Source organism: Lytechinus pictus, chromosome 8 (genome assembly GCF_037042905.1).
Source record: "Lytechinus pictus isolate F3 Inbred chromosome 8, Lp3.0, whole genome shotgun sequence".
Taxonomy (NCBI): domain Eukaryota; kingdom Metazoa; phylum Echinodermata; class Echinoidea; order Temnopleuroida; family Toxopneustidae; genus Lytechinus; species Lytechinus pictus.
This window is the reverse complement of record NC_087252.1, coordinates 13,200,478-13,344,656: the sequence shown is the minus strand read 5'-3', so window position 1 is coordinate 13,344,656 and position 144,179 is coordinate 13,200,478. Positions and strand designations below refer to the sequence as shown.

The window sequence follows — 144,179 nt, the reverse complement described above, 5'->3', positions numbered from 1 at the left end:
TCAGACATTATAAAATACCCTTTTTCACCCCCCCCCCTTCAACCGCGTAGCCAGGATTTCATTTTGGAGGGGGCGGTATATGCACGCGAAGCGTGCCAACACTTACAGAGCGCGCGAAGCGCGCTCCCTAGGGGGTGGGTGCAGGGAGGGGGAGTTTCCCCCTCCCGCGCGAAGCTTTCGGTGTTTCATAAATTGAAATAAAAAGGAGCCGCCTCCCTTGTCTCTAGTACCTATATCAGCTCCAATTTATTTGACTATAATGTGATTTTGAACCTTGTTTTCAAAAGTGATTGTAAAACAAACAAAAAAGGGATAAAATGGAAGAAATTAAAATAATATTAACCCCTTAAAGCATTAAAAGGTTATTTTCTAAGTTATATTGAATACTTCCCTTGGAAAGATCAGATTTGATTACAAACAATTTAGCGACAGTGCATATCTTAACTCGCAAAACAGAGGAGAAGAAGGATATATGCCGGGAGGAAGATATTCCTCCCCGCTCAGAGCAATGAAACTCTGAAATTTCTAACGGGCGGACGTTTCATCAAATGCAGATATCTCTGATTCAGTTAATTTTCTAAGATTATTGAACTTCATTACAAGGAAAATAGTGCGCAAAAAGTTGAAACTTCTGTGATTATTGAAATTATATAAAACACGATGATATATAATTTATTTCACTTATCCTGATGCGCTTCACTTTGAATGATAAAGAAACTTAAGTGTCATTCAAAATTTCAAACTGAGGGCGCAAAACAGGACAGGAGATGAATGTGCAGGGAAATGACATGAAGTTGAATAGAATTTGATTAAAAAAATATTGCACTTTTTTATTTAATACGACACGAATTTTATACCTTCCTCTTTTTAAATTAGGAACCTATTTGCCCCCAAATTATGGTTGTTTAGTAATGAGCTGAAAAGCGGGAGAAGTTGCCTATATGGAGGTGACGGCAGAAATTGAGATAAAGATTTTACCCGCCCGGAGCCGACCCGACCAGAAGTTGCGCGATCAATTAAAAAAAAAGATAATTCATATACTTCGGCCTAACCTTACTCTAATCATGGACCTATTGAATTTTAACGGGAAAGAAACACATATAGCTGAGGTGGAAAAACAGGGTTAGAGAAAGGGTGAGGGAAACAAAGGAGAACTGCAATATTGTAATTTAACCGCGCGCAGCGCGGAAGCAAAATTCATATATATAAATTCAGAGCAAGAGTCTCAGAGTTTCTTTTTTTGAGAAAAAAAAATAAAGAATAAAAAGAAAAACCCACAAAGCTACCTTTCTTCCCTTTCCTCTCTTCGCTTTTCCTCTTCTCCTCTCTTTTTCCCCTTTTTTTTTTCTTTTTGGGGACGTTTTGGGGGGGGCGACCGCCCCCACCGCCCCCCCTGGCTACGCGCCTGCCCCCCTTCCAGCAAGGCATTTTATTGGATAAAAAAAACCCCCAAATTTGCATTGAAATATTTAATAAAAAAGAATGATTTGACTGCTCAATAGAAGGATTTATCCTTGAAAAATAGAGCCCATAGATAAAGTTTACACAGGCAAAACTTTCAATTAGTTAGCTAGACCTACAGGTAGCAGAGCAATTTGTGAGCCATAAAGAAAAAACCATTTTAGCTCAACTATGTTTTAATAACTTCTTCGGAAAAGGTGAATTTCACACCCTCAGTTTTAATATTTCCCCAGGTTCTTGTGAGAGTTTGTCCCAATAGTATGATTTTTGACGTCAGAAGAAGAGCAAATGTCAACAGGAAATCTATACAGGAACTCTATATCTAACTAAGATCACACAGTTGTTCGATAGCATATGCCAAGATATTCCATCTATGTAGTGTAACAATTCTATTCTGTAGCCCCTTGTTATTTCATGTTGCCTTTTAGGGGATTGAACTGTTATGTTGCTTCTCTTTAGAGATGGATAAATAGACCTCACATATGAAATAATGATAGTATTGATACTAATGATCCAGGCCGGTATTAGCTGTTCTTAACTTACAAATGACTGAACTCGTGACTTGGTGACACTTTCTTGAGCTAAATGATCCCTATGTAGCTGACTCTGCACCTAAGAACATGTTCCAGTCATGCGTAAATTTGTGGGTAACTTTACAGCTTCATGAAACGCCCACCAGATTATCTAATACCACTTTCACACCAAGGTACGGTCGCAGAGACTGTAGGACGTGCTTTCACACCGCTGTCAAAATTTGGTCAGGGTCAGAGCAATCGGTCGCTGTATACCTGACCTAGCCGGAAGCGGAAGTAGAGATAGCGCCTGGGAATGTATGGGGGGTCATTGCATTTTGATCGGTCGCTGAGTACGATGCGATTTCACATCAGGCTTTCATCGGTCGCTGAAGTACCTCTTAGGTCGGACTCAGCGAGTGATCGTTTTTGACCTAAAACATTGGTCGCTGAGTACGATGAAATGCTTTTATACTAGGGTTCCCAGCCCATCAGGGAAATCAGAGAAAATTGTTTTACTTTTTTCCAGTCGGAAATATCAGGGTACCTGAAATCAGGGAAAAATGCCTCAAATGAGCGAAATATGAGGGTATTTTGATCAGCCCAAAAGTCAAAAGCACGGTAGTCATTCAGCCTCTGTTATTTTTTTTTGCATATCATAACAACATCCATTGAATGACTGGATATGGTGGTACTAATTAGTTTTACACTATTGTTTTTATACTGAAAATACATGTAATTCACTGCAACAACTTGGAAAACATGCACAGAGACTGGGAATGGGTTTAAATGATTATCAGGGAATTTTAAAACTTAATCAGGGAAAAATCAGGGAATTTCGTTTTCTTGAAAAGCTGGGAACCCTGCACATTATGGTTTCATCATGTGCTAGGTAAGGTCTTTGCTACCATACTTTGGTGTGAAAGCAGTATCAGTGCTGGCAAGAGGAGGATCCAATCGCCACTCAATCTGTACAATTTTTTATGAACATGATTCTCAAACAATGCAGATTATATATGTATATATCTGAATTCATGTATGCAATTTTAATTGCTGGGTCCTCACTACTAGCTCTGCTCCACCCCGAGACCAAACAATAAAATAAATACAAAGAAGATGTTGAGGAAATTTCGTTTAGGATTAGTTAATATGAATTTGAAAGGGTTATTAACTATAAAACCATGGAGCTAACTTGAATTGAGTTCTATGTACAATACCTGGGTAGCATCTGATAACTATTTCAAATGCCATGCTTCTCTCTGTAATTATGATGTGCCTCCTAACTCTAAACCTGTGGTAATCTAGATGTTTTCCTGGAGAGGGGGGCGAGAAGGTGAGAGAAAGAGGATGTACCTTACAGATGCATACTTGATAAGGTGCTTGCTATGTCAGAACTAGAACCTTACCATAAAACCCCATCGGGACTTGTGTGTACAGTGTATAACTGTATACAATCCAACGTGCATGCCTTTAATACAGACCTGCCAACCAGTACGATTTTCCCGTATTTAGTACGATTTTTAAATTAAAATACGGGCATACTATTTTTCTGTATTTTAATATGATTTTTCAAGTTAAAAAATATGTTTTTTTATGTTAAAAAAAAATATTTGCGATTTTGGTGTTCCATACTATAAAACGATTTGGAAGCTCAGTGGCACTGGCATAGATCGGCACTTCCGCAAACTGACACGCTCAATGCCCCAGTTTTTTTGGGGGGAAATACAGTTTTTGTTATCACAGAATACAATTTTTCATTCCCAGAGGTTGGCAGGTCTGCCTTTACATGCTTATCACTAATTTTTTTATTTTTTTTATAGGAAACTGCAAGCCTGTACAAGCTTTTTTTTTTTTTTTTGGGGGGGGGAGGGTTGTCACTTTTTTAAATATTTGGTTCTTTTTCACAGGTCTACACAGGACAGGGATATGGAAGAACAAAGAGGAGAAAATGAATATGATTCTCGTAAAAGAAGGGGTGACATTTTTACTGTCAACAAAGCTTGCTTTAGATTTTGAATTTGTCAAGTTGGATCCCTGTCCAGTTGACTGTAAGAGTTGTTTGCAAATCAGGAAACCATGATCGCACAGGTACATGTATGATGAAAATTTGATATAAACATAAGGCAGCTATTTCACACCTAATAACATTTGACAGTTATTCTTGTACATGCCAAGCAATTTGGCTAATTACTTTTACGAATCAGATGTATACAGAGGCTTTCTTTTTACCTCTATAGGCTAATCGTGATAATGGATATGAAACCATAGCAGCATTGCGCATTTAGCCAGCAGGCTATACGCGTATTGCACCTGCATTTTTACTGAGCGCAATGAATTGAATCGTATTGTGACGTCACCTCCTAAAGCCGTGCAACGGTACATTTTGGACGGTACATTTTGGATGGTACGTCTTTTGTGCAACGGTACGAATGTTTGACATTCAGCCTCCCATTTGCTCGCGTACAACAAGCTAAGTAGGCGTTGTACAACAGAGAATGATGTGTAGGACACAAACTTGCCAATGCGCCATTAATCAACAACAACAACAAATTCCTCCTGGGTCCCGTAACACAAAGGTTAGCGATTAATCATACGCTTGATTTCTACGATTGATCGTACATCGTAGTCTATGGAATCAGTCGTAGAAAATGTTCTACGATCATTGCTAAGTTTTGTGTTACGGTGCCCCTGATCTCTTATCTTCTCGATACCCCTTCCTTCAGGAGTAATGGAAGAATGTCATGTTGGGAGAAACTGTGTTTGGAATTTGTATACCCCATGAAACCTTCCTCTCTTGTAACATACACAACTCTTCTTTCATGATGGTATTCAAAGCATCCTGGGCATTCAAATTCATTTCTAGCCTATCCTAGCGAAAATCAGCAAGGGTCTATTAATGATAGTTGCGCTGCTCTCTCCAGAAGACGTTTGGAGAGAGATGTTGTCTTGTACAGGTCCTTATACACTTTACGTAAATTCTCAATTTTATCAAGTCTATCCATACAGATCTGGGCCCCTTAACACAAAGATTAGCGATTAATTAGTAAATGAAATGGCCTATCAAGACCACTGTTGCATGCGCATTTTGTCAGTAGACTGACTATGAACCAATCAGAATTGTTCTTTCAAATACGCAATTGATCGCTAACCTTTGTGTTACGGCCGGGCCCAGGTGTTCTTTTGATGGGAGGTGAGTTTTCATGGACAAAGAGTTTGTACTATTATAACTTATTTCATGATTGAGGATTGAGTGCTGAAAGATTTTCGTCACACAAGCAGAATTCCCAAGTACACATATTATACTGTACATAAATTATGATAATTAACTTCGCTTATAAGTGTTTATCATGCAGGCTTACACTCAAAACAAGGAGCTTGAAGCTCCTTGCTCAAACGATAACACTGTATATTGCCATGGAGTGACTTCATTAGCTAATTGACATTTAACTGATGAATATACAATTATTTTGTCTGAAAGTATTCATATAGCCTATATAATTTTGAATAGCTGTGTTTTAAAAGGTTATACATCTGTGGTATGGAAAAAAAGTTTTTGTTGAACTTATTTGTTAAATTCATATCTACCAAACTTGTGATATTATGTTAAAAAGTAGCATTCAGTTTCAAGAAAAGATTGCTTTAATCATTTTGTTAAAATCTTGATTTTTTGCACTTTTTTGTTTGGGGGGGGGGGGAGGGGGGGGGGGCAGGTGTTATTTTCTTTTCTTATAATAAATTATGATAATTATTTGATCTTTTTATATCATCAATCTTTTGATTGGTAATTAGTGTATAAGAGAATTCCTGTAGAGGACCTGTCAAAATACAGAAATCTATTTCACTATTTTTATTGCATATCTCAATCAATTACGATTATTTATGTCTCTGTCACAGCTGATCTGCATTTGATTATCAACTCAATTGTTTTTGTATATTTTGATATTTATATATATATTTATTTATTTATTTATATATTTATTTATTTGTTTATTCATTTATTTATGTATTTATTTATTTCTTTATTCATTCATTCCTTTATTTTATTTTATCTATTTATTTATAAAGGGTGGCACATATCACCAAATTGATGGTGTTCCATTAGACCCAGTTTGATAATAAAACTCAGAACAACAATATTAGATAAGATAGTTGCACAAACCTTTAAACATGTATGAAAAATATAATTGACATCACTATGAATGAAGTATACCATGTATACATGTTCATTCAATTATTATATTAATAATAAATGAATAAAAAATAACAAAGATTTAAATAAGATTGCAGAAGGCTTTTAAACCCCTGAAATCTGAGATATCTGTAATTTGATGAGTTTATATAAAGAATCCAGTCATACATAATTGTTGACCTACATGTCTGCTTTGACAAAGAGATCTTCCTGTTAAATTGTTTAATATTGCTTTATGATAAGGGTCTTTTAATATGATTTGCTATTTATTACCCCATCTGGGGAAGTGATTCACAATTTGAAACAAACTGCTGTCTAGAAATGTTAGTAAGGTCAGATAAATGATTTCTATTTTTGGCGTGTTGTAGGCGAATGGGCGATGGCGGACGATATGAATGAGTAGGTCTATAATATAAAGAGAGAAGTTTGTTCTAAACTTGGCTCAGTAATGAGGGCCAAAGTGGAGGGCCAAAGTGAAGGGGTTGAGGGAAGGGCGTATCTTGGGGAAAAGCAGATGGGGCCTAAAATAACAGATTAAAAAAATTATTATAGTGAGAAAACTATTCAAAATTATTTAGTTACCATATGAGGAAATTCTTTCATAAGGTGAAATAGATTTTGCATTGTTCTATAGTGTGGTATAAAGTACTAATACACATAAAAAAACATAACAATAACAGAGCACACGCACACTAAAAGGAAAATGCCAGGGGAAGTGGGGGGGGGGGGGTTACCTAGTATACTCATTATTTTTCCTGGTTAAGAATAAGATGCGATATGTGTGTTTCACTTTTGTATGGTGTCAAGAACTTTTAAATTATTGGAAATGGGTATATATTTTAAAGAAAATTAGAGGGGAACTTTTCTGGAATTTCTTCATTTATGTTTAGGGTAACTTGTGAAACCCTATAAAGCTTGTACGGATTGGTTGAGTGTGTCTGCCAGTTATATTTTCGAGATGTAATTTCCCCCTCCGATGTTATCAGGAAGGAAAAAAAAAATCCAAGCATTTGCAAGACTTGTCCTTCTGTGTAAATTAGTTTGTTTAGAATGAGAATGAAGCATGAGTGTCTGGTAAGGGAGACTAGAGAGAGGGAAACTTTGTGCACGTGCTGTGTATTCATTTACCAATATCATCACAAACCATCACACTTATCCAAAACCCCTCACCCACGCGTGCCGAATGTTTACATGTATATACCTCGCTTCATTCAGAATCCTAAGGACCAAAATATATCCGGTGTGTTTTGACATTTACTGGGCGTCTAGACCAGATGTCATTTTTATTCGCCTTGATTTACAAGCAAGGTACTTCAATGTTGCAAACTTGTTTATTACAGTCAGTAAAGTGGAGAGGAGTATGTATCATTATTTTTGAGAATGTGACCATATATGGAGTTTACATGGATGTCAATCTTTGCATTCTGTAGAGGAATTTGTTTGTTATTTTTTAGAATGTGACTATACATGGAATTTACAGCAAAAAGCACTTGAGGGAAAGTGATAATGTGGATTCACTATAACCAGAGATTGTTTGTCGAGATAAATGGTTTGTCTTTGTTTGTGGGGAAACAAATACGCCTGGATTCATATTTCACCACGTGGAAATAATTCATTAAGTCAAAATATTGTTTTTCTCTCGTTGTGCTGCATAATTCAAGAGGAGATGTAGGTCCTAAACTGTCCTAAACCGAGGTCACTCTTTTGGCATGTACTGTTCCTAGCTTTGAGAAATATTTGAATTATCATTTTAAAAAAGTGTAGATGATATCTTTTTGTTTTTGTTTTATTTTTGGTTTCATTTACATTTGTTATTTTATACTGTTATAATCAGTATTGTAAATAGTTTTATTATATATTTAAAAGTGAAAAATCTAGATGATATCTTTGTTTTTGTTTTTATTTCTGTTTTTTATTTACTTTTGTTATTTTTATACTCTTATTATAATCAATATTATTGTTAATATGTTTAGGCATATTTCAATTTATCTTATTTGTTTATTTCTCTTCATTATTATTCTTTTATTTCTTTTCATTTCCTTTTTATTTGTGGGGTGGAGGGGGGGGGTAGGCATGTCACTTGCAGGGAGGAGGAGGGGGGGGGGCTCTATCATATTTGGATCAAAAGGGGCTGTGCATACTTTTATAGTTGTCTACAGTTTATGGTTTGTGACAAGGTATGCAGTGGCTGTCATGGTAATTGCACGCACCTGTGAATTAATTACAAGGCCGATATCAAGTATGCATATTGCAGAAAAGTGAAAATTAGGATTAACCTACAGTATTTTACATGAAGCCTTCTGTAGATGCTTATTGCATGATAGACTATTGTGGATAGTTTAATTTCAAAAGAAACTCGATCCAGCTTTAATGTAAAAAGTTATACAGTCCGACCTCTCTTATCCGGCCTCCCCTTATCCGGATCTCTCTATTATCCGGACGCACATTTGCCGAGATTTAGTACGTGAGTAAATTGAGATGGCAATCTTCACTCAATCCTATAGGCAAACTCCCTTTGATAAAATATATTTTTTCAATATAGTCTACCTAAAACAACATTATTTTTCATGAAAATATCTCATCCAAATCACCGAAAGAACTTAGGCAGGATAATTTTCCAGGAAAATGGGGCGCAATGTAAACATTTCATCACGTTCTCTTTTTGTTTCCCGGGAAAAACAACACATGTCTCACTAGCTAACGCTAGGCCTCAATACGGACAGCGCCATCTATCATGTTTAAGCCTACAGTCAGTGTAACAATGGCTGACATTGCGAAGCTGCGATAGCCGCGGCGATGATCTTATTGTAAAACTTAGTTTCATCGAGTCATTCATTCTCTTTCTTTCGAAGTATGCTCGATTTATACCTCAATCATTTGAGCAGGTAAATTATCCAACAGTTTTGGCCACCAATCGATTTTATTTCCGTAAAAATACCGCCTATAATTTGCACTGACACTGCAGTGAATACTGTCTGTGTATGCCCACTAAATAGACTACGTGCAGCTTCTATTGCGGAGGCAGCTGCGTGTATTTAATATTGGGTCTCCCAGATCCGGATAAATCCCTTATCCGGATTGGTGCTGGTCCCAACGTGTCCGGATAAGAGAGGTCGGACTGTACTTATTATGTTAGGATATTTGTTGATTTCATTTCATTTTTCATTTCATCTTGTGTTGATGGGTATAAATAACAATATACATGAGAGAACATGCCCGGTATAATTGTTTTTGGTCTCCTTTGTAAGCAATATCTTAAAAATTCCATTTTCCCCACCCGCATCTACTCAATTTTTTTCCTTTCCTGCTTGTTATTTGTTGCATATTTCCATCAATTATGACATCATCACTTTCATCTAATCATCATCTCCATCTCATTTGGTTGATAGTATAGAGGGGTGATTTGTATTCTATTGTTTCCTGTTCAAGATTTAATTGGTTGTCATTTATAATTGCAAATACTTAAACCCCTGTTAGTTGGAATGTCCCATATCATAAACGGTGATCAAAATGTAACCGACACCTCCGTAGTATAACTGCCTTGCATTCTTATCATACCAGACAGCGGCCATCATTTCTGATGTTCTGTCAATCAAAAATATATCATCTCCATTCTCCAAATACTTTTAGCTGATCCTTATAATAATTTAATAACACATTTTAGGTGTACAGGTAACTCTGCTTAAGTTGTATCTCTTGGGACAAGAAAAATCTGTACAACGTAGCATAGCGAAATTCAACTTAGTAGAAGTACATGTATATAACACGTGCGTTGCGTGAGAAAGCTAGCTATCACTGGGATGATTGCCATGTTGACACCCGATCATATTTCTTACCTTTTTGTTATATGATTTTAAGTTTAAAACAGCTTCTTTTCCAATACACAATTATCAGAACCCAGGCTGGTATTATCTACTAAAATCTCACTTATACATGTCTCAATCAATCAATTGTTTCTCATTTAAATGTGAATAATTTTAAGTGTATATACAATCTTCAAATGTAAAAAATATTTAATGTAATCATTGCACAATTGGTATTCGGACTACAGCATTGTATTCTGTTTTATATCTAATGAACCAAATTTGATTGAATGTTTTGATTAATTTGGTCTAAAAAACTTGCTTTGACTTAGGCGATTATTTGACTTATGGAAGGTCGACTTACAGACAGTATTACCCGTAATTGCCATTTCTGGACTGCTATTTTTACATGAATAATATGCCTCAATAGAAAGTTTAGCAGAGAGCCCCAATGACACAATTTTGATGACCTTTTTTGTTAATTGCTTGGGACAAATTCTCAAAGCCAAGAATTACACAGTAAAGAAACACTTTAAACTTTATACAATGCTACAATATGAACCTTACAGTACCTGTTCAGCAGTTACAACACCTTAAGTAGTAAAACTTAAACTTTGTTTAAGAATTTATACATTTGTTTAAACTGCTTAAACAATTACTGTAAGGTTTATGAAAATTGTTGTATAAAAATGTTTAACAGTAGGAGTGGGCTATACATGGGTCAAAAATACTTTTTTTGTAATTTCAATATGACAACAGTTTTTTTTATTCCTTGTAATGTATCTCAACATGAAATGACAATATTTTTTGTCTCGGGTCCGAGAAAAAAGTGTGCCGGGCCAAAATCCAAAATGGCCGCCAAAACTCCCCAAAATCACAGTTTTGGCCACAATTTTTTTATTTGGTGGTCAATTTCTCTGGTTTTGGTGTCTTTTCATATGTTTTTTGGGGCAGGCAATTTGTCTTTCCTATAATTAGTACTTTTAAACCATTATTTGTAGAGTTAAAAGGTAATTATACCTCAATTTTCCAATTTTTGTAGCCTTTTTTCAGCCAAAAAGTAGGTTTTATCATCCTGGGGTTCTGGGATATTAGATGGTATGAGGTCAACAATAGCAAGCAGCTTCATATAGCTATATTGCTTTTATTCCTCCTCTTTGGGTTTTACGGATATTTGTGAAATATATCTTATTAAATAAAAAAATGTCAATTATCCATTGGGGCTATACAGTATACATATATACAATGTACTGTACATACATACTGCACTGCATAAATGCATTGGCCACCATGACAGATAACAAGGCTTGTATAAACTATAGTGTCATAGAAATGAGCTCTCAGGTTTAGAATTAGATGCCTCAGAAATTGAAGATGTGTTTTGTCTCAGAAATTGAGGACATGTTTTGTCAAATATGCTAATTCAGGGGGCGGAGAGAGGTAATTTACAATGTAGCTATTCTGGGCCCCGTTGCATAAAGATTTACCATTATGTTAAGTACTTAACTTAATGGTAACTTGCATGCAATCCTTTATTCTGATTGGCTGTTGATCAGCGTTACCATGATACTAGTAGTTACCTGACCCCATAAACATAGGCCCAGGCAGTTAGACACCAGAACCAGGTTTAAAAAAAAGCCTCCAAATGAAGAAGATATGGCTAAAAATGTGATGTACGTATACATGTACAGTATATACATGTATGTGATATTTACATGTACATGTAAGTTTAATTTACGTTACTGGTTTCACCATGTACATCAGCTGACAAGGAATCAAATTTACAATCTAATTCTAAACATTTGAAGCTCATTTCTATGACACTATACTCTATAGTTTATATATACAGGCCTTGTCATATTCCATGGTGGTCAATGCATGGATATATGCAGTGTAGTATGTACAGTGCATTGTACACCGTATAGCCCCTATGGATAAATGACATTTTCTTTTATTTGATAAGATATATTTCACAAATATCCGTAAAACCCAAAGTGGAGGAATAAAAGCAATATAGCTACATGAAGCTGCTTGCTATTGTTGACCTCGTACCATCTAATATCCCAGAACCCCAGGATGATAAAACCCACTTTTTGGCTGAAAAAAGGTTACAAAAATGGGAAAATTTAGGTATAATTACCTTTTAACTCTACAAATAATGGTTTAAAAGTACTAATTATAGGAAAAACAAATTGCCTGCCCCCAAAAACATATGAATAGACACCAAAACCATAGAAAATGACCACCAAATAAAAAAGTTGTGGCCAAAACTGTGATTTTGGGGGGTTTTGGCGGCCATTTTGGATTTTGGCCCGGCACACTTTTTTCTCGGACCCGAGACAAAAAATATTGTCATTTCATGTTGAGATAAGGTAAAAGGAACACAAAAAACTGTTCCCACAGTAAAACCAAAAATCACCCATTTATAGCCCACTCCTATTAACAGGGTTTTTACTGTGTAATGGAAATGAAAGGACTGGAAATGAAAAAAAAATGCATTAAATGCTTTGTAGTCTCCTGTCTTACTTACATAATCTCTTAGCTTTTCTTTGAATCGTCATGTGTAGGAATGACTCAAGAACATTTCTCACAGAAAAGGCTGATTTATTACTTCCATGCATGCCTCCGTCTTCTCAAAAATGGAAACCAAAGCTTAATTTGAAAACTATAGAACCACTCACACCCCCACCCCAACGTAGACACCTCATCCATCCCATGGATAAAGTGCATCAGAAACATTCATGTTTTAAAATGAGGGAAGCATTCATCAGTATCTTTCAAGAGCTTGTTGTGTTGCCATGGCGATTGGTTAATCTGTGTTTACACCCCTAACTCTTTTCACAAGATATCAGAGACGTTTTCTAAAGCCGTATCTGTCATGCCAGCACATGTGATATTTTAATGAGGAGAGTGAAGTCTGGATGACGCCTCTTCTCTCTTTTTTGTTATTTCTTTTTCTTTACTGGAATACTCCCCAGGGAGTGGAAGGTGTGTCTATACTGTAGCCTACAAACCTGAATGCAATGACCAGGGTCAACAGGCATTTTTATATAATGTAGATACGAGTCATTCAGATAAAGCACTATATGAATGATGAGATGGAATAATATTGATGTTATTGTGATTGCTAATGCTTTTAAGTATGATAATAGCGGGGGCCCGCTGGGAGAACAGTTTTCGGAACTGAAGTGGCTTCCCTGGGTAGATATTCAATTATTATTGTTATTATTAAGTATTCACTTCAATTTAATAGACCAGTTCGTAGTTACTTCATGGACAATTTTGGTCAAAAATTACCTTTCATTTCTTTAGGCAGATTTCAAAGCAAGATATTACATAGGTATGCCTTACATAGCAGGATGAAGAAATAGAATAGACCAGGTGATTGCAATAGCACATCAATGAACACTCTATTAAGGTATTTGTTGCATTCTTACTTTGAATGCATATTATAACATGTAGGACTTGGCAAACTGTGAAATACCAGTCGTTGTGGACACATTGTTGTTTATTGTGGATGTAAATGAAAAATCACAATTGAAAAGAATATGAATAATCGAGACATCAAAGTTGGTGCTTATCTCATTAAATTTTAAACCTCCATGTCACTTTAGTACCAATGACCGTCCTCTGATCATGCGCAGAATCTTTTGATCATGCGCAGAGTGGAGCTACGAACTGCAGGCTTATTCTTTTTAGAAATCGATTCAAATTTACAACTTTTGTGTTCTACAAAACTGAAGAATTTCATATAATGATAGGCCTAAATTGGTATACTTATAATAAAAAAATGGGTTTATGGTTTTATGCATGTCTATTTGATAGTGACCACCAATGACATGTCCCAATTACAGGAAATTTTTAGAAATTAAAAGAGTACATCAAACAGGTTACCTTTCCCCATTTAAGTTCAATTCAGCAATGTGTTGATTAGTGATAATTTAATATAATCAAACTATCATTATCCTATCAACTCTGGATAGGTCTACTACTCATTAATTGTGTTTGCTTATTGCTTATCTATAACAGGGCTGCTGTATATAAAGACAGTCTTGATTGTCTCACACCTTCATTTTATCCAATTGTAGCATGCTCATTAATTAATTATCCAATTACTAATCACATCAAGGAAAAGTTATTTGCACACAATCTAATTAGTGATTACACTGAAGCTTGTTTTTGTTTTAATGTTTGTGCTGCTATTGTTAGTTTCATAAAAACAAAATGACATCATTATATAAATTCCAATGTTAACATGATGTAATTGATCTCTTTAATTTAATTGAGGTTTGAATAGTGGTTTTATTTCATGTTTTAGATTAAAACAGAATTGATACTAATGTGATCCATTTATACACTAATTAGAAAGATCCCTGCAATAATTAATTTAACATTTTTAAGCATCCTTTTGATGATATGATCTGGAATATTATCAACTTGAAAGTTTAGTTGTTTTTTTTCTGGAATGTTTTTCTCTTCAATCATTTGATTATTTGTGAAAGCCATCAATGTTTTGGTTATTTACAAGTTGATATCAAAAGCATAAAAATAAAGGGGCTAGATTTGAATTTTGAAAAGGATTTGAAAATTGTTATATTTTACACGTAGGCCTTAATTGATATGACAAATTATCTTGAAACATTGTATCATTTTGACTTTGGTCAAATTTGTTGTTTAGGAGGAAAATACATTACAGTGATTTGGAAATTTGGGTTTAAAAATTGTTGTTTATAGGATGGAAAAAACATCATAGCCATTTAAAAATTTAGGTTTAAAAATAGCAGTCAAATAATATGTTCATTACATCTTGGTCATCACTAACAACAGTGGATGTAAATTCCATTTGGTCCTTAAAAAAAACTGCAGCTCTGCTCATGTCATTATTATTGTATACTCACAAGAAGGTTATTTACGCTATAACCTTTCTGACTTGTGATAGTGATCATATAGTGTTATCCCTTCGTATTTGAACATAGTCTGAAAATGCAGACTCTGCAGCAATATTTTAAATTCCCCAAAATATCCTTATTCCTAATCTTTTTATTCGCTATAAAACAAAGCCAAGATTTTAGATTAGAATGGGCATTTTGGATTAGTGACACAACAATTTTGCTCCTGTGTCAATTGGTCTTGGCTTTATTTCGTCCAAGATCTACAAGTAGGGTAAGGATTAGAGTAGCAATAGGGTTTGTGTTAGGGTTAGGGTAGGAAAATCCAGGGTTGAAGTTCAGTCATTTGATTAGTGCAGCAATTGCTGCCTGAGCAAATGCCATGTAACTTGAATCTTGTTAATCTTTTTAATAAAAAGTTATTGTAGCATCGAATTTGGTTCCAAAATATAGATTTATTACTAATAGTTTTTCAAACAAGCTAATCTGACCATTTGTGAAGAAAAAAATTAAAACACAATATTATCACCAATTTGATCTCGTTTAAAAAAAATAACTGTATCCAACTTGGTCATTTTAAATACATTTTTGATGCAAATTTCAGTGTTATGCTTGCTTTATATAAATCTATTTATTAAAATAAACTCACTATTGGGGTGGATTTAACCTTTCATTTTATTCACTTTGTAGTAATAATAATAATAATAGTAGCTGGATTTATAAAGCACTTTTTGCCTGAGGATACAAAGCGCTGCTTTTATTACCCCGGCTTTAGCTCGAGCTACCATCACCGGCGCTCAGTGCATGCAAGGAATTACTCCTGCCGGGTACCCATTCACCTCACCTAGGTCGAGTGCAGCACAGTGTGGATAAATTTCTTGCTGAAGAAAAACACGCCATGGCTTGGATTAGAACCCATGACCCTCTGTTTAAAAGGCGAGAGTCAGAACCAGTAGAACACGAGGCATTCAGGTGACTGAAATCCTAGACTTATCTTTTTCCAATCATATTAAAATCCAATTATGAGGTATTCAAGGGTGATTTGTTCGACACCAGCCTACGCATTGCCTGATTCTCTTTATTGATTTTCATTGAACCGACGATGATCAAAGCAATCAAACTCATGTAATATTCATCGGCTCATATCACCATGGTCATCATAATTCCTCCTGTAAAAAAGAGGTTGTTTAACCCTTCATGTGCCGTCTTGTTTACTCTTGAAACTTGGTAAATAAGCAGACAGTATGGTGTATTTTTTAACATGATCTCGTGTTTATCATTGAACTTTGATTTCTTGTGAACATTAACATAATAACAAAATAACTTCCTTAAAAATCAAAAGTCAAAATTACCAATCCACCAACTCTCTAATAGTAAACCAAAATTGCGCATTTATGTATAATTGTATTCATGATTCAACAATATTAGACATAGCATTTTGATATTTAAAACCCTTTTCATAATTCAAGATTTAAGATTATTTTATCAGTCAATGTATGCAAAGAAATTGTTAGAAAATGATTTTTATCTTCCTCATTTCACCTGAATGAAAAACAAAACAAAACATGAAAGCTGAGTCTGGAAAATCCATATTCGAGCAATATCGGCATACATAATTATTTTTTGTAATTTGTAAGAGTGCATGAGGACCTTTTTTTTACTTTGTGCATGAGATCAAGCTGTATACATGAATGATTAGAATACAAATATTTTAGCCTTATGCCAGGTGAAAACATTATTTTTGTCCTACTTCATCAAAGAGAAGTGCAGGTCGGATCAATATTTTTGCAGATATTAAGTCATCGAGCATATGTTTTTTTATTGATCATGACAAGCGTGAATATTGACGGCACCTGTTTCACCAAAAAAAAGCTTCTAAAATCTTTGCATCTGATTTGCTCAGAGCAAATATAACTATTTGTTCCATGGAATGCTCCCCCGCTGTCGATGAAAACTTGTTTTTCTTTTATTTCTATGAATTATGAATAATAAAATGAATACGGCCTAAATATCCACCCACATGCCTGTGCTAAGTATTGTTGGATATTTTTTGTTCAAATGAAGAGTTATGGCATAAGGTTGATTTTCTTTTGCATTCTTAAGTTATTTATTCCCTGTTTGGGCCTTGATGATGAAAAAGTTCAAGTGTTTAACTGAAAATACTTCTGTTTGATCTCGGTAACTTTTATTGGTCAGAAAACAGAACATGCAATGATCTTGAAGAAAACTTATTATTGATTATTATAAATGTCTTTACATTTCAATGAATAATGTCAAAATGATATCATTATCCATTTAAGAGTAGCTCTTTTAGACACAGCATGAAAATGTGAAAGCTGTTTCTTTTTTTGTAAATATGTATGCTGAATATCTGATGAGTGGTGACATAGTGGTTATCTCACATTTTCCATTAAAAACTTGTTGCAAAATGCAAGAGGTATATAAAAATACATGGAAAAATACATGGACATGTAGGGCACACATGAGTATTACAGACCCCCATTCACTCACGTGTTATATCATAGCTCATCAAAAAATCATTAAAAATCAATCCCTCGATAGATTTTGCTTTAATTCACTGACATTAGTCACAATTAACAGTACATTAAGACTTGATATGTTAATCAGGTACTTGCCCAGCTCAATCAAAAGTTAAATGGCCTGAAATAAGACTAACTATAATTTCGGCCAGTTCATTGCCAGAAAAAACAGAACTGCATTGTGGGTAATAATAATTAAAATGAAAGACAAAAATGCAGTCTAGCCTCCCCAAACGCCTTAATTATGAAAGAGTATGAACATAGCATAATCTCTATCGTTCTTCTTTTGATATACAAACATTTGATCTATTTTTAATGAATTATTTTAATCAAAGTCATGTGATCTTTACTTACGCCTGTCCGACATGCTTTGCGCGCAGATGAATTACTCTCATGTGCCCTGTACTACTCTCTGAAGTAAAATTGTAGGAATAGAGCCCTCTTGTGTTGAAAATAAATGTTAACACTGATCCCTCGAGGACACACACATTCCTAGTTAATACCTTGATCACCTGATAGAAGGTCATTGCTTTCCTCCTCCAATCTCTATGCTCTTAACTTGACAACCCCCCCCCCCCCCCATAGTCTGCTATGCAAACTCTGAATGGGTCTGAATGTGCAGCCCATAATTCATTGTGTATTGAAGGCTCTCTCGCTCAGGAATTGAAACAGCAAGTTTTGTATGTGCTAGTCTTTGCATGGAGACACACTTGTTGATCAAAGTTTCAATCAGGGTCTGTGACTGCAGACTACTCCCCCATGCTGTGATATGTTGACTGTCACCTCTGGCAATTCTAGTCCTCAAGTGTCCTCATAAGGTCATAAATGTTTACTGTTTACATATAGGCCTATATTTCACTTTAGAGGCATCAACTCCCCCTCTGATTATGTACCTGGGGATAAATATCCCCCACCCTCAGTTAATCCGTGGGATTATCCCTTGTCCTCACTCTGAGGTCATCTTTGATTCCAGAGCACCCCTTCCCTTCCAGCATCCTGTTCCCCTTTTACAGGGATGATAACAATGTTCCTCCATAGAGCTAATGGTTCCTCTACTGTGGAGACTAATGGATAAGTTTCATGGTTCAAATCTCTGTTGTGCTTATGTGCTTTTCAGACTCTTCTTCCCCACACATTTTGTATTTATGTATCTCCATCCTGCTTAATATGGTATGATTATGAAATCTCTTTTTTTTTTTGGGGGGGGGGGCTGTCATGCCCTCAAGCACATTTGCTCAACAGCTTTTCTTTTGCAATTGTACAATGTCAAAAAACCATAATGAATCTGTATTATTTGATTTTACCTTTTTTGTCCCATTTTCTGAGAATTCAGAATTCTACCCTCCTATAACATAAATCATGCTTTGACTGCTCCAAGAACATGTGAAATTTCCAAAATTGCAGATTATCATGATCCAGGCTGGCTATAGCTTCTTTAATTTAAAATCTGCACAGTTGATTAATAAGGATATTCATATTAATGCCTATTACAATACAAAAGGACTAATAGTTCTATCATGCCATTGCTTCCCTTATTTGATAATACCACCAATATACCTACCATATTTAAAGAAAAACATAGGTGAAACTTGACATGTCATAAATCTCCTTTTACAATTCATTGCTTTTTCTTCAAATTTTCAGTATGATACTTGTTTGATTAGCTCTATTCGAGAATGTGAATTAGGGGTGGACATGGCCTTTAAACATATTTTATTACATGAGATGGACAAGCATATTGATAGACTAGCCTTGTATCCAGTCAGTCATCAACTGTAATTATTTAGATATCAACAAGAAGAGTGACTCTGAGCTATTCAGACACAAAAATTTTCATTCCAAATTTCCAATAAAGATAGAAATAAAATGTCATAATGGAGGACGATAACTTTATAATGAGATATAAGTTTTGCATCAAAGGGCCAACATCAAATTAAAATATAATTCTCTAAAAGATAGTTTGATATGAAATTTCTGAGCAGGGGAACTACTCCTTAAAATGACTTGAGTTTCGGCATAAATATTGCATTATAAAAACATGTCTATCAAATGCAGGCTAATCAAATAGCTTTTTATTCACACAAGGCAGGAATGAGTTCTATCTTGCCTTGATAAATAATTTGATGGCACGAAGGTTATGTACAATTTTGAAAGTTACAAATGAATTGGTATAGTAAGGGAAGAGTGTTGTTTCGTTTGATTGTATCATACATTGAATCTTAGTAGTTTGAATAGGCATTTTGATTTGAAAGAAATGGGTCTGCCTATATATATTTTTTTTAAAGTTGGAATTCAATTAAGTTTAATCTGTTATCATACAACACTTAAAAATTTGTTACAGCTAAATTCACACATAATAGATAACAAAAATTGCGTTAAGGTAATACATTATTACCATACATTGAAAAATATTGACACATTACAAATACAGCGGTATTGTGTATAAGTGTTAAAAGTTTGTATGGTTTTTAAAGCAAGGCCCCACACTAACATTATTTCTTGATGGCCCGATCGGTCCACCAAAATCATCAATTTCATATTCTTGGTGGCCCGCAAAGCAAATTTGGTGGCCCCAAAACATGAGAAAACACTACAATTTATCAAAACTTTGGAAGCCTGACCGGGCCACAAAGTGTGGGCTCTTACAGAATTTAGGTGACCCGACTCTCATTTTTGGTTGCCCTGGGCCACCGGGCCACTGCTAATGTTGAGCCCTGTTTAAGGTATTTATACATTGAATCTTTGTAGTGTGAATAGGTATCATCTGGTTGTCTATTCCTCTGGACAGCTGTTAGTGATAGGAGATTAGATGAGATCATTGAGTGATGGATAGATTGGTAGATCAATTGGTGGGGTCATTACTGGACAATTACTCAGTGGTCAATGTCTGCCCGCTTTGTCTGTGTTATGACTGTGTTTTTGTTTTTGTCCCTTGCACCTCCCCCCCCCCCAATAACTTTTTTTCTTCTCTCCTTTTCTTTCTGTATATATATATTTTTTTTAGCCTACGCTCTTGCCCCATTTTCTCTCTCTCTCGTTCTGTCTGTATCTCCAGAGTTATGGATAGATTGGAAAATCAATTGGTCGGTCATTGCTGGACAATTACTCAGTGGTCAATGTCCACCCCTTTGTCTGTGTTATGACTGCGTTTTGTCCCTTGCAGCCCCCCCCCCCCCTCCCTCAATAGCATTTCTGTTCTCTTGTTCTCTCCTTTTCTTTCTGTAAATTTTCTTTTTTAAGCCTACACATGTATCTTACCCCATTCTCCCTCTCTCTGTCTATCTCTGTCTATGTATCTCTAGATCTCCCACCCCTCCATCCATCTCTTCCTTCACCCTTTCTCCTCCCCCTCTACTTTACAATTGATCTTCTTTCGCTCTTCTTCCAATTTTCCATTTTTTTTTTAGTTTTACAGATTATTTCCTTTGTCCTTCTCATGATCATCATTTCAACTTATTTGATCCCTCCCTCTCTCTGTCTCTTTCTATGTATTTGCCTGTCTGTATGTATGATAATAATAATGATAATAATAATGTTAGATTTATTAAGCGCATAATAATTAATACTTAATTCTCTATGCGCTTTACAATAAAATATGTCTCTCCCTCTTCATTTTCCATGTCTTGTCTGTCTGTTTCTCTTTCTCTCTCTCTCTCTCAAAAATATTTATTTTTAGTAGCCTCCATTCCCAAATCTGTACATAATCAAAGTTAAAAGCCAAGATATTTCTCTTTTTAAATAATCAGACCTTTTAAAAGTTTTTCCTTTTGAATTGTTGATTGATCAACCTGTCAGCTTCCAGAACTCCCAAGCCCAGAAACCTGACTCCATTTTGGCTTTCAACATTGTCTCTTGACCTCCAAAAATCATAAATTCTTCAAAATCCTGATCCAAATTGCTCCAAATGGGCAGATATCAACCCATACCATCTTTCATCTGTGACACTTCTGAGAATTAAAAGGGCATTAACTCAATTGCTGTTTAAAAAAAACTGTTGCAGTCTGTTTTAGAAAATTATAGTAATGATGATGATGATGAAAATAATAATAGCCATTTATAGCACCATCTCTCTAGATATAATCTATTCTGAGGGTTACCATTATTATTACCCCAGATAATTATAACAAAAATGTTTATCCAAAACCACTTTTGTATAGACATGATTAACAAGACATTCAAAATAATGATCACAGGCATTTTCTATTGCAATTAGGCCTCAAAAGCTAATGCTGGGGGCATATGCCAAAGTATGCATTTAGCTCCCATTTTCAAACAAGTTTTTGTCTCAAGAACAGACATATGAATGTTTTTTTATACTGTATTGATAAGTTGTTTCCATATCCATCCAGCCATTGTATTAATATATGAGAAGTATGAAGTGCAATTAAATTACTTCTGTACAACATGTTTTAATTTTTTTTATTATTTTCATTAATGAATCCCTTTGATTCGAAACATGTAAAAAGCCACAGTATAACACCACTTTGGTATCGTTATACAATAATTTTTCTCGGTCTGAATATCTGCTTTAGGTTATTGTCCTTTTTGCTCTCACCAAATGACGTCAACAGGTGCTTTTACACCCACCAGCTCTCAAAAATTTATTCAAATCACAAACTTTTTTTGGTTGCCTCAAAATATGCAATGATGTATTTTTTTTGCATTCATACCCACCCTGAACAGATAGAGTTCCAACAGTTATAAGTCAGCAGCAAGACTGATAGTTATAAACAGATAACAATAATAATGATGTGACTTGTAAAGCGCCAGATCCATTCCTGGAAGTAATTTGCTTTCACACCGCAATAAGCCCAGCAATCAACATTGGAGAAATCCCTGTAAATGTTCTAATGACTTTGAAAAGTACCTGCAGACTTCCAGGTATTACCTTGTGGGTATATTTATAAGTAATTTACTTTCATACTGGCAAACTATCTGGGAGTATTTCATAAAAAGTTTTGTCAGATATTTCACTGACTCATTTGCTTTGAGCCAATCAGATGCAAAGATTTGCTTATAGCTTATAACATTTGTGAAAAAGTCACTGACAAAACATTTCATGAAACACTCCCTCTGTTGGTATTTTCAGATCTTAGAAGTATCCCGTATCACAAAACACCAGGTACTTTTTGTGATCAGTTTGGTATGAAAGCAACTTAAAAGTTATTTGAACTTCTCCTTCCTTCTCTTTACTTTTGCAACATGTAATTTTCTACAGAATCTGATTGGATTTTAAGGGGAAAAAAGGGGAAAAGGGAGATTCTATCTGACTAAGCAGCTTAGTGGATGTTTCGTGCCTGAGTCACAGGTCTTTGGGGAACTGGTGTTTTCTTGATTTCTTTGGTTGTTTACAGTTGGTTGATATTTGTCATTTTTGGGGTATTAATCCATTTCAAAATATTTCTGTAGATGCTGGTGAAGTTCACCTACTGGTTTGGATGCATTTGTTTGGCCCAGTTGAGGAGTTGTCAGGTGGCGAGATGAGTCTGTGGACTAAACAATGGTCCAGTTTTCTGGTCAGGCGCAATCGTGATTTCTTATGTTGTTTACAGACTGATTGAGATGCATCATTGCGCCATTTGGATCTTGAAGGTGGTTAAGCAAAGTGAACATTTGGACAAAAAATTGTTCATTTTTCTGTTCAGGTGTTTTCTTGACTTCTATCATTGTGTACGGTTCATTCATATTTGCCATTTTGTGAGTATAAATCCATCACTGGTGATTGTGCTGAAGTTCACCTACAGATTTGGATGCATTTATTTGTCCCAGATGAGTATCTTCCGGATTGCAAGATGACCGTTCGGACGAAAATAATGATCCTGGTTTCCGGTCAGAAATACAGGAAACAAATGTTTGTCATCAGGAAATCACAAACCTTTGCCTATCTGTGTTTGAGGAGTTTTGTGTTAAAAGAGTTTTCAGTTTTTTGGAGTGGACATTTCAAAGGTGCCTTTGCCTGATTTTTTTTGTTAGACAACTTTCCAAAGAAGAAGAGGTATCAAGGAGACAATGATTTATGTTCTAGAAGATGTACTTGGGGAATTTCTCATGATAGATAGGGCATGATAGGACTAGCTTTAGTGCTTGATTTATTGTGGGTTCATGGAGATGTACAAGTTTACATGCAGAAAACATTAAATTCTTTAGAATGTAACCAAATGCCATTGAACTTTTATTATATATTTTTAAATACCATTCACCTCTGACTCTTGGTTTCACTGAGAGGAGATGTAGCAGTTTAGAAAAATAGTTATAGATCTTCTTGTAGTTTGTGGAAAATAGAATTGTTATACTGTGTTTAAGGATTTGATTGGTCTTCTAGAGCAAAACTTACTTTCATTGAAAGGTGAATTTCTGAATAAAAGATGCATTAACCAGTCCTCAGGAAACAATTATTGATGAACAATTATTGATATTCTGGAAGATCTCAATCTAGTCCTATGTAGATGGTGTAATTAAGTGATGAAGTTTTGTAGTGTAATGCATATCCTGGTGACCTCCTGTATTAAACCTTATCATGCCCATAATATAGACCAAATGCAGTACTAGTCAATGGGTAAGATACTGTACCTCACAGAAGGAATCAGTCTGGTTAATCTCCATCTTTGAGCTTGAGCCAGAACTCATTGTTCTTCATCAGAGAAATCAGTAGTCAAAACAAGTAAATTATGGTACTTTCATTAAGTTATCGTCTGTTTAATCTCAACTTTTCGCTTGATCCAACGGGCATTGACTTTTTGCATTTCATGATGCAAGGAGTCAATGCCCCTTAGAACATCGTCGACTGAAAATGTTTTTCTGCTATTGACATGCAGGATTCATTACACAAACCAGTTGAGGAAACACTTGAATGATGTCCAGATTTGAGAACAATCAGAGTCATATACAATCTTGCAAACGATATAATTAACAATTGACAGATACCTGAGTGACCAAAGACTTCAGAGGACATTCTCTTAATCAGGAACATGATTTTAAAGTGCTGCCGAGGAACTAACACCTTTTGGCATTGTGTGATTAATTACTAGATGCTCAAGTTCTAACATTTCATTTAATTCCCTCAGTATTGTACTCAATGTTACGGCAGTTTATGAATTCTGCTCTACTGAATATAAACAACATGAGTATCGAACTTGAATAAGTTGTCAATGAAGATTGACGTTTGTATGTTACCTTGTTGGTGAAATTACAAAAGAATTTTTGAAGACCACTGTGTGAGACCAAGTGATTCTGTCCAGTATATTGTACGAAGTACAATAATTTCAGTGGATATTCAGGATCAACTTTATTGAACGATCTTAAGTGATTCTCTAAATGTTGTTGGACCAAGACTTACAACAAGGTGGGCTATGCTTCATCTGATTCACCAGACCTTTGCAGCTCTTCGTACTTATGGATGTAGCAAGAGAAAATATCTGAAGTTCATACCAATATCAGGGATTCATTGTTAACTTATGCTAGTCTTTGATTGAAGTATTTTCAAAGACCTACAATTACCCAAGCAATTCTGCAGACCTGGATGGATGTTAGTGATGGTTGTTGAGTTGACTTCTAATCTGGCGATCTGCTTTCGAGAACAGGTATCAACCAATAGATCTGCATCAGTGCAGGATACAGAAATCGTTTGAAGGTTCAATAAAATGCTACTGTCCAAGTAAACCCTGAGACCTTGATGGATGCTGGTGATGACTGTTGACTACCACCTGAAGGATAAAACCAGAAATCTGCAATAGTTATCATCGTGCAAGTACATTTGAATAGAGTCGTTTGAAGGTTCCTCAAAGGCTACTGTCCAAGTAAACCCTGAGACCTTGATGGCTGCTGGTGATGACTGTTGACTGCTACCCTGAAGGACAAACCAGCGATGAAGAACCTGTTCCAGACCTAGGACCAACCTCACCAACCCCATCCTCCTGCAACTCCCTCCTGAACCTTCATGGTCAAGACTGGAAGGGCGAGACGGGACTGACCTTCTTGATGTTTGTGGACAATATGGTGGTGCAGACGATAGAAGGAACCACAATGCCTGGAGGCTGGTGTGTCTACGAACTCTCCCATTACGGGAGCAAGGTAGGACCAGGTTATTTTCTCTGCACCTCCATGCTGCAGTCATACGAATGAAACCATCTCCAAACCGACCAACGGTATGTCATTAGAAATGATGTAGTAGCTGCAGTCGGTCTGGAGTCGGTTTCGCTCGTGTGACTGTGGTATAAAGCATGACCTGTTCTTATGATGCCTATGCATTTATGGCACTAGCTGGGCTACTTGTAGAGGCATCTGGCTTTAATGTCAAAGATAGATCTGCAATTTATTTGTTCTATTTTCTTTGCTTATTCTTTGTAAATGCAATCCCCCTATTGATTTTCATTAATTTCAAAGCATGAGATAGAAGGCATCTCCAATTGCCTAAACTTAATTGCTTATGTTTTATTATGCTCTTTTTGTCAATATCTGAACATAATTTTTTTGTTGTCTTAATTATCACATTGAAATTTAATGGAATAAATTTTTAGGGCCTATATGTATTTCATGCATGAATAAAATTTGTTCTTTTTCCCTTATAGTCAAGGCAGAAAGTTGTGCAAAAGAATGGAAGGAATGCGGCATGTTCAGAATAGGCTGGCTTAGATTAATTTTTGGAAAAAAAATCCATGTTCATTTCCCATTTATGCATGACCATTTGAGATATCATGTAGTAATTCCTATCCTGTTATCTATTTCTTGACAAAAGAGGGCACACTTCATAATCCACTAGTAGAAGTCTGCTGTAACAGAAGTATATTTCAGACCTGGAGTATAATTTTGAAAGCATCCGCAGTCAGTCTGTTGATGAGGAAGTTATAATGAGGTGTAAATGTATATTTGTATTATGTCTTTTTGTTTGGGTGTTGCTATGGGACCCTTGCCCCTCTAGACATCCAATCTGTCTTCATATTATATCACTATCTTGCACACTCAGTCTCACATGCTTTTAAAGCTGCGTTCATATAATATGGTAAATTGCCGATTGGTATACGCCCACTTTGTCTACTTTCCATTTGGTATCGTCCCACATGGTCTAAACCTAGATATTCTACATCCACTTTATCTATTTACCATTTGGTCAAATTGCTATTTACAGTTTTTCTCATTCCTTTCAGGATATATATTTCGTCTAATATTCCATAGGGTCTAACACCACTTACACTCAAAATTTCATGGATTAAAAATATATTCAGATCGGCTTTAATAGTGACTAGCCGAATTTTGGGTGTATGATTAATCTTAAGGATTTATTTTAAATCTCAAAAGATTTGAATTTAAATCTCAAAAGATTTGAATTCAAATCTTTTAGCTTTATTTTCAAATCCACAAGCTTAAACCTAATATTTGGCTGGTCACCATTGAAAGCCAATCTGAATTTATTTTAAATCCGTGGAATTCATAGTGTAGAGTATATGATTAGTTCATGAATCAAATTTTCATTTTACAAAGAGCAAAATCTTAAGTAGACCAATCAGAAATTAGACCATCTGGGAATTTGACTAAGTGATGATTAGACCAAGTGGTTATTAGACAAAGTGCAATGTAGACCAAATGGCAATTAGACAAATCGCTTGTATACCCAACTGTTCACACTATAAAATGAATATTTTTGTCATGCCCTTGGACAATTTACAATTGATTTCTTAAAGTGAAAGAAAGATATGTCATATATGATGTCGTATTGTCTTGCCCCTGCTCATAATGGTATCAAAGATAATGAGACCCTCCCCCCCCCAAAAAAAAAAAAGAAAAGGAAATAGAAAACAATTATATGGTTTTATTCCTTCAACTTTAGGCCTATGGTAATATTGAGGGAGGGCTTGTGCCCTTTGACATTGAAATAATTATAATGGTCTTGATTGAGTAGAGGTGTAATGATGATATTAGAGAGAGATGGTTTGATGATAATCAGAAGAGACAGGTTATAATGAAGGTAATCATCCTCCGTGAAATCTTTGATGGAAATTGGGGGATGGAAAGTGATTAAAGATTTCACTGGTTCATTGGAGATGCCAGCCAGCCATTATCTCATGCTCCCATTCATTGTCTGTTAGCTAAACAATACTAAGGAATTGGAATGTGTTTTAATGAAATAATGCGTTTTCTACAGATTTCTATATATTTTGAGAGTTTGGATGTTTTTTTTTGTTCCAACAATTTTGTTTTAACAGTTTTTGTCTCACCTGCATAACAGAGTGAAACTATAGGCGCCGCTTTTCCAACATCAAATCTTAACCGAAGGTTAAGTTTTTGAAATGACAGCATAACTTAGAAAGTATATATGGACCTAGTTCATGAAACTTGGACATAAGGTTGTAGTAGGTCCATGGGTTAATCAAGTATTACTGAACATCCGCCTGAGTTTCAGGTCACATGATCAAGATTCTTCTTCCTCCATCTCCTCTCCCCTTCCTCCTCCTCTCCTCTCGGCCTTACCCCCCATCTCCTCTCCCACCCCATTCCTCTGCTTCTCTCCTCTTGCCCCCCCCCACACGCTTTTTCCTTCCCTCCCCCTCCTCCCCTCCTTCTCCCCGTCTTCCTCCTTCTCCTCCTCCTTCTCCTCCTTCTCCTCCTCCTCCTCCACCTCCTTCTCCTCCCCCTCCTCCCCCTCCTCCTCATCCTCATCCTTCTGCTCCTCCTCCCCCTTCTCTTCCTTCTCCTCCTCCTCCTCCTTCTCCTCCTCCTCCTTCTCTTCCTCCTCCTTCTCTTCCTCCTCCTTCTCCTCCTCCTTCTCCTCCTCCTCCTTCTCCTCCTCCTCCTTCTCCTCCCCCTCCTCCTTCTCCTCCTCCTCCCCCTTCTCCTCCTTCTCCTCCTCCTCCTCCTTCTCCTCCTCCTCCTTCTCTTCCTCCTCCTTCTCCTCCTCCTTCTCCTCCTCCTCCTTCTCCTCCTCCTCCTTCTCCTCCCCCTCCTCCTTCTCCTCCACCTCCTCCTTCTCCTCATCCTCCTCCTCCCCCTCCTTCTCCTCCTCCTCCTTCTCCTCCTTCTCCTCCTCCTCCCCCTCCTCCTCCTCCTCCTTCTCCTCCTTCTCCTCCTCCTCCCCCTCCTCCTCCTCCTCCTACTCCTCCTTCTCCTTCTCCACCTCCTTCCCCTCCTCCACCTTCTCTCCCCATTCTGCTCCCCTTGCTACTCATCTTCCTCTTACCCTTTACCCTCTTTAATTGTATTCTTTTCTTCCTCTTTTTAAAAATATTCCATCTTCTTCCTTTTAATCTTAAAGAGTCTTCTACTCTTCTTGTCTCTTCATTTCAATATTCCTTCCCTCTGTTTTTCAGTTTTCTCTTTCTTTTTTTTCTCTTTGTCCTCAATCACAGTATCATATAGATAAATCCCCTGTAAAGCTTTTGATGTTTTCATAATTAATGTACTGGAGAAGGGGGTCCCTGGATGGTAAATGCAATGGGATGAGATATAGGAGGCATCCCCCATAACATTGATGACATTTTGGAGCAAGTGTTGATGTATGTATCCAACATTTGATAGCTTGTTGTCATCATTACCCTCTTCTTCTTGGGGTGTGCCATTAATCCTAACACACTTCACATTGATAATGGAGTTGACATCTGGAGGCTTCACCCTATTTCAGGTTCCAAGTTTGCTTTCTTTTATTGAGCAGTGAATAGTCATTCAAATTTAATTTCAGATTAAAATGTGAATTCCCTTATTTCCAATAGAAGACCAAACATCAAAGTCATTTAAATACGTTAATACTGATAATGATATGCATGTATATACAATATAGGCCTAAAAATATAACAATAGGCAGATTCTCATTTCATATTCAATTTCATGGACTTATTCTAACCTGAAGAATTAGGAGTTACTGAAGATTTTTGGAATTGGGGATCCATTTTTTTAAAGAGAATTGATTGAATTGTGAAATGATTGATTGTACAATAGAGGTCTTCACTATGACACCAATCTGTCATGACACATTGCAAAGTTCATTCCAGTTTAGCTTTTTGGAGCTGCAAGAGGAATAATCTCATCAAGTATCAAGTATTGTATGATTTGATTGAAACAAAATGTTGCTGTTTAGAAAAACATGCACCGATGTAGGCTTAGAGGGAACACAGAACAAGATACAGTGACAGGGATGCTTCTTGAAATAAATAAAACACAAAAGAAGACAAGAAAGAAGGGAAGAAATAAAAAAGAAAATTTATTGCATGAAAGTGATTCTCATTTTAATACAAATTTGCTCTGAGCCAATCAGATGCGATTATTTCAGTAGCTTAAAACAAATACATACTGAAAATCACAATCCCTTTTTTAATGAAATGTTCCCAGGTATATATTGACTCATTTGTTTTGAACCAATCAAATTCACAGATATCAGCAGCTTATAACAGCTATCGTGTAAAATCATTGACTATTTTGTTTCATGAAATAATCCATGTGTATATATGCCAATAATCTAGGTACCCACGATCCCTGGAAAATATTATATGACATGGGGAGTGTGTAATTCAGCGATCAGTTCATTGATTTTTTTTTTTGGGGGGGGTTGACTTATTTGTTATTGGCCAATCAGATGCAAGGATTTCAGTAGCTTATAATAGTTTTTTTTTCATGAAATGCTCCCCATTAAATTATGATACAGCAGTATAAAATCCATCTCTGATATGACAACAATTTTTGAGGAATGTAAACTACCTCTGTAAAAATGAAGATATGACTATGAAATGTGAAATCTTAGCAGTGGTATTTGGCGACAATCGGCAAGGAAGTGGGCTATTAATTTGGGAGGTAACGGCTTACAGACGGGAGCAGGAGTTATGATCTAGTAACATGATGACATTAAGAAGCAACTTGATGATATATCTAGAACAACATATGATAGGGTGTGTGTGTTATGCACCCCCTTCTCAGGCCCGATTCAGGGTTTTGATTTATTCGAAAAGATGGTTGCACCATCTTTTTTTTTTTAACACTGTTTTATACTAAAACGCTGGTCATTGAATTTACCTTTATGATCAGCAATTCTCTGTAAAGAGTTTTCCTGGGGAAGCATAAATGCACCAATTGAAAAATGCCGTTTGAAATGTTAAAGGTAAATTCCAGTTCTGGTAACGATCTCAAAATGACTTTTTACATAATCTTAGTTAATGACCACCCAAGTGTCTGTTTGTATGAATAAAAAATATATTTGCCAAAGGATTCTGGAAGAAATTGTGTAATTGCTGAGAAATAAGCAAAATAAGCGCGGATTCGGTCACTTCCGTCGGGTCTTTATTCCAGCAATAATAATACACTGTCCCACATGTGCCTATCTGTGTTGGCGATCTTCAGTGTGATCGTATTTCAGCTTAGATTTTATGATTTCACAAAGTTCAGTTTATGTAACTACCAGATCTAGATCCACGATGATATAGTCATACATGTACTTAACCTTGGTTTTACAGACTTTCTCACGAAATCAGTGTTTTACTGCAACTACTGTAATTTAGCTTTAAGAAAGTTTTTTTAAAGCCTTTCACTCTAACAACAAGTTGATTTAACTTTCAAACAATTGTTAAAACTTTTATGAAATTGTGTAAACTTTTATGAAATTGTTAAAAATTTTGTAAACAACTTGTTTTAAACTTTGAACAATAGTTTTTGAGAGTGACATGCTTATAACAGCATGATGAAAAATCTAAACAGTGTTTTACAGTACAACATCATTTCTAAACATGAACAGGTTTCTGGTCTGATCAAGATAACAATGTAAAACACACATTGCAATTAATTATATTTCCTTTTTTCGTGCTGAAATTGCTGTATAGGTCTTTTATTTTTTCATTTCAATCTAAATATATCCTCTTCCAACTTCCTTTACTACACCGGTCCTGGTATTCAACGAAAATAGCAGTCTAGTCTCTTTTTCCCTCGTTGTTATTGTTTTATTTTGTTTTGTTCTGAATGATATGTCAAATATTCTTCATTTTTTGCCACGTCATACCTTGTATAGCATCAGTTTACCAAGAAATTACATACTGGTATGAATAAAAAAAATAGTTTCACAACTGAATTTAACTTTGGGGGATTACCTCATCAAAATAACAAGCTTCTGACTCATCAGTGGCCTCTACCTTCCAGAGTGACATCGTCAAACTCATTTGACCTTTGACCCTACAGGGATCACCTCCATTAACCTCTACTGGTGTTATTTCTCCCTATCAGCCCCCCTAATGGAGGTCAAGTCCACAGAGCTGATTAGTTTTGTATTTCAGACCCCTTTTCATGATTTGTATTTCTAAATGCATGAGCATTATTCAATTGTTGAAAAACAAATCCATCAGCTAAAACTCAGATGTCAGAGAAGACTGCATTTTAGTTTGAGAAGTTTGTGATTAGTAGACTTCTTACTGCGAACTTGTAAATCTCTCTTTCTGGGGGGGGGGGGGTAGGTCATGCCCAAGAAAGAAGAAAGTTCAAGCTTTAGTTCTAAATGCATGAATACAGCTTTATTCAATTGTTGAAAAACATATCAATCAGCTAAAACTCAGATGTCAGAGAAGACTGAATTTTAGTTTGAGAAGTTTGTTATTAGTAGACTTCTTATTTCTAACCTGTAAATCTCTCTCTCTGGGGGGGTCCCCCCAAGAAAGTAGAAAGTTCAAGCTCTGGCCTGCATACGCACAATCTTACATAGAAACATGGTAGATTCGAATCAAATTCTATTACAATTGATCTAAATTTGTGTAGTTAAGATCTACTCTAGATCTACTGCAATTTGAGTTTGACTTGAATATATTGTTGCTCTTTGTAAGATGGGTCCCTGGTAATGGCTGTACGTGTAGGTTGTTTATCTGCTGTTTTGAGAATTTGTTTTCTTCAATATTTTTTATTTACCGTGCGAGTTTAAGATGGACAGCTGTTCATCGAACTGCCCTCTTTGTTTCGAAGATATCACAGTTGACATGACGGTATGTCGTGAAGAACCTTGGTGCGACTGATGTGACGTCAATAATAAAACGGCTAAGTCGGACTTCAGGCTAGACAGGATATTCTATGAGTGGTATGGGGTTAGCTTGTCAAATCCTCTCTCCCTTCCTCCCCTTGGTAGACATTCACACTAGAAATATAATCTCTTGCGATTCCTCTAAAGCCATTTACACTTTGAATTTAACATGTTTAACAGTAAGAAATTGCTTTTAATTACACGGTTTTTACCCTTCGCTTTGAGGAAGTATACTGATTATATTTATTTTATCTGTTCAATCTTCTACATTTTAAAACATCCCCTTGGTCGACACAGGAAAATATATTTGTTCAACTTCCCACGAAGGAATTCACACTCTACATTTAATATGTTCACCCTTCATACAAACAAAAAAGTGGTATTTCACTCAAAATGATTTAATATATTCACTCTTCCTCAGTTCCTCTTATAGTTGTTGCATCATTATGTATTGACACTTCATGAAATGGAGGCATCCATACTAAAATAATTGATCTGGTTTTGTGTATTCATTTGCACTATCCGATAACCCTTTTCTCATTGAGAGGAATTTCAGAGTATACAGTTCACCCTTTCAAAGTGTGGTTGGAGAAAAAAAATCCAACTACTGCAATACAACTTGTAGACAATGTGGAAGAAGTCATCAACATCCGATTCTATGTTTCAATTGTGAATAGGACATTATAGGCTAAAGTTACAAGATATCTAATAACCTTGATGGCCAAAAATATCAAATTTCATCCCTCAGTCCAAAACCATTTCCTTAGTTGCTCCAATTCCCTCAATATGATACCCCATCCTTCCAATCAATTTTGTCCACCTACTGTAAAATTACCACCATTGCTCTGCAATCATTCTGCAGTATTCATTTTTTATCAAATCTTATAGGCACTTGGTGACTTTTTCGAGGATTTAAAATAAGAAAATAGTGGTTCAGATGCTAATTTATAGATCATAATTGCGATCCTTTCATAGGCCCTAGCAGGTTGAATGGATCCTCGGTCAGGCAAGAATAGCCATGCAGAGCTTTTCAAGCCAAGTTTATCAAAGAAAGACAAAGATATCTACATTGTCTCGATAATTGTACCACCATACTCCTAAAAATTATGGCGGGCTCGGTCAAAAGGCGGTGCTGCACCAGCCCGAGTTTGCTCAATCTCAAGATTTTAGCGCGATCGGCCCTCTTTGCGATTAATCTTGAGATTCACGAAACCCCATCTCCACCAGCGCAAGAGGAGCAATTCATGCTCGAGTGAGGCATCAATGCATTAGGTGTGATGCCGTGAATAAATAATCCCGAGTGCTTCTGCACCTGCGAATAATGGTATAATTTGTAAATAGCGCGCTATTTTGCAAATAATCCTAAGTTGACTTAGGATTGCAATCTCAAGATTAATCCAGCGAACTATCCCGATGGTTGCGTCGCCATTACAAATAATCTCGAGATTGTTCAGATCGGGATAATTTGCCGGATCAGAAATAGTGCGATTATTTGAAAAATTCAGGCTGATGCAGACGGACCTTATGTGTCCTGCATGCTGCTATAGTGAGCTTCCCTGTGGTTTGTCAACTGGGTGCTCTTATCATTAATCCCTTTAAATTCAAATCTTGCAGTTGGTAAACTGTCTTTTCTAAAGATGCCCTACGCATTGTACACAAAAGATAAGATTTCACATTGAAGTTATTTCAATTCCTCATTTCATTGACGGATGAAAGATAGATATAAAGATTTCAAATTGAAGAATTTACTTCAATTCCATGTTTTATTATAATTTTAAGGGATGATGATGTATTGCAATACGAATACCATTTGGAAGGTGAAAATGCTGTTTCAATTTTGAAAAAGCACATTCTTTTCATCTGTTTTGCTGCCTCATCTTCATTTTTTATTTTTACTTCGCAATGATTACAGACAATGAAGGTCATTAAGGGTGTATATCCGACATTGTCCAAACTACTTCCTTGGAATGGGCTATTGTTTGACCAGACATAATCAAATCCCTGTCAAATTGACAACAGATTGGCATACCTATGACCTACTTTCATTGAGATATATATTCTGAACTATTTACACTCATATTAGTAGCTGAATGTCATCAGTGCAGTGGAATATTTAATTTAATTATTAGGGAAGTGAAGGAGAGACCTGTGGTATAATATTTAATGAAATGGAATGTTATTTACAAAAAACATTGGCAGATTTTAAAGCAGTCTAAGAATTGCATGAGTCTTCCAACTTCATGAGCCCTGGACACTGGACACCATTGCAAAGATACAGTTTATTTCAAGGGCTAATACTAAAGTATATATGAAGAAGCCATTTTATTCACCTGGGTGTAGAGTGTTAAACAGGAGTTAGTGCCTTGGCAAAGGATACCAGTTTTATATCCAGGATGTTGTTTTCAAAACGGAGATGGATCAGTCTGCAAGGGATGGTATGTATATATCTCAAATTTTTTTTAAATGTTTCCAGTGTAGGCTGATGTTGAGTCTTTCAAGAAATAAATAGTAATATTCACCAATTATTGTTATAAGCTACAGAAATCATTGCATTGGATTAGCTCAAAGCTGATTTTTCATTCAACAGCACCCATGACAAAATGATTCATGATAAGCTTGTCAGATGTGAACAACCTGAAACATGATAAAAAAAATTGCATTAAAGATATATGTCTAATTCTTTATTGCTGAGGATGAAAATTTTGAAATGGACAAAGTTTTTCTTAAAAAAATGTTTTTGTTATTTCGTACTACAAACAATCTATTCAATTTGAGATACCTTTAATCAGAGGGCTAGGCCTGCTTTCTAACATTTGTATGAAAACTCTTGTCAAAATTAATACATTCCATTTATTTAATTGGAAGGTACTTAGCCTTTTGCCAATCTTTATCATAATGTGCCAATTGAATTGAGTTGAATTATTTTAGAGTGCAGTAAGAAGGAATGCACTATATAGTTCTTTGTTGGTTCTTTCTTGTTCGAAAGAGTAACAATATCAGTACTATAAGCATCATTCTTGCACTAACACCCCCCCCCCTCTTCCCCATCATTAGTCAGAACTGAATTCTTGCTATTACTTCCCTAAGTTTCCTGTAAAACAGGTGTTATTCATGAAGCTTGATTTCATTAGAGAACATCTATGACATGAAGATGACTTTTATTTCTAAGAAAGATGGGTCAATTACTATAGCACTGCCACCTGCCACATACCTTCAGACGATTAATAGGATGGGTATTCATGCATGCAGAAGTTCAGTTGGTGTCATTTAGTAAAGGGGAAGTTTACCCTGACAAAAAGTTTATGTAAAATAGCAGAATCTTTTTTTTATTGGTGAATAGTCAAGAAAAATCTGCCAATGTTTACAAAAGTTATTAGAATTTGATTATTATGCAAGCAGCTTCCCCATGTAGCAATTTATTGTGTGTAAGCTCAAGATTTAAGGGGGGGGGGGAGAACTGACATTTTGAAATGCTTTTAAATTTAAAACTGTCACATTCAGTCCATTTAATGCCAACCTTGAGCTCACAAAAGTACATGTTTAAAATTAGGATCAAAATTTGAATATTGTATGTTTTATTTCCACTATAAGTGTAACAAGATTTCTCACAAAATATTGCCAATAAGATAAAGGAAAGAATTGATTATTTCTACCATATAGGAAGAATCATTTACTCTTGACTTGTTCTGAACATGGGATGATGGAACCCTATTATTCAGCCTTGTCCATAAATTATATCTGAATGAGGAGTATGATTAATTGTTCCTTGCTTATCAGTTTCCCTGTAGAATTATGACACTTTAATGCCTTCTCAGGGCAATTATTCAATTATAAGGCCATAAAATTTCTCACTTTAAAATAGCATCAGGGTTCAGGACACTTATATGGTCAAGGGAATCCCATTCATGGTCTATCAAACTCTTTGAGATCTCAATGATTCATGATGTATATAGGCGATCCATAAAAATAGACAATAAGTTATTATTATGTTGGTTTCATCAGGTTACAGTGGCTGGGTCTAACAGGAATTGATTTCAATTGACAAGAATGATGATTATAATGATCTCATGTGTGTTTTGGGGTAGAACTAAGAAAAGGGGAAGGGGGTGGTTTTTGTCTCACCTGCATAGCAGAGTGAGACTATAGGCGCCGCTTTTCCGACGGCGACGGCGGCGGCGACGGCGACGGTGGCGGCGACGGCGGCGGCGGCGTCAACACCAAATCTTAACCTGAGGTTAAGTTTTTGAAATGACAGCATAACTTAGAAAGTATATGGACCTAGTTCATGAAACTTGGCCATAAGGTTAATCAAGTATTACTGAACATCCTGCCTGGGTTTCATGTCACATGACCAAGGTCAAAGGTCATTTAGGGTCAATGAACTTAGACCATGTTGGGGGAATCAACATCAAAATCTTAACCTAAGGTTAAGTTTTTGAAATGTCATCATAACTTAGAAAATATATGGACCTAGTTCATGAAACTTATACATAAGGTTACTCAAGTATCACTGAACATCCTGCATGAGTTTCACGTCACATGACCAAGGTCAAAGGTCATTTAGGGTCAATGAACTTTGGCCGAATTGGGGTTATCTGTTGAATTACCATCATAACTTTGAAAGTTTATGGATCTGATTCATGAAACTTGGACATAATAGTAATCAAGTATTACTGAACATCCTGTGCAAGTTTCAGGTCACATGATCAAGGTCAAAGGTCATTTAGGGTCAATGAACTTTGGCCAAATTGGGGTATTTGTTGAATTACAGCCATAAATTTGAAAGTGTGTTGGTCTAGTTCATAAAACTTGGACATAATAGTAATCAAGTATCACTGAACATCCTGTGCGAGTTTCAGGTCACATGATCAAGGTCAAAGGTCATGTAAGGTCAAAGAACTTTGGCCACGTTGGGGGTATTTGTTGAATTGCCATCATATCTCTATAAGTGTATTGGTCTAGTTCATAAAACGTGGAAATAAGAGTAACCAAGTATCACTGAACATCTTGTGCGAGTTATAGTAGTTTTCAAAATCAGCACTGCTGCTATATTGAATCGCGTGATGCAGGTGAGACGGCCAGAGGCATTCCACTTGTATTGTCTCACCTGCGATGCAGAGAGACTATAGGCGCCGCTTTTCCGACGGCGGCGGCGTCAACACCAAATCTTAACCAAAGATTAAGTTATTGAAATGACAGCATAACTTAGAAAGTATATGGACCTAGTTCATGAAACTTGGCCATAAGGTTAATCAAGTATCACTGAACATCCTGTGCAAGTTTCAGGTCACATGACCAATGTCAAAGGTCAATGAACTTTGGCCATAACGGGGGTATCTGTTGAATTACCATCATAACTTCGAAAGTTTATGGATCTGATTCATGAAATTTGGCCATAAGGTTAATCAAGTATCACTGAACATCCCATCCGAGTTTCAGGTCACATGACCAAGGTCAAAGGTCATTTAAGGTCAATGAACTTTTGCCATGTTGGAGGTATTTGTTGAATTACCATCATATCCGTGTAAGTGTATTGGTCTAGTTCATAAAACGTGGACATAAGAGTAACTAATACCCCTTTCATAAACCCAATAAAACACAATTATGCGGCTAATAGCAGCATAATTTGGTCGTAAAATCAGAGGAGGACAAGAGTTATCCGCATTATTCTGATGCTGCTATTATCCGCATAATAGCGGCATCGGGACAAGATTTTGAGTTTATGAACGTATTTCCAAATAATGCGGATAATTGCCATGGTGCAGTCACAAGGTCACCCTTTTCCAACACAACCGCATTGGAGGGGGCGTGTCCAGTTGTCATGACGATTATCCGCCTTTTTCAGGACGGGCGCTCGTAAAAATAATTTATGGAGTTTGTGAACGCAATTTTTATTGAATTATCCGCATTACTCTTAGGCGGCTAATTGGAGGATATGTTTTATTGGGTTTATGAAAGGGGTAATAAGTATCACTGAACATCTTGTGCGAGTTTCAGGTCACATGACGAAAGTCAAAGGTCATTGAACTTTGGCCATTTTAAAGGTACTTATTAGATTGCTGTCATAACTTTCAAAGTCTATAGATATAGTGTATAAAATGTGGATATAGGGGTAATCAAGTATCACTGACAAGTTTTAGGTCACATGATCAAGGTCAAATATCAATGAATGTAGTATTGTATCATTATATGAATGGTGTTTTTTGTGAATAATTATTTTATAGTAGTTTTCAAAGCCAGCACTGCTGCTATATTGAATCGCGTGATGCAGGTGAGACCGCCAGAGGTATTCCACTTGTTTGGACCTGTAAGCCTGCAGCATCTGCATAGGTCCCATGGTTAAGAATAAAAGGGCTACTTTTCAACGGCTTATACTTCGATAGCACAATACAAAAATCATAAATAAATCAAACAAAATAATTGTATAAAAAGAAAAATTATAGCAAAAAAGGCAAGCCTTTCACATTTTTTTAGGGGATACAAAAAAATACATTGAAATTGGCACTGGGCACCCTACTGTATTCTTGCACATATTCTGAGATTTTCAGTGATCACCTTTTTTCCCCTCTTCTGTCCATTCTACATGCAAGTCATCACCCAATCGTTTTGATTGAACTATTTAGCAACTTGCGGGGGGGGGGGGTGTCGGCCTTAAGTAGCCCAGGGCCTTAGCCCCCGTGAATAGTTTTCTGGTGGTAAAATACTTCTTAATTTGGAGGTCCTTTAGGCCCCAGGCTCAATGATTTTTTGCAAGGTTCTTAAAATCATTTTTTTGGGGGATGGGGTCAATTCAGAGCAAAGTAACCCCCATCCACCTTGAATATTTTCCAAGGTTCAAAATACTTTTTAATAGACAGAATTATACCTTGACTCATGATTCATTATTTCATTGTTCCCCTTTCAAATGGCTTAATGGCAGACCCCATACAAGCAACACAACCTTGCTCTAGGGCGATTCCAGTCGTGACATTCTTGCAAAGCCACATTTTCAGTTCTTTGGTCTTCGTTATTTCTCGGCTTGGGGCATTATCACATTACAAAAAGAAAAAAAATAATGACTCATTATCAAGATTTTGTTTGTTTAGAATTGATGTTAGGCGTATCTTTTTACATTTTGCCGTCTGTAAGAAAAAATAGAAATGTGTCAAGCTGTTCGAATTCTATAGTTGTGATGTAAATTCAAGATGTATCAATTTCTGGGCCCTGTCTTACAAAGAGTTACGATCGATCAGATCAATCACAACTATGGACGGCCAGCAACATCTACATTTAAAAATGAAAACTTGTTCAAATTGTTTTCAAGATATGATGTACATTCATACATTTATCATTCTCTTGAAGATTCAGTGTGATTCTCTTTGTTTTAAGGAGATTGTGCAAATTTCCTGTAGAAACAAATTATGACACTGATGGATTTCCATAGACTTATGATTTATTGGATCAATCGTAACTTCTTGTGAGACGGGGCGGTGGTCTATTTTTTTTTCTTTTCTCTTTGTTCTCTCCCTTTCCTCAAGTCTTCTTTGTCTATTTTCCGCTTGATCATTCTCTTCAAACCTCTTCAATTTTTCCATTACATTTTCACTCGATGTTTTATCGTTCCATACCTGTGAAAAAGAAATATTCATCTTTATTCATTTGTTCCAATCAATGTCTGTAGTATGTGAAATGAATGAATTTCTTAAATTGTCTTTTATTGTTTTCTTGAGGAACTAGCAGGTATGCCTGCATGTGTCACTGACTTAGTGGCATTCCTGCCAAACATTGTCATGAGGGGCAAAACATTCTTGGAAGGAAAAGGAAAAATTAGTCATTAACTCTTTCAGTACATTTTCCCCTCCCCAAATTTTTGATGAGGAATTTTCCTTCCAAAATAATCTGAAAAGCAAAAATAAATAAGAATAAAAGGGTTGAAGCATCTCAATAAATTTTATTTCACTGTTCAAATTTTGTCAGTTAGCAGAATGCCCTGACCCCTTCAGGTACACTCGTGTATTCAATTCTTTTCCTGCCCAGTTTACCCCAATTTCTCCTTCCCCCTCTGCCCCCTCCCCTTCTCAGCTTCTTGCAGCCAAGGAACCCCTCTCATCTCTGCCCCCCCCCCCTTTCATAAAACTTTTGTAAGAACAAATATATGTGATAACAGTTGTAAGCTACTGAAATCATTCAATTTGATTGGCTTACAGTAAACTTGGTATAGAAAACGTGCATGTGTTATTATAACAAGTCTTCATGAAACGGACCCCATGTCGCTTCTCTGTGTTAAGTCACCTTTGTCCTTTATAAGAGTATGTTATTTCATGTCACAATGTTTAATGGCCTTGTGCGAGTAAATAAATACCCATGTGTAAATTATAGCCTCATGAGTGCAAGAGGACATGAAAATACAACAACATTAACAATGTCCTTGCAGCATGAAGATTGTATCACTCTTGAAATTTGTTTTATAGAATATTCATCCCTCTTTCATTTTTGTAATGCTTTTGTTGAAAAAGAAAGCCTTAAAGACAAGATATAACAGCAATATAACTTATCAATTAACAAATATTTATAGTGTGGGTAACTTGAAATAATGGGAAAGGATCTCCTAATATGTGTATTAACATTGAAACAAAATATTTCCTTTTCCTTATGTCATTATTAACTCCGCATTATTTTGGTGATACAGTTGTATCAAGCATATCACCATGGATAGGCCTAAATATCCATGATAACATGCTTGATACAACTGTTTCACCAATGTAAGGCAAATTTTACAATGCCATAACTTCCTATTTTTTTTCTATTTGACTTTCATTTTGAGGAAATTGTCATTTTTTGCATATCATTTTATTCACATCTATATGCAATATCCTGTTCAGCCTTGAGTACATCTCGAACAGTTTAGTATGATATTCTAGCGGTATGGTGTGAAACATTGAAATTATCCCTTGTCTGAACACACCTAGGTCCTGTTATATAAATCCTAGAGTGATTTATCATGGGGCTGAGTTGTATGATTGATTGCATTGAATATTGTGTGTGATTAATCATAAATGTCAGCCCTACAACAGCGCGCAACACTGCCACTGGTCGGACGGTCCCAGACCAGAAAATTGCTGTCGGGCCAGTAACTTTTCAGAAAGAGCCAGATTTACTGGTCTGACATGACCAGTTAGATTATATCTAACTGATACAAATTATATTTTCTTCTCTTTTGTAAATTATAAAAATGGCTCTGGCATCTCAAATAAATTATGTTGTGTGTGTGTGTACTGGTTTTTTTTTTTTTTGGGGGGGGGGGTGTAACAAAAAGCAATAAAATATAACAAAATAAACTCAAGTCTTTTTAAAAGTTTTTTTTATATTTTGGGACCAGTAAATTTTAGGTTCGGTCCAGTAAAACATGGAAAAACTGGGTATGTACTGGGCCCCGTCTTACAAAGAGTTATGATTGATCTGATCAATCGTAACTCTGGAAATCCATCCATAGGGTTTTTTTTCTACAGGAAATTTGCAAAATGTCCTTTGTAAACAAAGGAGAACACACCAAATTGTCAAGAAATCAACAAATTTATGGATAGACATTTATATCTAGAATTTTTTTTGAACAAACAAGCATTTTATATGTTGACTTTGCTGGCTTTCCATAGTTGCGAATGACCGGATCAATTGTAACTCTTTGTAAGACGGGGCCCCGGTCAGTAGAAAAACGGGTTAGTGTGGAGCCCTGCCCCACAATCAATTGCAAAGCTTTATGATACAGGGCTATAAAGGACAGATGAAGTCATGCTAGTATTGTGTTGTGATGCCTAACATGCTAGATAAATCAAACTCATCCTTGGTACCTGCATGCTTTAGACATTAATTGGGTGATTTTTATTAAAGCCATATCTTGGCACAGATTCCATTTTGGTTTATCTTTAAAAATGTCCCATCTATCATTGTTTTATAGGTCAATGGAGAAGGCTTTAATACCCAAATGATAGAAGATGTTGGACTTGGGAATGTTGTTGTTAAAAGCCTGTATCATGTGCAAGAATTGCTGCAAAGATCTCATCTAGCTGTAACTAATGAAATTAAATGTTGTAAACATTACAGGATGTCCCCAGGTATTACTGGTTTTTTGGTCATGAGTAGATCAAACATATATGTATTAAAGAGATTCAATTGTACTTGAATCAATTGATTCGCGAACGACAACTTAATTCACCATTAAATTATTTGTTGTCCATATTCTCACTTACTCAAAGGGAAGGCATAAACTGCATTGGATAAATCTTAAACAAAATCATAGTAAGAATATTATGGTACAAAAAAAATCAGCCCCGCCCGCACCAGGACACACCTATCACTACCCCTATACTCTTTTTATGTGAAAACTTCTTTAAAAATATATTCTCTTAAAATGAGGAGATCCATGCCTTTTGGGGAAAATGTAAATGAACCTGACTACCTCCCCCGCCCCCGCATAGACTTTCAAATCTTCCATGCCCCCCCCCCCAAAAAAAAAAAAAAAAATACATGTCCTGTTAGCTACAAGGTTCATATGTCAGGATGACAGTGTGTATGATTGCTTTAATTTCCACATTTTAACCCAAAGGGTGCCCTTTAATAGTTCCCCTCTTTAGTCTATTCATACCTTGTTGTAAAATTGTGAGCAGAAAGAAATCAAAAGCAATATTTTAGTATATGCCCCTCCTACTCCCCCTTCCCACACACACACACACATTACCCCCTCCTGCCTTAGGACAGCATCCATAATAGCTTTCAGACTTGACCTATAGGCTGGCATACCTAGTAAGAAAATAAATGACGTTTGCACAAACGAAAACACTCTCCTGCCCCCCTGCGGAGAGGTTAATATACCACTGATGCACCAAGCTGTGGAAAGACATACCCAAGCCAACTTCTTTTTTTTTCTTCTTACCAGTCTCTTTTCTCATATCATTTCCATATAGGAAGTGCTTATTTCATTCTGAAACTGATCTTTTTTTCAGATATTCTATAAACCCAAGTATGGAATTATCTTTCATCATTTTGCCCATTTTGAAATGTATGATTCAAGACATAATTCAATTTTTTTTTCATTTCTTTTTTTTTCAAATAAAAAGAAGTTCTTAATACATTATAAAACTTATATTTTTCAGAAACACCATCCAACCCAACTTATGTTTTCTCTTTCATCATTTGCCCATTATGATGAAAGAGAATAGATAGATGATTCGAAATGTAATTTGGTCTCTTTTCTCATATCGCTTTCATAAAAGATTCGCCTATTATGAAACTGATATTTTTCAGAAACGCTACCATCCCAACTATTCTCTTCCATCATTTTGCCCATTTCAAAATAGATGATTCAAAAGGTATTTATAGGCCTAATTGTTTATCAATTGTATGACTAATTATTTTTTCATATGGGGGAGAGTAAGCCTCATTCACATCTTTGGCATAGTGCTTTGATATTGTTTTTTTTTAAATCTTTTGTTTTGTATTTGTACACCTACCCTGCAAATGAAACAGCTACACACATTTCTTGAAACTTGTTCCACATGAATTCCTGAGTTCATAGATAAGAACATCTTTGTCGTTTCTTGATTTCATTGAACTTTATGACATTGTCGTGAAACCTTTACTCACATGATGGTCATAAAAACAAAGTGTCTATAGATAAGACTATTACTAGACTTTGGACATGGTCCCAGAAATGAGTCATGTAGCCAGACTATCTTATTCACCTATTTTCAATTCTTGTCTTTCATTTTCAAATTTATCAACGTTTCCTTCTAGGAATATATTTAGGTGAATAGCCATCAGGTCAAATGAAGAAGAAAAAACAGGTTCGGTGACATATTTCTCTGAATACAGTTATATATATTTTATCAAAGTCAAGTGTATCTTTCGGGATACGTTAGAGATTTTGTCACATCACCTTGTATGCAAAAAAGATGAGATGTTTTTTTCTTATGACAGTCATTTTCAAAGCAAGAAATACTGAAAATGACAGATAATTCAGGCCTCAATGTGTAGGTCTATTACTATGTTTATTCCAAATACCCTGTAGTAATTTACTTGCGCTGTTTGGGGGTGGGGTTCCTTCAGCAACTTAATAGAGAATCCCCCATAGCCTCCCAGCACATTTTTTTCATGCATAAGCCTATATAATGAACACACAGGCCTATGTAGAAATAGTCAGCAATGAAAATAAAAGGTTGCAATGACTAATCCCCCATGACCCCTTTACAATTGTTCCTTCATTACATCAAGGAGCTTCTGTTTGAAGATCGTTGATTACATAATGAACATGTTAAGAAGTCAACAATGAAAATAGGGTAAAAGGATTAATCCCCATAACCTACCCCTCCCACTCCCCCTTTTCATTTTTTTGTGCATCATGTAGCATATGTAGGCCTATATGGTATGGTAGGGTACATGGACTATAATCCCCCATGACCCATCCCCGCCCCCCTTTACATTTTTTTCAGTATCATATGTAGGCCTATGTAAAAGTAGTCAACAAGTGAAAAAAAAAGGTGCAAGCTAGGACAAATCCCCATAACCCCCCCCCCTCCTACATCATATAGTGTACCTGTAGGCCTATATAGAAGTATAAATCGACGATAAAAAAATGGGGCAAAGATTAATAAGAGTCTGAATACATTTATTGGTAGACTATTGCTAGGTGTAGGCCTATTTATCATTTGTCATTACTAGAGCTTGTGCTTTGTAATGACTGAGCTGTGTTGACATGACGTTGATGAAGAAAACATACAGTCAGATATCCAGATTGGCTTCCAATCACAACATACACAAACCAAACTTCTCTATGATAAAAGACGTGTTAGTCTGTAAAACTGATCTCTTTTATTGGGTAATGTTGAATCTGCATAAAAATGGAACGATTTCTATTGGAAATCCTTATGAAAGAATCATGCTATTTCATATTCAACTTTTACAGAATATCTATTCCAAATAATGGATTAACAGTTAAATCATAATTTACAATTCAAGGTACATCTAGTTGCAAGTTCATGGTTTTTTTTCATTAGAGCACTTGCACAGATTTTTACAAAAAAAAACAAATCTGCTGAATTTAACAAAAAAAGAAAAAGAAGATTTTGTGGATTTTTCTTTTATACAGCCTATCAAGGCAAAGTGGAAATGTTGTATAAACCCCAAAACATAACCTTATATGCCTAAAACAATAGACAATTTTATACCAACACTGAGGTGCACAAGAGTTTGTTTTCCCCAACTTGTTTTGAAACCCGAAAGTGTCTGCAGACCGAGACTAGGTACCCCAGTGAACCAAACTTCTGAACTCCACATATTCTTTGTGTGTAGAGAGCGAGTGAGGATGTAAAAGTAGGCTACCAGAAGTCTTCTTCCTACTCCGTAGAGTCTATGCCCTACTGCTGGCTGAGCTGTGGCAGTGCGGAGTTCAGTCATCGGTATCAGGTCAATCGAAAGCCAGGCCTCAATGAATATTGATACCAGTACTTCACGGACACCGCAGTCGCTGTATATTTCTTACTACTAGCCACCAAGTCTTCGACACTGATAAGAAGTTACATACATTGTTGATAATACATGTTTAGCCAGCCCAGTCGCGAATACACCCCTCTTCATTGGACAATGCCAGTTAGGAGCTCTTCCAAAAACTTGATGAATAGGACCAGTGGAGTGTGTCTCTGCGACAGTTAAAGGGTCTTTTTGTCCCTGTCTGTCCTTGCGGCATCATTAATCCATTAGTTTACATTTAGGGACTGCAGGTGTATCGCTGGGGTTATATAGTAAAGACTATACACCGGTTTATATTGGAGACTATTCACCGTTATCGTGGCTGTTTGAACTTGTTTGTTAGTCATCTCAAGAGAACAGCAACTGCTTGGATATCTATTGGAATCTCCTTGATAAATAGGAATATTTTCATACCAGTAGGATGATTGGTAGGAGTGATTCAGTGTAGTCTCTATGCAGTTCATTTCAGGGCCATATTTGGAATAATACTACCGCTCCTGCTGTACACAGACTGGGCTCTTAGTTTGTAAGTATACCAAAACAATGGTTCCTGAATTGTACTTAGAACTACTTTTTTTACTAACAAACTGACTAACTAAAATTAATTTGTGAATTTCTTCTCTCCAGGTGTGTTTGGCTGCAGAGATCTTCATTTACATATAATTAAATGCTGTATTTTTACCTTGTTAATGAAGGAGATGTATCAGCATTTTTCCTTTGGGCAAAGAGGAGTGGGGGATGGAATTCACATTGCAGGTTTATATGTAGGCCCTAGGTCTACATGCATATGAATGACAATACATGTTTGTGGAGACACCCATATTTTTGTCTAGGTCTATATGTATTCATTTGAATAAAATATGATAGCTGCATGGATTCGTGCATGTCAATATATCATTAGGTTTTAGTTAGGATGGTGAGAAATGACCCTCTGCCAATAGGCTGCTGTACAAAAGTCAAGCCCCCCCCCCCCCCCGATCATTACCCTTGCATATATGTAGACTCTCTGGTGATATGTGAAATTTTAGTTGTTTCAGGCCTACTTCAAAATAAGTCACCAGGTAAATATTCAAGTGGATTTTCAAGTAATGTCTGAAATGGATGTTTTATTTTGACATCGAATATCGAAGATAAGAGACCACTTTTAATTGATCAGTTTTTTTTTGCCTATTGTCCTGTACCTACTATTACTGGTAATAACCTTTAATCTGCATCTAAGACAAAAGCATTGCAGAACGCAGATTCATGTTTATGCAGCAACCATTGGTGTCTGGTCGCCATATCATATTTTGTTTTACTCCTGTCAACAAGGAGATCATATTGCAGGGTTTGGGTGTATTGTATGCTGTTTGAAGTATTGGAACTAAAAATGTCTACCATCGGATATCCTCATTCCTGAGTAGAAGTGTTCATTACAGATCTAGGTCTTCACAATTTCTTATTCTCAAAGAGAGAAGACATTTTTTGTAAGATTGTTCGAAATATCTCAGCATATACTGGCATCAAAATGTTCAAGGAAAATATTTTCATTATAACTGGGCAAAATACAAGCAACTTCAATTTTTGTGTAGGTCCATGCTGGGTCCATATGCCTATATTTCAAGTTGGGTATATATCTAGACTTAACTTTTTTAATCCCATTTGTTAAACATTAATTGCATAACTTTTAAAGGTTTTACTCATTACACACTCTACATGCAAATTGGCAGCACAAATTGGTAAATGCTTATGTAATTCTAAATTGTACATATAGTATGATCATTTGGTTCAACTGCACCAAATGTCATGTGTTTTGTGATTGTGGCCTCAGCCAAGTACGACTATACTCTGTAAAGAGGACTGTACTCAACGGAAGAAGAAGATCAATTTGTTTTGACTTGTGTTATTAATTAATTATAGGCCTACATCCATTATTTTCAAAGAATGAAAATGAATAGAAAAATATTGGTGGTTGCTAATTTGAGGATCAAATGCAGATCGATCTATTATTTTCAAAGAATGAAAATGAATAGAAAAATATTGGTGGTTGCTAATTTGAGGATCAAATGCAGATCGAATTTTACCTTGATTGAAGGTTGCTGTATACATGTTTGGGTTTAAAGGGCAGCAGGATTTATCCTATTCCTTTAAATGCAATAAGAAATCAGTGTTTTGTTGAGTGACTCCTGCCAGGTTTTCTAGAATGACAAATCACCAGCAGCTTTGACCAAAACATAACCCACAAAATAATGGGTCAGGTAAATAGTCAAAAATATTTGCCCTGGTTCAGGTATATCCTCTGGTGCTATGAAACAAGAGAGGTATTTATTTTGTAAAGTATTGCCCGGTGTAAGTATACAAGGCCAAATAAAAGAAATTATACCATCCCATCCCCATGAAGATTTTCAGCATCTTCTCTTTTTTACTCATTTTTCTAAAAATCTTCAAAAGTGTTCAAAAGGTGATGAAAAATAATTGAAAAACACTTGCTTCTACTTAGGCCCTGCATTACAGTGCTAAATTGAATTTGATGGAGTTGATGTCTCATACAATTTAAAAATATTTTTTCATGGTGTGTTGTAGTGTGACATCGCGTGGTTTAGATCAACATAATGTTTACTGTTCTATTTGATTATTTATGTTGATGGAAAGACATTTTGCTTGACAAAAGTCTCAGTGGCAGCCATTAAAATCCTGGACAAGAATCTGTCCGATGCCTAATGATGGACTTTCTGGTTCTACATTTATGCACAGTAAAACTGTCCAAGAAATTTCAACAACGTTTTGTATGGAATCAAATTCATAACTGCTTCAATGATTTTCATATCCTTGTTTGTGAGTTTGATAACTGCTCTTGACAGGTCAGCAGTTTTGTTTGCTGTATTTTATAGTGAAGCTGACAGATGATATTGTTGTTCACATTCTCTTTTGCGATACACAAAGTTCTCCAGGCCAGTTGTTAAACAGGGAAGGACTTTTGAATAGCCTAGGCAGATTTGTTGTACATAAGACACCGTTCTCACTACCTTCCTAAAACTAGTTTAGTGGAAACCAGTTTAACGTGTAATGAGAACGGTTGAAGCAATCTTGGAAGCGATATTCCGAACCGGTTCATAAAACCATCTCGCGATGTAGTTTTCAAGATCGCTTTGACTCGTTAAACTAGTTTTAGCGTGAGGACAGAACCGTTCTTCGCACATTTTGAGCGCACTACTCCACACACTGTGTGTAGAATGCCTACGCTGCGGCCCCACTGAGAGCCGTTCCCGTAGCAACAAGATCGCTTTACGTTAAGTGATTTTGAAAACCACTTCTGGGTGATCAATGGGAACGCAAGCAAAGCAATCTTCTAAACTGGTTTCCTGAACTGGTTTCTAGTAAACTAGTTAAATTAGAGAATGTAATGAGAACGAGGTCTTATTCATTCTTCATCATTTAGTTCTGTGCTTTTATTGAGTATTCCAGAACAAATAATGATGATAGCAATGATTATGGTAATATGAAAATTAAACAAATAATTGTGATGATTATGAATAATGATGATGGTGATTATTATGGTAGTGATGATGTTGAATGATACTGATGATGATGACAGTGGTAATTAGGATGATGATGATGATAAATGATGATGATTGATGATGATGATGAGGCCATCATGAGGGTAATGTTTGTGATGATGATGATTGATGATGATGAGGGTGATGTTTGTGATGATGATGAAGAAGGATGATGACGAGGGTGATGTTTGTGATGATGATGAAGAAGGACGATGATTGATGATGACGAGGGTGATGTTTGTGATGATGATGAAGAAGGACGATGATTGATGATGACGAGGGTGATGTTTGTGATGATGATGATGGGGGTGATGTTTGTGATGATGATGATGATGGGGGTGATGTTTGTGATGATGATGGCAGTGGCGACAGTAATGATAATGGGAATTGCAATAGTTTGATCAATCTGAATGGGACTAATGAGTCGTAAAAATTTAATTCAAAATTTTTTTAAAGTACAGTGAGCGCAAGTGGGAATATTTTTGTATTCCACTAAAAGCGTGTCTTGGTCAACAAATATTAAGATTATTCTAATACCGGAAATGTGAACTGTGATCTCTATCATGATTCCTGGTTTTGTCTTGCATATATATATACGCACGACCCTAGTCAGGTCCTAGCAGGTCTGTGAATATTCATTATAAGTCAGTTTGTAACAGATCATGAATATTCATTAGTCAAGATTCAATGCTATTCATTAATTAGTCCATTTTTTTTTTTTACCTCAGTGAGAAGTTAAGTCCTTACTGTGAATAAAAAAAGCAAACCCCCATCATTTGTTGTTTTAGAGATAATCATACAATGAAAAGTGTGTACATGTAACATTGTGCCGTGTAACGTCAGTTACCGCGAAAATGCCCATAAGTCACTTTGTAAGAGGTCATGAATATGCATTATTCAGGATTCAATGCTATGCATTAATTAGTTGATTTTTTTTTACCTCAGTAAGAAGTTAAGAATAATTATATACAATAAGAAGTAGGCATGACAACAATTTCTGTAGAATTCAATTCTTTATTTTAGAAATATGGCTGACCTTTATTATTGCTTCTCGCAACAAAAGAAAATATTTATTTGCACTGTAATAAGCAACAGCGAAACGCAACATCAATGCTTTTTCTTTGAATAAAATAGTTGAAGAATCAGTGTGCTTAAATGCAAAATTTGTTCAAGTTTGCTGATCAGTGATTTAGCTTCTAATTTAGGTAAATTTCTGTGCCTAAGAAGTAAAATATTGTTTGAACCTCAGAAAACTTAAAAGAGATATATATGCTTTAGCATAATAATTGCTTTGACTAATTGGACATGACAGTTGAAAGCGTCCCTAAAATTTGCAAAACAGAATGCTTTGGGGCAACCATCTTTCCTAAAGTTGCCCCAAGATCTGCAACAGACAATATCCAAGGAAATTTAGAAAAACAATGATCTACTGTGCAGCAAAAAGTGAGATATCTTTTGAAAGTATAATTGCTCATTTAGCCAAAAAATTGCCTATGAAATAAGAGAAATAGCCTCCAAAAGTCAGCAGTTGCCAAAAAATTAAAGAATAATTTTGTTTGCTCGGCTTCAACAGAAGAAAACCATCCATGAATTTAAATGGAAATTAGTTTTGTATGGGCCTACTACATGTAGAATAGACATCAAAGTAATAATTCTCATAGACCGAAAATGAACTTTGAAACAAAGAATAAAACCTCTCCTATTTCAGTCATTACTATGAATACAGGTACATAACAGAAAAAATTGTGAACTTCTTTAAAATTCTACTTTACATGAGTAATTATTTTTCTTTAAAAGTTCACTATTCAGTGTACATGAGGGAACATGTGCGCTACCCTGTGGGAAAGGCCTTCATTTAGGAGGGTTTTTTTCCCCCTCAACAAGTTCAATAAGTTTCTAGTTTCTTGGTTAAATTTCTTTGTAAAACAATATTGATGTTGACCAGATTGCTTGAATGTTAAACCATCTGTTTCAAAACTGAAAAGTAACAACCAATTGATGAAATCATACTGGCCTTCTTTTACAGTGGTAATTCTAAAGATTTTAGATGATTGATCAGTTGAAATCACATTACTTCCTATTCGCCTTAATTTCAGTCCGATTACCTGTAACATTGAATCCTCCAGAGCAATTGATTGTGAGGCTGATCATTATGTTTGATCATCTACAGTAATTGTTGCAATCAATTGTAGAATCATCAGCTCCACAGCCATGATCAATTGCTACATTTAAGCTTTATGCAGGGCCCGAAATCAATATCCCTAGTTTCTATACAAACATTACAAAAGAAAATTGATTTATATGTATGTTTTATCATAGTTCATGTGAAATGTTTTCAATTCTTAGAGCAACGGATCGCACAACACTTCTTTCATTTAATACTTGATTATTAATGAACGAAGTGCAAAGAATCAGTTCAGTCACTCTACTCACTCAGAATCATAATAGAGTTGGAAAAAATATTTGACAGTTTCTTGACTCTGATAGTGATCAAGCATGAATAGTTTCTGTTTCATTTTCAAGTTGGCTTGTCAAGTCCCTATTTATTCTGACTCAAGAAGACCAGCATATTTACGTTCTCAGGTGACAGGCAACTTCGCTTTGCTGTTACAACGTTGCCAGACAGGGAAAAGACTCTTTCGGCAGGCACTGCAGTTGCAGGGACACCCAAGTATATCTTGGCTAGATTCTGGAGAATTGGAAAACGGCCACTGTTGGCACGCCACCACGTGAGAGGATTCGTGTTACGGGGTTCCTGCTTCTGCGCGAGGAACTCCTCGAATTCGTCTATCGCTGAATTCTGACGTCGAGCTGGCTCGGCAGCTGTGCCCATTAGGAAATCCAGAACGGAATCGGCCGAAGGTTCCTGATCAGAGCTGCTATCCTGGTCCGCTTTACACCCTTTGGCTTCCTCATGAGCTTTCTGAAGTGTCTCAAGGTGTTTGCGCACCTCGGCCCACACAACTTCCCGGTCATTATGCGAGAGGAACTTGAGATTCTTGTACCTCGGATCAACGGCTGCTGCAATAGCCGCCACACCTGCCTGGAAACCGGGTTGGAGGAACCTGCTCTCGATTTGATTTCTCATAACATTCTTGAACCTAACTATGGCATCTGCTTCTCCCTCTTTCTTCACAAGGTGGTTATGGAGGAGGCCAAAGACAATTGGTAAAGTGATGGATGAGGCAACGTTTTCTTTTGAAGACAAGACGAATGTTGCAACCTAATTAAGACAAATCGCAATAGAAAATGTATCTCAATTAAATGTTTTTAACAGTTTTTTTTTCACTTCTTGATCATTTTTAGCTCTCTTTTGAAATTTGATTTACCTAGGGAATTTTATGGGGAAATCATTGAAAGTTGATTAAAGAATTTTTTTTTTGTATATATATTTTTGGAAATCATGGTTTTCATTAATGTTCACAATATTAACTTTTATTCTTATAGTTTTTTTAATTTCTTCTTAATTTATTAGTAGTATATACTTCTACAAAAAAATTAGCAGTAGTAACATTAAAACAAATATGCTAAGTTGACAAGTTTTGTATAACATGAACATTTAAACATGCCAGCTTGTAGAGTATGTGTGACTTTATAGAGTTTTTGATCTTCAAAACAATGCTCACTATAAAAGGAGAAGTGTATCATCTTTTTCAAAGAAAACAAGGTTTTGGCAATTTTTTGGTTTTGGCAAGTAAAGAGAACCCAAGTATAGAAATTAGAACTGTATTTATTATTTTATATTATAAATATTATTACATGTATTATTATTATTAGTAGTAGTAGTAGTATTTTTATTATTACTATTATTAATTATTATTATTACTATAACTATTGAAACTGTACCTTCAGTGGCTTCAGGCAGTGTTTGACAAGATCCACAAGAGCCCATTGGTCTTCAGTCAGGTCAATCTTGATTTCTTCATCCTGATCCATGAGTCTCTGGTTACTCAGAACTCTTAGAAGCGGCCCTCGCACTTCTGTCAGTCTTTCGAGCATATTAAGGATGGACACCCAGTGTGATGCCACAGACGAAACCAACCCCTTCAGCTCTTGGTCCATGAATTCTTGCTCCTTTCTGAGGGTGTCCGTCGCATCGATGCTGTGATGGAAGTAGCTAACGAGTTGATTGGCGGCTGCAACGAGGTTCAATATTTCCTCATGACTCTGGATTCCGTGATTCACGGCTTCGTGGAGCAGATAGGCTGCACATCCGACATCGAAGGCATCCAAGGCATCTTTTCCGATGTCTGTGATGTTGGGTGAGTTGTCGTTGACGATGGAAGATACCTTGTCCCCCAGCCCCAGGTCCCATTCTTCCAGAACTCGTTTTAGATGATCTGTAAGGATAGCCTTTATGTGATCGCTGGGATCCTCAGTGCTGTTGTCATCGTTGATATCATCAATGGCCAGGGGTGAGGTATCGAGGACTACCGCTTTGTACTGCCATTCTTTATCGACGTAGTGTCCTGTAAGTGTCAAATACTCTTGCATCCCTGAAGCCCAGCAGTCGGTTGAAATAGCAAATGAAGTTGAGTTTGCGATCTCGGCCTTTGCAGTTGCCTTCTTCGCATCGTACAGTAGTTGCAGGTGCACCGTTATAGAACTCTGATTAGGAAGTGAGTATCCCGGTTCTATGTACTTGAGGAGTTCTTGGAAGGACGGCTCTTCGACGAAGCTTACAGGCAAGTTGACATCCGCAATCATGGTTGTAATGTGCCTAGTTATTCCAATCACCCGTTCTGGGCTGCAGCTTTCGCTTTTAGTGTTGGAGGTGAGGAAGGCTTTGAACTGATCCTGATGGGACTTTCGAGGAGTCAGACCAGGAGTTGTGCTTGGATCGGGATTGGTCGATGGATGCTTAAGTTGGAGGTGATTTATCATGCTCCCCGTCGATGCATGGTATGCAAGCTCAACCTGGCAGTGTCTGCATCGCGTGGTTCTGCAGCCGACTTTGTCAAAGTGATTCCACACGTAACTCCTCATCTTAATCTTGGCCTTAGGGGGCAGGTCGGTCGTTGCGGCCATGGTCACTGGTTCAGGCATGGTGACCGGCCCAGGAGATTCTTGTGAAGGGCCACTGCTCTCCTGATGATAGAAGTCTTTGCGAGGGGCCTTCCCACCACCATCCTCGCGAGCACCAGCCGAGGATTCACTAGAGCCTGGTACCCGTAAGGGATGCTTATGGAGCATGTGGTTAATCATGCTCCCTGTTGAGTTATGGTATGCCAGCTCGGTCCTGCAAAGTCTGCATCTTACTGTTTTGCGAGTTGCTCTGTTGATACCAACTTTGTCAAAGTGTTCCCAGACAAAACTCTTCATTTTCGTTCAGCTAGAAATGATGATAAACGAGCAACATCAGAATAAGGAAAATAACTTTTATTGGAAGACAGTAAAGCCAACTTCACTTGACAAGCTAAATTCTCAACAATGCAATGACTACACTGAGAAAGAATAAGGCTCTGTGTGTGCTCAATAGCTAAACTACATGGATTGCAAGCCTAGCCGTGTACTCGTCCAGTGTACAATTAAACGTCTGCCTCCATTCTTCAACTACACGGCCGTTTACTGTACTGTACATAGCCATGTACAAAAGTCTATTGATACACACATGCACACACACACACAATAACAATACACTGTGCATTCTATTCATACCATGCTAAAAGTTCAACTTGTTAGTCTTCAGGCACAGACCTCTATTTGCTCTAAAGTTTATGCCCGGTCTTAGTATCACAAGTGCCGACTTTCTATGTCAATTTCATGCAATAATGGTTTTATATGTTCCATGAGGAATTCAATGAGGATTTCGATTACTTGAGAGAAAAATCCAAATCAGGCCTACATTTTACAATATTAGGAAATGTGTGTCACTCTATTAATCAGGAAGCATGTTTGTATTGGTGTTTTGAACTGAGTTATGTTTGTGATTCTAGCTATAGAAAATGATTTGAATGCACCCCCTAGAAACTGTTATTTGAGTGTCATGTCTGGACTGTATTTTGAGTTTGTTTTTGTCTCGCCTGCATAGCAGAGCGAGACTATAGGCGCCGCTTTTCCGACGGCGGCGGCGGCGGCGTCAACTTCAAATCTTAACCTAAGGTTAAGTTTTTGAAATGACATCATAACATAGAAAGTATATGGACCTAGTTCATGAAACTTGGACATGAGGTTAATCAAGTATTACTAAACATCCTGCCTGAGTTTCAGGTCACATGACCAAGGTCAAAGGTCATTTAGGGTCAATGAACTTAGACCATGTTGGGAGAATTATTTTTAAAATCTTAACCGAAGGTTAAGTTTTTGAAATGACATCATGACTTAGAAAGTATATGGACCTAGTTCATGAAACTTGGGCATAAGCTTAATCAAGTATTAATGAACATCCTGCTCGAGTTTCAGGTCACGTGACCAAGGTCAAAGGTCATTTAGGGTCAATGAACTTTGGTCAAGTTGAGGGTATTTGTTGAATTACTATCATAACTTTGAAAATGTATGGATCTAGTTCATGAAACTTGGACATGAGGTTAATCAAGTATGAGTGAACATCCTGCCTGAGTTTCAGGTCACATGACCAAGGTCAAAGGTCATTTAGGGTCAATGAACTTTGGCCAAGTTGGGGGTATTTGTTGAATTACCATCATAACTTTGAATATTTAAGGATCTAGTTCATGAAACTTGGACATTAGGTTAATCAAGTACCACTGAATATTCTGTGTGAGTGTCAGGTCACATGACCATGGTCAATGGTCATTTAAGGTCAATAAACTTTGGCCGTGTTGGGGGTATTTGTTAAATTACCATCCTAACTCTGAAAGTTTATGGATCTAGTTCATAAAACTTGGACATAAGAGTAATCAAGTATCACTGAATATCCTGTACGAGTTTCAGGTCACATGACCATGGTCAAAGGTCATTAAAGGTCAATGAACTTTGGCCGTGTAGGGGGTATTTGTTGAATTACCATCCTAACTCTGAAGTTTATGGATCTATTTCATAAAACTTGGGATATAAGAGTAATCAAGTATCACTGAACATCCCCTGTGAGTTTCAGGTCACAAAACCAAGGTCAAAGGTCAGTTAAGGTCAATAAACGTAGGCCATGTTGGGGTAATTGTTGAATTGCCATCATAACTTTGAAAGTTTATGGATAGAGTGAATGAAATGTGGACATGGGTGTAGTTGACAAGTCTTAAGTCACCGTTCAAATGTCATCTATGGTCAATGAACGTGGTATTATGTCATTATATGAATGGTGTTTTTGTGAATGATTATTTTATAGTAGTTTTCAAAGTTAGCACTGCTGCTATATTAAATCGCGTAATGCAGGCGAGACTGCCAGAGGCGTTCCACTTGTTATGAATGGAAATGATGGAAGTTACAAAATAGAAACCAATCCAAAAATAACAGACCACTGAAACAGATCCCAAGGTCTATTCATGTATGTTTTTGTAATTTCTACTGGGCCTGTTAATATATTCTGTAAATAATTCAATTCAAGTAAATTCACAATTTCATATGGACCTGTATTTCATTCTCAGTTTTTAAGAATACAAAGAAAATGTGAATTATTTATAAGCAAAGGTAAAAATGAGAACGGAATGGGGGAACTGCATAGAATGCCTCATATAGAGAAAGGGCATTATCTAGTCTAATTTCAATTCTTTCAATAGAAATAAACATTGGTTGTACAGCTACTAAATAGAATATAAATACAGAAGTACAGTGCAATCAAATTTGTAGAATATGTAGATGCTAAAAGGCACTGGGGTTTTTCCGTGACGTCATAGTATTCAAGTGGGGGATGAAACAATAGATCACCCCCCCCCCCCCCTTGAACGATAGATTCACAACACAAATTAAAAGGGTACTTTTATTGAGTTGATGAAATAATCTGGGAGGTTTTCAATTCCCAAATATCAATGGTTATTTACAAGTAAAGGAAGAATAAATGAATATAATGGAGGATTTCACAGGAATGTTTTCCTTTATCTCAGTGTGAATAGAATTGTTTGAATGTTGAAGCAAACTTGTGTTCTACATTTATTGACGTGCAAGAGCATAGAAAAATTACTTCTGATGGAATTTGGGGCATACTGGTTAAAGTTCTGCTTGTTTGTTAATGTGTGCAGGGGTCAACTGAACAATTGACCTCACATTTTATCAACAGGAACTTGACTGTCTAAACTAATATTTGCAGGAGATATCCCCTCATTCACTTAAAATTGAACTATTACACATAAGAAAAAATGTAAAAAAGAACTTTGAATGTATTGGCACAGAGTAACAAAGTTTGTGTGGTGGAAATTTGGAGATGCCTGTTTGCTCAAGAATGTTGTATCATTGTATGGAATGAATATTGCCCTCAGTTTGTGAGGAAGGTGCATGAAGAGATGGACTTTCCTAGAAGTGAGTAACTGCTTAAACGTTTATGAAAAAAAATGCTCAGACCTATTTGTTTAAATCTATTGTTGATCAATATTGCTTGTCTTCAGAGTATGAGCCTGATGTTCCACCGCCTCTGCTTGTCTTATAAAGATAATTTAATCATTTTAATGTGTAAGTTAATAATCTGTGTAAGTGCAAGTGAAAGATAAAGATTTATTTTTGTTTGGTAGGCCTCTATAGAATGCCTGCTTTCACAAACTTTGCTCACTCTCCTGAAACCGACAAGAGCATACTTGTCGAAACGTTGAGTTTGGGTGGTCCTTTTCAGGACCGACATTTTCCCAAGAAAGATACATGAAACATTTTACACTGTTGTTGATATCATTACATGTATATGCAAAAAAAGAAATAGATTATTCGATCGTTCAATACTTTGAATAAAGTTTAAAGATAGAGAGATTGGGAATATTATTGCAGCACTGATAAATGAACATAGATTTTGGACTCCCAAGAATCCAAACGTATCATCTTATCATACAGAGTATCATACGAACCTGTATTGAGATTGAGTGTGGTTCATATCACATTTGTCTAATATCTGATCCTGACGTGAAGAATGCCGGTGTAATCAGCTGGTGAAAGCAGGAATCTTTCTCCTTCAGAAACCTTCACCTGCCTATGAGCAGCGATGGGGGACGTCATCATGTCCCACCCTCAAATTATCAAAATTTTAATGACATTGCTGTGCTTGCCCCCACCCTCCTCCTCATCTACCCCCCCCCTCTACCCCCCTGCTTCTCACAATGACCCTTCGTATCCTCTCTTTTTTTGCCTCTCATATCGTTCCTTTGCAACATGTTTTGATTTTTCTGTTCCAATGATTCATCACTTTCCATTTTCTGCCTCTTTCATTCCTCTTTATTTCATCAATCATATATAACAGAATAATAAATTATAATAATGTGACTTATAAAGCACCAAATCCACTCTGCAGAGTGCTCGATCAAGGCGCATAAAGAGCTAAGAGTTAAATAAAATAAGTTTTTAGAAGATTTTTGAAAGTTTCGACAGAGGTATATTTTTTTATATGTCTTCAGGAAGGCTATTCCACAAAGTAGGGCATGCAAAAGCAAATGATCTTTTCCCCAGAACATAAAAATATGTTTCTAAGCGGGTGTTCATCTGAAGTTTTAATGGAATATTTTTGTTTTAAGTTATGATCACTTTTTAAAAAGCCTGTTCTTGATTATTTTAGGCCAGTTTTTCAATTAATTCTTTCTGTCATCTCTGTATAGAATACTGAAAAAGTAATGCAACGGAAACTAGATCATGATGTTTTCAAATTACGCATGTTTATTCACTAAATTTGTAAAGACCACCAGTATTTCAAGAAGCTAGGGAAAATACCTCTACTATTCTAAATAAAAGTTAGAATAGACCCATGGATCAACAAATAGATTATAAGAGAAAAAACACAATTTATCATGGCAACAATTGTCAAAACTAGATTGCCTATATTCAAACAACAACAACAACATAGTTTTTAAGTTTGACCATTCATCCTTCATTGTGACAATGCAATATAACCTGCCATTTGAGGTTTTATGTGGATTAACTTCTGATGTATTTCTTCTTTGGTCTGTAATCTTCTCTTTGCAATGTTTGTCTACCAATCCCACTCATAGAGAAGTAAATAATTGCTTTTGGTGTTAACCTCAATTAGTCTTTTCTGTCAGACCCTTAACTTCATGTAAACTTTTTCAAAACAATCTTGGAATGGTCTTACTTGATTTTTGATATTTAAAGTAAAACATTTCTGTTGTGTTTCATTAGCAAGATAACTTCATTCAAAACATTCACTAAAATTCACTAAATCTAAATCAAATACCTTCTCTCAAAATTTTGCAATTATAATAAAATTATTCTTTAATGAAGTTATATATCAGTGGTTCTTTTATGAGACTAGATATGCACTTGTTTCTATTGCCTATGCAAACATGTGTGTGAACAAATACACCAATGTCAAAGTCATAACAAACCTCTATACATGCACATGCATCAATTAATGGAAGGACGTTTGAATAAATGCATATAGATCCACTACTTTTATATCACTCTTATACAGGCTCTATTCAATTTCTTGGGATTGGGTGAAACGTGCATACGTGTATAAACAACTTTTCAAACATTTTTTTTTTCATTACAGGTAAATACATGGAAAATGAATTGCTTGATTCATTTTAGTTTACATCTTTCTTCAGAAGAAGTTTATTTTCACTAGTGAGACTGATTATAACGATCACTATGATTATATTAAAGGGGAATCCAGCCTTGGCTATAAAATGTTGTGTAGGGAAGGAGAAAAATAAATTAAACAGAATGGTGAAAGTTTGAAAGAAATCGGACAAGCAATAAGAAAGTTATAGCTGCTTTAAAATTGAGATCACTAATACTATGTAGATTTCAAATTGGCAACTGAGTAAGTAAATTATGACAAGGGGCAAGGACAACTTTCCCATAGGCCATGTACTTTATTATCAGGATTTTGTGGTTTTCTCCTAAGTACCCATTCCCCTGGGGCAGTAATCTAAATATAACCCAGGTAGTATATTGTTTTATGTCCTCATGAAAGAAAAATATAATTTGAAATAAAACTTTTGGGGAAAATAACATTTTAGCCATAATATGTATTGGAGTACATGGAAGAGTAGTCCTTGCCTTACATCACTATGACTTCCCATATGCGGCCAATTTGAAGTCTCCATGGGTATAGTGATTACCAATATTTATAACTTTTAAAAATTCATAACTTTCTTGTTGTTTGTCCAATATTGTTCAAACTTTCACCTATCAACTTGTCTGATTTTTCTTTTCCTTATAAAAACAAGTTTTTATTTGGGTTGGATTCCCCTTTAAATAATAACTGATATCCACCCTCGTATTAATATTTTACCTGTCGTCTTGTGCAAGATTTTCCTGGTTTAAGTGCCTGTCTACATGCATGTCTTGAGCTTTTGTCCATTCTTCACAAATTTGTGCGCCTTTCTCTTTCTCCCACTCACTCAGTTTTTGTTTTTTTATCTATCATTCTATCATCTCCCTGCTTAGTTAATATTGCTTTTTATATTTGTATGTCCAAAGTTCAGGAGACATAGCTTTCACACTCAGCTGTGACTTGACACCAATTTATCAACCCTGTATTACAGTTTATATAGAGAAACTGTCACAGATGGCAGATAGCTCTGTTCACACGAAATGTGATATATATTTCATTTTAAACCATTAACTTTATGGGAAAAGGTTGGTTGTCTAAACTAAAGCGTTGATTGAGGGTCAGTGATATGAAATATACACTCTAAATTTCAAGGACTTAGAATAAATCCAGATCGGCTGTGAATGGTGACCAGCCAAATTTTGGATTTATTTTCAATCTTTAGGATTAACTTGTAAATCTCAAATGATTAAAATTCAATTTTTTTAGCATTATTTTAAATCCCAATGGTTTGACTCTTAATCTAATATTCAGCTGGTCACTATTCACAGCTGATCTGGATTTATTTTAAATCCTTGGAATTTAGAGTGTAGGCTATGTTCTAGCATATCATCTGACATTCACACAAAAATGTAGTGGACATTGAATCTCTTTTCAACTGTAACAATTCAAATTTTGAAATGTTGACAACCCTGTGTACATAAATGTGTAGAAAATCTTACGAGGGACCAACATATTAACTTTAAAGGTCAAGTCCACCCCAGAAAATTGTTGATTTGAATCGATAGAGAAAAATCAAACAAACATAACGCTGCAAATTTCATCGAAATCGGATGTAAAATCAAAAAGTTATGACATTTTTAAGTTTCGCAATTTTTCACAAAATAGTTAAGTGCACAACTCAGTGACATGCAAATGAGAGAGACAATGATGTCCATCACTCACTATTTCTTTTGTTTTTTATTGTTTGAATAATACAATATTTTAATTTTTACAAATTTGACAATAAGGACCAACTTAACTTAACGATAAACTGTTAAAATAATGGTAATTCTACATGTTCAGGGATAAATAAAACTTTGTTTCACTTGACAAAGAGGAGAAAATTTGAATATTTCATATTTCATATAATAAAATACAAAAGAAATAGTGAGTGGGTGACGTCATCAGTCTGCCAATTTGCATACCACCCAGGATGTGCATATAACTGTTTTGTGAAATTAAGCGAAACTTTAAAATGTCATAACTTTCTTATTTTACTTCCGATTTTGATGAAATTTTTAGTGTTATGCTTGTTGGATTTTTCTTTTTTTATTCGAATCAACTTTTTGTTGGGGTGGACTTGTCCTTTAATGAGTTGACTGCCGTGTGAACATAGCCCCATGTGGCAGAGATATTATTAGTGGAAGCTATCTGGTAATAATTATTGAATGTCATCTGTGGGTTTGATAAGATAGTAGGATAATGTTTACAACATGAGTGCACTCTGATGTGCCTATGACATAGAACATCCCATTCATGGCTTGAAATTTGGTTTCTGTGCTCAGAAGTGAACAAATGGGCCCGTATTCTGAAGCCGGGTTTAACTTAAACTCAGGTTTAAAGTTGTGGTTTAAGTATGGACAGCCAATTGTTACATGAATCACAAACGGTAGAGATATCATGTTTCAACTCATTTGGCTCTCAAATCATTCATAATTGTCTAGGAAGTATAAAAAGGTGATTGTCTTCACCATCAATGAATCAGGAAAGAGCACAGTAAACATAAGAAACATACAATGTAATAAATAATTTGACATATTTGGCTACCCATAATTTTAGCACAGAGTTAGACCATGGTCTAAGTTAAACCTGACTTCAGAATACGGGCCATGGAGTCCTTGTTGAAATGGAGATCGATCTGTAAGATTTTCTTTGGAAAATCAGTTGTTTATGATCATGTCTTAAAATTTAATTTAATTATGCACTTCTTTCTTTTTTTGTTGTTGTACGTTTAGGCCTCTTATTAGGTAAAAAAAGACAAAATATTAACAGAAATTACATGTTGAAATATTCTTTGAAAAGTCATGCATTTTGAATAATCTTGAAATTGCAATGACCATTTTAACACAGTTACATGTATATTATTCTGCATCATTTCATGCAACATTGGTGGACTTTGTGATATTTTAGAAAATTTTGTCAATTGTTCATTTTTTGGAGTGAATGATACAAGCAGAAAGAGGTATATTGGGCTTACATAAGATTTCTTAGGCAAATTATATCAATACATCTAGCTTATATTAAGTTTCAGAAAGAACTTTCTTTCCAATATTCTAACTGCCCTGGTAACAGCAAGGTTAAACAGCAAATCAAAATTATGGTTTCAGACAGGATTACCATACAAAGTTTCCATAGTCTTCTGAGATGTTACCTAGAGGCTCTACACAGAGTACATGTAAGTGCTATTATTAAACTCATGATTTCATATTTTTGACCCACTACATTATTTTTTTTCAAATCTTCATTCCATTTCCATTCAAAACATAATACAAAGTAATATAAAGTAATACAAATCAAGTACAATTTTACAGACGAGCATTCTTACTTCGTAAAACAAAAAAACAGTGAGCATAAATGGAAATGAGGGGGGTCCACTAAAAAGCAAAGCTTGTAAAGTGTGGATCCCCTTGGAAATGAAGAACATATATTATACTTATTCATATATGCGTATATATACAGGAAAGAAAAAAGAGAAGGAACAAAAATGTCGAAATCATATATATGTTACATGTACGAGACAGTAAAGATAATAAGAGGAAGACCTGGATGGTGTGTTACACAGTAATTTAGGTTTAATTGAGCTGTTATTTGCTGCTAGCTCCCCTGTACATGATTTCCTTTTTCTTCATATCAGCGGGAAGTCAGAGTTTCCAGTTAAACATCTCTTTATCACGCCATGAATGCTACGGCACACGCTATGAATCTGACTCCAGGACCCCGTCTTACAAAATAATAGAACACAATAAGCCAGTTCATAGTTCCTTTCTGCGCATGATCAAAAGATTCTACGCATGATCAGAGGAAGGTCATTTGTACTAAAGTGACATGGTGGTTTAAAATCTAATGAGATAAGCACCAACTTTGATATCTTGATTATTCATATATTCTTTTGAATAGAGGTATTCATTTACATCCACAAAAAACAACAATGCGTCCACGAACACTGGTATATCACTGTTTGCCAAGTACATTGTGCAACATGCTATGATATGCATTCAAAGTAGGAATGCAACAAATACATTCATACATGTAAAGTGTCCATTGGTGTGCTATTCTAGTCACCTGGTTTATTAAATTTCTTCATTCTGCCATGTAAGGCAAGCTTACGTAATATCTTGCTTTGAAATCTGCCTATCATGATGAAAAAAATGAAAGGCCATTTGACCAAAATTGTCCATGATGTAACTACGAACTAGTCTATTGACCTGATCAACCTCAAGTATATGGAAATCCATCAATGTCATAATTTTTATTTCTTTATGAAATTTGCTCAATGTCCTTTGATGACAAAGCCGAGTAGTACACTTAATTGTCAGGAAAACGTTGAATGTATGAATACACATCATATCTAGAAAATATTTTGAACAAACAAGTATTTTAGACGTTGATGTTGCTGGCTCTCCATGGTTGCGATTGATTGGATCAATCACAACTCTTTGTAAGACAGGCCCCAGACCGATCAAAGAAAGACACTGTTCTCATTATACTTTCTGAAACTAGTGTATTTAAAACCAGTCCAGGAAACCAGTTTGGAAGGTGGCTTTGCTAGCGTTCCCACCTGATCGCCCGAAAGTGGTTTTCAAGACCTTGTGTGGAGTAGCGCTCTCAAAATGTGCGAAGATTGGTTCCGAACGAGGCAAAGCGATCTTGAAAACTGCACTGCAAGGTTGTTTACCGAACCGGTTTGGAAGATCGCTCCCAAGACCGCTGGGACTGTTCTCATTACACATTAAACTAGTTTCCAGTGAACTATTTTTATTTTAGGACGGTAGTGAGAATGGGGTCTTATTGCCTTATTTCCATTGGCATATCAGGGTTGGTTTGAAGTCGGTTCCGTTTTGTGTGACTGTGGCCTAATATTCTATCATGATCCTTGCTAGGCACGGCTTGAAACCTCCAGACTTGCTTTGTCATGCTCGACTTGCCAGGGTTATTTCGTACAGACCTGTGCCGAGCTGTTAGTCACCGAATCACCATTCCATTTAACTGGTTTGTCTCATACATTACTATTTATTTCATAAGTTCAGTTTGTACATAAATGCCAGGCCTGAAAGCTATAGACCCTCCTCCTTTTGATTGAAGTTGATGTCACTGAAAATGTGCAATTTTTTTTACTGTTGTGGTGCCTTTATCGTAAATTATGTGATTTTGCCCTTATTAGTATATTACAAAAAGTGTCCCGCTCCAAAGTTGCCTTGCCCCTCCTAAATAAATTAAAGGCCTGTTCTGCCCTTTTATGAGTAGTTAACCAGAATTTGTAGGCTTTTATGCAGATAATGAACATTTTCTAGTTTGAATTTTTCTAACAGGGCGTTGTTGAAAGCTTTACATTTCACTTGGACTATCTAACTTTAGTCCCAAATATGCATTTCTTATGGTTAAGAGAGAAATCAAAATTCTTTTGACTTCGGGAATTTCATTGATTGCAACTTTGTGCCCCTACTCCCCCTAGTTGTGTGTGATTTGAGTCAATTTTTGGATATTGTTCTACTGTAGTTTAAAAAATTCAAAGCAAGCACATGACATACTTATCACTTTCATAGCCAACACTAACAAATGCTTAACGGTTGAGTCTTAACCTTGAAACACAATTCGAAAGTGAAACGTTCTCAGGATGGTTGTGAAAATGGTGGAAATATGATAAAGGAGGCTGTCGATAGTCAATACGTACTTTTGAAAGTTCTATTTCCTCTTTGTCCTATATCTGTCTCATTGGTTCATTGAATGAGATTCTAATCGAAACAACATTTTGACAGCCCGTTGAGCATGAAGAATACAAAACATTCCCTTTCCAGTGACAAACCTCCCACTTCACTGGACAAACTTAGAATGAAAGAAATGGGAAGTGAATGAATTTAAGGGATGGTCCTGGCTGAAGATATTTCTATCTCAATAAATAGAGTGAAATTTACAGAGCAAACTGCTGAAAATTTGATCAAACTTGGATAACAAATAACAAAGTTATTGAATTTCAAAGATTTGCATGATTCTGGTGAAACAGTTCTAGGCATGTTGTCATGAATATTCATTAGGTGGGCTGATGATATCATATCCCCACTTGTTCTTTTGGCTTTTATTATAGGAAATAAGGTAACTTATGAAAAAAATTATACCAAGAACTAAAGCAATTGGATTGACAACTGATTAAGTGTATAGTTATTTATTGCTGCAACTTATTTCATCACAATCAATGGAGACACATCATTTACACATGTATGAAAAAATGAAACATCATGTATTAACATATGAAAAAGGAAAGTGGGGATGTGACACCATCAGCCCACCTAATGAATATTCATAACGATGTGCATATTTTCTCAAAATATTTATTAACTTTAGAATCCAATAACTTTGTTATTTGTTATCTGATTTTGATGAAATTTTCAGCATTTTGCTCTGAATTTTACTCTATTATTGAGATATGAAATACATGTATTTTGAGCCCGTACCATCCCTTTAAGTGGTACATGTAAACTTAAGGTTATATTATAAGATCCTCTTTTTATTTTATTTTGTTTAAAATAAGAAGAAACAGAGAGGGAAAGACATACAGGTTGACTGTGCCTCTGTCTTTTACTTTTACTGTTCATAGTATTTGATCATGTGTTTTTACAATTTACATCATATTTCAATTTCAAATATTAGGTCAGTGATGATTTTGGATTTTTTATGGAAATCAAATAGAGACTGAATTGAGTGTGATTATTATAAGGAATTTTGTGAAAGTAATAGTTTCACCTGAATAGATTTTTTTCTTATGGGTTCCTTGAAATGTACTATATTTCCAATGTGTTTCCAGTCTGCTAAATGCTAGCCTTGGGGGAGAGTCATTCAGAATCTAGCCAGGAAAATGCAACCATCGTGAAAAAAAGGCAAAACATTGCCATTCGCAAGACCGGGGACATATGGTGGGCTCCAAAATCTGGAGTCGGTTTGAAAGCTCCGCAGGCACCGGCTTGTGACTCATACCGCCGCATTCTTTCACAGCGTGCCATATGGCGGCCCATGCAAGGGGAGGAATATGTTTTCCAGTTTAGGATCCACCTCAAATAACAGACATGGAAGTTTAGGTGTGGGACCAAAGTTCAGATTTGTTGTTCTGCCCGGTGATGAGTTATAATTCTTCATGGTGTGTTATAAAATTCATGACTTCTGGTTGAGTCATTTGGATCTATTTATATCTTTAATGGTTGAAAGGAAAAATCAGGTGACGAAAAAAAAAACCAAACATATTAAAGTTGCTGGCAATGTGTTGGCCTTTCCATCCTTAACATGAAACTTAATTTAAGTTGTCCCATCATTGAAATAGTTATTTGAAAAAAACTCAAATGATGTGCAATTTGTATTCTTATATTATAAGGAAGTATTAAGCCTTGGAATTGAGACAGTCTGCACCCATTCTTTTGAATTTTGTCTTTATTGATTTATTATTTTCTCTCTTTTTTCTCCCTCTGTTTACTGGGAAATATATTTTTAGAAAATGGAATAATGCCTTTAATGGAGGAAGCAAAAATTTAATGATTGACTCATAAGATATAAGTTTGGTTACTGATTAAAGATATTACTCTTTTGTGAAATATTCGATGTTTTACTTTCATTTTAAGTCGATTGATTGTTCTCATAAATTTAGACAAAGGCATGCTAATAATTATTTTAATCTTACAACTCTGTGACCCAATGACCTACTTATTTTAATGTATGAACGGATGATTTTGCTGCACTTTTAATGCCCCTATTATCTGTAATAGAATAAGAGTTTGACACAAGCTCAATATGAAATTATAAAGATACAGATTTTCAATCTGATATTGAATATTTCTTTTGTTACTAATCAAGGGATTTATAGTGCATGCACACATAGTGCCTACATAGGCCTATATATAGATACATATTCACAATGTTTATTACAATTTAAGTGCAACTTCATATGCAAGCAAGAACTAAATCAGCGATTTCTAAATATTTAATCTTTGACTTTAATTTTAAGTGACTATTTCCTTACCAGAATAAAGCTCTGATATTTGACCTATATTATATAGATCCATCACTTATAAAACTTGTATTGCAAGTACTATCATGCTTCTGAGTCTCTAAATCTGTATATTTTTAAGGGCAGAATTTTGTGAAAGTGATTCATTTTCATGCCTGTGTTTATCTTGTAAATCAACACCTTTACTTAAAGTAGAATGCCGTCTTACATACTCTGTAAGCTGAAGAAGAACGGGGATCAAAATTTGACCTCCTTTCTTTCTATTTAGAAAGCAGCTTTTTATATTCTTCTAACTGATAAAAGATGTAGAACGTTAAACTACACATGCATTTGCTATGCTATGATGCATGTTGTGTGAGAAATCTTTTTTTCATTTTTTATTCTAGTTGAAAAGTAGCTTTTATTTGAATGAAGCTGAACAATGTTTTAATCAAATCCAAAATAGATTACCGTACTGAGGTATTTATGTAATATAATTTAGGGCCTATTTCATAACATTTTTAATAAAAAATATTGTATTTATGTTGTAGGGTTACACTGTATGATATTTAGGGACTTTTTATGCAATATTTAACATCCCTTGAATATCATATTTCATATCTATATATCAAATCTCTTTCAATAGGATTCCCATTTTACACCTCAGTCGAACATGCTGCAATATTCTGAGGTTATTTTTGTACATCTTGTTGACTACAAGCCAAAAATACATTCCCAAACAGATTTCTCCGCTTGTTAATTTTGAATCGGCCTTGATGAAAAAAATAATAAATATTGTGGTATACGCTCTTCTGATCAGTGGCATTGTGTTTTTGCAATGAGGTATGAATGCAAATAATCGTATTTGCATTCAAGTGTGAAAATCAACAAGTAAACTTGTTATGGTGTTTGGGTTCGCACTGGTTCACGTTTGGATAGATCTTTTTGTTTCCTAGGTGATTGTCCTTATGTGTGTATGAATTTCTAAATTGGATTTTGTTCTCTTTTTTCTTAATTTCATGTAAACAGTTCTGTATTCTGCAGTATACAAACAAAATTTTTAAAAATCGAGTAAAGGGAGAAAGAGGGGTGGGGGGGTAGATGAAGAGAGAGAAAGAGAGATTTGTCATGGAAACATGGCCAAACGTTCCTATTCAGATGAAGTGTGAACTGAGTATTTACATTTCTCTTGAACCAAACAAAGCATCAAGCATTGTTTATATTCCCAATGCATATTATTGATACAACAATGAAAGTTGATTTTGAAATGTGAATATTTACATTAGGAGTTTTGTTTTGCAGTTTTATCTTTTTCTCGTTTTACAGAATAGGCCTCTTCTAAAATAGTTCTTAGAAAAATATGATTCCATATCATAGACTTGTAAGTCAGGGATAAATCCCTGACTAATATAATATTATTATTTTCCAGTATTCCCCATGTATTCATTTATACTGTGGTATTGTCTTTATAATCTGGCATGGTGCTTAGTTTTCTTCTCTTACTCATAGTAACAAAACTACTCGTTTATTATGAAAACTTGTGCGGCACTTGCCTCAAATATTACATTGTTGATCAGGCCTCGAGTTTCATCGGGCCTAGACATTATTTAGTTATTAATTCTCAGTAAATTGATTGATTGATTGCATTTATTCTTTTTCATTCCAAAATTTAACAAAGGTTACAATGTATAGCAAAACACAAAAATATAATATACAGAAATGAAAAAAGGGAACCCACTGGAAAGCAAAGCTTGTTAGTATGGGTTCCCTGCAATAAATAGTTAATTAAAGTATATCTTTGATCAATGAAATTCAAATCGTAAATTAAAAAGGTTTGTACAATGCTATATTGAATGTAAATTATTTATCTTTCCTGTTGGGAATATGTTAATATTAATAAGAATTATTTATTTTCATCGTTTTTTTTTTTTTTGGGGGGGGGGGGGGCTATCTGATGGGTGCCTATGTTAGAAAGCACCTTATTGTATTACTAGGGAGTTGGGATTTGCTCCAAATCCATGTAACATGTTATCCAAAGTCTGTGGTATGTTAACCCAAGCATGTAACACCAGCCAAGGAAAGAATAGCCAAGTTTTCTTGCGGTTTTCCAGGTCCATTGATGCTGCTCTTGTAGTATAATCGTTGCTGAAGGCTGTTTTTCTAATAAGCCCTACCAATGGGACTAGGGGCGGAGCTCATTTCCGGAGCAGACAGCAGCCCTGTTCAGATAGGAAATTATTTTTGTATTAGAAATCACTTTATTTTGTAAACCAATTTATGTAGTTCTACAGTCATGAAAAAGAGTAATAATAATGATGTAAATTTTCCAAATTCTTCATGACTGCATTTTAAATGCATGTAGTACAAGTTATTCAAGACAAAAATACAATTTGCCAATCTATATGCTTTCTTTATTTAAAAAAAAAAAAATTCTTTGTTTACAACAGTAACCTCATGACTTGAAGATTGTAAATCCACTTTGCTCTGAAATCAAATAAAAAATTAAATAAAAAATGTGAAATAAGATAGTTCTTTGGCCCTTCATAAGTTGTTGTTGGTCCTTGGTAGAGTGAATCTAGTCTCCTATTTCAGACTCTGCATTATGTGTCTAATATGCGGAAATCAAGAACATTTTATTGCAAACTACACTAGCTCTATCTTTTTTACTACCCCCCCCCCAAAAAAAAAAGCGAGAGAGAATGTATTATGCTGAAATCTGTTTAGATTGTTTCAGAATGAGTTTTAGGGGTGATTTTGTTGTTGTAGTGTGAATGGGGCCATCCATAGACGGACATCTACCCATTCCCTAGCCATCACAAGGGGGTTAGGTTAAATTGACAGAGGAGGTTGTGAACTTGTCCACCAGATTATCTTGTGACATATTAGGGTAGTCGATTAATTGGACAGTTGATGGCTGGGTCCTGTTGGGATGGTAAATAAGTCTGTATTTTTAGCGTACACCTTTTGGCCCGAATTCACAAAGGTGGTTTCATTTGTACCATGTTACAAATTCATGGACGATGAAAATTCTTGTATTATCGCGTTTCATTCAAACATGGAATATAATATAGCAGAAAAATAAGACAACTTATTATTTTGAGATAGAACCGGTATTAGACCAGTTGGGATTCCTTTAGACCAAGTAGAATTGCCATAGACCAGATTGGATTCCAGTAGATCAAGTGGAATTACAATAGATCAAGTGGGATTCCAGTAGACCAAGTGGAGATTGATGGACCATGCAAATTTCTTGTATTAAAAACTTTTATCGCGTTTCATTCAAACATGGAATATAATATAGCAGAAAAATAAGACAACTTATTATTTTGATATAGAAAGTATTAGACCAATTGGGATTCCATCATTAGACCAAGTGGAATTGCAATAGACTAGATTGGATTCCAGTAGACCAAATGGAATTACAATAGACCAAGTGGGATTCCAGTAGACCAAGTGGGAATTGACCCCTTTGAAGTGGGTCACTAATGGAAGGTGATCCAAACTAGCCACTCACATTCAGGTGACCATCCTCAAAGCAACGTTTCCTTTTACTTTTTTTCAAGACGAAATGTCTTTTTAAATAATTGCCCTTTTCCTGATATCGTTTCTTCCTCATTAACTCATTTAATGTAGGCCCTTTTATGACGTATGTCACGAGCATGCTATTTTCAGCTCTCCCCGGGGAGAAGCCGTTAATACCGTAGACGAAAAATTGACCAGAATTATTATAGAAGAGCCTCTAGAACAATTAAGTATTGCGCTCATCCTATCAAAAGATTGGGCATTATTTTTGCGTAGTCTGTCATCACCTGCTTCTTAATTGCCAGAGAAGGAAACTGGAATAATTTTCTGAAGAGTGTGTCTTTCATGAGTGTGGAGTAAATGGGGAAAGTGGGAGGGGCTAGGAGACATATGGGGAGGAGCAGGGGCGGATCCAGGATTTTCCAAAAGAGGGGCACATTTTTTTCCCCCAAGTTTATTCCCCGGGGTCATATTCAGGAGACAACTCGTTTCGGGGCCAAAATGTTGAAATAAAGCCCGCGAAAAATTTGTTTAGGTGGTTATTTTGCACACATAGAAAAACTCGTTTAGGGAGTGTTTGGAAATACTTTGGCCACGCATGTGTACAGCAATACATTCAACTGCCCCCCCCCCCCCCCGGGTGTTTACAGGAGTCTTTTTGTAGTCTGGAGACACAAAACTAGCACTTGTACACATTGCTAATGAGCAGAACCCACAGCCATGCCCACAAGTCCCAGTTAAGGACTTAGGCTGTATATTCAGACCCTTTTCCTCGAATGAACGGTTTGCACAGCAGACTGGTCCAGTGCCATAGCTATCTGTAACAGCTGCACAGAAACGTTAGCCCCAACAGATAGATGCCCCTGTTACAACCGGTAATGTCGCAGCGATGCATAATGTCACAACAATGGATTATTTACGTCTTAGATCAATGTTTGACATCACAATCTGAAAGATGTGACTGGGCCTACTGTAATAGTGCTCTGTCAGCGCTAGTTACAACGTTTCTGTACGGCCGGTCATCTGTTCGGACCATCATCAGTCGGTTCTTTTACCTGTCCATTTGTGTCTGTCTACATTCCTGACTCATGACATGTGATCTGTAGGGGGTCGTACTAGGACAGATCATGTGGATTACTGATAAGGTTTTACTCACCTGAATGACAGCAGGAGATGCAAGTGGACATCAATAGGTGCTTTCAAACCGCCTCGATCATAAGAATTCCTGTTAAATTACGAGAACTTTTTTAGGCTAAAAATACCTATTAATTATTCCTGCAGTCACACCGCCCTGAAACATACCCTTCGGGATAAGTTCCTGAAGTTACGAGCATGCGCAGTATGGTCTGAGAAGCAAGTGAGGCGCTAGATTCAAAATCGCTAGCTCAGCAGCCACTCACGGCGCCCGCGACATCTACACACCGGGCTAAAAGTTCCCGTAAATTGCTTTCACATTGCCAAAATACCTGCGACCTTGGAAAAATCCCCGCGAAAGTTCTCGTAATTTTGACAAGTACCTACTATTTAGTGGGTATTTTCTTTTGGGGAGATTACGCGTAATTTGCTTTCACTTTGCCAAATTACCTGGTATTTTCTGATCGGGGTAAATTTCCCGATCAGAAAATACCTGGAACTGACGAACTTCGAGGCGGTCTGAAACCACCTAAAGACTGCATTCATACTGATGATTTAATATAGGTCAAACCATGGTCAGACTCTTAGACCCCAATCTCATCAACATTCGTAAACTAGTTAGTAGGGACCAATTTAGTCAGTGTGTATTAGGGATGCTTGAAGCAGTCTTTGAAGCTTTCTTGATATCGTGTATCAGGTATTAAATCAATGAATCTTGGTTGGCGTTTCATAGAGCTATTCATAGAGCTAAAAAGCTAAAAAGAATCACCAGTCATTCTTGAAATGGCCCCCTGAATGGGTAATCTACACACTTCTTTAGGTTAGTGATTCAAGCTGGATGAGAACAATCTGATTAAGAAAGATAATGAACACCATTATGTTGATCCATTTTTGGACCATCAATTCACCTGGGTTGAGAGTGGCAATAGTAGATAAACGTCTTCAGAGAGAAGGGATGGTGTGTCATCCATCCTTCGCAATACCTCTTGATGAACCCGAAAATCACATGAATATTAGAGTTGAAGTTATTCAGTTAAATTAACGTAAGGATGATTCAATCTTAGACAGGATTGGATGAAGTCACCAACAGCCTTCGTCGTTTCTTGATTTCCTCTATCACAGATATGAACGATAAGGCTGGATTGACGTACGCTAAGAAATGAGGGGGTAAATTGAATTAGAGTGACAGACATTGCCCCCTCCTTGAAGGGGTTGCCGCCCCTGGATGTGATCCAGGGGTGTCGAGCACTAGTAGCAGGGACAGAGAGAGGGACATATCTGAGGGAGGGGGGGATTGGTACCCGCAGGTGCACCCTCCCCCCTCCCCCAGCTACAGTTCTTAGGCTTTAGGATTCTGACAGCTCCCCCTTCTCCCACAAAGACAGAAACAAACATTAAAAAAAAATCATAGTGCAAGTAATTGATGGGTAATAACTTGCACATTATTCCTGCAACATCCACCCCCCAACATACATAACCTAATACAGTGTACATACAAGAAATTCCACATGACACATAACTGTATGCAGCACTGATAAAACCATGGAGGTAGAAAACCCACTGTGTCTGGTAACTTTTTTTCAGTTTTGTTAGCTTCGGAATCCCCCCAAAAAAATCTGATTTGAATCTATCAAGTATGAATTGAGCTATTTTTTACTCGTTTGTGTAGCAATCGCATAACACTGTAAAAACGCTGTTTAAAAGTTTAAGCATACTGTTGTTTAAGTCCGTGTCAACTATTGTTAAAACTTTTTAAACAACTGTTTAAACTTTTTAAACCATTGCAAAAAAAAGTGTTAACAACTTGTTGTTAGAGTGACAGGCTTAAACAATGTGCTGTTTTTATTTTTACTGTGAAGATAGTCAGGTCTCCATACACTCGCCGTCCCTCTTTCCCCTCTTTCTTACACATTCTTGCCTGCCCCATAAACCTTTTCAATTACTTTCTAGCTGCAAAGTAAACAAAGTGAGTATTTGGGTCTAATATTACTAGATATTTCAGATTTAGTCTGTTTTGGACAATGCAACAATACTGTACCTTTTAAGCTATTTGGCTGAAAGGGTTGTCCTAATTAATGGATAGAGGCATTTCTTCATTGCCAAAAAAAAATCAGCTTTAAGCCTGCATGGCTCAAAGTAGTATTATGAATTGAAAAGTCTAATTCAATTCTCTGTAAAATTGTGTATACATTAACTGAATTTGGAAGGGAGAAAATTATAATTTGAAATTTGTAAGCTCTAAAAAGATTGATAGTCATTATGAATTATGATATAGAATGATCAATATGAATTTTTAATAGCTTTCCAGATTTAATGTCACCCACTTTTTATGAAATATAATGTATATTAGTAGAGTAATGAATGGTTATTCTGTTTTCATTATTTTATTTCTGACAGGATTGTTATTGTATTTTACTTGGATGGGATATGGAATCATAGATTTTAATATCATATAAGATTCAATATTACATACAAATCAATTAATAATTTATTTGCCATAACTTATGGCATAAACTTTTCAATTCACTCTAAATTTCAGGGATTTAAAATCAATCCAGATTGACTGTAAATAGAGACCTGCCAAAAATTGGTTTTCTTTTTCATCCTAAGGATTAATTTCTAAATGTCAAAAGATTTGAAGTCAGATCCACAAGTTTTATTAAAGGCTGGATCTAATAATCAGCTTGTCCCTTTTCACAGCCAATCCTTGAAAGTTAGAGCATATTTTTGACACATTAACATGATTTTATTTTGAAATCTGATTTTGTGTGAAAGACTGCATGAAAGTGTCCGACCATTGAAAAATCACATTGATTCATCATTCAAATGCCACATTGTTTGATGCTTTTGTCAGATTATATTACTCTTTAATAGGTGGTTTCAGACCGCCTCGAAGTTCGCCAGTTCCAGGTATTCTCTGATCGGGAAATTTACCCCGATCAGAAAATACCAGGTATTTTGGCGGTGTGAAAGCAAACTACGCGTAATATCCCCGAAAGAAAATACCCGATAAATAGTAGGTACTTGGCGAAATTACGAGAACTTTCGCGGGGATTTTTCCAAGGTCGTGGGTATTTTGGCGGTCTGAAAGCAAATTACGGGAACTTTTAGCCCAGCGTGTCGTTGGGTGCGGCGCCGTGCATGGGTTGCTGCTGGGCTAGTGATTTTGAATTTCGCGCCTTGCTGCTTATCAGACCATACTGCGCATGCTCGTAACTTCAGGAACTTATCCCGAAGGGTATGTTCCAGGGCGGTGTGAATGCAGGAATAATTAATGGGTATTTTTCAGCCTAAAAAAGTTTTCGTAATTTAACGGGGATTCTTGTGATCGAGGCGGTTTGAAACCACCTAATCAGTTCATAGCACTTAATATCGCCCTGCAGCAGGTGTGCATTCCCTGCCAGGGGAGGGCGATAGACTTCCTATATTGCCCTCGCAGCAGTTGTTATGACCCTGTGCCAAAACATATTGAATCACTTCTCCGCTGCACTTGCTTCATATCTTACAATCCTGATGACTGTTTGTTGTTGACTCAACCCTAATGCCTGTGGAAGGAAAGACAATCGAGCTTGAACCTTGCCATGACTGGACCGATTCCGTATTGAGTTTTGAGAGTTCTAGAGCATCCCCTTCTTAACTTGTCAAGTGAAGTTCAAAGAGCCTTGTGATGACTCAAGAGTCGTCAGATTAACCTGGGATGTCCTCAAGCGCGAGGAGTGCAGTCTCATTTTCACATGGCAAGTGCTAGCTGTCCTGCATGATTTATTTGAAGTACCCAGAGAATATAACCTACTGAGCGTACATTGTCAAGGATCACTGTTGTTCAGTTCAGGATCTTGACAGTTCAACCTTAGGAATGATGTCAGCAACAATTCCTGGAGAGTTTATAACTTGGAATAGGTGCTGCAGTTATTGAGAATCACCATGTCCAAATGAAGGTTGCTCCCTACAGCTCCTTGCTACTTGTCTAACTGTTGTTAGGGGACTGAGTCACTTTCTAAAATAGAAACTTCATGAGCCTAAATGTTGCAGATATGGAACGATTTTTGGAACTTCCCCTACCAACATTCTCTTCAGAATTGCAACAAATCCTTCAGAAAATAGAAGGAAGAGTCTAATATTGACATATTATTGGGAAAAGTCTCTGAAGAAACCTGATAATTGGAATACATGTATGTGAATCAGATACCCATAGATTCATTGTTGACATATTCTTTGTGGATTGAAGAGTAGGCCATTGGTAATGGAAACGTGATTGAATACTAGTCATTTCTAATAAGACTATTCTTTATACTTTTGAGACTTCTGAATGAGACCTTGCGGAGAGTGTGTTAACGTTTGATGCAATTCTATTTGATGAATGAGTTTTTATGAATTCTGCTACTGAAGGATGCAAGACCCTTCAGATATCACCTACCTCTAAAGTGTGTTCCTTGGAGGACTATTGTGCAATATTTACAATTGTTCATTCTTTTCCTTGATATGTGGATTGTGAAGGACCTAACATTCTTTTAATAGAATTCAGACCAACCCTTAGGCAACCACAACTTGTTAGGAACAGGAACACGGTTTAACCACATTTTTGAAAGGCAGTTTCTGGAAAAAGCCCTGGAAGTATTCAGAGTGATTTATATTTTTGATGAAGAAAAGGGAAGCCGTCATGGAATTGGTCAACTGGAATCTGTAGACCTGTGTTGTTGTTGTTCAAGGCAATTCCGTTGCCTTATCTTCGATTGGAATATTTAGAATTGTCTGTAAAGTAGATCATTTAAAGGAATCGCCGACATGGATATGTTTTGTAACGGATTGAACAATCATTTGAATGAGAATGAAAAGCCGTACACCACTAAATACAGTGTATGGGTTCCTCCAGGCCACTTAAATGTGAGTTTGATTTACTTGTTTCATATTGTATTGTTGCATCCTCTTGGATTGATATATGGTCATGAAGTGGACAAATGGAAATGACTATTTATTATACAGGTATTTTTTTAATTCTTGTTAGGTATCAATTAAAAGGTATGTAATGAAAGCAATTGCATGCTCGTTTGGAATTGGAGAAAAAAGGTAACTTTCTCATTATGGTGAGGTAAGATGACATATACATATACAATTTTAATTTATGATCATGATTAGTTAAAGATGAAAGATTTTGTGTCATGAGATTGAATTGTAGAAGGATCTGCCTCATAGTTATTGACAAATGTTGCTTGCAGTGTGCTTAAGAATTGCATGCTTTTAGATTTTGCAATGACCCCAAATCAAAATGCAATTTATTTTGCTTAGGGTGAGAAGTATTGAACACAGTTCTAAATACATACAGACTACATGCAGTCACTCAACCAAAACATTTCTCTCCGTTTTGTCATATTTTCAATGTAAGATTATCTAAATATAGAAATATCTTGCAGTCAGATCTCTTTTCCATAATATTCTTCTTAGTTAACACCATGGACTAGGTCCATAATAACAGAAAATTGATTTAAAATATTTGAACACATTTGGGGTTCCGTTTAAGCATGGTAAAAAGAAGCTAAATTTAATGGAAGTCTTTGAAGGTGTAAGAGTTTAAGATGATTTTAAGGTTAGCAAGACCATGGAGGGTGTTTAAATTGCTTTTAAGCTCATTTCAGCTTTTTAACTTTGAAGTGTCAGTTCTTTGGTTTCCTCGACCCTGCATCCACAAGTAGGCCAGTATTGATGATATTGGTGCATTTACACCCCCCTGTTCAGGCAAAGTACATTACCTTTTCACATCTGATTCAGTAGCCCATCTTACACACAAGTTGATTCTTCTCAAACTCTAACTGAGATCATTTACAAATTGTGTAATCAAGATATTATAAGAAATCTAATATAAATAGAGTTAAGTTTGATTAGAATTCTTTCCCAAATCTATTAGACAGGGCCTATCTCAAAATAATTATTGTATACTCAGGGAATAATTGCTTCACATTTTTTATAAACTGCTATGCAAAATTCTGTTATGATATAGGAGATTTGTTTTACCATAAGACAGAGTATGACATACAGAACGTAGTTGGGAGCTTTTCTCTTACTAAAAATTCTAATCAAATTGGTGAGCATAATTAGGTATTCTGTGATATTTTCCACAAATGGGGCAGTATGGTAGCACCTTTTGTAACACCAAGCATATATGATTCGGCAGTGAATTGACAGTTACTTTAGTCAGAGAATTGCAACCATGCTTTAGTTTCAAATGATTTAGGGCACCAGGTCCATGAAAGGTGTTTAAATTTATTTCAAAAGCAGTTTCGATTTCTGCCAATCGAAGTGCCAGTTGTTGTTTAGGATTTACATTGAAAAGGAGGCTCTCGATAAGCGTCTTAAAAGGAATGAGGTCAAAGATTCAGAAGACAAATGGGTGTGATTTATCATTTAGCTGTTGGTTAAGTGTCAGGTGGTAAGGTCTTAAAACTCAAGTGTTGTTCATGGAAAAGGTAAAATATTGATCTGGATATGATTGAAGTTAGTGTCAAGTAATCTACCTTGAATATCAAGACACACGTTGTGGAGGTCCTCTGACATATCGTACGTGATTTCAGGTGAATTTGAATTTTCTTCTGAAATCAACATTATCATGCTATAAGCAGGGCACCCTGGGATAACAGTTTTCAGAACTGAAGTGGCTACCCCCTGTAAAATATGACATCATTATTAATAAAGGCAATGTTTGACAGCCACTACTTTCCATCTGCACTCACATTTCCGATCCTTGGTCAGAATGTATATCTAAGTCCATGAGTTATAAGGATAATCTGTATATATTTGTTATCAGTCTTATACCTCCATCAGTCATCAACTATTTCTTGCAGAAATTCTTGAATTCCAGATAGACAAGCTTTATTTTCTATATTGGAAAGATTTCAAAACTCTTCTCTCACATTTTGAGCTGGTCTACCAAGTACCAAATAGCATGGTACGGTCAGTGCGAACAAAACATAGAGAATGCCAGTTTTATATTTGAACAAAACCACAGGAAAGCCATCAAAAGTTTGGCCAAACAACCAGGCAGCTGTTACTTCATCTGCCTAGTTATCATCATAATTAACCGAAAAAGAAACAGTCACTAAACCACATGCAGATCAGCAAAACTTTTCATCTTTTCCTCGTCATCGATACAAACTCATCTTCCTTTGACGTACGTGAAATCCCCAATCCAAAATTAGCGTATGATTAAGCTGTGACTAAGTTGCAAGCATTAGTGAAAATGTGACTTCTAGATGTCTTCCAAGGTGTAGCAAGATTCATTCCCCTACGTGCCTCTCATTTGACAAGCAAAATTCATTGCATCATTATGCTTTGATAGTTCTAGTCTGAATACTGTAAAGTGAATAAACTATTTTAGAAACATATGCTAATGATAGTATTCCACTTTCATGTAGCACTTATTACATCAAAGTAATGTATCTAAATGCCTTATAGATGTATGGCATATAGTGTAAAGCAAATATTGCTTTCAAATAACATAGATTTCAATTTTGAACTTAAGCTCGGTTTAATATATCTACACTCTTCATTTTGTTTATTGAAAATTAAGCCAGATTGTCTGTAGTTAGTGGTCAGTCAAATACTAGATGGAGAATTTGGGATTTAAACTGCAAAGATTGAATTTACATGCACGTTCATTTGAGATTTGAGATTTAAAATAAATCCTCAGGATCCAAATCAAATCTGCAGTTCCAAGGACCATCAACCACTAGTCTGCTATGCAAACCCTTCACTCGAGTAAAGGGTCTGAATTGCAGCCTACTCATGCCTTGTGTACTGAAGGCCCTCTCGCTCAGGAATTAAAACAGCAAGTTTTTGTATGTGCTAGTCTTTGCGTGGAGACACACTTGTTGATCAAAGTTTCAATCAGGGTCTGTGCCTGCAGACTAATCAACAATAGCTGATCTGATTTTTTTTTCTATCCCGGAATTCGCAGCACATACTTTTCATGGAGAGATTTGTCAGTGATTTCAACTGACCGATTCACTTTCAGCCAATCGGATGCTAGGATTTCTAGTAGCTTATAACATCTGTCACTGAAAACCACTGACAGAAGTCGTCATGAAATGCTCTCCTGGCCTGCTTCTATTTCCAATTTTTTTTTACAAAGTTTTAGATCTTCCCCCTCATGTCATGTATTTGATGGTTACCACGATGTTGTGTGATTAATACTTGTCAGAGGTTGTACAATCAATGTTGAGTCATGTGTATAGCGGTGGCAATGGAAAATTAGTTCAAGTTCATAAGTTCAGTTGTTTTGATCCATTGATACTATACATGGATCCATTGGAGTTGATGGATAAAAGGTTTATTTAAAAAAAAAGGGGTTTAGATGGGCCCGAGGGCTGAAGTGATTATGTGTGAGTATACGTATATCAAAGCTCAAACATACATTTAATCAGCTAATTTGGGAAAGTTAATTTTGTTCCAATTTCCAGAGTATTAATGATATTGAGCCTAAGTTGAACAATTGATAAGGTATTTGAGTTGCTATCTTTCAAGAAATAGCAACTCAGTTTCACACTGGCGCGGATCCAGGGGGGGGGGAAGCAAAAGAGAAGCAAAATTATAAATTTGTAATGTAAAAATGCCATGAAAACAGAGGTGTGCCCCCTCTTTTGAACTTGAAGACCTTTTTTTTTTTTTTTTTTTTGCTCGTCTAATTTTTTTCTGGAACGAAAAACCCATAATTTGTGGTTGAAAAACTTTTTTTTTTTGCTTGTCAAATTTTTTTGGGACGAAATATCCTTAATTTCCTTTGAAAAATTTGCCCCCCCCCTTTTGAAAATCCTGGATCCGCCCCTGGTTTCACAATTACAGGTCACAATTGGGACTTAAAGTTTAAAAGTAAAGTTGCTCTCCAATACCTTTAATGAATATAGGAATAAGGAAAGTATGTTTAAATAGAGGTGTACCTGCTGGCCTAAATCTAAGTCGAGCATAATTAGACAAATTAAAATGCAAGGCCCACCGCTTCCTTCCGTCCTCGAAGCGAAGACGTTACAGAGTCACAGAATCAAGAAGCAAAAACATTTGTAAGGCATCACTTAGCAACCCCTATCGCCATGACAACAATTGAAGGGACAGCTTGAAGTATGGCCATTTCCTGAGGACTGCTCGCAGACATGGTCTGTTTGATTGAGGTATATTAGCCAGGAAATGTCTTGGTCTGATGGCTGTGATTAAGGTCATGTGACAGTTGTGATAGGTATCAGGTGACATACTGACATTAGATTATGCAATACAACCCTGTTATAAAAAGTTGTGATTCAAGATTTGATATGAGTAGATGTCATTTGGTCAATACCTTACAAAAATGTTTTCATCCAACTAATGTAACAAGAATTTTAATTTTGTGAAAGTGGGCTTTCTGTGAATGAAATTGTTTGGAAAAATCACTTCCCATATTCCATAAAAAAAAAACTGTCTGCTGGTATACAACCAAATTGAAAGGAATGAAAAATTGTCCAAAGTGGGTTTTCTGTTAATATCTTTAAAAATTCAGTGTCCATATTACATGTTTTTGTATCTAGCATCATTTTTACTTCTCAAAACCATATATATCTTTTTGTTTGTGTTATCACTCTTAAAGCCTCATTAGCTCTTAGTAAATCAGGAGACAAGAAATTTTTCCTTTCAAGTTTTAATGCATTGTGACTTCTGGATAAAATCAATGATCACATCAATAAACAAATCATATCAAATAAATATGAGCACTAGATGGCAGCCATTGACACTGTAATAAAAGATAAGTTCTTGGCTGACTTTAAAGGAGAATGAAACCCTTGAAACCAGCTGAATCCATATCAAAGAGAAAAATCAAAGAAACATATTTTTGAAAGTTTGAGGAAGATTGAATGAATAATAAGAAAGTTATGAGCATTTGAAAATTGAGATCACTAATGCAATGTAGATCCTCCCATTGGCAATGCGACCAAGATCTGTGATGTCACACACGTACAACTCCCTCATTGCTTTAGTACTTATTTCACTTATATTCTCACTTTTATAGAATCTATCACAAGGTGAGGTGTTCTCTTTATGAGAGGACAAGTACACAGGTTTCACAACATTATATCAATGATGAATCGTTTGTCATATGATTAGAATGAGCAAAAAGAGATGTTTTGGGGTACATTTTCAGTGTCCAAAAGGGGAGAGTTGTCCAGTTTTGGACACTGAAAATATACCCCAAAACATCTCTTTTTGCTCATTCTAATCATATGACAACCGATTCATCAATGATATAATGTTGTGAAACCTCTGTACTTGTCCTCTCATAAAGAGAACACCTCACCTTGTGATAGACTCTATAAAAGTGAGAATATAAGTGAAATAAGTACTAAAGTAATGAGGGAGTTGTACGTGTGTGACATCACAGATCTTGGTCGCATTGCTAATGGGAGGATCTACATGGCATTAGTGATCTCAATATTCAAATGCTCATAACTTTCTTATTATTCATTCAATCTTCCTCAAACTTTCAACAATATGTTTCTTTGATTTTTCTCTTTTATATGGATTCAGCTGGTTTCAAGGGTTTCATTCTCCTTTAATGAAAGTTTTAACATTGAAGAATCAATCAATTAAAAAAAATATATCATCCCCTTCACTAACCTGATTGGTCTTCTCTACTCACTAATGCCCCTTTTGTCTCCTTGTTTCTAGTGTTGCTGTAGCTTGTTTGTGGTCTATATTATGGTTGTTCCACTTTATACGTTTGTCATTTTGCCTCTGGCGAAGATTCTGCTAGGATCGAAAGCTTAGGCCCCTTTTTTACTTTCTAATTTACTCCATTGGCTCTCTTTTATTAGATAAGCAGTTTTCAGCAGCTTCTTTTTGCCATTACAAAAAATATATATACCACTGTTTTGTAAGATTAGAATAATAGAATTGTACAATTCCTGTTCTTGAATCTTAACCAAACGTAACCTCTTTTAAATGAGGAAGGCTTTTGATTACAAACTCCTTGGCTCCTTACCGTCTTATCTATAAAACACCTGATGTCTGTGGCTTTCTTAAAGTCAGAAATACAAGGAAAGGGATTAAATTTTTAGGTGGGCAAAGTTTGCTTAATAATTAATCAGAGAGTTTGTTGGATCAGAAAAGATGCCAAATTATGTTTTTGCCAAACTGTTTATGATAATGATGATCTTACTTATTAATCTTTGAAGGGATTGCCAAATTTATGAAATATTAAGATTGTGTCGATCTACCTGAAGGCTTTAAAGAAAATAACTGCTGTTTGAAATGTAAAAAGACACTGATACCCTTTTTACACAGGATTTTCTTAACCCCGGACTATCGCTAACCCCGTACTCTCCTTAACCCCGTACTATTTTTTTTCCTTTTCACACATGCCAAATTGTTATCGCTAACCCCGGATAAGGAATGCTTGCTTTTCACACACGAAACTCGCTAACCCCGGACTAGTGGTTTTTGTCGATCATTCGTAGTACAAGTACTTCACTCGTACCTTTTTACACACGCTGAAATTTCCTTAACCCCGTACTATAGGTGGGGCTAAATTGCCATTTAGCCCCACCTATAGTACGGGGTTAAGCTTAGCCCACTTTCGTTTTACACTAGCGATCTTAACCCCGTACTATCGCTCTTAGCACCGCAATTGCTGGGATAACCCTGCTTTTTTGCAGGGCCAAATAATCCCGTACTAAAGGTGGGGTTAGCCCACTTTGCAAAAATGTTGTGTAAAAAGAAAGTGGGCTAAGCTTAACCCCGTACTATAGGTGGGGCTAAATGGCAATTTAGCCCCACCTATAGTACGGGGTTAAGGAAATTTTAGCGTGTGTAAAAAGGGTATGAAAAGAGTGGTATCCTACTTTCTCAAGGAGTATGTGAGGCGCATCACCTTATTGTAATGAAAGACACCAATGTTTCACTCACTAATCTAGACATAAAAAACAATTTTCCATGCTGACGCCAAATTCTAACACAGGACATGATAATGGCCTGAATACACCAACATGGTTTAGAGTGCGTCATTTGAAACCTTGGCTTGGTTTCTATAGATTTTATGCATTGATTATACTTAATTGCACTTAATTTATTACTCTCAACCTGGGTTGATAGTGGCAAAAGTGAAGTAATGTCCTGTGGAAAGATGTATGTAGTGTGGGGATCCAGGCAGGGCAGTTGGGAAAACACGACCCTACTATATTCTGAGCATTGTCCACTATTAAAAAAAACATGCATATTGATATTGCTAAATCTACGAAAATTGTAATCTGCGACCCCTCTTTTTTCAAATTTGCTATAAATTTTGCGTCCTTTCTATTTTCATATCCTGGTTCACCATTGGTAAGTGCTCTGATTGGTTGGGGATTTGAACCCTTAGTACTTGCATTGAGTGTCAAGTAAATAACCAATGTGCTATGTATGGTATGAGAATTGGGATACTATGGGAGGTATTAAAACCAAGCTTTTTATTTTTCATGGGCTACTTATTTAATGTTGATTAATTATAATACTTGTTGCCAAATGTGTATATAGCCAGTCTGCCAAAGCTGCCAAATCTATGCCTTTATTTGTCAGTTACAGTGGCACAAAAGAAACGGACAATTATTTCAACACTTTATGACATGTTTATTAGTTACAAATAATCTAGAATCATTGACATGTGTACATACCTGTGTTTTGTTTGTTTGTTTGTTTTGCATATATTGCAAGCATTAACAGATCAGTGTATTTCTTCCTCAAGATTACACTGTGTATTATTTGAGAACCCCACAAGCCAGAAGTTTCAACTCCTGGGCCCATCTTACAAAGATTTGCGATTTGATCCGATCAATCGCAACTATGGAGAGCCAGCAAAGTCAACATGAAATGCATGCTTGTTCAAAAAAAATTCTAGATATGAATGTATATCCATGAATTCTTTGATTTCTTGACAATTTGGTGTGTTCTCCTTTGTTTACAAAGGACATTTTGCAAATTTCCTGTTGAAAAAATTATGACACTGATGGATTTCCATAGAGTTGCAATTGAATGGATCAATCGTAACTCTTTGTGAGACGGGGCCCAGATCAACTTTAACTGTATGGAAATCCATCAATGTCATAATTTTTTCTACACGAAATTTGCACAACATCCTTGGTAAACAAAGAGAAGCATACAAAATGTTCAAGAAAGCAATGAATGTATGAATATACAACATATGTATGAAATATTTTGAATAAACATGCATTTTAGATGTTGACGTTGCTGGCTTTCCATAGTTGTGATTGATCAGATCAATCGCAACGCTTTGTAAGACGGGACCCTGGCCACCTCATTCAGAGCCTATAGCACCTTGTCAAGTTGATGAATGCATCTGATAATGTATCATGTTTTTTTACCAAGTTTTAATATGCAAAATTAATTGTCTACTTTGTTTTGTTTTCTTGCTTACTTCAGAATATGCAAACAACCGAACTGATCGTGACGGATCATGTTTTGACGAGCGAAGAACTCAACGATCTCAGGATGAGCAATAACTGGGAGGACAGTCTGAAGCGGACCCAGAAGATCATTCAGGTGGGTATTGAACCCCAAACGTACCAGTTTGGGTACCTAATTTAGTGTTGTTAGAGTACACAGAGGATCGGAGGGGCAAGGTATTGTGGGTTCATAATGAATGCCTAGCCTATCCTTTGTCGATCCATTACATTCTAAGCACTCAATGGTTTAGAGGTGCTATTCTTCGTTCATAATGGTGATGCGCCAACACTTTTATCATACACAGTATAATGGGGGGCTATCTTTTGGAGGTTCAAAATGACTTACCCACTGCCAAGCATGTACCTTGTGCACCTGAAACACTCGAACACCTAAAGGATCAGAGGAGCTACCGTTGTGGGTTCTTAATTGCAATTTTTTTTTTCCCCTTCCACAAGGTTCTTTATATTCAAAAAGCATAGTTACATTGTATAAACATTTACAATTTTTCAGACAAACATTAAGTAAACATGGTATATACATAATTCATAATACATAGACATGTAGTCAAACTGACTTATTAATTGCAAATTATACTAGAGCACAATAATTTCTGACTAGAATATAGTCTGAAATATGACTAGACATATCAGTTGTGCCCAGCTGACTCCTGATCTAGTCGTTCTATTTTTCTAGAGTTGTAAAATCTCGAGATATGGCGACTATATGGTAGAAATCATTTTTTGCTTGTTAATAAACATAGAATAGTTTGGGTTTTGTATAGTATATCTTATTAAAGGCTTGGCATTGGAATTACTTCTCCTAATAAGTCGGGCAATGCCATAATTAAAATAATAATTAAGTATAGAAAACTTGGATCATGTTCAAACGGAGACCATTATCATGTTGTAGGTGGTCAGTGCCAAATATTTTAAATACAATTTTACAGCATTCATTTCCAATTTCCTGATATAGATGATGTTAAATGTATGTCAAGCTGTATTCAGTCTTTAGTCAGATATCACTTTGAGCGTGATATATAAACAAATTCATTCAAATTGAAACAAGGAAATGTGTTTTGTGAGTAGTCATAAGTGTGTGGTTTTTAGTTACTCTCACAACTACTTGATAAGTTTTTCATCAACTTTGACCTCTGAGGAACATTTTATGAAAAGCATGATGAATAGCATCCAAACTTCATGTACTGGTATACGAATACTGTATCCTGAAATTTTCTACCCACTTCATACTTGAAATAAAAGCTATTTAATTGATACCAATAATTAAATTAGAATGCAATTGTTTTTGTCAGGGACTCCTCGAAAACACATATAGCGTTATCGTTTCAGATTTGAGAGAATCCTTCATTTCATTTCATTTGTCAAAATTCAAACCCTGATATTTGATGATCTTTAGATTATGGATAACCATTATTGTTTTAATAATGAAGCAGAAAGATTCAGTTTCAATTCAATTAAAGTCCATTCTATTCTTTCTTTTCCATTCAAACATAATAAAAATAAAACATAAATCAGGTGCTTCGTAATTCCAAAGCTTCGTTATTCCGAAGGTTCGGATATTCCGAAGGTTCGTATTTCCCAAGGTTCGTAATTCGGAAGGTTCGTAAGTCCGAAAACGAAATGAGGTTCGTAATTCCGAAGGTTCGTTAGTCCGAAAACGAAGTGAGGTTAGTAATTCCGAGGTTCGTTAATCCGAAAACGAAATGAGGTTCGTAATTCCGAAGGGTCGTTAGTCCGAAAACTAAATGATTAACGAGCCTTATTTCGTTTTCGGACTTACGAACCTTCGGAACAAGGAACCTTATTTCGTTTTTCGGATTAACGAACCTTCGGAACATCGAACCTTATTTCGTTTTCGGATTATCGAACCTTCGGAATAACGCCACAAATGTTCGGATCAACAAACCCTTTTACGTTTTCGGATTAACGAACATAGAGGTATAGGCAATTTACGTGTTTCGGAATTACGAAGTGTAACCCAGATTTATACTATCCAAATCCTTTATTTTACCAGGATGGGTCACTTGAGCTGTCGGAAACCGGGCGGGCCCTCAAGGTCCAGTCAGAGCGCCCCCACTTGGTCAGTCTGGGTGGAAGTCGCATCAGCACTGCAGTTACGCTACTGCCACTGCCAGAAGGTATGTAGTGTAGTGATGTAGGCTACTTTGTGTGAGTCAAAATAGTTATAGGACTGTTTGATGACAACTATCTAAATATGATAGAATATATATTTAGATAATTGCATGGTCCAGAGAATAATTATTAAAGATGAAAATCAGGTACGGATCCAGGGTGGCAGAAGGTGCGGGCTCACTCCATAAAATTCAGAAAAAAGGATGGTGCACCTTTTAAGATGTGTTCATTTGGGAGTGATGACCGGGGGGGGGGGGGGGGGATAAGACATACCCGCTGCTAAGAAATCTTGGATCTGTAGGTGATGATTATTTTACTGGATAAACGGATGTCATTTTTTTTCATCTCATTTCATGGTTTATTTATTTCCAGTAAAACAGTCAAACACATACTGCAGCTAAAAAGCTGAAATGTATTTATTTCTTTGAGATATACCAGAAATATTCCACTTTTTGGGCACACTTTGCACCCATTTACGTTTTTGCAATATTTCTGGTAGCCCGTTCTGAGCCGTCCAATATGTCAATAGTACTATATGGGGTGCACAATTCTGTTGACATGGCTTTCTCTCCTCACGAGTCATCTGCTGAGTGGCAAAAAGACAGTAACACATATTACTTGAAATGTAGCCATAGCCCTTCTGGTTCTAAACATCCAAGCAGTGGCGAAATTCCTTGTTTGTGCAGAGGTACATACCCCCGTTGTGATGGGATATTGCTCTCTGCATGAGACACTCATCTTTGCCAGCATTATTTTGATATTTTTAGTTGAAATATCATTCTCTCATCACTGCAGGAAACTTTAAGCAGTCAACCTTTTGAATTATAATATGGAGAAATGCCTTTGATAACTGATAAAAATATTCAAAGCTTTTTTTTTGCTATCAGGCCAAAAGATTAAAAGAATATTATTTGGCTATCTGTTTATAACATACGATTTGTTTTTCTTGCCAAAATGGACTTTATTGTAGAAATACGCCTCAGTCACTTTCACAATGAGGAATTTAATTTTAGCTTGTCTTAGCTATTTTAAGTCTTTATTAAAATCACAATAAAGTGCCCGATACCTGCCCATCATAAAAAGAAAAGCAAAGACTTGATTTATGCTCTTATAAATAAGAGTTTCAACTGAAAGAATAGCATGTATGAATTTACAAAATTTCATGTAGGCCTACATATTTATTCACAAAACCACAGCTTGTCTACTACGTGGGTATAAAGGTTCCATATTGAGAAACCTATTGACATGCAGACTAGACGGATTTACTGAGAGTGGTAAAAAAAATCAATTGGTCTGGAATAGAATAGGTATTAAACCACCCATTCTTAAAATGAAATGAGATAAGATTGTCAAACTGTACACTATTTCAAAATATTAGAGCATTTGTCTGATAAAAATTCCCAAGTTTATCATGAAATGGGATAAGATTGTCAAACTGTACAAATAGCCTATTTAAAAACATCAAAGCATTTATCTGATAAACATTATTTGTTCATTTAAGGATAAAAAATATCTTTTGTTTTATTTAGAATTTAATCATGAATGGAATACATTTTGTCTCTATCATGAATGAAAAGAAAGTAAACACTATTTGATAAACTGTATTGAGCTTTGACTCCACACTCTCGGTGTTTACATACAGAGTGTATTCAGAATTGGAAACGAATATAATGATGATTGATGTCTGGTAATGAAGATAAATTGTCCCCCATTTAATAAAAATTTGAACATATGCCAGAAGAAATTTGTGAAACCACTATCAGCTCAGGCATAGGCCATTTCATGGTAAACAACTTACTTGCTAAAATTCTCGCCATGGCTGAAATTGACAAATCATAAACCAATCAAAATCTTATAAAACTACTAAACAATAATGCAAGCTTTATGCGTTTTCACCGCATTAAGCAAAATACTCAGGCGTCAAGCGGTGAATATGCATAATCCTTACATTGTTGTACAATGTAGCTTATATAATTTCTAATTTGTCAATTTCACTTTTAGCTTCAGTCTGATTCAGTAAAGCTCACAAATCCATAACTACAATGTTTATGACCACGAAGGTATCTGTTTTATAATTTTATTAGTTTTCATAATTATGTTATTCCCTGTATGATTATATTGAGAATATATCCAGGAAAATTAAATAAAAGACAGCTCATAATTTGAAAACTATTTTGTTTCCACTTGTATACAATGCACACATCTTCACCTGTAGTAGAAGGAATTCCGATGCCAATTTTAGTTTTAAAAAATCAGACTCTTATTTGCTACTCGACTACATACATCATCGCCTATTGAGTGAGCTTGTTCTGGAGTCTAAAATGCTGTGTTTGAGCAGTGATAATTATTGTTGACACTCCTATTTTACAGAGCCAAGCCTTTTAATTGTCTTAATAAGTCTGACCCCGTTCACATTTTCAGGCAGTAATTGATGAGACCATTGAATCAAATGTAGACTGGTATCAATGGATATACAGACTGTATATTGTTATGCCCGTATATAACATACAAAATTCAAAACTTTGATAAGAAATGAAATCTTTCCATTTTTGATGGCATTTGTCAAACCGTCACCAATATTCTTCTCAAATTTCTATGCTTTTGAAAGCATCTTTATTGTGAGAGTCAACTTCATTTTTAAATAACTTTTAGCTTTTTCCCTTTCAATTTTGATTGGCATTATTTAATCCACTCAATCCTTTTCCTGTCCAATCTGCAACTTTCTCCTTGAAATTTAATTGACAAATCTCCACCCAGAAATTGATTTGAGCTGATTAAGAATTGTAATTTCAATTATTTAAACTTAACAATCGAAATCAAATCAACAGACTAAGAAAAAAAGAATAAGTTTGAAAGGTTTTGTTCTGGTGAAGACACACATGAGAATATTGATACTTTCACATAGGGAGCATAGTGGTGTTATGCAAGGCCCCACACTAACTTTTTTTCTTTATGGCCCGATCAGTCCACAAAAATCATCAATTTCATATTTTTGGTGGCCTGCAAAGCAAATTTGGTTGCCCTATTAAAATAATAGGAAACATTACAATTTATCAATAACTTTGGTAGCTCAACTGGGCACCAAGTGTATATATATACATGTATATAGTACAACAATGACTGAATATCCGGAAACAGACTCTAATATTTTGATGTGCCATTCAAAAATATTAAAGAGCTGTTCAGGGGCCGCGGAACCGGGGGGGGGGGGCTGGGGGGGGGGCTTTAGCCCCGACTTTTTTCCAAAACTGTGTACAAAGACGTAAAAATGACCATATGATTGTGATTTTTAGCATGGTCAGCCCCCCCACTTTGAAAACCGTTCAGCGGCCCCTGCTGTTTACTTCGGCCCCTATTTCATCTTCATCAATTCTTTGATATTTAACCTAATCTTTATTGATTCAAATTTAATTGGGGGTGAGGGCAGTTTGAAATTGAGCTCCTTGATGAAAAAGAAAGATATCTGTCATAAATGCAGTCCAGCTAGAGGCAGGATCAAGGTCCAATCTATTTACATTCCTCTTACAGTAGAAAGAGATTAAAAACCCTGCCTTTGAGTGAGATTAAACGTTCCTATGTCCTTAGGGGATCTTTCAAGTGCACTCGTCCCCTCATTATACAAAAAAATTAATTACCCCTGAACAGGGATAAGGACACTTTGGATGACGAGCTTGTGCCAATTATGATAGGGTAAAGTGCTAGGCGTGACAAGGCGATCTTCCTGAACAATTAAGAGAGTGCTAGTCGTTGCGTTGTAGAGTTTCCATGCTTTCCAGCAGTGCGTCGCCATCTGGTATGTTTTTTTAGTGATATTGTGGTCTTAGCATGATAAAGTGCAAGACGCATGTATACAAAGGCAACTGATTAGACTTTAGTTTGACTCTGTAATAGCATAGGCATTGACAGAGATGACATTGACGATAGAAGAGGATGCATTGAGGTTGATGGTCTTTATTCTGATTATAATTACATTTTGATTTTGGAGTCAGGATCACCAAGAAGTTTGAATATTGCTTGGAATGTGAATATTTGATCTATTATCTTGACGATCTTTGCTTTAAATTTCAGTGGCATTGCAGAATTTTACATTGGAGACTTTGAACATCCAAGGATGGAGCAGTATTCAAGAAATGTGTTGAGTTGCTGATATACATATCATCTGAAAATTGTGTCTGCACTTTGGAAGAAGAGATAAAGAATAATGCTTTTGTTTATATTTTCATGACATCTCCGTTATTTTTAATTGGTTTGAATTATTCATTCATACAATTCAGCCAACGATTTGAATTCATATTATTTGCCATGGTAAACCATTGAACATTATATGAAGGATAGTTGTGGAGCTTTTACTGAAATATAACTTTCAATCAGGGAATTTATTAGATTTGGACTGGACATACTTTTCTCTTTCTTGGAATCCTTTAATGTAATTGGCTCTTGGTTACCATCAGATGACAAAGTAACATCATACTAACATTACTGCAGGAGACCCTGGATTTAATCAGATTCAACTGGTAAGTTAATACAAGTTCAAGTAGCCCTATATTTCCCATATGGGGGAAATTGTTCAGGACATTTTTGGGGAAAAGCAGAATTTCATTGATTAAATCTTTTGAATAAATCACCAGTTGACAGAATAAGTTTTACCTTTTCTTCCAATCTCAGTTCAGTTTCAATCAGGCCTCACCTTACAGATTGATGTATAGATTGATTGATTTTTATAAATTCATTTTAAATATGACAGGGGAAAACCTCATCTTTTGTAGCATTCTATTTTATACCATGACTCATCAGAGCAGTGTTTGATTTCTCAGAGCCCTGTTATCTTAACCAATATTTCACGCAACATTTAACAGGAATAAGAAGAAAATAGGGGTGAGTAAATGTTTGATTCATAATGTCAAGCACTTGTGCATTCAACCAAACTGAACGCAAACCATGCTGGTAGTTTACTTTTGATAACAAGTGAGAATGAGCTGTGGCTATTGTAGGAAAGTGAGGAGCGTGCGACGACTCACTCGTTAGCTGTTTTTGTTTACACACTTTGGAGAAGGGAGGATGACACATTGTAAGCTAAACGCTGTTTTTAATGAGTCCAGCATGTATTGTCTTCAGGATCTGCTGCATTAATTGTGCGTGTTTGGGGAAAACTGCTCATTGTTTGTGAGCTGCCTGCAAGGAGTTGACAAGATTGTCTTTGTTGCGTAGGAAGATCTTGGAGAAAGTATTCTGGAAATAATCCTTGCGTTTGTTTCAGCGTAAGTTTTCATGTTGGTTCTTTGTTGTTATTGTTGAATGGTGTACATAGTCTGTAGAACTATGAACCATTTCTTTTTCGCAGTATTCAGTGAGGGCTTTGATTCTCTATCCATTTGTCCATCTAACTTATGTTTTCTTCTTTCCGTTTTCCATTTCTTATCATCCTATCCCCCACCCCTTCTCCCCCCCCCCCCCCATATCTTGCCCCTTTAGAATTGTTTCTTTCTCTCTATCTCTCTCCCTCTCTCGATGATCAACCATCACTTTTCGAACACGTTTACAATCAATTTCTGAGTGACAAAATGCCTTCTCATCCTCTAAGCCCTAGGTTATACCAAATCTTGTTTCAGTTTGAATTATGTTCAAATTGATGAGACATTCTTACCATAGTAGATAATCTATGTTGAGCCATCATCCTTAAAATGTGGTATTCATCCCTGAGAAAAGTTGGTTGTGGAATGTTTGATCATTATCCAGCATAGGATCCTCAAATTAGCAACACATGAAGTTGATAATACTTGGCCTCATTATTTGGTTCTACAGGCATAGATGTGTCTGTTCTCATTTGTCATGATTATTGTTATTTCCTTTTTTTTCTTGGGGAGGGGTATTATTTGGTAGTATGTCATCAATTATCCTCCTTGAATGTTCATCATTAATCTTTTACAAGTTATAAAACATGATCAATAGGATTTCTACCAATATTATACAAAATTGTTAATATTTGTAAAATAATGACTCTGTGCATTATTGTAACATCTTTGGTTCTTCGTTAATTTGTTTGTATGATTGTTGGTTTTTTTTCTTCTTTGATTTCATTTGCACCCCCTGAAAGTGGCACAAGAGGATTGTGACCCTCACGCTGTACACCCCAATGAATTACTGATCAAACTTTAAGGAATAGCTTCTCCATGACTTGCAGATTCACCCATCATTAGACGTAAACTATACAGAAATGTGAGCAAAGTAGTCCCCTCCCTACCGTCTGTCATATGAGGGTACACACCACCGCCTCCTGATCAGTCAGTCCGCAGCCCGTCCGAAAGTGCTCTATTTTATTCAGCGGTATGCATAGCCGTCCGTGGTTATGCATACGTAATGAGCTGTGAAGACGAACTTTCCGATCGGTATTTTTTGCTCTTAGAATCGTTTATTCCTCACAAAATTGGTCTTATTTTATAGATAAAACTTTGAAATTTCTGATCAGCTAAATAAAATGCACATTTAATGTATTTTGAAGACCGATATTTAGCTTAGAAAAAATTATTTTTTTCAAGAAATATATGTGAATAAACAGAGCGCATTTTTGCACCGAAATTACACTTGCGTCAAATTGATATTATAATCAATATAAAGCGTAGACATTCTTCTTTACGACTGAAAAAGAATTATGAAATTTCATGATGTAGCAAAGTCAGGAACCACAAAAAACCACGGCAATGTCCATCGCAAAATGATTGGAATTGCAGTAGAATTGCCGACGCGTTCTGATTGGTCAACAGCGGCGCACAGACTTGCAACATTTTATATAGCTTAAAAAACCCGGAAGTTATATGGAAGAGATCGATGGCGAATTGCGTAAGCGCATTGTTTTGGCGTGTGCAAGGACCCTGGTTCGAACCCGCCGGACTGTTTTTTTTTTTTTTTTTTTTTGGGGGGGGGGGGGGTGATGGGTATATGTTTATGCTTTTTCTTTAAATCATATTTCTTCATCGTTCCTCCCCAGCTTTATTCTCTTTTTACTTTCATGTGAAGTTCTATTTAGGCCTGTATTTATTAAATCATGGAGCTATTAATAGCTCTATGATTAATTCTTTCTTCTTCTTAATCACTGCTTTTGATTTTCAAGTTCTTGATTACACTTATTTGGGCAGGGGTGGGAAGGGAAGTGAGTTAAAGGTCAAGTGCACATCAACAAAAAATTATTTGAATAAATCCAGAAATTTCCCTTTTTTAACACAAAACAATGGTATGCAAATAGAGTTGATTATGTCACTTACATCACATTACTTTTTAAATTTTTGTTGCATTTTTATTACATAAATTTTAGCAAATTTGATCTAAAAAATCTTCCTCGAATCACAATAGGTTACATTTATGGAAACTACGAATGTTAATGGAGGAATTAAAATCCCTCTCAAAATTTGTTAATGAAAATTAAAATAAAATGTACATGTATCAAACAAAAAAATACACAAGAATTTAGAGTGCTTGTGACATAATCGGTTCTGTAATTTGCACATTGACCAAGATGAGCATATAATTGTTTTATAAAATTAGGCAAATTTCTCAATGTCAAAATAGTAATTTTTTTAATTTTGAATCATAGTTTTTATGAAATTTTCTGCAATACTTTATTTTTCTTTAAATTCAAATTAATTTTTTGGTGGGGTGGACTTCTCCTTTACTCTTTGCTTGGAATAGGGAATGCACATTAATATTTATCCACGAACAAAATTGTCTAAACATATGCAAATCCGTAATTGGACACATGCTCACTTTCCTTTCATCCAGGCCACTCCCTCACATCCACCAGGTTTACAGTCTTATAACAAAAATGATGAATTAATTATAATACCATCACACCATAGCTCCATGATCACACAACATTCATACAGTGCTTCACAACAAATATTTCACTTCTGTTCATATATGCAATAATTACTGTGGAAAACAAAAACAAGGCGTAACCACATTCAAATACCGTTTAAAAGGACAAATATATTATACCTTCGAAAAAAAAAATTGTGAACATACATGGCACTTAACCTTCAGCACATTAGATAACATATAACAGAGTTGCTTGAGAACAAAATATGATTATGGGGCATTGCAAGAAACTTATGTTCAATTTCAATTGCAAATCAACTACATGTTTGTGTTTGATCAAAGGACTTACCCTTAATTTTGGAATGTGTGATTGAGTAGAAAGTTTCTTGCAATGCACTATATAGTAACATTAAAAATGTTCTTTGGTTTTGAATTGTGAATTTTTATTTTTGTCAAGCTGTATTCCTGTCCAAGTCAGTATTCTTAGTCCTCCCCAAAACTGTGCTCTAATTTTTTTGTTTCCAATATCGATAAAGATAAATTTTCTGTTGTATCAGTCCAAAATTTGCAAACGAAATAAGGGCTTTGTCGAAATCATAGTCTGACCATTATAGTACATGATGGACTCTCCCAGAATGAAGTAGCAAGCAGAGACCAGAGTCAGCAAGTATGCAGATCTGTGTGTAGAAGAGACAAAAAAAGAGAGAAATAGTCTAAATTACTAAATAACCATTCAAAGTATGAATTATGTTACATGTACGTCAATTAAGAGACTAACTAAGTTAAGTCTAAGTACTGTCTGTGACAGCCACAATTTTTTTATTTGAACAAAATGGTTTATAAATACGGTAGTAGGCCTACCAGACTTTTTAGTTTGACTTTAAACTGTTTATAGTCTCTAGAGTAGACTGTCTGAGCTAATCATCATTTAATTCTTAACCGCAGCCTGGGCTGGGCTGGGGCAAAAATCATCATGGGGCTCAACTTCGACTAATTAAGAAAAAAGGTTAACAATTTTCAACATAAATCAAGAAATATCTCAATCTATAATAAAAACTTGATGGAATTCGGAAACCTGATAATCATTGAATAAAACTTTAGAAGGGATCTACTTATTAAGCTTCGTTTATATTAAGTCTTAATTAAAAAAAAACAAGTCCACCGTCCACAGACACATATAATGCGAGCCATCTGCCATCATTACACTAAGTTTCAACGTATGGGACCAAAGGCGAAATTCTACCAACCCGCGACGAACGTAATTTTGGCGTTATTTCGCGCCATCGTGGAGTGAACGAGAAGGTTACTTCCGGGTAAAACGTAAATTTCTCGATTTTTAGGGTATCATTTTCTCTAAAATAAAAATATAAGGTGAGTTTGCGTCAAGTTGGTTCTGACATATTTTGAACAGTGACTTTTCTTCTTTCTAAAAAATCCTGATCGAAACAATTTGGTTATGTAGCAAAGTCAGGAACCAAAAGTGAAATTCCGACTACAAAATCACAGTTAAAATATTACTAAAATAAGCATCAATTAAAGAGGTAAAAATGGTAGGTTGAAAATGTCGAAATATGGAAAATTATATACCAAACTGTAGATGAAGGTCTTGAGAATAACTTACCACAATTCGTTTCGACGTAAACTGAAGTTAGCGACCAGTACAGAGCTATAACTTCAGCCCCTCCAATTCAGTGGGAAAATCAAGCCAAATTGATCGCACATTTTCCTTCGGAGACCGCTAGAGGGCCGCTGAATAAATTTCCGTGAATATGCTCATTATCGCGCGAGCTGCGGTCTGACTGTGATCTTCCCCTTGTCTTTTCCCTTTCACCTTGCACTAGACTGATCAATAGGTGGTTTCAAACCGCCTCGATCACAAGAATCCCCGTTAAATTACGAGAACTTTTTTAGGCTGAAAAATACCCATTAATTATTCCTGCATTCACACCGCCCTGAAACATACCCTTCGGGATAAGTTCCTGAAGTTACGAGCATGCGCAGTATGGTCTGATAAGCAGCAAGGCGCGAAATTCAAATTTACTAGCCCAGCAGCAACCCATGCACGGCGCCGCACCCAACGACACGCTGGGCTAAAAGTTCCCGTAATTTGCTTTCAGACCGCCAAAATACCCACGACCTTGGAAAAATCCCCGCGAAAGTTCTCGTAATTTCGCCAAGTACCTACTATTTATCGGGTATTTTCTTTCGGGGATATTACGCGTAGTTTGCTTTCACACCGGCGAACTTCGAGGCGGTCTGAAACCACCTTATGAGATTCAATTTACCTCCATGGATGGACTGATTAATTATTAAAGAGATCAGATGATTACAAGAGGTAAAGCTGATTGCAATGCAATGTAATTTTGTCTCAAGGAGTTTTTCTGAGACCCCAATTAGGACAAGTGAGTTTGCATATCAGTAATGTAAAATAATAATGAAAAAGCTCTTAAAGCATTTATATAATTTGAATCTTCATTTGACTATCAGTTCTTTTGTGAGTGGATTTTTTTTGTGTGGAAAGTATCAACAGAATTTACTGACTTCATGGAATGTCACTATAGTCGAAAATAAACAAATGGCAATTCTTTGATTGTCAATCTATCTGTCAGTTTGAACCTGCTATATTTTCTTTTTGGACATCCTTATAGGGACTATGGACACCATTCTCATAACCATTTCCTGTAACATTAGCTCTGAAAAATATTGCATTGGATCCTTTATCTTTTGAACGATCCTCTGCGCTCCTTCGATGACCAGAAGGTCCTCAAATCTTCCTTCTTCATCAGTTTCGCGCTCTTCATGTTCTGATAAAGATGATGTTCATCGGAGCAACAACCTTGATCGATCTCTGATTGGACCATGAGTCAGACGGAGTCAAATGTGAAGTCGAGGGCTTGTGCTAGGTTCTCACGAGAGTTTAATTTTGATTTAGCTGATGATTAGTGCTACTTTTTGAGGTTTAATATTTAAAGTTAAGATTCGTTGAAAGTTTTTCCAGTAAGCAATAGTGGAAGAAGTAGCCTCATTTTCTTGTCTGACTTTCTTGAACCATCTCAATAATAATCTGTCATTAATGGGTATAATGCTATCCACTTGGCTTACTTTCCTTGTTGCTATGCCTGGTAAGCTCTCATCTTGTCTAGAACAGCCTTTGTTTGAAAGTGTATAACATACTAATATTATGAAATTTGTTTCTTGTGATTCTGTCAGGAACCATGCAATGATATGGCAGCTCGGCTACAGCCACGGTAATAATATCTTACCAATACCATGCATATTATAGCAGTTGATTGTATGCATTTGGCAGCTGCACTGTATAGATGGACCAATTATCATCATTATAATGAATACTTGTATTTCTTTTCTGTTTCTTTTGTTCTCTCCAGGCAAGACTAGGATAGGAACCACTGAAGCCAGTGTGAAGCAAGACGTCCTCATCACTGGTAAAGATGTCCTACCAGAACACTGTTGTGTTGAAAACCTGAATGACACCGTAGTGCTTTACCCAATAGGAGCCTGCAGTGTCGATGGGGATAGGATCACCAGCCCTACTAAACTAACTCAAGGTGAACATCTCTTTCCTGCAGTAATATCTGGGGCCCATTTCATAATACCTTGTGACCTTACAAGTTTGAATTAGGTTTTAAAGCTACTGAAATCATTCCGTTTGATTGGCTGATGGTGAACTTGTTATTGAAATTGTGCATTTGTTTAGTCTTTGTGAAATGGGATCCTGATGAATTATTCAGATTTGATGCTTTTCAAATATAAACATCAAATATTAAAAGATTGATGATTTAAGATGAATTCAATTCAACTCAGCTTTAGTATATTCCATTCCATATCAAAGTAGTATTATCAACATGTATAATCCAAATAAAAATGTATAACAATAGTAAGATAAAATGATATCAGTAAAAATGGAAATTGACCGCTGTATAAAATCCTTGGGGCTCTCATTAAGTAACATTTTCTTTTGGATTCTCTTTTTCTTCAGGAGCCATGCTGTGCTTTGGCAAATCTTGCTTTTTTCGCTTCAACAACCCTTCAGAGGCCAAACAGCTTAAGCAGGGTCTCTGTGGAAGAAATGGCATCGACAATGGTGTCAGGACAACCTACGGCTCAGACGCACAAAATGGAAACCATCGGGAAAACGGGGAGACACACAACAGCGTTGGTTTCACAGAGGCTATGAAGCCATCAGGTCGTCCGGTGCATCTCAGGTTGAACAATACAAACAGTAACCACAATGCCATCCCAAAGAGCCCTCTAGAGGAGAGCATTGAGGCAGAACTGAGAGAGATAATGCGGCAGGTCTCTAACGACGAGGATCTGTTATCCGAGACGTATGTCAATAAGTATGCACTGTCTGAATCACCTGAGAAGCAAGATGAGAACGATTCAGTCTTCTCCCCCATTTCTGGCTTGTCAGCTAATCCGGATGTCTGGGCTGACACAGGACCGAATAGTAGTGGTACTACGATGTTTCCCTTTGGGAATCCCATGGACTTGCGTGAAACAGCAATATGCGATGATGAATTTGATGAAAATGATGGAACCAATGCTACTAATGACTACCAACCCCCTGTCAGTGCTATCAGGTCAAAGTTTGAGGACTCTTTGAGATACAGTGAAGGGGGATCATCGAAGAAGCTTCATGTTGGTGTTACGACGAGTCCCCGTGGGACCCTGGAACACAAGAGAGGACCTCATTCACCAAGCCGAGTCAAACTTGGTCAAAGCAGCCTGTATTCAAACAAAACTCCTCCAAAGAAGTCCGACCAAATGGATCGATCCTCAAGTGGATCAAGTCTAAGCTCGGCGTCATTGACCACAGTCACAAGTAATGCCACAGAACGAGAGTCATCTGGCTCCGAACAATCTGGAATAAGTTTAGCATCGAGTTCAAGTTCTGAAATCATTGGACAAAATATCGTGTTGACTTCTCAAAGTCAGTTGCATACTCCTTTACCTCAGTTATCTACACCTGTGCCAAACTCAAAAACGAATGGTGATGCAATTCTAAGGTTAAAGTCAGAATCTCCTCCAGAGGTAAAATCAGGGTTGTTACCACCAGAGCTCAGTAAACTTATCAATGAAGAAGAGCCACGGCATACGCTGATTCTAGATCCTGATGAGTTTGAGGATCCGGAGCAAAAGGAGCTCTGCATGCAACACAAGATGGCCGTTGAGGAGCGCAAGCAGGAGCAGAAGATGGCCACCTTGGAGCGGCTGCGCATGGAGGAAATCCTCAACATCTGCGCGGAATACGAGGAACAAATCAAACACGAGAAGACAAGTGGGAGACCAAGCGAAAGCGAGCTCAGTGACAGCACGATCGAGAGTGGCTCGTCAACGCCCAGAGATGTCCACACCCCAACCTTCCCTCTTGAAGAAAATCCTTCATTCCCAACAAATTTATCAGTACTTGAAACAAATATGGACGAAGTTGATTCAGTACCAGATGCCATCCCTGCCCAGGTAGCATCGGAGTCATCCACAGTATCCGCTTCATCGACATTGTCAGCGACGGATAATGAGCCTCCTAGGAGAGTTTGGTTTGAGAAGCTGAAAGACCCGGACAGTAACCCTCCTGCAGATGTAGTCGCCCCTGCTGTTAAAGTTGAAGAAGCCAGAGCAGTGGAGGCCAAAGTCGAGGAAGCCAAAGAGGAAATGTCCTCAGCGAATGAAGCAGCAACAGAGGACACCCGGAGTGGGGATGAAGGGTCGCCTCCACCTAAGCCACCCCGAAGCAGGTCCAGTCTGGATGGCATTGAGGATATGAAAGCTGGAGATGAGATGGTGAGTATGATGCATCAGCATCATTCCCTTGCATGGTCAGGTGACTCATCAGGTGATTTGTCACATGACTGCTCCATTGGTAGTTCACTGAGTGCATTGAACTTCCAGATCTATAACGTGGGTCCATGGAAAGAAAGCAAATTGTCAAAAGTCGGTGCCATAACAAGAATCCAGCTATCAAGGTTCTTTCGGTCTTTTCATTGCAGGATTCTGCATTCCCCTTTACTACGTCCCTGATGAAATGGAATGATTAGTAATGAAATGCTGCTCATAGCTTTCCTGCCGGAAAAACATAGCTCTGACTTTTGACAAGTTGCAGATTGCACATTCTAATTGATTGGAGCATGATTAGCCTTAAATGGATGCATGAAATTAATTTTCTTTTCTCTAATTTATTATTAGAAAGCATTGTGTTGTTTGGGGCAAATTCAGCTAATTTTCATCAGGTAAATGTGTTAGAAAATGTACATAGGGTTTTGATATTATTTATCCACTTGTTGCCAATTTACAAATATAGTAAAGCAGTAATTTGATTCCATTTTTACTTTTTGATGTTTACAATTTCTTGACTTTTTGTTATACTTGATTTCTGATATTTATTTTGTTTTGAACCCCCAAAGTTAATGTCTTCTTTCATGCTGCTTACCCACACAAATTTTCTCAGTTCCTATTCTTGCACTTAAGTACTTACAGTGAAAGTATGGAATCTTTGATTTCTTTCAAGCTTACTATTATTTTATGATGGGGAAGTAACATATGTGGAGGCTGATTTATGTTAGATTTCTATTTGGTATTGGGATATTCTCTCTTTGTTTTTATTTGTAATGTGATGTCCTTATGTTAAGCAAGAGTCCAAGTAATGTGTTTTTGATATGTTTTAAGTTCATTTAAGTTAATTTACTCTTTTATTAATTTGACTTTAATTTTCACTTTCACTAGATTTTGTTTTGTTTATCTTTTATTTTGATATGCATTTTCTTCTTATTCCCTCTTCTACATAAATGCTCTTACAACTTGCTTTCCCCCTCCCTGCCAATGCTGATGATGTTTCTACGGCTATTCCTCTAATCTCTCCACACCCCCTCTGATGCTCACCCTGCCCCATCTCCCATGTGATGCTGGCTATGTGAATGACTGTACCCACCCCCTTCTCTGGAAATACTCAGCTCAGTATGGATGAGATAAGTGTCGCCATGACAAAGCTGGAGGAGGCGAGGGTAATGACCATCAAGAAAATAGAACAGCTTGAGATCGACGTCGAAGAGTTAGAAGTGCAAGAAACGGAAACGTTGCAAGAGGTGTTTATCTTTTCATTTTGCTTCACTTTATTTATGTTAACCATTTAAATCCAATTTAATTCTTCAGATATGTATCGATCAGGTGTGATAATTGACATTTTGGGATCAAACTTCAACATCACCAAGTGAAAGATTTTGACCTAATATCCATTTGTTGTCCTCAGCATCAGTTGTTTACTTCCAATTGTGGCTAGGTTACAGAGACACACCTCAATGCGTAGTCAAATAATAACATCTGACATTTACAGCATCTTATATGTAAGAGTGACAACATGCTTGCTGTTTGCTCGGTTAGGGCAAAGCACAGGTGGAGTATTTAGGTAAAAAATTGTTTTTCATTTTTCATTTGAGAAAATATGTAAGTATTACCCTAGTTACCTGAAGTTATTCAAGCTCACCGGTCTCGAATTAAGCAGTATACCTATTGGTTTTCTTGGTAAGGTAGTGACCGGTTGTGCCATTCCCCATACTCCCCCCCCCCCCCCCCTTGAATTAGGAGATGTGTCATATCTACGTGTGAATGTCCAAGCTTTCAACTTTTCAGCTGGAAGGAAAAAAGGAAATAATTCCTATACCGCCAAACTTTAACTGTAAGGAAAGAGGCCATTAGAGCTTTATCATGCTTTTTCAGAGCATGTTTCAGCTATAACCAAGCAATATTTGGGCTATTTTAGGTATTTTGTAAGTTTGAAAAAACAGAAAATCTTGGAAAGATAAGGTCCACTTGTTCTTTATTGAATCATAATAGCCCTATAAAATCTGTATAGAAGAAAGACAGTTTAGAACAAAGTTACTCAAGTATGGTTTTCAGAGAATAATAATAATAATACTATAGGTATATTTACCCAGGGAAGCCACTTTACTTCTGAAAATTGTTCTCCCAACGGGCCCTGCGATTATTATTATACCTTGAGAATACCTTGCAACCAATTTTCTTACTTATAAGAAAATATATAAGTATATCAGGGAAGACTTAAGTCCATAGAAAAGAAGACCATTTTAGCCATCAGCATTTTATCTGGGCCAAGAACTTATCATCAAGCCCCTCTTAACTAGATAACCTTGCCAAAGCTCTTCCTGCCGCACGCCCAGGAAAGAGCCCGTTACGGCTTGTTAGACGGTTTGGAGTTGACCGTAAACGACACTCTCTCCAGAGAAAGCATGGAAGGAAGAGAGAGGAGAGGTCTGTTGAGTAAACCCTCAGTCACAACGGCAAAACTAGCCCCTGAGTGACCAAAGCTATTGGCCCGAATTCACAAAGGTGGTTTTGAAAACCCACGGTTGAATCCATGGTTTATGCATATTTCCTGTATAAATTACGCTTAATTTAGCGCGTATCGGGCGTGTGTATAAAAAATGTCCAATGCTGATGCATGCTTTTGTTACAGTACGCCTGTTTCCATGGTTATATACACTATTTTATTCATGAGTCCACTTTTTGAAGAGTGGACTCATTAATTCAAAACAGTGGACTTGTGAATAAAATAACATGGATAACCACGGCAACAGGCGTCAATTTGGCGCACTGTGACAAAAGCGCACATCAGCATTGGCCATTTTTAAATATATGCGGTAAAATAAGCGTAATTTATACAGGAAATCTGCATAAACCATGGAATCAACCATGGGTTTTCCAAACCACCTTTGTGAATTCGGGCCATTATGTCATTTCCAATGGCGTAACATCATTCATGTTGGATTCGTTGGTGTGACTGCTGCGTTAATTTTTATTGGAACATAAATTTTTGTTATGCAAGATGATTGGGCTTGGGAGGTGGTGTTGTTGACATTTCAGGGACAATATTTTTAAAGAGGACTAAAATTGATCCCAAATCTTCAAATTGGCAATGTTGATATTTCCCTATTATTGCAAAAAAAAACTTGAAATGATGTGACAAATCCTAATTGAAAATGTAAAAAAAGGAATATTTTAGAAATTTGAATTATTATTTTGATAGATGAAAGATAACTACCTGTTGCCTTATCAGATTTAAAATCCTTTCGTCAATTTTTATATTTTGGTTTTAAACACAGTGAATTTGTTGAACAAAATATATAGTAAGTTAGTTACCATTTGAAAAATAAGTGATTCATCTTGGTTTTATTGTAAACACATTTATGGCTTTCAAATCCTGCTGGTTCCTATATTTTTTTCTGACTTATCAAATAGATTTATCAATGCGATCTTATTTACTGGGTTGAAAGCCATAAATTGTCTTTACAATACAATGAAACTTCCCCAGAAAGCCTTTAAAATCTCATCTTGGTTTGTTTCCACGTTTGTTGATACTTGTGTTTACATAAAGCTAGCTTATGTGGACTTAAGTAATTGACTCAAATGAAAATCTAACCATTCTCTTTGTGTATCGTAAGCCTATGGGAATTAGACAATTCAGGTCTAAATTGCCGAGTAAATTGATGCAAGGAAATTAATATCTCATAAACTTGGTAAAGGAAAATGACTGTGTTGAACAAGAGAGGGCAGCATTGCACCCCAAAATTCAAAGGGAGTATTACACAAAACATCTTGTCAGCAATTACCACAGACTGATTTGCACATAGTCAATCAGAGACAAGGATTTCAGTAGGTTATAACAGATATCAGTGAAATTCTCCGACAAATCACTTCATGAAATGCTTGACTGGTCAATTTGTATGTTTCAAGATGTTGCTCTTGCTGAAGAAAAGTTATACCAGCCTGGGATTTAAACCTCTGACCCTTCGTCTCAAAGGCCCGAGTCCAAAGCACCAGACCACAGAGCTTCTATTCTTCTACCTGTTCCCTTGAATGGTGGTTGTTTGGATTATAGTTGTAGGGTTTGTAGTTTCAGGAATTAAAATCCTTGCAGATGCCAGGCTTTTTTTTTTAAAGAATGTTTATAGTCTCTTTGATTTTGGCTCGATGTGACATTACTCTGGACTCAGACATACCAAGTCTCATGCCTTAGGTGTGAGACTCCCGTCTTTGGGGCTCTTGCTCATACCCCCCAAAAAACCTTGTTCTCATGCCTGTATCACAGCCTATCCCCATATACAATTCACGCATTGTCTGTGGTCTCATTTTGAGTCACAAACAATCTCATGAATAGCTGGTCTTGAACTTGGCATCCCTGCACTCGTCATGGAATCAATTTATTTTTTATTTTTTTTGTCTTGTTTAAGTTAGACATACATACATCTAGTTGCTGGTTTTGAAAATAAAGTTGGATAAAATATTATTATGCAATGATAACTTCCATGTTAGCCTTGCTTAACAACCAATCACAATCAATCATGGTTTCCATGAGAGGTACCATCAATGGCAATATTCGGTTAGTTCAACTCAAATGGACCCGGCTCCACTAATACTCGGTGACAATTAAGATCCATGTGGAGTAGTTTATCTTTCAAATGTGAATAGGTCCATGCTTAAAGCTCAAGAAAATTAAGGAAGTTATTTGGATTAACCATCTGTTGTTTTTTTCCAAAATTTCACCCGTCTGAAAAGAAGGAGTAGATTCCAGTCTAGTACCCGAAGTGAATGCCTCTAAATCTTAGCGATTATACACCGAGCAAGGAGCTGTCTCGCACCCCCACAATTGTCTGATACTTCAACAAACGTGACTTCCATTTTTTTTTTTGTTACAAAACACCCCCACCCATATTTCAATTATTTCAAACTTTGTAATCTATTTGTAGCATTTCTGGAGATAGGCATTTGCATTTAGTAATATGTCATTTGATTAGATGTCATGATGTTGTGTCGGGGAGCTGCTGAAGTTAGCGACGGAAGTTTATCACCTCATTCCTGTACAATGCATGCAGTAGTTTGAAATGGTATCTTTAAAGAGAAAATCACTATTTTACAATAGTTTTTCGCCTTTCAGGATCAAGGGAAAATGGTTGGTGTTTTTTCTTTTATATCATCTGTTATTAAATGGGCTCTTTTTTTATTATTAATAAAACATAATTTAATACCCTATTGTATGAGACGTTAAAAAAGAATTTGAATACTATTACATGATATATGATATCAGAAAATTAAAGCATGGAGCAAACTAATTACAGATTTGCATAGACTTGACGTTCAAGCCAATAATATAGCACACACACACACATGTTTATATTTATAAATTCTAATTAATATATTTAATTTTATTATTCTTGTTCTTTATTTGGTAAATTAAGATTATACAAAGAATACGTAATCAAGAAAACAAAGAATTTATAATACTTAATAGATATTAACCACTGGAATGCCAGCGGCAGAAAAAGTCGACTTAACAAGCCTTCCACCCTTAATCGCAATCGTCGGCTAAAATCTGACTCTCTCTTTAAAACTCCTCGTGAGAACGCATCGCTCCCGTTCATGTTTTTGCGGAGAATACTTTAATCTCCTGCCTGCAGTTGTCTCCTTGCCGAAATCCCTTATGACTAATTGATTGATTCCAACGAGAAAAGTAGAAATTCAAGCCTGCCCTATTCTAAATGAGCACATCCTTTACATCAGCTTCAACCCTGTGCACTCACCGAGGTGTAAGCAAGGTTCCCCCGAAAAACCATCCGTTTCTCCGACATTTTTTGGCAATGAAATTGTGTCTTACCATGGGGTTTTGGACTAATTCATCAGCTTCTGCCAAACAATTGGTAAGCGCATCACTGTCTTTTTGCCCGGTTTTGTGATATTTTGGTTTGGATATATAGGAAGTAGGGTTGTTTTGTTTACATAGGCCTAGCTTGTTCTGATGAAATCATTAATACAGGATGACATTATTGGCCAGGATTAGTGGGTTTTCTGCATGTGTAGATGTATAAACAGTAGACACTGTACTTCATTGCTCAACTGGAAGCATTATTATAGACCATACTATACAAAATGATAACATCTTCTAGGTTGAATTTCCATAGGACTAGACGCATACATTTTTTAAGAAGAAACTCGAAAGCAAGGTTTGAAGTGACCAAGCTGGTAATGAGGGGTGCTTTTGCTTTTCCTAAAGTGAAATTGAAGAAGTTCTTGAACACTTTGGTGAATGTTTGCAAATTTTTAAAATTATTAGTAGAAAATGTAAAGTTTCTGTAAAAAAAATGTAAGTACCCTCCCCTTGCTGCTTACGGCCATGTTCAGTAATATTCAGTATTTTGATAAATGTTATGAGCATGGATCAGTCGGAACGCTATACAGCCCATGCCACTTCTGCTGGTAGGTATTTCAACGGCCGCCCTTTTTGCAAAATCATAGATACATGTATCTCGGTGAATAACGGACCACTAGTCTTCTCATAAGTTATAAGAATTTAGTATGTTTTGGGTTCTGATTTTGAGCAAAGTAACCTAAATATTGAAATTGATTTAGTTGAATAATTTTTAAAATGATCGTTATCATTACAAGCCTCAGGAGTTTGGTACCTTTTGGGAATGTCATTCTGAGCAAAGGAAACATTTTTTTCAACGACATTACAGTTGTGAGATTATTTGAAACTAATCAATATCTGGATATGTGTACCTGGAGCCTGCCTTACTCTCAGCATTTGCAATATTTGAAATTTGCAACAAAATTTGAAAGTTTGACCAAGAATGGGTTGATTTGTAAAGCACCTGTAAAAATGTGATAATTTAATGCAAATTAACACATCAAGGAAGTGAATGTTACATTACCGTCACACAAATATGAAAAGTGTTGGTTGGGATTTCCTGGCAACCAAACAATCAGTTATAAAATGCTTCCTCGTATTTCATATCAGATTTGTAAAAAATTACTAGGCTAGTACATTTAACAAAAATGAGAGTTTTTCCATAAAGAACTTCAGGAATCATATGAGACTAGAAGGTCTACATTAAAGGAATTGCTTCTTTTTTTTTTTTAGTTTTGTTTTCAGTCACATGTGCCAAGAAGGTTACATAATCATTACCGCTGACAAAATACCCTGGCCAAACGATTATCTTCCTTTTTAAATTGACAAAGAAGGAATAAATTCACATATCAGGTAGCATTTCATGAAAAGTTTATTCATTGATTTCCACCGACAGGTGTTATAAGCTACTGGGAATCCTTGCCTCTGATTGGCTAAAAGCAAATTATTCAGTGAAAGTCACTGACAAAACTTTTCGTGAAATGCTACCCTTCTTATTAAATAGATAACAACAGTTTTTGTTGAGGAAAAACTAATCAATCTCTACATATCTGGAGAGTGTTTCTCAAAGTTGTTACCTCTGACAATATATACAATATCCTTGGTTGTGATTGGCTGAGAAGCACTGGTCCCAGACTGCTACTATGGTAACAGAATCTGCCCTTAATCTTTTTAATGTCTTCATCATCTTGTATCCTCTTCTGGCACTTCATACATCAGAGCCAGGTTGAAGAAAGCTTACCATAATCATATCTCGGCCATGATGCCTTCAATGGAAGTTACCATAGGTTAAAAATTATGATATCTATATTAATTACTTTGGACCCTACACCGAAGTCTTGTCTTTCTGTTATTCCCAAAAATGTTTTGAGAATGAAACATTTTACCTTTTTTCGCCTTTCAAAGTTTTCACTTATGCAGTTGTTCAATGTATTCTATCTTTAGTATTATTATATAGAAGTATTGATGTATTTGCATTACTTTGCATACTCGATTCTATTTCCTTATTATTTGTCACTTTTCATCCTTTAAGATTTCTCTTTTTTCCACTTAGCTAAATGATTATTTTTGTATAATTTCTAGTTTATAAACTTTATCTATACTTTTGATTTATGTTTTTTAACTTTCTGTTTGTTCACTCTTTCTTTTTCTTTATCCCCTCCCATTGTCTTATCAAATATGTTGCTTCATGTTTATTTGTATGTTTGTTTATATCTGTGCTTTCGACACTTTTCCTACCCCGTTCTTTCCAATTCATTTGTTTGTCTGTTTGTTTATATCTGTATGTTCAACATACCCTATCCATTGTTCCATACCCTTTCCATCCCGACTAAATCATCATTGTTCAACTTTTTTTTAATCGCTTTCAATATTCCATTTTCATATTTTCTAACTTTAATGAACTCTTCATGTCTATCTTTTGCTATAATACTTTTCAAAATCACCCCTTGACTAATACTCGTTTCATATTACTCTTTCAATTTCTAACTTCTTTTCTCTCCATATTTAAATCATTCTATGTTTTTTGCTGTCTGTTATGCCTTCATTGCCACTAAAATTACTTTTTCTCTTTTTAATAATTTCTCCATTCCATTTAACTTTTCTCAAACTCATTTTCTTCATTTTTCCAATTCACATTCATCTAATTCATGCTGTTCATTTTTCATCAAATATGAACACATTTTTCTGAATATCTCCTTCCTATTTAACATTTTTGTGTTGTTCAAATGATTATCTTTGTTGTGAATTTATATTGAATTCGTTCCTAACCACACATTGTCGTAATAATTTCACTTTGTCATTGTCTTACTCTTAATTCTGCATATTTTTCTGATTTTTCTATTAATCATGTCTATCTATTGATATTTAATGTTTGCTTTACTTTAAACTTTGTTGTGACTTTTCTCCTTTCTAATTTATTGGCATGTTTCCAATACTTCAATATCTCATTCATCATATTTATGATATATATTCGACATGATGTGCATATCGTATGCATGTTGCATTTTATACACACCATCGACATTGCATGACATCACAATGACATCACCATGCATATATTTGCATATATTTACATATATTTATAATGATGTGCGCATGGCATCATGGAACCACCATCATACCTTCTGTGCAATTTGTGCCATCACTGTGTCCCTCCGTCTGACATGCCCAACAACACCCCTATTATAGTTGGAGTTGGAAGCGGCCCTCCTGGAGGGAGAACACAGAAGTGAGCTCAGTCAACTTCAAGAGAGGGAGGCCCATGTTAGCACCCTCAAACGCAAGAAGGATAAAATGTCATATGATGCCATAGAAAAACGCGAAAGGGTCTGTTTTTAAGAGATGTTTAAATTTGTGTTTAGATGTGTGCCTGAAACCATGTAGGTTGTATATGTAATTGACGTATTGACATCGTCATTGATACATTATTAATACCTTAATGAACGTATTTCTAAGTAGTCAGCCTAATCTAGACTTAGAAAGTATTTTATATTATCGTTCCCATTTTTGCCAAAAGTTGAGCATTTTCAAATTGTTTGTCAACAATCCATTAGTTATAGATATGTGCATGTCCTATTCATTTTCTAAGTTAAAATTGGCAATATTCAGTTTAAACTTCCTGATCAAGTTGGTTGATATTTTATTAATGTCAATCACTGGCCGAGCTGCTAGGTATTTGTCAAAATCCATTAGAAAAATGTAGTCCAAATTTGAAAGTATGATAACTTTTTTTTCTTTTACATCTGATTTTGATAATATCATCAAATCAGTGTGTTTGGATGAAATTGAAAAAATCTGTCATTAAATATGCAGTGTTTGAATAATGCCTGTACTGTGGCAGATACGGGATTACAAAACAGAGGGGGTGCAAACAGCAATTTTTAGAATGGGGGGAGATAACAATTTTCTTAGATTTTGTTATGTTCAATGGATGATGCTCAAAATACAGGGGAGGGGGTGCGCATCCTCTGGTGCCCCTGTCTGGATCTGCCACTGACACATATACAGTGCATGGTGAATCCAGGACTCCAAAACGAGGGGAGGGGGGGGAGATCCCAATTTTCTTAGATTTGGCTATGTTTTGTATATATCCAATTTGGATGCTCAAAATATAGGGGGGGGGGGTTTGCATGACCCCTTGCCCTTCTCGCCTTAATCCATCCCTGCCTGTGTCATATGAGATTTATTTAGCCCTAGTTTGTCTGGTCACCATAATAGCCCTAATTAAGGGGCAAGGAGAAACTAAGTTTGCTGCGAAACGTCCTATCTCATCATGTACAAGGTTCCTGTTGTTAGTTGTCAGTATTTGTTCCGTTCTTCTTGTTAAAACATCCTACAAGGATGATACCGTTTGGCGGTAGAAGGACTTATGTGATATAGTAGTTAATATGGAAATAAAATTCAAATAATAATATTTGGCTTTCTATGTTACGCTTAATACTTCAGAACAAGATCTCTATGAAAGCGCTTATATTACCTCAGTCTTTGGAATCTGGCTTGCCCTCACACAATAATCCTTTCTCCACTCCTTGGGGAACATAGAAAAAAAGAGATCCAAACTTGATTGCATGCATATTACATAGGCTTTCTCATCTTACCGAGTAACCATCAACACCTGTGTGGAGAGTGGTAAACTGTGGATTGACGCCTTGCCAAAGGATGTTAATGTGGCAGCGGTGGGATCAAACAATGTCACTCTGATTGCAAGGCAAGAGTCATTACCACTGCACCTTGATACTTCTATGCTGGGCTTTGTAGCAGGTCTATCAATGGATGCTGGATCCTACTACTCACGGTTCAGTATAAGAAGGGCCTGCCTTAACAGTGGTTGCATTTGATTCAAATTCAAATTTAATTAAAGGGATTGGAATTTAGATCATTCTCCGTCAGAATAAAAAAGCTACAGGACAAATTCAACTTAAGAGAAAATTTTAAGGATTAACATTGTCAGCTCAAAGATCCAACAGAATTTGATTAGCCCAAGTAATCTTTAGACCAAATGCCAGTGAGACAAAATAAAATCTGGACCAAAAGGGCTCGGCCTAAATGCAGATAGCCCGTCTTGAAAGTAGACCAAGTAGTCAGACCAATTAAGTGCCAGCGACACACAATAAAACCTAGAAAAAGGTTTTATCCTAAATGCAGGTAGCCCATCTTCATATGAGACTGAGTGGTTTTAGAACAAATGTGATTTTAAAGTTAACGTGTTTTTGCAGTATACTCCGATGTTTCCACATGACCTTTCTAGAAGTAACTAACAACCTTTTGCTTTTCAATGGCATCTGCCTAGTTATCTGTGGCTAAAGTTAGCCTGGCTCAGCACCCCCATGCAGTTTCTTGTGTAACTATCACACCCCCTAGGACGTGCCATCTCGTTATCTTCGGCTAAAGTTAGCCACGGAGAGCCCACACCGCCATTATTCATGTTCTAGCCTCCCTCGTGGCTCGGCTGGTGATCTGGTCCACCTCATACGCTCGGGACGTTACGGATTATAGCGTCCCTACATTGTTCAGTAGGCTACTGCATGGGATATTTCTGATTAGATTAAGCTCTCCTGTATTCTGTAAGCTTGTACAAGTGTCATACTTTGCTTGCATTGAGCTGCAATGAGGATATTTCAAATAAGAATAATCTCTTTATCCTTGATGCTTGTGTGAACATGATACTCTCCACTAGCATTAAATCTAGAGGAAAAACTGAAGCAACCAGTGTAGGCAAACCGTTTTAGGAAGGATATTTCATTTTTATATCAGAACAATGCTTCCAGTAGATCTTCTGAAGTCTTCAAGCGCTTGTTGCGAACAATACAATGGCTGGCAGGGATGTCTTGGATTATGATCCCCTTATGTCGTTGTGTTTTTTTTTGTAATGGATGCTTGTGTTCACACTGTATAATGAAGATGCAAGATACTAGATTCGGTATTATGAACAGGAGGCTCTATTGTGAACAAAATACTTCTGTTAGGAATTCTTACAAGGAATTATAAAGCAACACCTGATGCTAGTGTGAACACAATACTTTCATTAGAAATTTGTACAAAGAATTATCAAGCAACACCTGATGCTAGTGTGACCACAATACTTTAATTAGAAATTCGTCCAAGGAATTATAAAGTGACATCTGGTGCTTGTGTGAACACAATACTTTTATTAGGCATTCTTACAAGGAATTATAAAGTGACACCTGGAGCTTCTGAGAACATAATACTGTTTTGAGGAATTATTTTCTAGGAATTAGAAATTGGCATCATATTCAGGATAAACTTATCTTCATCATTTCACAAATTGGATGCTTGAGTAGATACAATATTCATTTGAGGATTTGAGATACCAAAATTGGGAATGATATTCTTCTGTGTTTTCTTTGAAATCATCGATCCTCTTGCAAGGAAAATTTTAGAATCGAGATACTGTCACAGCAGTCAATGTTTTACAAGAAAGGTAGGAATAATAGGCACTTATGTTCCAAATATTAGCATTTTGCACAGATTTATGTTAAAACTCTGGAATTATTTCATTAATTTAATAGTTATTCAGGATGTTTCCCATCTCATATGCTATGGGAGATGTTTGCATAATCATCACATGTTTGTTTGAAAATTGTTCTCTCTATTTATAAGGTGATGAAATCTTCATTTAATGCACACTGCTCACATGTTAATTGTCATGTGCCATTTGGAGACGGTTAATTTAGAGCTGCGGAATTCTATTCAAAACTTGTCTGTAGATGGGTGAAAACCTTGTGAGTTATTGGATTGTGATTGTGAAGCAGAAGGTCTCATGATGTCTGTCTATTTTAATCAACAGGCCAAAATTCAACTCTTTTAGATCTATTCATGGAAGAATCATTATCAGTTGATGCTATAAGACAGGTTTATTAGATTAATACAAAATGTTATTTTGATTAATTGAGTTGGTCTTTATATAAATTACATTAAACAGCTGATAAACATTCTGTTTAGGATTAGTATCAAATTTGAAATCTAGTCGGTACACGATAAATAGACTTCACAATCCTCATATAATGATAATATTCAAAAGAATGTGTTCAAAGTAACAGTTGGAGTAATATATGGTTATTCATAAACAATAATACTGGAAGTATTTTGCTGAAGCAGTCTGTGATGTATATAATCATGCATATGTTACATTGACCTTCTTGCATTCTAAAACACAGCGAGACATTCCTTCTCATTAAAATGGGAGTTCTAGTTGATGACTGTAGGGCGGAAATCCATTAAAGAATAAAAGGAGATTTCATGTGAAATTCTGGTGTTCATTGATTCTAACATATTTTCCCCTTTATTTTCATTATTTTAATTTGTCTGTTTGCTATAATCCCAGTGGATTTTGAATATGTAATTATGTTGCATGGTTCAATTTTGTGACTCAATGTTTTAGATCATTCTAATGTCCCAGTTACACCAACGAAACCAACTCATAACCAATCAATGATATGTAACTGGAAAAAGCATACTTTCTTTAGTCAATCTGGAGTCAGTTTCATTGGTGTGACTATAACCTTGTTTTGTCCTTTGTTATATATTTTGATGCTGAACAATCGTTTCTGTTATGTGAGCAGAAAAAAATATTTGATATGATTTCATTTCCATTGCAGTAATTAGTTGTACTTTTCTTGAATATGAACATTTTAACAGTCACTAAACGTTCTAAATTGGCAATGATTTGAAAATATTTTCCATCATCATCATGTGATTTACGAGCTGGTAAATATTTCATTAATTTTGTCAAATATAGCTCATTCTCATTCATAAATTGGATCCATTTTCTCCCAAAACTTGCAGAGAATGTGATGATAAGTGTAGAGAACAAAACGCTTAATTAGTAAGAAAGCTGTCTTCTTGTTAACATGCTTGATACCATCTTGTTTTACAGGAGCGTCAACGGGTGGAGGAAGCACGGCGACGCCTCCAAAGTTTGGAGCGGCAACATTTTGAGTTCAAGCAGAAGATTGAGACGTCGCCAAGGGAGGAGCAAGAAGAGCTCCTGTCCCTCGCCCGCAGAGACTCCATCCAACTCGACTCGGAGCGGAAGAAGTTTGAGGACCTGGAGTTCAGGCAGTTGGAGATCGAGGCAAGGATAGAGGAAGAGAAAGAGATCCTGGAGAAGAGGTTGTCTTTGGAGGAGGACGAAGAAGAGGAGAAAATGAAGAATGCTCAGGTGAGAATGGATGAATGAAATCTTGTCACTGATTTTCACTGAATAATTTGTTCTGAGCCAATCGGATACAAGGATTTCAGTAGCTTAAAACAGTTGTCAATGTAAATCATCAAGAGGAGGAGAAAATTGTAAATTGCCAATTTGTCTACTTACAACATAGTCTACACTCATTTAGTTTAATTGCCATTTCATCTATCAACATTTCGTCTATGACCATTTCCTCTAATAACCAGGTGGTCCTAATACCCATTTTCTTTTAGTTTTGCCCAATTAACACTTATCCAATTAGACCAAATGGTTTATGGACTAAATGACTATTGGACCAACTGGTTATTAGATGAAATGGTGAGTGGACGAATGGCAATTAGACCATGTGGATAGTGGACGAACCGATGGTAGACCAATTGATAGTAGACGAGTTGGCAATTGGACGAATTGGCATTGGACAAATCAGAAATAAACCGAGAAAATGAAGAATGCTTAGGTGGTTATGGAAGGATGGAGTGTTTGATGTTACAAATAGTGATTTCCATTGACTAATCTAAAATTATATCTTAATTGGCAAAAAATGCAATCTTTAGTTCCAATCAAATTGGGAATATATAACTTAAGGAGTTAGACATGTATGTACAGTAACTATATAGATAGCATTCCAGTTACACATATATGTCATATGTCGTTCACAGAGATCTTTGCCATTTAAAATCTTATAGCTGAAAAGGGGGGCAGTATTGTTGCCATTTTGAAAGACAAGAGGTAAACTTTACCCTCGAGATGAGAAGAGAATATGGCACTAGGAATTTAGCCTGTCATGAAGTTTTAAACAAACAAACAAACAAGAAAAGTAACATGACTATGGCAAAAGTACAAACATTATAGGAACTACACTTCCCTTTACATTAACAAGAAGAAATTCATCACGCAATGCTGACCCGAACTTGCACTTTACTCCTGTAAAATTAAAAACAGATTTACTACAGACAATGAGCAAATTGATGATTTGGGGTCGTCAGATGGTTAGGGATCAGATTCAGGAATAGACCAGCTGAGTAAGATATTTGTTGAATTTGTGCCAAAAGCAATACAAGCACCATTTATGATTTGATACAGACAAGTGCACTGACATTGGGTAACCATTTTCAGGATTTTGATTTGCCCATTACCGGAGAAGCTGTAAAGGAAACAAAAATCCAAGAAAAGAAGCAACCTTGTTTGAAAGAGTTAAATCAGAGGAACAATTTCAGACAAGTTTCATCAAAATCGGTTAAGAAATAAGCAAGTTAGGGACGTTCAAAAAGTCCTGTTGCACTTTCTATGGGGATCCTCAAATTGGCAAATTTGCTTCAAAATTGGCAATTTTGCTTCAAAATTGCTGATTTTGTGGACAACTCTCCATATTTTCTCCTCCTACCTTAACATAATGTGGTGTGAATTATATTTTCCCATGACATATGTTATGCTCAGATGAAGGCAAGATGAATTTTTGAAAGATAATGGGGAAAATCTGAAATTTTATGTACCAAACAAATGGAGAGTTGTCCACAAAATTTGCCATTCTAAAGCATGGTGTTGCCAATTGGAGGACCCCATAGAAAGTAGAAGACTCTTTAAACGTCTATGACTTGCTCATTTCTTAGCCGATTTTGATGAAACTTGTTTAAATTGTTCCTCCCATTTTACTCTTTCTTGTAAAATTGTTTCTCTTCTTGGGTTTTGGTTTCCTTTAATGTATGAATTGGTCACAGCATGGTATATATCATGTACAAATGTAGTTGTGGTGAAAATCTTAAAATTAGTAGGAACAAAGTTTGTAATCAACCATATGGTTGTATGTACAGTATAACTGAAATTCATGTGCTAAATTGGCTCTGGTAGACAATATGTAATTTGCTGAGACATTAGCAAAATAAGTATGACATCATTGGCTGAATTCCAATGGCCAATTAAGTTTTATCTTTGCAGGCACGTTTTGTTCAAAACACAGATTAGGAACCAGTCATTCTTTTATATTTGCAATCGATCACAACTCCTTGTATTTTATGGGGCACTGGCCATTCAGGAAGAGGAAGAATTCAAGGGGGTGGTTCACAAAGATTAAATTGTGACTAAAATTGCAATCCCCAGTTATAGGGGAGATTGGGGTGAGTTGGAACATTTTTGACAAAAATGGCTGTAAAATCCAAATAGAAATTATTCGAGAAACAATCAATATATCAGCTTAAAGGAGAATGAAACCCTTGAAACCAGCTGAATCCATATTAAAGAGAAAAATCAAAGAAACATATTGTTGAAAGTTTGAGGAAGATTGAATGAATAATAAGAAAGTTATGAGCATTTGAATATTGAGATCACTAATGCCATGTAGATCCTCCCATTGGCAATGCGACCAAGATCTGTGATGTCACACACGTACAACTCCCTCATTACTTTAGTACTTATTTCACGTATATTCTCACTTTTATAGAGTCTATCACAAGGTGAGGTGTTCTCTTTATGGGAGGACAAGTACAGAGGTTTCACAACATTATATCATTGATGAATCATTTGTCATATGATTAGAATGAGCAAAAAGAGATGTTTTGGGGTATATTTTCAGTGTCCAAAAGGGGAGAGTTGTTCATCTGTGACATCACAGATCTTGGTTGCATTGCCAATGGGAGGATCTCCATAGCATTAGTGATCTCGACATTCAAATGCTCATAACTCTTCTATTGTTAATCCTATTTTACTCAAACTTTTGTTGATCTTATTCTTTGATTTTTCTGCTTTCACAAAAGCTAACTTGCTCCAAGAGTTTCATTCTCCTTTAAAGCATATATCTAAGGGCTTCAAATGCATCAATAGACCGTTTCTCATGGGATGCACTAGACTGTGAATAAATCAATAAGATTGCTTATTATATACATGTATAATAATAATAATAATGTGACTTGTAAAGCGCCAAATCCACTCTGTAGAGTGCTCAGGGCTCATAAAGATCTACGAGTTATAAATTAAAAGAGTTTTCAGAAGATTTTCAACAGTCTCGATAGAGGTGCATCATGTTTATGTTGGAATTTAAACTTGACTATAGGGAGACTTCACTCATTGTAAAACACCCTCCCCCCCCCCCCGGGTATTTTCATATGTTAAGTCAAGTTACAATACAAAGCCCTGTCTCATACAGGTTTTTTTTTTAACAATATATATCATTATTCGAAGACCACTGTAATAGTAAAAAATACAACATTCAGATTCAACTATATATTTTTCCTTTTGTTTTTTTCTCTTCTAGGAGACAGTATATGACATCAACAAGCAGATGACTTATATCATCAGCGATGCAAAGAAACAAGCTGAAAACATTGAGAAGAAAAAAGTAGAGGCTATAGCTCACCTTGAAAAGGTAAAACCAACAAAAAGTGCGATTTTGAAGTCAAAATATAATTTACACCGATAGAAGTAGTTACAAATCTTTTTCTTTTTATATTGGGGGGGTGTTAATCCTTTCATAAGTAGCATAATGAAAGTCTTGAATCATTGAATCATTTGTTAAACAGAACTTAGAATTTTTAAATTGTGTGTAATTATCTCACGAACATTCTACTCTATACTTTTTCCTTTTTTCGAGACATGCTAGCAATACATTTTCATTCACTCATTGTTGCCTTTGAACAATTAAGATAACTGTTGGTAATTTGCAAAAAAAAATGTCCTTTGAACCAAATGAAATAATGACTGTGTGTGCTTCATCAAAGTTTCATCTAGTCACTCCTAACTAAGTGTCTGCTTTATAAGTTTTCCCGTTTCAGGCCGAATTTTGGCTTTGACATGCATCTAGTTAGATATACAGTTGCATCCTTTCTCGTTTCTATTTTAACTGTGATCCTAAACTCACAAAAGGTGCATTTCAAATACAATTTTTTCTTTAAAAAAAAATTCTGGGGAGGGATAAACACTGCATGAAATCTAACTTGGCTTTTAAATGACCTCATTTTGGTGTAACTTGTTTACAGTTTCATTGAGATCACAACTTACAAACACTACCCTTTCTTAAATTGCACGCTTCCCAGTTTGAAATCCTAGGTCAACATAAAACAAATGTTTTGCTCACATTTGAGCACTTCATATTCCAGTTGACCTTTTTTTCCATGAAAATAATTAAATGATTATTTTCTTGTTTCCTACAGGTTTTGTTTATCATTGATACCTATCTATATTTTCATGAAATTATTTCCTCAACTTTTGTTTGTCTTCTCATTTCAGGAGAAGACAATGCTGCTTAGCATTGAGAAGCAGTACAACAACCTAGTCCTCTACTACTCGAGACATATCCTACCGAATCAGAAGGAAACTCCAGAATTGGTAAGAAATATTGGTCTGATTGATTTTAACTAATTCATAAATTGATTTTTTGTTTTCTTAGATAGAATCTAGAGAGAAATATTTGAAACTAATAATGATAATATTCATTTTTTATATAGCGCAAATTACTGTCTTTTAGCAGTTAATTTCTAAAGAGGAAGATACAAATACACAAAAAAACATAAACAGAAAGAAATGCCAGAATTGGTAAGAAATTTTAGTCAGATCGATTTTATTATTTTTTTTCAAAGATAGAATCTAGAGAGAATTATTTGAAGGTAGTTTTTAAAAGAGGAAAACAGAAACACACACAAAAGAAAAACCCATGAAACACAAGTTTAAAAGAAAACAAAATATTATGGAAATCTATGGAAGGGAAAAGCCAAGGTATGGCTTTTATTATTGCATACACCAAAATTATACAAGATTTAATTGCCAAAGAAACAGTACGAAACAAAGAAACAAAGTGAAAATTAGGTGGAAAATCTTGAAAATAATTGGGAAAAGACATTGTTATGGAGGCATTTAAGGGATGTCTTTTGTGAAGCATTGTCCCACCTGTTTTCTGTGTAATAAGAACAGAAATAATCAATTAAGTAGTGGTTACATAACATCTATGAGTAATGCTTTGCTATTCACCTTAATACATTTGACAAATGTCACAACAAATGACGTTTATCTGCCCACGTGTTTATGGCTATTGATTTGGTCAGAAAATGAAGTGTACAAATTTTGTTGTAATATCTTTTGAAGCGTTGTTACACATACTGTCAACACATTGCAAAGTGCTTTCTTTTATTTATTTGCAAAATGAATCTATGACCGTTAAAAGGAACTCGAGCACATCAGTTAATCATTAATAATCCTTTATTCAAATTGAAGTATGGCGTCTTGCTTCCCTCTTGGAAATTCACAGAAAAAAATCAAGGAGATGGCTGAGCGTCGCCTTCGACTCGCTCCGGAGTTGTCTCTCAGCGACGAGTTCCTCGCTAGACGGAAGACATCAGGAAATTTGACCCCAAACATCGGGCTCAAAGGTGAAGGAGGGTCACCGTCTTCGGTGTCTCCGGCGTCGTCCACCAATGCCTTGTCAAGGACGGGAACGACCATCTTGGATATTGAGAGAAATCGGAAACTAACCTTGGAAGAAACAGGTGAGGGTTTTGTAGACATCTGTCACCGAGAGGGGGGGGGGGGGGAGGGGCCCATTCATAAAGTGTTAAATCTGACTTTGAATCACACTTGAATTCAGCCCTCCCAGTAAGCCGTTAAGAGGACTAGGCCATGTTTTTTAAATTATTATTTCACCTTAGAACCACTGACAGTAAATGGAGAAGTTCGAGAGCAACAAGGTAGTTGAAGTGGGAACACTGTTGAAAACTGAACTGTTAAAAAAATTTAACCATTTTTTTTTTTGGGGGGGGGATTAATTCCTTTTATTGTTGGTATGTGACTGTCTCCTAGAACAAAATGAGTAAGTGGTCATCATTAAGGTAGCTTGATAAAAGGCCAGGTCATCATTGTTTATCATCTTTTAATAAAGCTGATATTGGTAGAATAAGAAGATTAAATATACTGAGCTGAATGATTTAGCTCAGATTCTGTCAAGATAGTTTACCACTCAACTTTCACCCCTCCCCGCCTTTTTTCAGGTGAGCAAGTGATAGAAAAGGAGAAATCCCGCCTCATGGAGATGCGCAAGAAAGCCGCGGACGAGGGCAAGCTCCAGTGGGAGGAACAACGCAAGCAGCGAGAGCTCCTCAAATCTCCGACCTCCACCACCTCATCCGTCTCGTCATCCCCTCTCAACTCCATCAGTTCCCCCTCACACCTCGGCTCCCCCTCTCATTTTCCGTATCGACTCGAGTCGCCCACGTCGCTGGGGTACAGCGACTGCACCAGCGTGTCTAGCTTTGAGAGCATCGAGGGGCATTTGGACTTCGGGGGCAGGTCAGGGCACAGTACTCCATCGCGGACGTTCAGTGGGAGGTAGGAAACGCATCAGTTATTTGATTTGGTTTAGTAGATGATTTTATTCTATTTCTATTAAATTTCATTTGATTGAATTGATTTAATCAATTCAGCTGGTGGGTGTTTCATAAAGCTGTTCGTAAAGTTGCAGATGACTTAGTGGACGACTGGAACATGTTCTTAGGTACTAAGCAGTTATAGGGATGTATCATTTAGCATATTGAGAAAGGGTCACCGGTCATGCGTTCAGTCATTCATAACTTACAAATAACTTATGAAATACCCAATGGATTTTTTTCAACACAAATGTTCAAGCCACTGTATAAAGATTTACTGTCACCTAATTTCTGTTTTAAGTTCAATTACTTTATTTGAGTGTTTACCATTCTATCTCTTTTGGTTCAAAATAGTTAGGTAATGAAAAGTCTTTTACCCTTTAATCGCATCAACGAAGGTAGAAATTCATTATGAATTTAATTACGTTCATATCGACTAAGTATTTCCATTTGTCCTTATGAAAATATTTATATTTAGACTGCTATTTTTTTCTAAAGAGTCATTATACAAGACAGTGCGCAATCAGTCGACTTGAGTCACTTCCATGTATGAGGTCAAGCGATTGCTGCGTTGCCTATGACCTTCCTTGTGACATCCTATTAAAGCACAAAGGGTTGATGTATGAACTGCCACTCTCTCACTCTCTTGCAAATAAAACAATTATGCTCGTTTCACAAAAATTAAGATTATCTCCATGTTCTATGATGTCACAATCAACTTATTTTTTTTAATCTCTTTCTAATTTAATAGACATAATTCACAATATCCAAAATTTTGGTAAATAAATAAAAGGGAAAGCTCATGATACATGAATCCACTGAGGCTGTTGGTATCCAATAGGATAAATTGCAAGAGGGAAATTCCATAAAATAATCAACCTTTTTGTACATCTGACCCCCATTTTTCTCAAGTTTTACTTCACTTCATAGACTAATCAAGTCATGGCCATTTGAGAATATTACGGACTGTCAAAGAACCAGAAATCAGAGACAGAAATTTCATGAAGGTCCCACATATAACGGGTGGACGTACATATTTTATGGAATTGCCCAAGAGCATAACAGTTAAAACATATTCTTCTGAAAAGTCCAGAGTTTGCACAAGGGGGGTCCACTAGCAGATGTTTGGTCTCTACATTTTGGAAATTGCCCTTTTGTTTGAAAACAAAATGACAATCATCTTTCTATTAATAGTTCATTGGAAAAAAAAGAATATTCATCTTATTTTGAAGTTATTTTCAGAAGTTTCTATTACAACAATTTCTTGGTCAACATGCCTGCGTGGTCATAAGACCTACCATGGGTCATCTATAGCAGTATAGAGAGGATATACTAATCCCACCTACAAGGTTACCCTATTAATCCCCTTCCCCTTCCACTTTTCCCCCTTCCTCTAATCCCATTACAGACTAGTAGTCCAATCAGTATTAGCAATAGCCTTGAACTAGATGACAATGCATGGTTCCGATTTCACTCCAGTGTGGAGCTCACGTAGGAAACAGGATATTATTACCCATGATGAGTATAGCTACTAGGTCACTTGCACAGGTTATGTGAATTGTAGTCCCATACATAAACAGAGATGTGGTGTTATGATTGGGAATGGGTGTTGGTACTTTAAAGGCTTGGTATCAACATGTGCAGTGAAACCTTTCTAAAAGAAAACTCAAGATAGACAAGGGGTTCCGTGACAATTGCTCCGGTGACAATTGATCCACTGTGAATTCAACACACTAATGGAATCGCCAACTTCAACCCAAAATTTAACACTGTACCCTACCCTATACCTAACCCTAAACCTAAATGAAAACCCTATTGCAACCCAACCCTATATCTTGGACAAAAAATTATTATAAGACAATAATCAGGGAAATAAAAGATGTGTCCATTATGAACTGACCTGTCCTTCTGTGTAGGCTGTCAGCAAGGCAGGTTTGACTGCATTTGTTTGTGTGTGTGTGTGTGGGGGGGGGGGGGCCCTACAGATGTGTGTCAATCTTGACCAAGCTTATTGTAGACCCGGGCCCCGTCTTACAAAGAGATGCGATTGATTCGATCAACCTCAACTACAGGTATGGAAATCCATTAATGTCATATTTTTTCTACAAAAAATTTGCACGATGTCCTTTGTAAACAAAGTGAAGCACACTGAAATTTGTGAAAACAATGAATGTATGAATTTATAGCATATCTAGAAAAATGTTTTGAGCAAGCATCCATTTGGAAGCGTCATGGTGTAGCGGTTCCCAATCCACACTTTGCCCCTCTCGACCCAGGTGTTAAATGGGTACCTGGTAGGATGTGAACGTCAATGTAATTCAATTTGCACATGAGCACCGATAAACGGTTGCCTGGCCAGGATACTCCCCATTGAGTGGAGATGGTGCAGTTTGTGTGTGGAAAAGTGATGGATCTTATGACCAGGTTGATAATAATGACATGTAAAAGCTTTATAGAAACCAATGTATAGAAGCGCTATATAAATGTAACTATTAGTAGTAGTAGTAGTAGTATTGTTGTTTTAAATGTTGATGTTGCTGGCTTTCCATACTTGTAGTTGATCAGATCAATAACATCTCTGTAAGATGGGGCCCAGATGGCAATCAGAACAAATTAACAATAGACCAAATGGGTTTAGCAGACCTGCCAACCAGTACGTTTTAGCCGTATTTAGTACGTTTTTGCAACCAAAATTTTCATAAAACGTACACAAATATGGTTATTAGATCAGTGTTATTTCAGGTAACTTTTTTTTTTCAATCATTTTGTTAAAACCAGGGCAAAGATATACACATGTTTTAATGGTTTTTTTTTCATCTGCAAGAGCAGTGCGCATTTTAGCTTGCATGCAGCTTGAGCGCCGCGATGAGCGAGTGCGCCAAGCATTTTATTATGAAATACACTTTTTTAGGGAAAAATACATTTTTTTAAATTACAGAATACAGTTTTTCATTCTCAGAGGTTGGCAGGTCTGCATATTTATCTCACACGGTAAAAATACTGATTTTCTTGTCAAAATACTGATTTTGGGGGATAAGAATACTGAAAATGCAAAATACAACTTGGCAGCTCTGGTTTAGCCAGTGTGGTATAAGACTGTGTGAGAGGTTGAACAAATTCTTGCGGACCAAGTGAACATAAACCAGCAGACTGTATTTCCTTTGCTCATCACTCTGTGTTTGCCTGTTCTTCCGTCTCGTCTCGTTGGGGCGTTTGTCTGCTCCGGTCTGTGATTGTTTATGATCCCTTGATGCGGCTAGGATTGCTACGCTGTCTGCACGACATGCCGATCACTTCCTAAAACATACATCACTTCCCTTACTATCTTCCCTTTCATGAAACAAATCAGTCAGTGATTGTCACTGATGGCTGTTATAAGCTACTGAAATACTCTCATCTGAATGGCCGAGAGCAAATTTGTCAGTGAAAGTTACTGATTATTTACCTCATGAAACATCTCCCTTAGTCTTTTAACATCTTCCTTTGCAAGTCTCAATTTTTTTTCCTATCTTGATCATGTCTGTAATTTCCTTTTCTTCTCTCTTTCTTGATAGTTTAATCTGATTCTTTCTCACGAATATTAAACTTTTTCCTCTTTGACTATTTCTTTACTTTCTCTTTACCTCTGATATCTGCCTCACATTCTGCTTCTATGGCCCGTATTCTGAAGTTAGGTTTAACTTAGACCACGGTCTAACTCTGTGCTAAAATTATGGGGAGCCAAAAGCTCAAAAATTCTGTTTATATTGTATATTTCTTATGTTTACTATTTTGCTTTCATAATGAAAAAACATTTCAGTTATCATTCCCATCATGGTGTGACTGTTACGTTAGCTATACCTCATATACTCCGTAAAATAGAATGGATCCGTCTTGCACACCTTACCTTTTCTCCCTTTCTCTTTTGTTTTCTTTTTCTGGCTTCTCATTCTCATTCTTGGTTACAATGCAGTATTGACATTCCTTTCTCTCTTTGATCTATTATTGCTGAGGGAAGGTGAACTTTTGCCCGTAATTTACACCTTCTTGGCTTTCCTACACCCTCGGGTTTACCTCCATCAGGTCTGAGTGAAACATTATTTCCCTTTTTCTCTTTTTACCCCCTCTCCCCTGCGTGCCTCAATTGAATGTGTTTTTTTTTTCTCTATCTTTCTCTCTTTCTATGTTGCTGTCTATGTTTCTGCCTCTCTCCTCCCTTTCCCACTCTCATTCTCTCTGTTTTTTCCTCACCACTCTTTTTTTTATCTATATCTCCCTCTCTCCCCCTCCCTTTCTCCCTCTCTTCTTTTCTTTTTCCCCTCAACATATAGTCTCGCCTCCCTCTGCATAAAAAGGTGTCAATCTCCGTCGTCGGCAGCGACTGACAGCACCTTATCCCCTTCCTGTCAGTGACATTTCACCAGTAGGAAATTAGAGCATCCCCATTTTAACCCCCCCCCCCCCCTTCTCTAGCTCTCAGCTTACACAGACTATCACACACATCTTGGCTCTTGATCAAAGTCAATGTCATGCCCCTCCACTTGCGGCTCACTCATTTCATAAATCTGAATCCTGAATCAAAACACGCTGTCGTCCTGCTTTTGAGCCACTAATTCATTTGGAAGTTTTATTTTCTGGGAATATATATGCACTTGTTTGTCAGGCATTGCAACAACATTCATTAGGCAGCATGAATCAAAGTATTTTGTAAGTATGGGAATGTTGTGTTGATTGAATGTTATGGTTTGTCATGGTGGTATTTATATGCTGAGGTGTAAATTATCGAGAAGCTGTTCTATTTCTTGTTCTATTGCGAAATCACATTTAAGAGATATTGGAAATCTCTCTCTTTAAATACAAGATGGCTTATCTCCGGTAGGCCAGTCAAATATATTGCTGTACACATGCGTGACAAAAAAAACGTGTTTAAAGGGGTGTTTTTCAGTTTTGGACGCGGGCCGCGCTTGCACTCGTTGAGGGTATCAAAAACATTGATTTTCAAGAAAAAGGGTGGTTTTGAAAGACTGGTCAATGGTCAATCATGGGGTCAAACGTATTTAGGGTATGTTTTTTTGTTCCAAAGCTTTTTTTTTTTAAGACTAGCCAAACGTGTTTAGGGTATGTTTCTTCCCCAAGCTTTTTCCCCCGAGGTCATATTCTGGCAACAACTTGTTTAGGGGACAAATTGTGTCAATAAAGCCCGCGAAAAACTGGTTTATAGGTGGGGTTATTTTGCTCACAGAGAAAAAACTTGTTTAGGGGGTGTTTGGAAATAATTTGGTCACGCATGAGTACAGCAATACATATGACTCCCCCCCCCCCCCCCCCCCCCGGGGGAGGGGCTCATCATGAAGCAGGACAGGTCAATCTTTTAGGGGCAAACTTTGCATAAAGGCCACTTGCCTAATTAAGAAATGGGTGTAAGAACTCTTGTTAAATCTAGGCCCCCCGTTTGATGTTTTTTTTGGGGGGGGCTGCCATTGCATTGCCCAAGACATGTTCGGCTGTATTTGTAGACCAAAGGTTTTCACATGGATGTATGGACCTGATAATATATAAACTACATCAATTCATGCCCCAGGTAGATTGTTGCAATGCATGCATTTATAAATAACGCTCTTCTTGCCAACTGATATCTTCTTTGGCTTTCCCTACATTGCAACATACATTACATAGGCTACAGACTTGGTAAATAACTATAGCTCTAAAACCTAAGTAACATACTAACAGACACCTAATGTTGAGAATCACCATGTTTTAGTCCCCCGGGAAGTTCCTCCCGGAAAGAACTGTAATTAGGTACATCAACTATTTTTGGATTCCAGACTCCTGTATCATACACCATAGCGATTGATCATAGGACTAATTCTTACGATTGTTCATACACAATATTCAATGCAATTAATTGTGGAAAATAAGTTTTAAGATCAATCGCTGAGCTTTGTGGAACAGGGCCCTGGCTTGTGTTTCATAAAGCCATTTGAGATGTCACAGTCCAACCTGCGAAACCGACCCCAGACAGACCAAAGCTAATTACTTTATTTTCAATGACAAACCATTGATCGGATTGGAGTCTTGTTTCATTGTTGTGACTGTATCCTATAAGTTATGCAACTTTACACATGATAGTGATCTGGGCCTGTCTTACAAAGAGTTGCGATTGATCCGATCAACCACAAACATGGAAGGCCAGCAACTTCAACATCTAAAATACAAATTTGTTCGAAATGTTTTCCAGATATGATGTATATTCATACATTCATTATTCTCTTGAAGATTCAGTGTGATTCTCTTTGTTTACTAAGGAGAGTTAACAAATTTCCTGTCGAAAAAATTTATGGTGTGGAAGGATTTCCATACAGTTATTATTGATTGGATCAATCGTAACTCTTTGTAAGACGGGATCCTGTTCTTGCGTGTGACATCAGATTCCGAATCATTTCATTTCTTGTTTATTATGATTGAAATCCAATCGATGTGGATGAAAATTGTCCGACGTTACCAAACATCTGGCTCGTATGATTTGTCGAAAACGAGTATGATTATTTGATAGCCACTCATACAATTTTAATTAAAGGAGAATGAAACCCTTGAAACCAGCTGAATCTATATCAAAGAGAAAAATCAAAGAAACATATTGTTGAAAGTTTGAGGAAGATTGAATGAATAATAAGAAAGTTATGAGCATTTGAATATTGAGATCACTAATGCCATGTAGATCCTCCCATTGGCAATGCGACCAAGATCTGTGATGTCACACACGTACAACTCCCTCATTACTTTACTACTTATTTCACTTATATTCTCACAAGGTGAGGTGTTCTCTTTATGAGAGGACAAGTACAGAGGTTTCACAACATTATATCATTGATGAATCGTTTGTCATATGATTAGAATGAGCAAAAAGAGATGTTTTGGGGTATATTTTCAGTGTCCAAAAGGGGAGAGTTGTTCATCTGTGACATCATAGATCTTGGTCGCATTGCCAATGGGAGGATCTCCATAGCATTAGTGATCTCGACATTCAAATGCTCATAACTCTTCTATTGCTAGTCCTATTTTACTCAAACTTTTGTTGATCTTATTCTTTGATTTTTCTGCTTTCACAAAAGCTAACTTGCTCCAAGAGTTTCATTCTCCTTTAAGGAAAGATTGGTGTATCACAACCAGCACAAGAGCGGGTCATGAATTGTGCATAACTCACAAACAACTTTATGAAACTCCCTCTGAAGTAGTATTTTTAGCTACATTGCAACACTTCAGTTTTTAAAGCATTGTATACTCCTACAGTGTTGAGTATATGTCATGTGCCATTCATTCATTAGGTCATGGCAGTGTTATTTTAGGGATAGAATTACACATATTCACCTGCCCTCGACTGAAGCACTCATTCTCCCAAATGTTTTTGCAGTGCACTTGCAAATGTCAGATACTATATAAATTATAACAAAACCACAGTGTTGAAAATAAATATGTGTATATCATTGTAATCTTGCCCTTGTGATTAACTCAAGGAAGTGTCACATGGGTAAAAGTCCCTATTTTTTCACTTTCTTATTTGAAATTTAACAAAAGTTTGTGCCCACATCCATTCTTTACTCCATTATCTTGGAAAACTTGCTCATCAATTCGAGATTCCAAGTTATCTTTCATGAAAAAGAAGAAAACGATCCTAAGATGCTACTCGCATTAGCTCCTATAGTTATCATGATAGACCTGGGCACCGTAACACAAAGGTTGGCGATTAATCATAGACTCGATTTTCTAGATTGATTGTACATTGCAGTCAATGTAATCAATCGTAGAAAATTGTTCTACAATCATTGCTAAGCTTTGTGTTACGGGCACCTGGTACCATATGTTAAATTAAGTTATGCAAGCCAAATATCAAATAATATTTAACATATTTTTTTCACTTTGTGGAACTAAAGTGCGATGGGGGAATGTATTAATTGATTTTATCATAAACTAAATAGGTAGAAAACTTGTCATTAACCACCTTTCTTCATCTTTTTTCTTGGTTTTTAGTTTTGTGAACATGTCAAGAGAGGAGAGGGATAAGCTTCTTATGATGGAGAAAGCTCTCAGAGATGCACAGGTGGAGAAGATGGCTTTGCTAGAGCAACAGGTAAGTTAATGGCATTCTCTAAAGTTGCCTTCACACTAGAGGCAATGTTCAGAGTAGGGTCACGTTCGCCAGCAGTGGGCTTATGGGAACAGGATGGGAAGGTTCTTGGGAACACTAAGTCAGTGGTGTGTGCAAGGACAGAAAGCCAAAGCGGAGGTCCGACTGTCCAAGACTTAGGACAAGGTCAAGGCCAGACTGTCCTAGGCCAAGACCTGACTACCCAAGGCCGAAGGGCCAAAGACTAATTTGAAGGATTGTTTACACAAAGCATACCCCATCTGACATTGAAACCAAGATGATAACTTAGCCTGTTTTCTTCTGGTGATTTGATATGGTTTAGGACATGCATCAACCTGTATCTAGGATTATTCAATAGAGGGGGTGCAGATATCAAATTTTACAGTTGAACTTGAAGAGGTGCAGATTAGTGTTTTTTTTTAGATTTAGCTATATTAATATTTAATGGGCAATTATCAAAACAAAGATGGGGTATGTGCCCTGGCCTTTTGCCCTAGCCTGTATTAACCTCTGCTTATCTACTCTAGTATGATAGTGCCTTGAATTTATGTTTCTATGATACTTTTAACATCCCTTTAATAGGTATGAGGTGTATCTTATTCATAGTGGATAGGGGGAAAAGGATTAATATCATGCAACAGATACTGAATGATTGATGGTTGATTAGTAATCTTAGGATTATGTGATTTTGGCTGTCACTACAATGTTTAAAAAAAGTTTGTCATCATGGAGTGTTTATGCAATCTTGATTTTCATTTACTAATTTTAGAAAATATTTTTACTGAGACTAGCCCATGGATGCTTATTACTGAGTGGACCGTGCAGTTTATACTAAGCAACTATTTCTAATTCTTTTTTTTAGTGTTCATCTTGACCCTCCCACTCTCCCCCTTCCCAACAAAAAGTGAACAAAAACAAAACAAACATGCATACACACTTACACTCAACATTAAAAGAGGCGTAAACATTGGTGTATGAAAAATACTGGTAGATTTTGTGATATGTTCAAGAAGTGTGCCTGTGCGCATTTTATAACATTGAATAGACAAAATTTGCATCCAGAAATTAGATAATCATTACATGGATTTATCACATTGGCCTTTCCTGGAACTGTAAATTATATTTTAAGTTTTGGTTTCTATTATTTTCATTGACACTTTAAAGATTTGAACCTATACCTTTAACTATCCTGTCTAATTTCATTTCCTTGGCCTTTTTCCCCGATGATGTCACAATGCACATCTCAAGTTACACGAAGGCTCATCATCTCGGGTTCTATATTTATCAATCTAATCAGTGATCCAAAATTAGAAATTCAGCAGGTCAGAGTATTTTTAGTTTTAAACATTTACTGACAGCGTTTGTCCCTGGGTGCTACTGCATTGTTATTGGAAGTGTGATAGATATATGTAGAGGAAAGGTAAAATTTGCAAATAACAGGAAATCAACTTAATTACTGCTATCTTTGAAATACAAGAATGAAAGCACCCTTTGCAAACATACAAAACCATACCCCAGAAAAATTCATGACAATTGAAAAACCCTTTAACTTTATATTGCTTTGTAGTGAATGACAGGTCCTTTTTTCAATGTTTATTATTGACATTGGAGAGGTATGTTGAGAGGGGTATATTGGATGACACAATAAAGCTTTGTGTATGTTCTATATGAGTTTTGTGTTCAGTCCCTAATGCTCATATTCATGTGGGGTTTAGGGTGCATATATGTGTCCCAATCTGAGGCAAAACTCTGGATTATGATATACGTGTAGTTAAAAATATGCCCCCCCCCCCCCCCATCAGCAACCTTTTCTATTCAGCCTGAAACACAGGACAAAACAAGAAATTGGACTTGGCATTAATTAAGGATACATTTTAATTGGAAGAAAAAAAAATTGCCCCCCTCCCCCCCTCACATTGTGAACCCTCCTATCCCATTGAGTCCTCAACACAGTACATAAAAAGGAATGGGGTGGGACTATGCCTTCATAATTGAATTTGTAAGCAACTTAAACAATGATGTAAGATAAAGAGGATTAATTCAACCCTAAAAAGTGATCTTGGATATTGTCACCTATCCTTGGTAGGGGGAGGTTGCTGTTTATGTTTCTCCAAACAAAAATGATTCCTTCCTTAATGAATAGATAATCCCGTTCATTGTTATGACCTTTGTTGGGGACTGCATTGCTCAACATAAGGGTCCTTTGTGTTCCTTCAAATCTTCATTGAGAACTCTTTTTCAATCAACAACATCAAGTATTCATATTATGTGCAAGCACAAGATGTGAACACTCAGCACATCCATACAGAAACAAGCTGCAAGAGTCATATTATTTGCAGAAACTGTCTTTTACTAAAGAAAAGTTGTTGAAGGAAACTATGCCAATTCCTTATTTACAGGAGAGATTGAAGCAATTGGAAGAAAAGGCCCTACAAGAGGAGGTTCTTAGGAGAGAAGAGTTGGAGATAAAGCTGAAGGAGGAAACCAACAAGAGGGAAGAGCTTGTGATGGAGCAGGTCAAACTGAGAGAGAAGGCACGCAATGTACAGGTGAGTTATTACATCTGATAAACATACCCCCTCTTGGGTTACCAGCAGCTGCATGACAAATAAAATCCATACTTTAAAAAATCACGATTTTGTTATTATTTTGATGGGTATTTGGTGAAAACCTTATCTCTGTTTTATTCCTTTTATTAAAACCAACTTGGTGGCTGGGTAAACTTCTCCTGTAATCCCACATTGTATTATGTATTCTGAATATCACTTTTGCTGTAACTGTAAAATTGCTAATCATTTTTGGATGAAAAGTGTAAAGCGTGAAAAATTCTATTTTCCGTTGATGGTTTGTAATTCAAACAGTAGGCCTATTCCCAGGTCGATGTTTCATAAAGTTGTTTGTTAGTTAGGAGCGACTTCATGAAAAATCTGGTGTGTCATCAACGAAAAATTTAGGGGGGAGTCGCTTGTAACTTACAAATAGCTTTATGAAACACCCACCAAGCCCGATTACTATAATAGTAAGATACTCATTGGCGGCAGAAGCCAAACAATTTAGGGGGGACCACCAACGATTTTTGACAAGCAAAAAAATAAAAAGGTTATATATAAACCAAAAAAAATTTGACAAGCAAAAAAAAAAAAAAAAAAAAAAAAAAAAAAAAAGGTCATCAACGAAAAATTTAGGGGGGATCGTCCCCCCCACCTCAAATTTAGGGGGGGACACGTCCCCCCCGCTTCCGCCGCCTATGAAGATACTCATAATCAAATTTCACCCCCCCCCATTCGGGTACATTATACAGGCTTAATATAGTAACATTCCTTATTCAGTTTTATGATAATTGCCTGGGGATGCAGGATATTGACGTAGTTTACGACTGATTACATTTTAATAGCCTGTTTATGGTGATACCCCACACGGTTATTAAGAGTTCACTGTGTAAATCACTCTCAATTAGGCAATTACTCAATCAGACAGGTCGTAGAAAGATGACCTCATTTCTAGAGGACAGTCAAGGGTCATTAGCGTTATGCCATCCATGAATAAAAACAAATCAATTTTTTGTGGCTTGGCTCATTAACTTTTTATCCATATCCATAAGCACCGCTAGGAAACCAGCTGTGTCTGAAAGCCACAAGATTGTGGAATTTAGTAAATACATATATTTTTTTTTCTGCGGGATAAGTGCCCCCTTAGTAATATCTTATTTCACCCTATTTCAGATTCATTTATTGGTCCATGCATATCAAACACATAGAAATTTGTCGTCCCTCTACTGGCAGTATACATACAATGATGATATATAAACACCAAGGACGTATAAATTGGAACATACATGTATCCAAACATTAAATAATGTTTCCCTTTCTTTCATTTTATCGTCTTTTTTTTTCTTGGTTGTAGAACTTTTGGTTGGGGGAGGGAGGGCTCAAGTGCCCCCCAATCCCCCACCCATCTATATGCCAGTGTAAGTGGACAGGGCAATATTTACTACTAGTATGTGAACGAATGCTTATTTTAGATCATTTTCCAGCTCTTAGCTGATTGTTATCAAGTATCCATGGTCACAATTTATTTTCTTTCATTTGTTTTCCCTTCAGTCACGACCTCTCACCCGATATCTCCCCATCACGTCGGAGGACTTTGACCTGCGTGCTCACGTCGAGACGGCCGGCCACAGCGTGGATACGTGCCCGTACATCGCCATCACGAAAAACACATGCCGGGGCTACATGACCAAGATGGGTGGTCGCATCAAAACATGGCGTAAACGATGGTTCGTCTTCAGTCGCACAAAGCGATCATTCCTCTACTACTCCTCAGATAAGGATGAAACCAAACCAAAAGGCGGTATGTACTTTCAGGCCATCCAGGACGTTTATTTTGATCATCTCAGACCCTACAAGAGCCCCAATCCGACTTTGACGTTTTGCATCAAAACCAAAGAAAGGACTTACTTCCTTGTCGCGCCATCGCCGGAGAGCATGAGGATATGGATGGATGTTATAGTGACTGGTGCAGAAGGATATATGCAGTTTAAGTCATGAAATGGGAATCTCATCATGTAATGAAATAACTGAGGATGGCCTTCAAAATGAATGGATGTCACAGTTGCTAACACAGGAGGCTGTTAGCACGACTTCAAGTGGTGATGTGGATATATTTCCTTGCAACAACTGGAGGGAAAGCCTAAAATGCATATCCTGGCTGTGTAACATTGGATGAAACATCTGGACCCAAAGACTATCTTTTCCATCACAGAAAAAAAATGCTTGTCTTGAATGGGACAGCTATCGAAAGGACCTGTTTTTACTTTAGTACAGATAAATTTGAGTCTTTTGTGATATATTTTATATCATATCACCTTTTTTATACAATGTGAAGTTGGCAATTCACCATATGATAATTCTTTTTACTAAAGAATGATGTCTGCGCATACAAATAACTTTTATCGTTGGTAATATTACAAAGTAATAAAGCAATATTTAACTTCACAATTCTGCAATTTTAAATCTTTCAAACTTTTGTGGCCTTCAAAAAAATACTCTCTCATTTTGATCTTTGACATTCATCCACTGATGATTTTATCTTTGTCTTGGATCTTCAAAAACGAAAAAAGAAATATCACTTTTTGTGACACACAACAAGTTTTTTTCTCCTTTTTTTCCTCACTTGTTATTCTTCAATACCAACTGGGTTTTACTAAGAGGTTGCACATTTCCAAGGGTAAAATATATACTGCCATAAGTTATAGTAGCATGTAGAAAATGAATTTCCATTTTTTTATTTGTAACATCTCTGATTATAAAGAATTATAAAGAAATGTGTACATTTAGTTGATATTTTTAAATACACCATTAGTACTGCATCTGAAAAAATAGTTGGATATGTTACATTAGATACTCTTTTACTACCAGCCATTATAAATTTCATACCAGTTTACTGGAATAAAATACACAGAAAATTATCCATTGTTGATTAGTTATATTCTTTGCATATTTTAAGCAATTCTTTTCTCAATGTTGATGTAGTTTTCAAAATTTTGTATATCTTTATGAAGCAGTATGTTACACTATTGGGTCATGGTTGCCCTAGCTAATCAAAATACTCGCATTTCCCTATCAAGTAATATTTATATTCATGGCTTTTAGGTGCACCATTAAATATGCTTGGATTTTGACCTCTTCTTTATACTGTAGCATACCCAGTGTATAATCTCATATTTATTACTTCATTTTAAATTTTGAATTATTATTTCTTGATTTACCTAATGGTGCTCTTATTTACATAATTTGGACATGTATACATATACATATATATAAATGAAGTGAGATGATTATATGAAATCATGTTTATCCTTGATCATAATGTTACTGTATACATGACCTCCTGTGTTATTATATTCAACTTTTAGTGACTGAAAATTTGTACTATTGTTCACTTGAACTCTACCAGAAATGTTTAATTTAATTGTTTAAATGACTGCAGTATTTTCTTGTGTAAATACTTTGTACATGTATAGGATTATTTTGTATACAATGCTTGTTCTTGTTGCCGGTCGAGGTGTCCGAGTTAGCCATTTTGTATATTTTAGTTAGTATTGGAAAGCAGTTGGTTGGAGGAACATGCTATTTATTGATTGGATTAGAAGATGCAAGGGCTGAATTTTAGCCTGTCCATTTTTTTTTCTTTAAATTTTATCGAGATTTGGATTCAACCTTGTTTCATTTTAAATTAGTTTTAATCATTAGACCCCTGTTTGTTATTGGTGATTAGCCATCTTTCTAAAAGCAGAGTCCCATCTTTCTGCTAGGAAGCTGCTTTTGATTTCCATTTCCCACAATTCAACATAGACAATAAACGATGGGAAATACGGGAAAGCCGCTATGAGGGAGGCGCGAGTCGGTAAAGCGGGGGTTTCGGATTCCGGTGACCCGGGTTCGATACCCAAGTGGTGCGCTAGTGCCCTTTGGTAAGGCATTTATCCTCATAACCAGGTCCCTCGGAGAGGACCTTAAGCCGTTGGTCCCCTGGTTGCTTGCTCACAGGCATTCATGCTTTCTTTAATAGCAGTCAGGTAAAAAATCTCGGTATATATATATATAAAAGATGCAGAGTTGCTTTAGTGTGGTATCCCTGTGAAAACATGTAGCACAGTAATTTGACATAGTGCCTTGCATTGTGGTCTCTTTCCCATTTCATTGAATGCCTGTTTAGTCCTATTCCATATATGGTAAAATTCTGATTATTTCGTCAAATCTTATAATTTTTTCACTGGTTATAATATCCGAAGATTGTTTTAATAGTCCTGCAAAGCTAAGACTACAAACCTTATGATCTGTCGTCCAAAAATGGAGCACACAGATCTAGACCACCTGTTCCTTTTTTTATACCGTATTCTGCAGGTTTCGTGAAAAGTGTTTTTTTTTATTCTCTAAGTGTATTTAGCATATAAATCTGTTACAGAAAAAGTTCAAAATCTTATTTTACACCAAACTACTATACTATCATCTCCCATACTAATAATGCTAGAAACAAAATCCTATTTTACATTTCTAAACAAGTCATAATTTCTTACTTGTTGTCACAATAAACATTATAAATACGAAAACTAACTTATTCCAAATTCAGGGCAGATATCCAAGTGTGTCTTAACTATCAATGCAGATAGTAATCGTTTTTGGTAGTTTTGAGAAATCATATATAATTTTCAATTCTTATTGGTTTGGGATTGCTATGGGTGTGGTGATAAAGCTTTCTTTCAAGTTGAAAACTCTTTGTTGTATTTACCAGCCATCCATGAATTGCAGTTCCTTGAATTACAGATAAAAAGTTGCAAGAATATTTAAAGTGATTGGATCAATGAAAATGATTATAATACTGATGTAGTTAATACATAGTAATGCTAATTGTAATTTCTCCATGTGCCTAATATTTTGACCTGAAAATTTCCCTATTTTATGTGTCACATCTAAACTACCACCCTGATCTTGCTGCATGATAAATACTTAATACAAACACTAGATATGATTTGATTTTATCAACTTGAGAAAGCGTGTCATACTTGAGTATATTCACGAATGTACTCAATGGAAATATATGATTGTATGTTACTGTTAACAATATTACTTTTGAAAAGTAACAAATTTTACAGTGTTTTTTCTTCATTATCTTCATATTATTGAGTTTATTCTTGCATTTATTGGGTTTGACTGCCTTTCATAATTAAAAGTACAGATTCATACCTTATTTTCTTTCTCTAGTTGGTTTTAATGATTTGAAGAGTGACAGAAAGCTATCTTTGTGGGCCCAGTCTCACCCCCCCCCCCCTCCCTTCCCTCCTTTTTTGGTAATACCAAATGGGTCTGAGCAAAAGGATATATATAGAGATTTGGAAGGGGTGAGAGAGAGAAGATAGAAGTGGGGGAGAGAGAGAGAGAAAAGAGAGGGAAGAGTGAAGGGGGTGAACTAAGAAGAGGCTCAACTTCCTTATTTGTATACATCCGCTAACCCCCCCCCCCCCCCCCCCCCGAAAAAAAGATAAATAAATAAAATATAAAAAATCCCCCCCCAAAAAAAAAAAAAAAAAAACTGGTAGGGATAAAGCATAAGGGAAGGGAAGGGAGATAGAGAATGAGAGATAGAATGTGCTTATGACAGAAGACATGGACAGACAGATGAGAAAGAGACATGAAGGTGAGAGAGAGGGAAGAAGAGAGAGAAAGAGATGTGAAAGGGACAGTAAAATGAACGAGAACCAAGGAGAGGACTGTATAAAAGACAATATTTTTCAAGAGAATAGATTTTTTTTTTTGAAAAGGTATGAAGTGAAGACAGAAGATGAGAGAGAAATAGAGGGTGAGAAATATTGGAGAGGAGCAGTTAAGTGGAAGAAAACCAAAGAGAGAATAATCAAAACAGCAGTACTTTTTTTCTCACATCAATGAAACATGTACTATCTCTACCGTTAGCTGGCGCTAGACTACTTTCAAACGCGACCGCCGAGGCACGGCCTTTCACGGGGGAGTGTTTCATCAACATTTGTCAGATCTGACAACTTTCCCCTATTTTAAATTGGCTGAGAGGCACTGTTACTATGGTAACTGTTGGATTAAACATCCAACAAGTCCTTTTATGAAAAGGTCCCCAAACTTCGTCGGAAGATTTGGCTCAATAATGCCAAATTGTATTGTTGCAACTGTTGAATGACCGTTAAATCATTTTTCATCTGTGGAGATAATATTTAGAAGTTTAAATATCATTCTGAGAAAATTTAGCGTCCACTCGATAATGAACCATGTTTGGATATCAGAAATGTAAGATGTTCATGAATAAAAGATGCATTCATTTCCGCTCTTGAAAAATGGTTTTACGTCTTTGCGCAGTTGTATTTTTTTTCTTCGGTCAGGATCGATTTTCATGTAAATCGCGAATCGCATCCATTATTAACACTTTTTATCTCACAGTATCCAAATAATAACAGTCGAATTATGGGATGACCGGGGGCAACTAACAATCAAGTTCACGATGGTTCGTTACTTTTCAATTCTTTATTCTTTATTTCATTTCCATTCAAACATAATACAAAGTAATATAAATCGGATACAATTTTACAAATGAATATTCTTACCTCGCAAATAACAACAGTATCATTGAGCAAAAATTGAATTTAGTGGGGTGGGTCCACTAAAAGCAATGGTTGTAAAGTGTGGATCCCCCTTGGAAATGAAGAAAAAAATAGTAAATTGTCGACTTAATCATATATGCGTATCCAGGAAAGAAATAAAGAGAAGGAACAAAAAGGTGGAAATCAGATATTGATGTATTTGAATTACTGACCAGGTGCAGGGCTAGTCACACAAAGAGGTCTTCCGATTATATTGCGCATAAGACAGAAGGAAAGGAAGAGAGAAGGGAGAGGGAATGACAAGACAAAGAAGACAAAGTAAATTAACACAGTTTTTATGATATTGTGATTCTATTGCCCGTTTCTTTTGCACATTCATTCAAACTCTTATTTCGTTCACTCATTTTTTTCTCATAAAGATTTACCACAGCCACTAAACCTCAAATTGACCATAAATATACCTTCACCGACATGGAGTATATAATACAGGGCCAAAATTAATAAGATTGGGAAAAGGACAATGAAAATGAGAACTATTTTTGTTGGTACAAAAAGAAAGCCAAGAAAGACCCTAAAGTAAACATATTTTTCGTCATTAGGTACGTTTGCCAAAATTGGTTGATAAAGCGTGGTCTATCTTTATACAGCTGCAAATTAAGAAGAAAAGAGATATGAAAAGGCAGAGAAAGTTCCGTTCAGATTACGACATCTAAAATAAGCCTTATCTTGATCAAGTCACTGGCATGTATTACGATACCCCCACGCCCCCCCCCCCATATGACAATATAGTTATAGGCCTATCTGTGGTCAAGCGATCGAGGAAATGAAGTGATGCAACCAGCGATACCTAATAATGAGTAGTTCTATTTCTTCCGCATTCAAATAGAATTTTCAAAAAATATCAGTAACCAGATTGCAGGGCAGGGAATATCGAAATTCAAGACATTATTTTTTTCATTATTTTTCTGAGCTTTATCACTGGCAGGAATGACCCCCCTCGAACAAATCAAAGGTTTCAATATTTATCTTTTTTAACCAAATATTTTACATTTTCATGGGGTTCATTAAATGAGTTTCATAAGAACGCAACATTTAGCAAGAGGCAAATGAAAGTTTTAAAAGCATGTCTATAGTATAGCCTTTAGAGACAGTTTTAGACATTAATTAGTCCCCTTGATAAAAGTAGATAGCCCTAAAATGTGTGTGAGACTCTTTAAGAGAAATACCGATGCGAGGGAGCACAGCGACATATATTTTTTTTAAACCACCGTCTATTTAACACATGACTGTGGTGCATTATGTCCCTTATATTAGATCACGAGTATTGTTAATTTTTTATTGTCCTCCTATTAATTTGTTCTCATTTGTGTTTGTGCTGCGCTTTTGTTATTTGTCAATTTTTGTTGGGTTAATATTTCTATCAGATTTAATGAAATGTTTTCAAAAATATGAACTTGAAGTAAATACATCGGAAGAGGAAAAGAAATCAATTATCGCTAAATGCTGCCTCCCTACGTGGATGAATACATTATTTTAGGCCGCCGCCGCCATATTGGCGACAAAGTTGGGAAAATTGAAGTGAAATAGCGCCATCTTTCGTCGGGTTAATGGCATTGGAATTTGGACTCATGTATTAAAATAGTAGTAGGGGCCCTAACATACTGTACACTCGTTTGTTAAATGAGTTATTAGTCTGACTATACCTTCTCAATTATTGTGGATTTGTGTTTTGTATCAATTTAAAAGGAACCAATTAAAATAAGTGGTGATGTAAAAAACGACTCTCGTATCTTTAAAGGGGAAGTTCACCCTGAAGAAAACTTTGTTGTAAATATAGCAGAAAAAAATAATAAAAAACATTGGTGAAGGTTTGAGGAAAATCCGTTAAAGAGTAAGAAAGTTATTTGAGTTCAAAGTTTTGGATTTGTGACGTCATAAACGAGCAGCTGCCCCATGTGTTATGTAATATAAAATGCATGAATTTCAAATTGTATATGGTTCCTGATGACTTAATTTTGTTTTCTATTCATGATCGGGTGTGGAATGATTTGTCTATTGATATACAAAAGGTACAGTGAAAACCATTTTCAATTTTCTGAGAAAATGACATTTCATTGATTTTTTACCATTCGCTATGTAGGAATGCTGCTCGCATATGACGTCACATATCAAATAATCGAAATTCTAATAACTTTAATTATTTGATGAATTTTTCTCAAACCTTCGGCAATATTTTTTATTAATTTTTTTTTGCTATTTTTACAATAAACTTTTTGTCAGGGTGAACTTCCCCTTTAACTATTTTACAGAGCAAAGCTCGTCAAGTGCTAATAAAACAACTCCCATTTCTCAGATTGACTGCATCTCTTTTTATATTGTCTCTTCCTCCTACAAAACTCATCTCTTTTATATTGTTCCCCTCCCTCCTTTCAATCTCCACTCCTGTTTTTTTTTTTGTGTTCTTCAAATCATTTTGCTCATCTCTCAAATTCACTGCCCTTTTAAGACCAGTTCGTAGTTACATCATGGACAATTTTGGTCAAATGACCTTTTATTTCTTTCATTATGAAAGGCAGATTTCAAAAGCAAGATATTATGTAAGCTTGCCTTACATAGCAGGATGAAGCAATTGAATAGACCAGGTGACTAGAATAGCACATCAATGAACACTCTATGAAGGTACTTATTGCATTTCTACTTGGAATGCATATTAGAGCATGTTGTACAATGTACTTGGCAAACTGTGAAATATACCAGTCATTCGGGGAGGTATTGTGGTTTTTTGTAGATGCAAGAGATCCTCTGAACATGCGCAGAGTGGAACTATGAACTGGCTTATTCTCTACCCCCCCCCCTCTCCTTTCAATCGCCATTGTTCCTTCCTACCCATCAATACTCTTTTCTCCGTCTCCCCTCCCACTTTCGTCCATTCACTAAACACAAAACTAAATGGAAATCCATTGACATGAAGGAAAGAAGGTGGAAGAGAATAGAGATACATTGTATTTGAGATGGAAAATGGATAGAATGTAAGAGAGAGAGGGGAAACAATATAGAGAGCTGTAGTCAATTCGAGAGATTGAACTTATTATTTCAAGGGTGTGAAATTAAACTAAAGATCTTATTAAAGATCTTCAGCTAAATAAATCATCCATATCCTCCCACTCAAAACCCCTCTTCCGCTCTCTTTCCCTATCTACACCCCTCTCTCTCTTATGCCCCTCCTCTCTCTCTCTTTCCTCATCTTTTCATATCTATAAATAGAAATCAACCAACATGTAACAAAGAAGGCAGAAGACATCATCAGTTTGTAAACAACAAAATGTATCACGTTCATCATACAATAATATTTACATGATGTAGATAAGTTTACAATTCTCTTCCCGGAAATCAAATTCAGTCTACAAAACCCTTCTGAGAATAACAAATAATAATAGAGAAGGATTTGAAAACAAAAAAAATATTTTTAAAAATTATCAATTTAAAAGGGGAAAGAATAACCTGGCACTCATAGCTAGATCATTCATGGGCGAAACTGAACATCTAAAACAAAAACGAAACATTTCTTGATATTTTTTCTCAAATAAAAACGATACGCCCGATTGTTTACGCAGTGTACGCAAACAAGCAAACGTTTCAACATACAGCGGGGGTGTGGCTGCAACCTGCTCAGATATGTCAGGTTGGTAGCTAGAAAAAACAAGAGTCTGCAATAACTTGATATAAACAAAAAATCATTAAAATCATATTTGCAGCCTCCAAACGCTGTATGACCTGTTGTCTCCTTCGAATAATAAAATAAAACATAACATCCACAATCATATGCACAGCTTCAAATAAAAAAAAGCGAGTACTTGGTTAAAATACCGTGTGATAAATGGAAACAGAAATAAAAAGGGAAATTTAACACCAGCAGCATATTTGAACATAGTCAATTTTTTCTCACCCTCTCTCTCTCACTCACTCTCTCTTTCTCTATCTATCTATCTAACGCGCATGAAAAGAGTCTGAGAAAAGAGTTGATGTCCTGATGAATGAACTACATTATGTTCAAAATTTGTTAATTCAAGAAGCGGTTAGTCTTCATAAATAAGTGCAGTGAATACTCTGAAGCCTGCCCCCTATAGGCAGCTTCTCTTTTAGTAAGTGTTGCTTGAGTTACGAATTACTCATTATCTAACCAGCCATCGGTGAAAAAGAATAATGGATGGTTATTCAATGACATTCCACATTTTGGTTTGTTCAAATAATGCTTTCTCTTTGCAAGAACTCTGCCAGTTTTACACGATTTTATACAAATTTCATACATCGGGAAAAAAATACTAGTGGGGGAAATAGGTCAATTTATTTACAAGAGAAAAAGAGGATGGGGATATGAAAACTGGCAGAATTCTTGTCCAATTTCAAACAAAAAATGCCAATGTAAATTCCCTTCTACTTGCCTACTATACATAAGATATATCAATATATTCTTTGGAGTTTGCTACAGCACTGCGCTGATGCAACCTGATTATTAACGCCACAGCGGAAATAATACAACGGATAAGTAATGTTTCAGATAATTCATTCCTAGTTTAACAGAAGG

The 144,179-nt window shown here is 36.2% G+C and overlaps 3 protein-coding genes and 1 long non-coding RNA gene across 8 annotated transcripts in view; 1 reads left to right on the top strand and 3 right to left on the bottom strand.

Annotated features, from left to right (window-relative positions):
* Positions 1–50,122: 50,122 nt before the first annotated feature.
* On the bottom strand, positions 50,123–58,181 carry LOC129266309 (E3 SUMO-protein ligase ZBED1-like). Its single transcript, XM_054904150.2, has 2 exons — positions 53,248–58,181; positions 50,123–52,624 (listed from the first exon to the last, which is right to left on the bottom strand). Exons 1-2 carry the CDS (start codon positions 54,721–54,723, stop codon positions 51,941–51,943), a joined length of 2,160 nt encoding a protein of 719 aa, XP_054760125.2. The 5' UTR covers positions 54,724–58,181; the 3' UTR covers positions 50,123–51,940.
* A 38,046-nt stretch (positions 58,182–96,227) lies between these two features.
* LOC135155061 (uncharacterized) lies at positions 96,228–97,787 on the bottom strand. Its single transcript, XR_010294413.1, has 2 exons — positions 97,698–97,787; positions 96,228–96,753 (listed from the first exon to the last, which is right to left on the bottom strand). It is a non-coding gene; the product is annotated as an uncharacterized LOC135155061 (long non-coding RNA).
* A 1,404-nt stretch (positions 97,788–99,191) lies between these two features.
* Positions 99,192–138,216, top strand: LOC129266310 (pleckstrin homology-like domain family B member 1). The gene is made up of 13 exons (XM_064104110.1): positions 99,192–99,198; positions 99,463–99,642; positions 100,074–101,878; positions 103,045–103,176; positions 110,979–111,116; positions 115,687–115,971; positions 119,246–119,356; positions 120,217–120,315; positions 121,232–121,469; positions 121,968–122,304; positions 130,350–130,449; positions 132,867–133,016; positions 134,568–138,216. Exons 1-13 carry the CDS (start codon positions 99,192–99,194, stop codon positions 135,012–135,014), a joined length of 4,029 nt encoding a protein of 1,342 aa, XP_063960180.1. The 3' UTR covers positions 135,015–138,216.
* A 4,685-nt stretch (positions 138,217–142,901) lies between these two features.
* Positions 142,902–144,179, bottom strand: part of LOC129266312 (glycogen synthase kinase-3 beta-like) — a 24,630-nt gene continuing 23,352 nt past the window's right edge. For all 5 annotated transcript variants that reach the window (XM_064103588.1, XM_064103589.1, XM_054904153.2 and 2 more), the window contains one exon: positions 142,902–144,179. This exon is cut by the window's right edge and continues 3,761 nt beyond it. The gene's annotated coding sequence lies outside the window, so the exon portion shown is untranslated.

Coding starts and splice junctions, on each gene's coding strand:
- LOC129266310 (XM_064104110.1), top strand. Junction 111,117..115,686: donor CCATAGAAAAACGCGAAAGG/GTCTGTTTTTAA, acceptor CTTGTTTTACAG/GAGCGTCAACGGGTGGAGGA. Junction 130,450..132,866: donor TGGCTTTGCTAGAGCAACAG/GTAAGTTAATGG, acceptor CCTTATTTACAG/GAGAGATTGAAGCAATTGGA.
- LOC129266309 (XM_054904150.2), bottom strand. CDS start 54,723: ATGAAGAGTTTTGTCTGGGAACACTTTGACAAAGTTGGTATCAACAGA. Junction 52,625..53,247: donor ACTGCCTGAAGCCACTGAAG/GTACAGTTTCAA, acceptor TGTCTTAATTAG/GTTGCAACATTCGTCTTGTC.